This window comes from Emys orbicularis, chromosome 3 (genome assembly GCF_028017835.1).
Source record: "Emys orbicularis isolate rEmyOrb1 chromosome 3, rEmyOrb1.hap1, whole genome shotgun sequence".
Taxonomy (NCBI): Eukaryota; Metazoa; Chordata; order Testudines; family Emydidae; genus Emys; species Emys orbicularis.
This window is the reverse complement of record NC_088685.1, coordinates 216,077,685-216,219,914: the sequence shown is the minus strand read 5'-3', so window position 1 is coordinate 216,219,914 and position 142,230 is coordinate 216,077,685. Positions and strand designations below refer to the sequence as shown.

The following is a 142,230-nucleotide window of genomic DNA, read 5'->3' as shown; positions in this document are numbered from 1 at the left end:
AATGAACGGCAGGTTTGTGCCACTAACAAAAGGAGCCAAACTGAGGACTGCCGAAAACCTCTGAGGCAAGCAAATCCGCCAGAAAGCGCAGAACCCACCAAGGCAGAGGAAGAACTTTGTCACAACACCAAAATAGTACTAATTACTCTCAATCAGTTTGTAAGCGCCTAGAGGATATAGGGTTATAAGGAATAGCCAGCATGGATTTGTCAAGAACAGATCCTACCAAACAATCTAATTTCCGGGTTTGACAGGTTTATTGGGCTGGCTGAGCAGGTGGGGAGTTGAGGGGGAAAGGGAGGGAAGCAGTAGACACGATATATCTTGATTGTAGCAAGGCTTTTGACACAGGCCTACATGACAGTGTTCTGAGCAAACTTGGGAAATGTGGTCTAGATGAAATTACTAGGTGGATGCACGACTGGTTGACAGACCAAAATCAGAGTAGTTAATCAATGGTTCACTTTCAGACTGACAGGGTGTATCTAATGGAGTCTCTTAAGGGTCAGTCTTAGGGCTGGTCTAGTCAATATTTTCATTGATGACTTGGATAATGTAGTGGAGAGTGTGCCTATAAACGTTTCAGATATCAACAAGCTTGGAGGGGTTGCAAACGCATTGGAGGACAGGATTAGAATTCAAAACTGGAAAATAGTCTAAATTCAATAAGATGAAATTCAGACGAGTGCACATTACTTCACGAAGAAGGAACAATCAAATGCACAACTGCCAAATGGGGAATAACTAGCTAGGCAGTGGAACTGCAGAAAAGGATCCGGGGGTTATAGTGGATAACATTGAATGAGTCAATGTAATGCAGCTGTGAGAGGCTGATACGTAAGAGACTGGAGGTAATTGTCCTGCTCTACTTGTCACAACTGAGGACTCAGCTGAAGTACTGTCCAATTCTGGGCACCACACACTAGGAAAGATTTGGAGAGTCCTGAGGAGAGGAGAGAACTGTCCATATGCAAACTGATTCTGCATCTCCTTCTTGAGTCTGCAAGTAGCGATGGTGCCACCACTGTTCTATAGCTTTGCAAAACACACTGTTCTGTTTCACTTGGCTATTCAGAATTGCATGGGCAGCTTGACACTGGCAAGAACATCCATTTGCTGTTTGGAAAAGTTATGAGCAGGCATTGGAGTTACTCACTGAGGCAAAAGACACTTCCCCTCCCCACACCACTTTAAAAAAAAAAAAAAAAAAGGGCTGGTTGAAGAGTTACACTAGTTGAGATGACTTCTCTTCTATCTGTCCTGGCCCTCCTTATGACAGCCATGTGGCTTGTGGGGGTAGAAGAGACAAAATTCCTCCTCCTGTTGTGCATCTGTGGTGTGTAAGAGTGTGGCGCTTCAGATTAGAGCCCTGCGCAGGACTTTTTAAAATCCCATTCCCACCTATTCCTGTTGTTATGGCAGCAGGTCCTACGGGATCCCAGTCCCGCTGCAGAGCTCTACTTCCGATTGTTGTAAGATATTACAAGCCAGAGGCTGAGAAGATAGAGGTCTAAGCATAGTCCAGAGAAAACACTGGAGTTTGGTTTTTCGTCAGTTTGGTGCTCCTTCACGTTGCTGATGAATGGACTCTTACCCTTGTCTTTTATGTCTCCATCTGGCTAGTAGATGTTTGGTAAGTTTTTCAAGACCTGCTGGTAGCCAAGGCCTTTCAGCAGCCAAATGCCGCTGGATAATCTCCCCCTCGCTTATACCAAGCCAAAAAACAATTTTTTGGGGTGGGGGGAGGAACACCCCCTTCACACTTCCCCCGAGTGCATTTTTGTTCCAGATCTCATCCATGTTGCGAACTCAAGCTGGCAACTTTAGTATCTTGCTCAGCTTTAGTCCTGACTTAGCTAGAATTAACTTTCATAAACGCAAACTCTTAAGTAATGATGCTTGATGGACCCATTCCCAGAGTTCAGTTTTGAGGTAGGAAACTAAATCTTTTTTTGTGTATGCCTCCAATTTAAATTCATGGAGCGATGCCTAATAGTACTAGTACTCAGTTGTGTGGAAAATACTAGCTGCGGAAACTAGGCCAGACCTGACTACTGAACTTGGAAAACTGAATACAATGTCCAAATAGGCAAGTACGTCTCAACAGTGCTGTGGGGGATAGGTGTAAAGGGTTGGCTCTAGAGTGCTATGCGACAAACTCTGTTTATAGATCCCTGGTGGAATAGGCGCTAACACTAACTTAAACAGGTGTTCTCTGCAATACTCATCTTTGGTATAGGACAAGAACTATTTAGCTTTGACTCTATCAAGACCCAGAAAATATGCACAGTTATAGGAGTTAAGGAAACCTGAGACTTGAATCCTAGGATCTGCCAGACTTCTAAAGTTTGCACATCTTCTTCTGTTGATGGAATGAAGACAATATCATGTTTCCTGTGAAATTCAGTTAATCTTGGGACTGTAAGTAGAAAGGTTTTAAAGATCATTCTGTTGCTATGAAAGCTAAGAGGAGAAAGAGCCTTGTGGTAATTATCCATTAAGCTTATTTCTGTAAGAGCCGAGGGAGGGTACTGATGCAGGGTGCTCAAAATGAAGTGTAGAGCCTTCAAGGGAAAATGAGGTTCCAGGCAGGAACTTTGACAGTTCCCCACTGCTTTGAAAGACTTTTTTCAGCACTATAAACTGAGTACTACCCTTTTTTAAAGTGGGCCATGAGACATCATGTGTTCACATGCTTGGAAGCAGAAATTTCTTATTTTCATAGACTGGAGTGCATGTGTTCTTAGAACTGGATGACAATAGACAGCTCTTGCCAAGAATCAGACAAATGGTCACTATCATGCCACTGGAGTCTTTAGGCTTTGTGGTAAACTACTGAATGTCTTACTATGCCACAAAACCATTGGAATACATAGGAGCTCTACTCAGAGGTGTCCCTGTCTGAGAGCAGGATCCAGGATACTGTAGGCCTGCCAGAAATGACTTGTCAGAACCAGCAGATGTTGGCTAGGATTCTGCTATCAATGAGTCAAATGGTGGCAGCATCATTTGTTTATACCTAATGATTTGTCCCCACAAGTGACAGCCGTCACTGGATCCTGAGGTACCTGTGAAAGCAACTCATACAAGTACCTGCTGCATTGCATCCTGGTAATGGGAGACCTCTACCTTCTGGGCTTGATTGAGATTATCATTGGACTGTCAGTTGGATCTGGACTTCCACGTTCCTTCAGCTCAAATTGGAATGACCGCAATGCGCATTATTATGGTTTGACTAAACCCAGTCAAAAAAGCCTCACACCCAAGACGCTTGCTTTCTCTGTGAATTACAGCTACACACAAATCATCTGGAGATTAGGGAAAACCAGAACCTATAGGGACCTGGTATTCCACCAGGTGTCACTTAAAGTGGGAGGGAAATAGGATCATACCTGCGTTCAGAAGCCCTGTTGGTGTGGCAGAGCGAGCAGTCTCTCAACACACTTCTAGTGGGAAAGGAGAAGCAAATTGGTGTCAACCCTCAAATGATCCCTGGAACGATTCTTTTAAACAAATCCAAGTAGTACCTGCTGCCCATCCTGAGCATGTTAACTACAGGGACATGCAGCAAGACTTTTCTAGCTGTTCACAACCACCACACCAGGGGCATGTGGTGCTAAATGAGTCAGGTCCTAAATCACTTAGGGCTGTATCAAAGCAAACTGGGAACCAGTGGAACATGCAGTAAGTACTGATGTCTATGGTTATGTCAACACAGCACACTAAGGCTAGGTCTGTGTGACCCACACCTGCAGACTCAATGTTTCCAAGTCCATGCTTGAGCATCCACGCTGCATTGGAAAACCTGACCCTAACGACCATGCTGGCTCGTCCATACAGCAGTACGCAGACCTGAGTCAGAAATTCAGCGTCTGTGGCCATATATTATCATTTACGAGGATTCCTAGTGCCCTTGCCCGCTGAAGCTGCTCTGAGGCTTGTTTCATAGTGGGCTGTGGGAGAACTTGTCTGTCTGTTCCACCAGAATTGAATGACAGTGTTTTGGGTGGCTTTGGCCTGCCAGCACATTCGGACGAGCCAGTTTGTGTCCGCACACTCTCAGCAGCCAGAGCCAACATGGATCCTGCCCCAGTGGAAGAACTTCTCTACCTAATGCTCTCAGTCCTAACTTGGAGAACAGGTGGAGCACCTGCAAGATGCTGGTGGACATTTTGGCCTTTTCTGAGCTGCCAAAGACACCTCTCAAAGGGGCATACTAATGTGCCAGCTGCGACCCAGCTGATGCTGCTCATGCCTGTTGCTTTAGCTGCAGATTCCACCTGCGTAAACTGGCGCTTCTGGAGCAGGGCCACCAGCACAGACTACTGGGATCACACAGTCACGTTGGGATGACTATCAGTGGATCCAGTACTTCCGAAGGAAGAAGCAGATGTTTCTGGGGATTTGTGATCAGTTAGCCCCTACCCTCCGGTTCCCAGTCACCCACTTGAGGGAGGCCCTCCTGGTGCAGAAGTGGGTAGCTTTAGCAATCTGGAAGCTGGCTACCCCAGACTGCTACAGGTCTGCGGCTAACCAGTTTGAAGTTGGCAAATAAACGGTGGGGATTGTGACAGAGGTTTGTGAAGCGATCAGGACGATGTACCCAAAGGTGGTGGGCATGACAAGTGTTCCTGAAATATTTGCAGGCTTTGATTGAATGGGCTTTCCAACCTGCACCGGGGCCATCGATCGGATCCATGCATATAGATTGCCCTCCACAAGGAGCACGAGTACATAAACCACAGAGTGTATGACTCCGTCATTAGGCAGGTTCATGGACACTAACGTGGGATGCACTGGCAGGGGGCGTGATACCAGAGTGCTGGAGATGGGGACTTTACCTTCATGGACGAACTTGGACGTTGACATTATAAATGGAACACTGTCCCCGCTGTTGCTCTAGGGGACACTGCTTACCCATTGTTGCCATAGCTTATGAATCCATACCATGATTTCAGAGGACCTGGCAAAAGAAGGGTAAGCTGCAGACCCAGTGACTGTAGAATGGTGGTGGAATATGCATTTGAAATCCATTCATGCTGCCTTCAAAACCGTTTGGATGCCAGTGTAGTCAGTACAGTCTGCATTATTGTGGCTTGCTGTGTTTTGCACACTATCTGCATGGAGAAGGGGGGATCTTTTTTGCCAGGAGTGGACTCAAGACACTGCCAGATTTCTGCATAAGTGCACACAACCAGACAGTGCACCTGTGCTGACTGCTGCTGGATCCACATGCACAGTAGAAATCAGGGATGCCTTGTGTGCCCACGTAATGGATTTGCACATTGGAGTTTTGAATAAGCCCTTGCATATTGACATGAATATTTAAAGGAGATAATCTCCAACTTTTGCTAGATCTTCAATTGTAGTGCTCAAGGATAAATGTTAAGGTGAATTTTCAAGGATCAACAAAAGTTTGTGCCTTCTCCCCTTTTCTAGAGAAACTTAAAGATGTGTTTTCTGTTTGGGCTTTTTCTACAGTATTGGGAATACTTAGTCTTGACTTTCTTCACTTGCAGGGGAATCTGAATGAAAGTTTGAGGTTGACCTGGGTTGTAGCACTCTTAGCACCCTGTGATGGAGAAGGCCAATTTTGGTGCTTTCAAGGCTAAGTTGGGACTTGCTGCTATTAATGTCTGTGTATCTGTATAATGTGAAACTGTGACAAAGATGTGGTGGCCTTTATTCTCTGCTAGGCCAGGAAGAATTGTCCGCTCAAAAAAGAGAAGTTGTTTCTAAATCCTTGACCTTGAAAAGGCCATCTTATTAATGCTTCATTCAAGACACTTAATTTCAAGTGGGGCAAAATCACGCCTGCATTTTGCGTGCCGACCTAAATATATTTTAGGATAAGTGCATAAATTTATCTTGCCTACTACTTCATGTTCTCTTAAAATGGCTTCTAGTTCTGTATGTTCAATGTTACCTTATTATTAACAAGCAGTGTTGAAAGTGCAAACTTCCCAATGTACTTAGTAATTAAAATCAGTGTTGTGTTGGAATTGGACAGAAGGAGTTCATAAATTTCAGCACACAATCTTTTTCAGTATACCTCTGTGAAACACTAGGTAATATTAAGTTAGTACAATTTGGTAACCAAAACTGTCACTGTCAATCTTCTATGTCAATGGAAATGTAGTAGTGTTCTAAAAATAAGTTTTATGTCCTCCTTTAACATAGAAATTAACATAAAAATTGAATTTTTATTTAAGTGAGAAGAGGTAGCAAAGATCCTTGTTTGTGACATAAGCTAAATTTCCAAAGGTCTTAGAGAGGGTTTCAGAATATTAATGCTGAAAAGATAATTTTGGAATGCGAGACTCCTTTACAATTGAAAGAAAGTTGAGGTGCTAAGATACAGATGCTGCTCCGCAGTGTCTTACATATGGAGCTCATAAAAATAGACAGTTTTCTGTGTCAGAGAACTTGTGCCGTTGGGGACAAGATCCGTATAAAATGGAGAATATAATTAATTCTGACAACTGGCCCAAGACAACTTACAATACCTGCAAAGTCATCATTCATAGCAATATGATAATGCCTTGACCCATGCGTCATCAAATTAGCCATGGAAAAAGTATATGTGCAGTGTTGTAGCCATGTTGGTTCCAGGGTATTAGAGAGACAAGGTGAGTGGGGTAATATCCTTTATTGGACTAACTTCTTTTAGTGAGAAGACGCTTTCGAGCTACAGAGCTCTTCTTCAGATCTGGCAAAAGTATGTGACCTGTAATTGCATTATTGGAATTCAGAAAAGTGTTATATGTTTAGCTTGATTCACTAATTGTCTTTTCAAATGTTAATTTCTAGATAAGAGTTTGGAGGAGGATGCCCTGGTAGACTCTGATGCCCTGGTTAACTCAGAAGATGAAGCAGATTTGAAGACACCTTGCCCTATACAGATTGTTCTTGCACATGAAGATGACCATAACTTTGAACTTGATGAAGAGGCATTGGAGAACATTTTGCTTCAGGAACACATAAAAGATCTCAATATAGTAGTAGTATCTGTAGCAGGGGCTTTCCGCAAAGGGAAATCGTTTCTACTGGACTTCATGCTTAGATATATGTACAACAAGGTGAGTAGTTGAAGGCTCTTCCTGCAGGAATAAATAAGATACCACCTAATTTGCTAGCTCTTTGCTTTGGCGACCTTGTTTATATACCATACTCTTTCTCTTTATAAAAAACAAAACAAAACAACCCTGCCCTTCTGACTCCAGAAATATTGACATGGTGTCACGTTGGTGGAGGCCTTACACTCATCATGATAGCATTTCTCTATAATGTGATAACATTTGAATACGGCCTCCAGTCAATTTGAGTATTTCAGGGAATAGTCTGGGCATCAATAACCAGAACCCTGTTGATTTTATGGGAACCTAAAGAGGAAAAATGGAGTATGGCCATCAGATTAGCACAGCTACAAGCACAGCTGCAGCACCTCTGCAATTGTCTCAAAGACTTGGTTGATGATGCTTGTTAATTCCTTGCAGCATAACAATGCCTCTGTCTCATCTCTGCTGTGAACACCCTGAATCACTTCTCTCCCAGTCAGAAAGAATAATGGCAGCGGATGGGGGAGAGGGGAATAGGGTATCCTGATATGGGGGGAGGCACGGGAGGAATAGGGGTGCACACAGACCTCTGCCATGTGAGGGAGGAAGAAGGAAAAGGGACACACAGCATTTCAGGTCCTGAAATAGAAGGGGGGTGGTGGGGTGGCCCACAGGGAGCTTATGGGGAGGAATGGAGAATGCATGGAACCCCTGCTGGGTGTGGTGAGCACAGCTGACAGAAGCTATGACGTGTGTGATGCACTAGTAATACTGGTCTTCAGTTCTGAAGTGTGTTCAGATATTCTTTGTAAGTATCTTGGTTTCCTACAGTGGCTAGGTTAACTTCTTGTTGGTGTCACAGCAGAAATTGGCATGGAGGAAGGATTTGAGACAGGGTAGTGGCTTCCAGATGAGTTTGGGGAGAATACTGTATGTATAAGGTGCGGCATGGAAGAAGACAGATTTGTGGAGAAGGTGGACTAAGTGACTATAGCCTCGAATGCCTATCAAACCATGTCCAAAGAGCTGGCTGATAGCATTTTACTTCTATTGACTGGCAGCTCTCCTCCTTTTAAGATCGTATCTAGCACTTGCTCCCCCTCTCACTCACTTCCTTCATACAAAGGACTTGAAAAATCTTACCAGACACCTGTTAGTCAGAGGACTACGTGAAGATGAGGGACTACACCCAAGTGAGAAATCAAGTACTCTGCCAGTTGCTGCTTGGAGTGTTTTTCCTATCAGACTGCTGTCCTTGGACTCAAGCATTGCCAAATTTTTCTAAAACCACAAGCCCAAATGGATTGTAAAACAAGCCCAAACCATCCCCCTCCTTTGAGAACCAACTGTAAGCATTGAGGATATATTCTCCCTGCCTCCCCCAACATACCCCCTTCTCCCACACACACACTTTGCCAAACCAGATGATCTGAGGGTGCCACACTGCCCCCTGGAAGCCTGTTTGCCATAGCAACTCGCCAAGGGCCATGCCACCCTCCCATGTCGATGGCCTGGCCTGGCCACGGCCCCAGGCTCAGCTGGACAAATGCTGGTGCTGCCAGGCAAAAACAGCCTAAAACACCCATAGTCGCTGCGGGAGGACTCAAGGGGTAACTCCAAGTGCCAGCGAGGCACGCAGGGTGTCTGTGGTGGGTGGCTGGCTCAGGCCCTGAATCCTATCTGGGGGATGGAGGTGCAGGAGGGGTCCAGTCCAGTGTTCCTCTGAGTCCTCTCCGTCTGCTGTCTTCCAGTCCTGACTTTCCACAGAGGCTGGAGTTGCTGCATGGCGGGCGGCATGGTGGTGGCGGTGTGGTCCTTGGATCTGATTTTGGATTTTGCACCCTGCTCCATGCTCTTTAAAATAAATACCTAAAACCCACTGGCCAGTAGGTGTCTGATGAAGTGACATGACATCTTGGCTACTGTGAGGGTGGTGGGATGGGGACTCTGCAAATGTAAATCTTTTAGTGTCAGATGGGGTTTTCAACCTTCTCAGTGAATAGTCCCAGTACTGCCGCTGCTGCTCACAGCTCTTCTGAACAGCAGTATGAAACTCATGAGTCTTGACAATGCTGCTGACGCCCAAAGTTATCGAAATACAGCAGTAAAACTGACTGTCCTGTTAATTTCACTCACCTTTTTGCCTGGCCCAAGGGGAAGTCAAAATCCCCAGCCCTTGTGCGTGAAGTTGGGGAAATACCCCAGAGCAGAGGCTGCTAACCCCTTTTCACTTGGGAGGGGGAATGAAGATCCTCTCCCCACAGCTGCTGGAATCCCCTCACCGCCTTTACTCTGCTAGGGGTTGCAAGAGAGACATTGAGGATGTGGTAGTGTAGATGTGGGCCAGCATGCTATATGGCTTTTCTTTTGACTTTGCAAAGCAGTACTATTCCAAGAAAAAGTAAAATTTGCATTAGATGTTGAGTGATTGTTGCTCACATACTGTCTACATAGACACTGTTTTAGGGCATCCTTCCAAAATGATTACCAGCGTTGGCAATTTGAACGAGCAAATATCTGTCTGCTAGAAGCATGTTGCTATACTAATTCCTTCTGCTAAAATAGCAGGAAGTATGGCTTAGCAATAGCTTTGGGTCAAATGGACTGTCTAATCTCCCGGCCTCTTAATTCATGGCAAAACATTTTTCATAAGAGTGACCAGGGATCAGAACAATATTTCAGACTCCAAAAAAGCATGACTGCATAATACTTGTAATTTTTGACTGTTTGCTGTTTCAGCTTGTGGCCTTTAAAAAGAAGATAAATGGCTTCAATTAATTCAGACATTGAATTAAGTAAGGGGAAGAGTGGCAAAGTTTTAACTGCAGTTAAGAGCAATTAAATGTTTTCTAGATTTTTCAGTTACAGAAAACAAACTTGTAATCTACGTATCAGCACTTACATAAACTAACACCAGTGCACATGTGTTCAAGTATCTTTCATCTGCTCACTGAACAGTGACCTTCAACAGCCATCTCCCATGGATAGTAGACACAATATGTAATACAAAATTAACTGCCATGCTAGGGGGCCTCAAAGGCATTCTGCTGTGTGCTCATCAATCCTTGATAGTGAGAACCAGGGTAAATTGTTACCTTTTAAAAAAGTAATCTAAGGGTGAAATGCTGACCCTACGAAAGTTGATGAGGTGTTTTGACATTGATTTCAAGGGAACCAGATTTCATCCTAAATCTTGACACTCAATCCTAGGCCACTTCAAATTGCTGCTGTCAAAACTATTTGCTGCTTTAAAATAATGGCAGATGTGCTGATTAATCAGCATTTTGGGGAGGAGAGCAAGATATTGTCACAGTTTACTGCCTTACTAAGAGTTAGGTGAAATAACCCTCTTGTAAATTTAGAGTGTAAGCTTTTCCATATCCCTGACCTCATTATCTCGTATTAATCTGTATGGCCAATAGCGCCGTGTAAGTAAAACTATGTGGGTTTGGTTTGGGTCTTTTCCTCTGTGTTTAGATCTAATATGGAGCTTTCCACCCTGTTTGTCTTGTTTATTCTGTAGTGGTCAGACCAAAACTGTATCTGGATTTTAAAAAGGGTTGGCTAACTATGATCCCTCCTATACACCCTTGTACAACTAATTAAATGCACCATGGGGTGGGAGATGGTGTTTACATTCCTCTGAAGAACGGATGGTTGGATGTGCTATACTGGAGTAGCCAGATGGTTTGATCTGGCATGGCAAACCCTCAAGATGTATCCAATTCTAGACAATTGGTACACATTACATCTCTGAAATGGTCTGCACCTAATTTACCGTGTTAGTGCAAGAGTCAGGTCTCACAAGTAAGACTGGTCACTATTTGGATGAAGGCTCTGAAGGAATACACGTCTGCTGCAGAAAGAGGCATTGGTGACACTCTTGCCTCAGACAGTACTGACCTAAAGCCCTATTATAGAAGTCAAAAGGGCTGTATTCTCAGCCTTATTGATGAGACAAAGTGGCCCCAAACTACTAGCCATGGTTAAAGATGCCATGGCTCTTTTCACTTAGACATATTATTCATTTCCTGCATTGAGCAGCTGGCTGCTGCTGTTGAGACCTGTTAAACAGCTGCCACGTCAGAGACCCAACATGGCAGAGTGGTGGGATAGAGAAAAATCTACTCTTAGGGAATGTCTGCGCTGGAGGTGTGATTGCAGCACTTGTCGTCGTCATTTGAGCTAGCTTGCTAAAAATGAGTGATGCTGCAAGAGCACGGGCTAGTGGCCCACGTACAGGCCCAGCCAGGACCCTGGATACGTGGTCAAGCAGCCAGCCTGTGCCACTGCAGCTTCATCGCTATCTTTAGCCAGCTAGCTCTGGTACGGTTTCTGCAGGGATAGAGAGAGACCGTCCCCGCCGTAAATTTTTTTTCTAAGGTAGCTTCTGACTTCTACCTATACCACACTCTCTTGACAATTTACTTCCCTGAATCATGACCACTACTGGGAGACGCTAGCTCATAAATTCATTGTAAAGTGAGCTCTTAAGTATTACCGTGGCGGGTTGAAACCCATTAGGAATTGCCTAGACAGCAACTTCCAAACTGGCTTGTGGACCACTTGCTGGTCACTACCATTGTCCTTTTCTTCTTGGGTTCTTCTAGTAGTCTGTCTGCCTTTTGAGGGTCTTGTATTTCCTCTCTTGCTGTGGGACCTGGTGTGCTTTAGTGAGGGGTGTGTGTGTGTGGGGGGGAACCTATCTTCCTGAGGAGTGGATGTAGACTCCAAATGTTTTTAAGGTCGTGAGGTTGAATTTCCCTTATTCAGCCCTTCTAGAGTGAATTAGGTGTTTTAAATATTGCAGCAGTGGATGTACTCAAAATGGTACAGGTAATGAGTCTTTCTGTAGTTCTTTTGAGGTGTTCTGTGCATATCCATATGACCCACTCTCCATCCCCACTCTGAAGTTAAAGGTATAAAGTTAAAATTTAAGAGCAGGTTAGACAAAGACATGTCAGGGATGGTTTGATAATATTTGTCCTGCCATGAGTGCAGGGGACTGGACTAGATGGCTCCTTGAGGTCCCTTTCAGTCCTACGATTCTCTCATTCTAGGAAATAACTCTGGGTTGCAGCCCCTTATGGAGGTGGGGGGTATGTGCACAAGCCTAAAGGCCAAAGCTTTCTCGAGGGAAGCAGTCAAGACACTGTAGAGTCGGAGCACCACAGGAGCATACATCTCTGCAGGCAGTTACCTCAGACTCCCAGTACAGCTGAGCAACCTCTTTTTCTAATACTTTTTGTAACTTGAAAGCCTGTTCTAAGAAACCAGAGAAGTATATGGAAGTGTGCTAAAATACCATCCTACAAGTGATCCTCTTGCTGTTGAGTAAGTTTGTGCCTTTCTCTTAACAGAATTCCTCGTGTTGGATAGGTGGGAACAACGAGCCATTGACTGGATTTACATGGAGAGGTGGATGTGAAAGAGAAACAACTGGCATTCAGATTTGGAGTGAAGTGTTTGTAATTGACAAGTCTGATGGGACAAAGGTAAATATTTCTATGGCTAAATGGACTCCTTCTTCTTTATAACCTCTTAAGCTTTTGTTGCCTTCATGAATTTGGTTATAATGTTTGCTTTTTAAGTGGTCAAATACTCAGTCACCCTCTCTTTGTATTAATCCTAATAGTTTCTAAGAATAAAATTTCTATTTATTTATGAGACGGGGTGGGGTACAGGAGGGGAGGAGAGGGAGAAATTCTAGCCTTGCTCCAAAGCCTTTTGCCAAAATCAAATCCTCTTAAAATAAATAAATATATAATTTGCTACTGTGTTGCTGTTCAGATACTTTGTGGCTATTGTGGAAGGCTTTCTAGAAGTGACGGCTATTGACAGTGCTGTATAGCCAAATGCTCTGGAAAGTGGAAGTATTCTGCAGAAAAAGCTAGTGAATTCTGCAAAAATGAGACGCTGTCGTAGTCTGCAGTTAGGCTCCAGTGGAATGGCCACAGAATACCTGGATGCCAGGCTTTAAGTGTATGTGGAAGTTGTTGATCCCTCTCTGTACAGTTCTGGATGTGAGGTTCTTCTTGAGATCTAAGTTTTATGTATAACCTCTTCACAGCAAAGCAAAGGGTTCACAAGTTGCATTGTGTAGTGAAATATGCAGTGACTGCTGATAACAAGGATTAAATCTTCTTAAGCCTGCCTCCCCTGCCTCCCAGAGCTCTGGACTGATATTTTTCATAGGCATGGCACTGCTAGAGCCCAAAGGGAGAGTTGGCAGCGTCATTGGCTGGATAATGTTACAAGTTTTAAGTAGATGGTGGCCTTAGTGAATGTTAGAAAAAACCTTACATCCCGAGTTGTATAGAGTTGCCTCTGTAACTTCCATGATTTTTAAGTCAGGGCTAGCTGACTGATTCTGTGATTGCAGAATGGTCAAAGTGTGGGATCTTGTCTCTAGCAGCTTGTGTAATGTTACCCATTTGTTCTTTTTTTCCTATCTTTTATAACGGAAAGAAAAGGAAATCTGAATCTATTTCAAAGATCTAAGGGATCAGACAGTAGAAGTGTCTTGGAGTCGGGACTACTTCACTGTTTCATCACTTAATTAATTGTCAACTTACTTAGTAGGAAACAGCTAGTTTTCCTTCAGAAAATGTTTAATTGCTTCATATCTTCTTGACGTAAGCTTTATCACACATCTAGTGTTCATGAAAGGTGCTGGATTGCTAGCCCCAGAAACTGAAGTCCTCTGGTGTGTGTCAGTCAACTGTAAGGGTCGGCTTTGCTACAGTGCCCTGTAAGAGTGCCTCATTGGTCATGGTTGAGGAGACTTCAGGGGGAGAGGCTAACTCTGTATCTGTGTATTCTATCCTTGGCCTCTGCAGAATGCCAGTAAAGGGGTCACTCTTTGGTAGTGGTTTGAGTCGTGGACATCTGTCCACTGGGAGCTGAAGTAAGACTGTCAACTCGGTTTTAATGAGTCATCAGAGGGGCAACGACTTCCACTACCTGGGCTGGATCTGACCCAGCAGCCTAGAGGTGAAACCATAACATCTTGGTTAATTATTGCTGCTTTTTAAAAATCTTTAGGTGGCTGTACTACTTATGGATACCCAAGGTGCCTTTGATAGCCAATCCACTATCAAAGACTGTGCGACGGTATTTGCTCTGAGCACCATGACGAGTTCTGTCCAGGTGAGAATAGCTGTGCTGATAAATGGCAGCTTTTAAACCTCTTTGGCTTAGAAGACATCTTAAAAATAGATCTATAGTCACATTTTAAAAAAGAATAGGCAGACCTTTTAAATTTCCACAGCTCATTTAGAGTATTGCAGCTGAATCTCTTTGGATCTGAGATTACCCAAGCACTACCCCTGTTACGGGTCCCTAGTTCTGTTGCGCTGCAGATTCTACTAGGGGAATCCCAAATTGATTAAAAAAAATATAGTGACACCTCCACAAAGATGCATGGCAAAAATTGCTAAATAGCCCATCTTTTACAAAGGGGGGGCTGACCTAGCACAATAACCTCTTAAATGCACTATTGCTGCTCCAGTAAAATTTTTGACAAACTTCTTGCAGTATGTCTCTTGAATACTATTTTGAGGCTGTTTTAAATTTTCAAAAATGACCGGGTTTTTTTAAGGAGTATCAAATTGGACTCTCATTCATTTGTAACTCTTGAAAATGTAGGCCTCTGTTTATGTCTATGTTAAGAAATACAGGCATATAGAGAATCCCGCCTCTCAGGAGATGACAATACCCTTCAAAGGTATCTTCTAAATCTATCGATTAAATTTTAAGTCATGAGGGGAAAAAACACACTATCATTTTTATTACCCACTTTTAACATTTAAGAATAGAAAATATGAGTTCTTGTAGCTATGTTTAAAGAGACACTGTCAACTTGAAATCTAGTCCACTTTTAAAAAATGAGATACTATGTTTGCCCTGGAGTCGTGTCCGTCCCCCCCCGTCCCCCCCCCCCGTCACCTTGTATGCCTTTACAGTCTTGTCTGTTTTTAACTGGCTTTTCTCTTCATTGTTGCTGTCCAAAAGACCCATACAAACAGGAATCTGTGCATTTGATACTTTGTGTATAGTCGGTTTCACTAAGTAAACTTTTTTGGGGGTGGGAATGATACTTTTCCCTTTCTGTTGAAGTAATCTTGCTTGTTACAAATAACAATAGTATACCACAAACTTTCAGAAGATTGTTTTGTGGGTTTCATTTTTTTAGTTAAAGGTAAATTTCAGAGCATTCTAACAACCTTGAAATACTATGCTGACCTTCCACGATATCAGGCATTTAGTACATTCTTATCCTTTTCTCCTGACCCCTGGCTTGTATGACTTCAAATCTAGCCATAGATCACTAACTCTGCTTTGAGTTATGCCTCAGCATTCGGTATTGGCACTGTCTCATCAATCCAGGGGCCTCAGGAGAGGTAATGATTTATTGGCCATGTTGGCGAAGTTTTCTGTCAATTGGGATATTTAAAAGCAAAGGAACAGAACTTTGCAAATCAGGCAATATATAGCAGAGAACTATCCAACTCTATGTGGGCCACCACCAGCGGGGTTCTGTCTGATGCATCATTACCACAATAGCATGTGCTGGGGCATCCCCTATCCCTGCCCCAAGCAATCTGAGTTGGGGATAGAGAGGAAGGTGAGGTGAGGTGAGTTTCGAACTGCTAATGCTAAATGTGTGCCCCTCTTACTCAACTAAGGGGGAGTGTTCAGCAAATTTTAAAAAAATATTTTGCAGCTCATTCACTCTTGAAAGAACTCTTACTAGCTAGGATTAGGAAACTAATCACCCCAAACAGCAGTTACATCCAAAGGAGTTGGTATGCCCAGGTGGCACGTTTGAAAATGCAGTACGTGATACCACTTTGCCTAAATAGTGACCGTTGGCTGTTTAGACCTCAGCAGAGCTGGTGTGAATACTCAAGTTCGCCACTATAGACTAAATCTATGTTACGGAAAAATAAAGAATAAAAATTTCTCCCGCTAAAAGTCTTGGAACTGCAATATCTCTTACAGGTTTACAACTTGTCCCAGAACATTCAAGAAGATGATCTCCAACATTTGCAGGTAAATATAAACTGAGTTTACTTAATATGGCTTTTATTGAAGTGCTGTCCTCTTAGAATTTTTCTGTTCCCTATTTTGCTATTTAAAATTTTAGGAACCCTATTTAAGGGATTGTAAACAACTTTTGGATCAGATTAGATCTACTTTTTTCAACTGGTTGTAAGCACGATCTTTTTAAAAACAATTAAGGTACTGGTAAAGCAAAGGCGGTTAGTGTGATGGGGTGTGAAAGTCTTTGTCTCCCTGGGAGGGAGCTCCCTGGCTAAGAGGCACGTCTGCCCAGCAATGCTGCTAAGTAGAGGGTCTGCCAAACCAAACAATAGGGGACTGATTGATTTATTTTAGTTAAATTCCAGCAGGAGTCAGAATTGGCTCAGAGAGGCACTGCCAATTTGGGACACTGTTAAGCACAGCTGTGTCTGATTAAGGTTTGGAACTTTCGGGCTAGTTTGCACTTGAAATTTGTACTGGTGTAATTGTGTTTAGATAGTGGTTGCTTTGTTTTACTGAAATAGTTCTACCAGTACAAGCCCTAGTGTGGATAATAGTATATATTATCCACAAGCCCTAGTGTGGATAATAGTATATATTATAGTATATATAATAGTATAACTGCATTTACACCAATATAAGTGTATTCACATTATGGGGGTTGAATTGCTTTAATGACACCAATCTAGTTAAAGTGGCACACCTTTTTAGTGTGGGCAAGACTGTAGAAAGACAAGAAGCTGTCCAAGAGATGGAAGAATTGTCCTGTTTGTAACCTGCGTTTTCTTCTTTCTAAGTCACGTGAGGCGAGAGTGGCCAGAGGTTGCTGGGTTTTGGTTTTGTGCATGGAACATGAGCCTGGTCTCTTTCAAATAAATTTGAAGTCCCGGAGAGACTGGCTTTTGTGTTAGCCAAACCTCTGTCTCCCATCTCCAGCTGCTCAGACCATGGCCCCTGCCACAGCTTGAAACTGGTTAACACGTCACCTGGTACCAGGCTCCCCGACACATTCAGCTTCGCAAAAGGTGACAGCTGCCAACAGTAGGAGCCAGCTTATAATTAGACATTTTTCAAATGCATTTCACAGCTAATACATAAGTGCTTCTTACTGTTTGAACTTTCAGAGTGCAAGCTGAGCAAAGGAACTGGACAGTTTCTTAGAGGTTAAAGGGAAACTCTGATTTCCCAGGTGGCCTTGGTACTTTGATTGGATTCCAGTTGTCAACCTTGGGGTTGACTTGAGTGGGGTGGGAACTTTCTCTAATAGTTGAGGGTGAGATTCATGATTTGGGGGGGGGGGAGGGGGGAGGAAACTGCCTGGTGGATGAAGTTGGGAAAGGGGGATAGGAGACCCATGCAGTCACAGGTTGGAGGAAGTAGTTTGGGGTTGATGGGGTATGAGCAGTGTCTCCTCCCCCAGCTCTTCTGTCCTGTGGACTTGAGGTGGGGGTGGGAAGATGCTTATATTAGGGAAATGGAATCTGTGGCTTGTCCTAGGTCCTTGTTTGGGTACTTGGCAGCACCAGCTGTGTCCCTCTAATGTCCACTTTATGGGCCTATCCCCTTCCAGAGTGACGTGGTGGCTGGAGTAGGTCCCGGGTAGCCATGTTTATATTAGATACTGCTAGAGTTTACAGCCAAATCAATGCTACCTTATGATCAATGGAAGTAGACTGGGGGCCTCCCAAATGTGGTTTCATTCCTGTCTTTGAGAGGCTCCAGAGGCTAGTTTTGTATAAGTGCTCCTCTGTGCCAAAGGTGCTCTTGCGTTGGGTTCCACCGGGTGCCATCTCTATCCCTACTCCTCCCACGTGTACATGGGTCCACTAGAAGGGCTAGTAAGGAGACGTAAGACTACTGTGTATCTTCACTGTATTGATGACCTCCAGCTGTCTCTTACTCGCATTGAACCAAGAAGCTGGCTGAAAGCTCAAGCCATATAAGATGAGTGATGTTGGTAGGATGGTGAAAGCAGCCAGAAGAGAAGATGAAATTAAGGGTGTGTGCTATTTGTTACTAGAGTTTGAGGTCTAATACCTTGTTGCTGCTGGTGGATCACGTAGCAGCAGTGCGTAGGGTAGTTCTCTTCCATCTGCACCTGGCCAGGAGACTGCAATCATTCTCTTGAATGCACACTTTGCTACCGCAATCTAAGACTTTGTCGTCTCATTTAGACTACTGCACTACTCGGGGCTACGCCTTAAATCAGTTCTGTAACTGAAGCTTGTGCAAAAGGCAGTGGCTTGTTTATTGAGGAGTTTCTTGCTGTGATATAATACCAGTGTTCAAGGATCTGCTTTAGCTGCCTGTATGTTGGCTCTGGAGGTTGAGGTGTATCTGTCATTGGGGATTTTTAAGAGCAGGTTAGACAAACACCTGTCAGGGATGGTCTAGATAATACTTAGTCCTGCCTTGAGTGCAGAGGACTGGACTAGAAGACACCTCGAGGTCCATTCAAGTCCTGTGATTCTAAGTGAGAGTCCATATATCTGCCCAACTGTGATGGTGAAGTGTGCAAACTGGATCCTCTTCTTTTCCTCTTTCCCCAAGCTAAAATAGAAATGTGGTGATCTCCAGGGCTTGCTGCATCTGTTTCCCATGCTTTTGAGAAGGGTACCTGGTGGGTAGGGATCATTGGCTGGAGTGAGGGTTAGTCTGTCCTTTCTGATTTGGGGAAGCGGCTGCAATTCTAAATTGGCTTTTATTTGTAAGAGATGTCAGACACCTAAAGCCTCTGATGAGCAGTGTTTTGTAGAAACCCAAATCGAATGTGCAGCATTTTGGAGGGGGCACTCCTTGGGGGAGTTGGGAGCATGCTATGTCAGATGGTGACTGCCCCAAGGAGGCCTGGATGGAAAGGTTGGGCAGGGGTACTCCTTTAGCTTAGGAAACCACAGGGTGGGAAGGTAGCAGCTGTGCGAGACCAGGTGATCTGGATAATGAAGCTGGAAGCCTATTGGGGTGGGGTGGGGGGCTTTCAGAGACCATAGTGGGGACTAGGAGAACCATAGGAAGGTGGAGGGGAAATCTTCATGAAGAGGAGTGTATTGTGCTGGAATGACGTGCAGACTTCCTTGAGAGGCCAGGGAACGGATACTCCTCCCTCAGTGCAATTTCTTGAGCATTGGTATTCTCACCCCCCAGGTGCCGAGGGTTCACTTCAGGGCTATTCTTAATATTCAGTAAAAAATTGGAAGCCATTAATTTTCCCATTGATAAAAGAGGAAGCATTTGGCAACACAGATTATTTTTGTAATCTGTATATGGCATTATTCTTAACAGTTTCATTTAATAGTTGTTTACAGAGTATGGAAGACTTGCTATGGAAGAAATTTACCAAAAGCCATTTCAGGTAATACTTACTTTAAACTCCAACCTTTTTACATAATTACCTAGTACAGGGGTTCTCAAACTTCATTGCACTGCAACCCCCTTCTGACAACAAAAATTACTACATGACCCCAGGAGGGGGGACTGAATCCTGAGCCTGCCCGAGCCCTGCCGCTCTGGGTGTGGAGGCCAAAGCCCGAGCCACACCGCCCTGGGCAGGAAGGGTCAAAGCTGAAGCCCAAGGGCATCAGCCCCAGGCGAGGGGCCTGTAACCTGATCCCCACCGCCCAGGGCTTCAGCTTTGGCCCCAGACCCCAGCAAGTCTAAGCCGGCCCTGGCGACCCCATTAAAACAGGGTTGTGACCCATCTTGGGGTCCCGACCCACAGTTTGAGAACCTAGTCAACTTTTTGTATAGGTCTGGGTGAGATGTGTGTGAAAAATCAAACCATGGTAATCTGCCTGATGAAATGTCATGTAAGTGAACTTAGGCTAGATAGAATCTCTCTGGGAAGGCTGAAGGAAATCTGACAAGGAGTTTAAGATATGAAGTATTTTTAAGTCCCCCTCTCTGCCCCCCAGCTTTTGAGCCCTCCTAAGGTAGTGATGGGTTTTTATGTTTAACTCTATTTCCAAAACAGCTTGCACTAAGTCCTTCAAATGGTCTTACTCTCCTTGGAGTACTGGCAGTATAGATCCCCGCTCTTCAGGGTTGTGCACTAGTCGCCAATGTTGAAGTCCTCTGGAAAGCAGTTTAGGAGTCTCACGTGTTCGTGTACAGAACCAAATGTTCAATGTGGGACTGTATAAGGAGCTGTAGCTCCATTTGGCTGTGGAGGTGAGAGGACTTGGAACCTCTCAAGTTCCTTCTTCCTTCGTAGGTGCCCTTAGATAGTTCATGCTAAATTTTAAAAGTCTAAACAGACTGTGTTGTCAACAATATTATATTATCTGGCAATCCTGTGTTGTGCCTTATTCTGGAGCGGTGACCTTTGAGAGACACAGCCAGGGTTTAAGCACAGTTGCTCTTTTAATAGCAAATTGTAGGACGAATGGGTGTTCTGGCTCTGGTGCTTTGTGGGAACATGCACTTCATATCTGCTCACTCCAGGCAGCCTTACACCAAGGGACTGTGAACATCCTGATCTCAGGGTTCCCTTGTAGTTTCTCTCTGCCTGTTAATTTGGTGTCTCCAAATCCTTTCACATCCTCCTTCTTGTTCCCTGTGTGGTTCTTCTACCAGGTCCTGGCTTGTACTTAAATTAGCAAGATACTGTAGGTGTACATAGCTAGTGCCCTCTTGCTAGGGGAGTGATGTCATAAGATCTGTTTCATGTCTCCAGTTGATGGAAGGGAGGATCACACTCCTATATCTGGGCTGGCAAAAGACAGAAAAACTAGAGTAACAGGTGAGAGTGTCCTTTTCGCTATCAAAGGTCCTTCAGCTGTGCTTACTCACAACACGCAGAGAAATAACAAGTGTCTTGTATTCAGCGTAATCAGGTTTGGGGCTATAGTTTGTTGAATTACCAGCAGCAGATGTAGGATTCTTGATTTTCTGTCACTTTCTGCTGCTATAAGGAATATTAAATTAACTATTCGTTATTATTGTGCTCTTCTGTGTAGACACTAATGTTCTTAATTAGAGATTGGAGCTATCCTTATGAACACTCGTATGGCTTGGAAGGAGGAAAAAAATTTCTAGAAAAGCGATTGCAGGTAAGTTACGACTCACAGAACTCACACTAGCTCCTTAGTTCAGGTGCTGTTCTGTGTTTGAGATAGCTACACATGATTGGCTAAATATTTTCTGCTTGCTATTTTCTCGTAATAGAAATGATATTTAAATATGTGACATCAAGTGATTGCCTTTGTATGATCTACATTTTTATAGAAGTTCAGAAAAAGGCTAGACTGTGTTAAATCTATTCATAAACTTCCTGCCATTAAACTCAATTATAAATCTCGCAGTCAGCTCCACAGAGCCATTTAGAATTCTTATTTTGCTTTTTCAGGTAAAGCAAAACCAGCATGAAGAGCTACAGAACGTAAGGAAGCATATTCGCTCTTGTTTCAGCAACCTTGGCTGTTTCCTGTTGCCCCACCCTGGTCTTAAAGTTGCAACTAATCCAAATTTTGATGGGAGGTTGAATGGTAGGAAGCATTCCATTGTGTTAATTACTTTGGATATATATCACTGACATTGTTTTGTTGTAGCACAGAACTTGCCTTAAATCTAGGTTTTATTGAAGAGTTTGGGGTTAAAAGGTAAAACTTAAGTGTGCATTGGCATATTCTCTTTTTGGGTTGTTAAACATATGGAGGAATTAAGTGATTATTTTTTTCCTGGTTCTGTGTTGCTTTTTAAGTTCTCAGGTAGCTGTTGGCTGTAACCTTGCAGATTTAACATTATCCAAGATGGCCAGGTGTGGGATTCTGCAGTGTCTAAAATCAAAGGATTTACAAGCAGAATCCCAGGAATTCCACTCACATTTTGGTGGGTGAGGAGCTGCTAATGTGCCAAAGGATGGTGTAGGGAAAAAAAATTCTTGCGTCTTGTGGAGTTCCCACCAATTATGTGCTGGGAGCAGAGACCTGAGAGGTTATACTGTGAGTGGTCTTCAAATAATTTATTCTAGTTACTCCAGTACTATATAGATGAAGGGAAAAACCCTACTCTGGCAATTGGAAACTATTGTAAAATTTCTTTAAGCCCTAAATATTTCTTCAGGATAAGCAAATTATTCTGAGTCAGGAAGCATTTTTTTTTTTTTTTTTAAGGGATTTGTTGTCAGTGTATTTTTCTAGAGAAGAAACTCATTATTACTTGAAATTGAGATGTACCACCTTTTTCTCTGACTGATTCAATTTCCACCAGACATTGATGATGATTTCAAGAGAGAGCTGCGGGATCTGGTTCCATTACTACTTGCTCCTGAAAACTTGGTAGAGAAAGAGATCAGTGGATCCAAGGTGACTTGTAGAGATCTTGTAGAATATTTTAAGGTAGGCAAACGCTTGTACTAATTATTTTTTCATGCCTTACAAAAATTATCCTAATTTTAGAATGCGTTCCCAAAGAAGAGATGATAGTATCTAGGTTGCCACTCACTGATGAGCTTTAGGTAGTTGTGACTTTAATTTCAGCACTTCGACTGAAACTGGTATGCATGGTTTTCCACCAGACCAGCTCTAAGGGCGATTGAGCCACCGGGGGTCGATTTAGCTAATCTAATGAAGACCCGCTAAATCGCTCGCCGATCGCCAATCATTCGCCCGTCTACTCCGGTACTCCACCAGAACAAGAAGCATCAGGTAAGTCGACGGGAGAGTTTCTCCTGTTGACACAGCGCGGTGTAGACACCACAAAAGTTTGACCTAAGCTACGTCGACTCCAGCTATGTTATTCACATAGCTGGAGTTCTGTAACTTAGGTCGACTGAGCCCCATGGTGTAGACCTGCCCTAAGTGAGCTCTGCTGTTTTGGCTTTAGATAGGTGTAGGACCAAAAGGCAAATCTTAAATATTTTTCTTGAATAGAGATTATCACTTCTAGTATCCTTAAACTGAGTTTGAGTGAGACAACTTAGAGCAAAGTGCCAATCTTGGTCCTGATATAACTTTAAATATAGGTATTGTGTGTAGTTACACCTGTAATTAAAGTTGTCTAAGCACATCCATTTGAAGAGCTGTTTTCCTAAGCTCATAATTTAGTCAAATTTTGGGGCTGAAATTGTCCATGTTCTCTCTCAACCTGAGAGAACTCTTCTTTGAAACATTAGAATAAAGATGGCATAGCTGTTTTTAATGACTTGTGTAGGGAGCACACACTTGTTGCTGTTTAACCAAAACAAAACACTTCTGCCACCTTTGAAGGCCTGTGGTGTCTCAGGGGTTACAGCAGAAACTTGAGAATAAGCAGTGTGTAGTTCCTAAGTTTCCAGTAAAAAGTGACAGAGTCCTGTCCAGGACTCTTTGTCGCTTTTTACAAATCCAGACTAACATGGCTACCCCCTGATACTTAAGTTTCCAGTGTGCCTTTTGGTGGTCTGGTGAAAAATCTGTTGTGACCTGGGGAGAATTGCAAGGGTTTAAAAACTTGTATCATGCAGGCACACTGCTGTTGTCAGAGAAGAAAAGGGTGGTTTTTCCTAACCTCACAATGTTGTGTTGGCTCCACTTATGCATGTGTGGGTAAATTCTGAAGAACTTCATTTGTAATATGAGGGGGTGTGCAAAGTAGGATCTGTGAAGGCATATAGGGCATGAAGCAGGGCTCTGCAGCAACCTTTCCTTTCTGTTCTGCACATTCTGCACACCCAGCAATGTTGGATTGCTACCTAGCAAATAGTTCTTCATGGTCAAACTTCTTTTTAAAACAAAATCCCCTTGGAAATTCCAGATCCAAAGCTACATTAAAAGAATGTGACGGTTTCAAAGTGAAGCACTTGAGTCAGGAAATACTAAAGTTAAGGCAGCACTGACAACCAAAACTCTGGCCCTGGTGAGCCAATGTAGTAGAACAGTCTTTAATTACGTGATTGCATGCAGATTTTTTTCTCCATAGGACCTCTGCCTCACTTGGTTCAGGGATTGGATGTTTAGTGAATGTGAAAGGGACCACACCTGAAAAGTGAGGATAAAATACATAAATATTTAAGAACAGCTGCCTGATTGACGTTGCACTGTCCAACCTGTGCAATGAATGACATGGGGTGCTGTGAGAAGACTAATACGTGATCATGCAAATAAAGACTCACAACATATAGGCACTAGGGAGTAGAACTAAGGTTAGGAGGGCAGCCTTAAGTCAGGAAATAGTGAAGTTGAGAGCTTTTCTTTGCTGTTCTCCTGATTTAGTTCATGTCCGTTATTCAGAAGAGTTCCATGCAGATTGGCCACTTACTTGTCTCATAACATAGAACTCTGAGTGCTCGGGGGCCCTGTTCTTTGACTTCCGTTCTGAAAGTGGAAGTCCCACCCCCAGCATAGAGCATCAGGGACCAGGACTAACAGTGGGGAAGGAGAAATCCCCTCTCTCTCTCCCTCCCCCACTCCTAGAGATGGATAACTATGAGGGACAGGGGTACAGGAGGAACAACAGAAGAGTTCAGGGTGCTAGCTAGTGCAACTGGCCCAAAGCAGTGAACTCCCTGCTGCTGGCCAGAGCCCCCGTTTCCCATTAATCTCACCCAGAAGGCCTAAGTTCCTTCCCCAGCTCACTTTATACAGAGCATTGCTCCCCACCGACCTCTGAGGAGTGTGCAGATTGGACACAAGTACGTTGTCCTCTTCCTTTCCTCCTAGCCACAGACAAAGGACAACTGAAGCTCTTGGGTAGGGGTGGGGAGCTGAGGACCAGCTTGATTGTAATCAGCCCACTTAGCTTCCCAGCACACCCTGCCACCCCAACAGTCCCTCCCATGTCCCAGGGTGGGTAGTTTCTTCACCTTCCCCCAGATTATCTCTTATTCCTTCAGGGGTGGGGACATAAGTGTTCCTCCACCCCCAACTGGTTTACTGTCTGGGGATGGGATGTAACTCTGCTGCTCCAGATTCTGGGGAGGGCACATGTGTGTGTGCGGGGGGGCGTTGTCCTCCCCCCCCAACTTTGAGGAGAGGGGTTCTCCCCAGCCCCCCAAAGACTCCCCCTACATACATTTGGGGTGTGTGTGTGTGTGGGGGGGGCATAGGTGCTCACTCTTCCCTGATGGGCTCCAGGCTGCCACTCCTTGAAACAGTAGTAGCCTCTTCTCTTCAAAACCCTCTTCTGTGTGGTAGGCCTCAGCCCTGGTGATGTACAAACCCACCCGAACAGGGGATGGAGCTGTCGGGCTCTGAAAAGGGCTGGTATGGTGTCTCTAAACAGAGACCTATTTTTAATAAAATAAAACCCCAAGATTCATCCCTGACTCACTTTGTATGTGTGTGTAAATTGTAAACGTGTCAGTGAGAAGAACCTTCAAATGAAGCAAGTAGAAAGCGTTTTTAATACCATGATAGACATATAGCTCTAATCTTGGTAAACGCACATATTAATTGCCATGTGTCGCTACAGTAGTGCTTTGATTCACTCAATATGGAGATTAGCAGGGACAGCATTTATTCTAAGGGGTTTGGAATGTAAAGGGATTAAAGTGTTGGGATACATGTGTAAATGTCAGTTGTAGATTATTTTACTCCTACATGTAGAGATTTGCTTAATTGAATATTTAGGATTAACCTGAAGGACTGATTTGGACCCTGGCTTTCTTCCCATCATAAATGCTCAGGTCAAAAAAGAATCAATAAAACAAAATTTAATTAATTGTTTTGTTTTTCAGGCTTACATTAAAATCTATCAGGGAGAGGCACTACCTCATCCTAAATCAATGCTCCAGGTATTTCCTTATCCTTTAAACATAAGCAGAGTGAAGAAACAAAAATTAAATTCTTTGCAATCATTAAGGGATGTATTTCTTTAAGGGTATGTCTACACTGCCGCGCTAGTTCGGCGGCTGGGGATCGAAGTTCCGGGTTCGATTTATCGCGTCTGGTGTGGACGCGATAAATCGAACCAGGAAGTGCTCGCCGTCGACTGCGGTACTCCAGCTAGACGAGAGGAGTACCGCGGAGTCGACGGGGAGCCTGCCTGCCGCGTGTGGACCGCGTCTGAACCGCGGTAAGTTCGAAGTAAGGTATGTCGAATTCAGCTACGTTATTCACGTAGCTGAATTTGCGTACCTTACTTCGACTTGGGGGGTAAGTGTAGACCAAGCCCAAGAGACTGAAGATTGTGAATGAAGTGTTAGCACCCATGGGGCATGTTTCTTCAAGAAGGGCCGAGGCAGTTACCCACTTGGGGGCTTGTGTGGGTTCAGAATCACCTGAAGTGGTAGCCACTGGGGTTCTGATGTATATTAGCATATCCACTCCTTCAAAACCTTGCCATGTGGTCTACATTTTGACTCAGTTTCCAGTATTGTTTTTATTAGCTTAGTGTCTAGTGCTAATAGATAGGAGCACTGAGTCAGTTAGATGTCTGCACCATTACATGGTGACATGCCACTTTTCACTCTGTGAGTCTGTGTCAGATAAGGTAACTATACCAATATTCCCCTCCATGGCTGATCCAGGGAGGAAGATCAGATTTAGATTGAGCTTTGTGCAGTCCAGTCATGCCTTGCTCAAGTGTACAATGCTTACGTTGTTTGGGGTTTAGGACTTGCAACAAGGAGGTGCTCCGTTTGTGCTGGCTTTACCTCTTGGGTCTTGAGGGATAGATGGCTGAAAGCCTCTTTAAAGAAAGAAGCCGGAGGAGTTCTTTAGTTTAGAATCTGAAATTGTTCTGGGAACCTCCCCTTCAAGGAACCATCTCCTCCTTGGACTTGTCTAAGGGTTCAGAAAGCCACTTCCAATGCTCCCTCAGATCCAAAGACAAGGGATGGACTCCAGTGGATCGCCACTTCCCTTCCTCCTTCCCCCTGTGACTTTGAGGGGGAGGGTGGGACTACATTCTTTCCTGTAACATTAATTAGACTTGTTGGCTCTGACATGGAAACATGCATGACCCAAAAAGACACTGCTTACTAGAAATTCTGAGCCTGCAACCGCAGGCCTGTGACCTGGCAGAGATAATACACTCAGGGGAGAGGGGGAAACTGCTTTTTATATAGCGATGGAATTTTTTTCTGACCACTTTCTAATATGTTAATTTGGATATCCTTTTCCAGTTGGTAACCATCAAAATAGTCTCTTCCATACCTGTCTTATGATAGAAAAATCATGTACAGGCATATGGGTGTATAATTACGTAGCTTTTCTAGAGTGCCAGGGCTGAAATCTTTGCTTCTAGTGAGCTGTTTTAATCTATTTTACAGCAGATCCTTTATTTGTTCACATGGAAGGTTTTCTTTGGGTCTGAAGTTAACGGGTAAACATTCAAAATGAAATGGTACAAAACTGGTTAAAGGTGTTGGTGCTTCAGAATGTAGAACTGATATTACTGGCAAGTCCGATACAACCATGTACAGTGCTTGGTCAATATCTGTACGCTTTCATTTTCCCAAGGCAACAGCTGAAGCCAATAATCTTGCTGCAGTAGCAGGCGCAAAAGACACCTACAACAAAGGCATGGAGCAGGTATGTTGATTACAAAATTAAAGCAACAGTATGTGTAGTAAGGCCTCTGTTGTAGAGTTGTGCACAATGTGGTGTTAAACGGTTACATGGTTAACATACTAATGGACAAACTGGCTGAGCATCAGGACTCCATGTGTGAAGATCACACATGCAGCAAAAGTCACAAGATCACTCATGAGGGAGGGAGAAGGAAATTGATGGTGAGGTAGGGGGTGGGATTGAGATGTATTTTCTACATGTGGAACACCACATACTAAATGACTTGAGAATTCTATTAGCAGCAGCTGATTAAAAAGATATGAAGCAGCTAGTAGAATGAACAGTTGCATTTGGTGGTAGCATCACCGTGCAGGGTTCATACTAAAAAACATAACAAAATTAATTGTTTGGGTTTTGGCGATATTACACTACTGATTTCTGATAATTTTCTATAAGGCTATAGAGCAATAGCTACTGTTAGCTATAAAATGTGAAGATTAAAAGGTACTTAAATATTCAGTATTTGCAAAATCCAACAGAGGGTCCTGTGGCACCTTTAAGACTAACAGAAGTATTGGAGCATAAGCTTTCGTGGGTGAATGCCCACTTCGTCAGACGCATGTGTCTGATGAAGTGGGCATTCACCCACGAAAGCTTATGCTCCAATACCTCTGTTAGTCTTAAAGGTGCCACAGGACCCTCTGTTGCTTTTTACAGATTCAGACTAACACGGCTACCCCTCTGATACTTGCAAAATCCAAAACGTTTCTTCCAAATAGCTACGTGTAGCTAACAATTTCATTCACCATATGCTACTTCAAACTCCATTGAGAAGGTACTCTGTTATAGTGAACTCATTACCAAGGCCCATTGCCATCTTCAGACCATGAAGTTGGGCAACAGTTTAAAGCCACTTATCACAGAACCATTGACACCATATGGGAAATTCTGAAATACGATTGTACGTGTACGTTATAGATATCAGGAGGTCTTTCACTTACTGTGGAGCATGTTCCCATGAAAATAGCATCAATTTAAGAGTTCATCTGCTCCTGTAGCTACAGTAAATTAGTGCCGTGACCACCTCTTGACTACTGTGTGCAGTACTGGCCACCACACCACAAAAAGGATATTGCATAAGAACATAACAGCCACACTGGATCAGACCAAAGGTCCATCTAGCCCAGGATCCTGTCTTCCGACAGTGGCCAATGCCAGGTGCCCCAGAGGGAATGAAGAGAACAGGGCAGTTATCGAGTGATCCATCCCCTGTCACCTATTCCCAGCTTCTGGCAAACAGAGGCTAGGGACACCATCCCTGTCCATCTTGGCTAATAGCCATTTATGGACCTATCCCCCATGAATTTATCTAGCTCTTTTTGAACCCTGTTATAGTTTTGGCCTTCAAAACATCCTCTGGCAAGGAGTTCCACAGGTTGACTATGCATTGTGTGAAGAAATACTTCCTTTTGTTTGTTTTAAATCTGCTCCTATTAATTGCATTTGGTGACCCCTAGTTCTTGTGTTATGAGAAGGAGTACATAACACTTCCTTATTTACTTTGTCCACACCAGTCATGATCTTATAGACTTCTATCATATCCCCCCTTAGTCATCTCTTTTCCAAGCTGAAAAGTCCCAATCTTATTTCTCTCCCCTCATACGGAAGCTGTTTCATACCCCTAAGCATTTTTGTTGCCCTTTTCTGAACCTTTTCCAATTCCAATATATCTTTTTTGAGATGGGGCAACCACATCTGCACACAGTATTCAAGATGTGGGCGTACTGTGGATTTATATAGAGGCGATATGATAGTTTCTGTCTTATTCTCTATCCCTTTCTTAATGAGTCCCAACATTGCAGATCAGGAGAGCTTGGAGATGGGTGACAAGAGTGAGCAAGGGCCTGGAAAAACTTTCATATGAGGAGAGAAGAGACTGGGATTGTTTGCCTTCGAAAGGAGACTAGAGGGGAATGAGTCTATAAAATAATGAATGGTACCCAGAAGGAGATTAGGAATTTTTGTTCTCCCTGTCTCCCGACCCCAGAACAAGGGGATGCATCCAATCAAACTAAAAGGTGGCAAATTCAAAACAGATTAAAGGAAATCCTTTTTCACACAATTTGTAATTGGACTGTAGAGCTCACAGCCAGAGAAAGTCATCGAGGCTAAGAACTTAACATGATCCAAAAAGATTGGGTACGTGTGGTTATCAAGCATATCATTAACTATAACAATTCTAGATGATAAAACCTGTGGAAGGGATACTAAACCTCACGCTTCAGGATTTAAGCTGGTCTTTTCTCTATTAGAGATCAGGATGATGCCTAATGTGGGCAGATTACCCCTCATCTACCCACTGCAGGGTTCTTACACCTTCCTCTGAAGCATCTCATGCTGGACTCTGTCAGAGACAGGATTCTGGACTAGGTAGACTCCGGGTCTGCTCCAGCCTGGCAATCCCTATGTAATAAAACGGAGAAGGAGTATTCCCACTTTGTGAAGACCTTTGAGGTTTTCAGATGAATTGTTATAAAAGTGCTGAATTATTTCCCAGCTGAAGTCATGACTGGCCTGGGAGATGATTGCAATATTGGAGGATTTAGACTTCAGGTAAGGAATAAACAGGAACAGATGTTTTCTTACAGATCCTGTTTTCATAGGAACTTCCCAAGTGATATAGTTTATGTAATAAGTGTGGCTAAACAAAAGAAGTCCTTATAAAACATCTTCTGGATAACTTTGAACATTTTCTGTACCAAGTCTTGATGTGACAGATGGGTCTGAAACTTTTGACACTAACAGAGTATAAATAATTGTTTTGGTCTTTATCTTGATTAACACTAGTTTTAATCAAGTCTTTAGTGTCAGTATTACCAATATGCCTAGGAGCCCAAGTCATGGACTAGAACCCCATTATGCAGGGTGCTGTATAAATACTGCCGAAAGAGAGTCCCTGTCCCAAAGAGTTTACAATCTAAGTATGATGAGGAAGAACAGGCGGATACAGACAAGGAAACAATGAGGCCACATGGGTCACCTTGATGAGCAATGGTCTCACTACAGTTAAGCTGCTGGTGTGCGCATGGGGGCAGCATGGGAGGAAGCATGAAGGGACTTGTTTGAGAATTTAACTAGTGGTTGATGGATGCTGACCTCATGGGCCAATCGAAGGTGGGAGACTCAGCATGCCCAAGTACCTCCTCAGGTAGAGGGAGGCCTTTAGCATTCAAATCACCTGCTTGCCCTCAGGGAGTCTGATGCACAGATGAAAAGGTAATGTTGTGATGGGCAGCTGGAGTATTCTTGGGGTCTGTCTTCACACTCTGCTGAACTTACCAAGAGCCAAGGAATTATGACAGCGTTTGTTTTTGTGAACTCAGAATATGGCCCAGTGTGTTTGATTCTGTGTAGACCTGTTAAATCTGCTGTGTCTGAAATCATCCCAACTTTGAGAGAGCCATGCTTATGGGGGAGTGTTCCTGGGCTGGACACTGTTCAGAATACTCCAGAGCTGAAGTTCTGAGCAGACTAAAAATGCTTCCCCAGCCTCTGGTTCTTGTTTGTTGCATCATAACTGGCTCAGTCAACTCCTTTTGCTCGACTGACTGGCGAGAGGCGCTCCATGCTGTGGGTCCCATCCTCTGGTTTCACATCAATGATTTTATAGCATTTCCTCTGTTCCTTTAAAAGCTCTCTTGGAAAGGAACCATGGCAGCAATGGACATTTGCCCCCTTCAAGAGGGGGTTGGGGCTGCAACACAAGCAGAGAGATGGACACAGCTAGGGCTTTGACCAAGCTCATGAGACACTGGTTGTACAGTCCTAGTGGCTTATACTAGCTAAACCCAGTAGGTTCCTAGTCTGGCTGGAGATGGCACAGTGGCTGATCCATCAAGCTAGCTACCTTTCCACATATGATCACTTAGAACCAGAGCACCGATTTGCATCCTAGCTTAGGGTTTGTTCTTGTTAGCCGGGCCGCTGAGGGTGGAAATTGAGTAGTTTGAAGTCTTGCAAGTGGTGTCTTATGTGACCTTCTAACTGACCAGAAAATCATGTAACTTTTTAATTGGAGGTAGTTTGGTGAATCACTTTAAATTGCTCCCCCAAACAACTTGATTACTTTCTGTAGTCCAGAAATGAAGAGATGGCACCTTCAGAGATCCGATTGATATTTCAGACTCTGTGAGCCATTAGAGTCCTGTGAAATCAAGTTTCTGATATGGAATATTTAAATTTACAAGATACAGTCACAGCTTCCAGCAGGGTTTTAAAAAAATCCATTCTTCCATAGGGAGAAAGGGAAGCTTTCTCAGGCTGGGGCCATCATGTTTTGAAGAATCTCTGGTTTTACTGGGGGAGGGAATGTTTCTAACCCTTGTGGGCCGTTCGCTTTGCACCCGTAAGTGAACAGTGTCACTTGGCGCAGTGCTGTCTTCTCAAGTCGGCAGCACAGCTACAGCATGTGCCACTATTGATAGCTTTGCCCAGCTGCAGCACAGTGAAAACTGGGGATCGACAAGGCCTAGCTGGCATCAGTGGGTAGTTTCACCCTGCTAGGTCCAAAGCAGAGGCTGAGGTGAGGGCTAGAGTTCGCTACCCCTTTCCCACCTGTTTTAACAACAGCCAGGTGGTTCTGAGATTCTACTTCACCTAAAAGGAGAGAATTGCTCCTGTGTATTCTGTAAAGGTGAACGTTACAGCGGGTCCACAGTTTCCTCACTGCCACTGAGCCTCTTGCCCTCCCCCCCCACACACACACACAAAAAAAAGCAAGCTGGAGAATATAAAGTCATGTTAGTCTGAACATTACCAGATGGTTGAGGCCATTTCTGATTCTTAGGCTTCAGTCTGAAGCAGGAGTGTCTTAACCGCTTACCTGGAGCTTTGGCGTGCGTGTTCTGACCTTGGTCAGCTGCAGGGTGCGTGTGGTGCTCGAACTACTGCCCTCTAAGAATCGAACATCAAGCAAGTAATGGTTTGTTGTTGTTTTGAATGCAGAGTTGAACAGCACAAGCTCTTCTTGCTGTACCCTGACACCTCACCTCTGGTTATTCTTCTCACAGGTTTGCGGTGGAGATAAGCCTTACATTGCTCCATCAGACCTAGAGAGACAGCACCAGGATTTTAAAGAGTCAGCTGTCAAACAGTTCTGTTCTGTGAAAAAAATGGGAGGAGAGGAGTTCTGTCGGCGCTACCAGGACCAGCTTGAAGCGGAGCTCGATGAAATCTATGCAAACTTTGTGAAGCACAATGATGGCAAAAACATCTTTTATGCTGCTCGTACCCCTGCCACTCTATTTGCTGTTATGTTTGCCATGTATATCATCTCAGGACTGACTGGCTTCCTTGGTATGAACTCCATCGCTAGCCTGTGCAATCTCATCATGGGGCTAGCGCTGATATCCCTTTGTACTTGGGCATATGTTAAGTACTCTGGGGAATTCAGAGAAGTTGGAACAGCCATTGATCAAATCGCTGAAGCACTATGGGAACAGGTTGGTATCTATTTCACTATGAAAGTGTCCTTTCTTGGACCAGCGTGCCAATTACAATTCCTGTTTAATGCTGTTAATCAGAAAGGGTTCTAGAGCAGAATAAAGAATCCTAGTTCTTCTGGAAGGTAAAATGAACTCAGAAGTGTAGACATTGGGTAACTCTCAAGGAGGATACCTTGGAGAAATCAGACTATAAAGCCAGCCCAGGATATCATCCAGTGTCTAATTATCTGAGGTCTTTGCTGGCACTAAGTTCTGAGAGTAGCACAAAGGTGGAAGGATTTTTGTTAAAAATCCTTGTTGATTACTTCTCTCTGAAAAGTAAATTTAAAAAGCCGGTGAAGGCTTCTTAGAGAGGTAAGTTAAAGTTGTACATCTTCATTCCTGATATGGTGCATGTGAGACTCCATCGATTTATTGGTGCAAGTGCTCTGACACCACAACACTACCCAGAATCATCTCTGTATCGGTCACCCCCTTGCTGTTGGATAGCGTGCATGGCACTGACGAGAGGCTAAGTAAAGACTGCAGGGAAGAAAATTAGAGGTAATGAATACCTGCAAGGAGTCCAGCTTGCAGTAGCTTCCACAGGAGGAATGGCTGTGCTGTCTCATCTAGGGAAAACAGACGGGTTTAAACGTTACTAATAACGTTTTGAGTAGCATAGTGGCTGGTATAGTTGCCAATGTAAAAATGTTTGCCAGAACCAGTGGTTCTCAACCTGTGGCCCATGTGACATCCTCAGGGCCATACAAGTAATATATATGTTGTGTGGATGTGGTCCATATAACACATAGAAAGCTGCATATGTGGCCCACAATAGTAAATAGGTTGAGAACCACTGGCTGGAACAGTTGGCCTTTTAAAAGCCAACATAGGATATGATCTTACATTAAGGTAGCAAATATGGTAGATGAATTTTCATTCAACTCTTAATCTGGGAACATGTAATTTTGCCTTTATAGCCTCAAGCCAATCTTGTTGCTACTTTATCTGATTGGCCAACTGTATGGGTCCAACTTGGCGGTTCGCATATAGGATTTTTGACGGCTTTTCAGAGATTGAATAGGAAATGCCTTTAGGAAAGGTTAGCTCTAATACCTATAGTGTAGTGGAAGTGAAACTTTTTGGATGTGATGCAATGACTTGTGTTGAGATCTCAGATGAGAGATGTGATGCTAAAAAAGTGACAAGCAAATACTTGTATAAGGTAGAAAATCAATGCTTAAGGCCTCACAATGGAAACTGGCTGTTTAAATACTGAATCTCGTTTCAGGATTACTGTATGTAAAATGGTACGGGGCAATATGCAGGATAGGAGTAATACGGTGATAAATCTTTGTTCTCAACTATGTGAGTTACCTTTGACAGATTTTCTCTTAAGTTGCAGGAAGCAAAACTAGACGATAGGGTTGTAACTTGAGGAAATATGTTAAATTCTCGTAATTTACTTTCTATGTCCTAATTCCGGAAGCTTTGAAACAATCCATACCCTCCTGCAGTGCGATATAAATTCTGACTTCAGAATAGTTTTGTCCTAGCTTGAAGTGGCTTCCTCAAGTGTAGACTTCTTCAGCGTCACATGTAAAACTGGGGTTTCTAAGCATGCGGTTGGGTCCTCTCTCCAAGGAAGAGACCAGGTCATAGTAAATCAACACTTAAGTTTTGCCAGCAGAGCTATGTTGGTTCGGGATGTGTGGAGGAAAATCACACCCCTAACTGACCTAGCTATGCTGACCAAGACTCTGGTATAGATGCAGTTATACTGGCATAAAAGCCTTTTGCTGATGTCACTTACTTTGCTTGGGGACTCTCTTGCTGGTGAAAGCTCCATTCCAACTAAGAGGGTTTGCCAGTACAACTGTACCGACTAACCCTTTCTAGTGTAGACAATGTGACGGGTTCGGTCACAGAGACTCCCTTGGGACTGTCATCTGATGTGCTGAAATTACCTCTGAGCCAGTTTTTCCTGCCAGCTTGGGACTCCAGAACCCTGCCTTGTTGAGCCAGACACGCTAGCCTGCTGCAATACAGGCCCAGGTCTGGTCCATGCCCCCAAAGCTGCAGACTTTAACCAAAACTGCTCAGTAGGTCACCTATCTCCAGCACCCAGATCCCAATGGGATCCAAACCCTAAATAAATCTGTTTTACTCTGTATAAAGCATACACAGGGTAAACTCATAAAATTGTCTGCTCTCTATAACACTGATAGACAGATATGCACAGCTGTTTGCTCCCCCAGGTATTAATCACTTACTCTGGGTTCATTAATAAACAAAAGTGATTTTAATTAAGTATAAAAAGTAGGATTTAAGTGGTTTCAAGTAATGACAGACAGAACAAAGTAAGTCACCAAGCAAAATAAAACAAAACACGCAAGTCTAAGCCTAATACATTAAGAAATTGTTTACAGGTAAATCTCAGCCTCAGAGATGTCCCAGTAAGCTTTTTTCACAGACTAGACTCCTTCCTAGTCTGGGCCCAATCCTTTCCCCTGGTACAGACCTTGTTAGTTACAGCAGACATCTTAGGTGAAAAGCAGGGGCTTTCTCATGATTGGGACCCCTCTTTGTTCTCTCCCATCCCCTCTTATAGCTTTGGCACAAGGTGGGAATCTTTTGTCCCTCTGGATCCCCACCCCTTTCTGGGCTGGCTGAACACAGGAAGGCTTGCAAGTAAACAGAGCAATTTACAACCAATTGTTCTAGTCAATGGGAGCCATCAAGATTCTAAACCATCATCAATGTCCCACACTTTGCATAATTACAATAGTACCTCAGAGTTGTACTTTATATTTCTAGCTTCAGATACAAGAATGATACATACATACAAATAGGATGATCACACTCAGTAGATTATAAGCTTTGTAATGATACCTTACAAGGGACCTTTTGCATAAAGCATATTCCAGTTACATCATAGCCACACTCGGCATATTTCCATAAAACATACGGAGTGCAACATCACAGACAACACCTGTCATTGCCATTGGGACTGTGCGTTGTACTGTGAGATAAGAACCAGTTCCTCTCTGATTGCCAGCCTAAGGCCTGGCTTACACTTAAAAATGAGATTGACCTATTTGTGTTGCTCAGGGCTGTAGTTAGTTCAACCTAGCCCTCAGTGTAGCCGCAGCTACTCTGATGGAAGAATTCTTTCTCCGAGATGGATTAGCTACGTCGGTGATGGATGGGTTCTTCCCAACGTAGGAAACATCTACACTATGGATCTCTCAGGGCACAGCTGGAGCTGTGTTGCTGCAGCAGCGGTAGTGTAGATGTGCCCTTCATCATTCTGAAACTGAAGGTGGATTCCTCCTTTGCCCAGTGTCTCCTGCATGTTCTTGCTACTGACTTCTAAATCTCTCTGCTTTTCTCTTTTCTCTTTGCTTCAGAGGAATCCCAGGAAGGTGAGAAATTAGCAGCAATTAGTCTTATTAATTAGTTGCCTTTATTTTCCTACTGCTTGCTACGAGTCCTTTTCCTAACAGCTGAATTCATATTTTAGGTGTGTTCCAAACTCTTTGAAGTTGTTAGACGTCGAATGATTCGCCGTGTTCTTACATCAGTGCAACGACAGCGACTCTCGTCCAACAATAACAAGAAGAAAAATTAGACAGTATTTTTACATTTCTTTCTGTATCTGAAGTGTTCACACTTACACATATAGGACAATAAGCAGGACCGTCTGGGCCGGTCTGCATAAATGCTGTAAACCTACCAGATTGATGCTGCTTATAGGGTATGGAACTGCACATCCATCTTCTAGGAACTGTAAAGTGGTTTGAATTCAGTGAAATGATGCCGTGTAGGAGGAAATCGGTTTTGTTCATGATTCACCTCATTACAGTAGCACCACAGCTCTTTACCATTTCCTTTTTAGTGCATCACGTTTTCGTTTTTTATTTTTCAGATTCCAAGATCTTAATTTTTTTTCATTACTTGAATTCTTGTATTTTATATATTTTAAAGGGTTATTTGATTTACCTCATCTTTATTTTGCACATTTCTCATACCACAGGTATTGAAGCCCCTGAGTGATAATTTGATGGAGGATAACATGAGGCAGTCTGTAACAAACTCTATCAAAGCAGGCCTCACTGAACAGGTGTCTCATCATGCCAGGTTAAAGACAGACTGACAATTCATCTCCTCTTCAATTCTGCCCTCTCATCCTAGACATGCTGTACAATGAGAACTCAATACAAATAAACCAAAGTTTACAATCAACTATAGATGTAGTTTAGTGTGACTGGCTTCACTGATTGGTGCCATCAAGTGTGAAAAATAAGTGTCAATGTTAAGCATTCTCTTTAATCTGCTTCTAAGACAGACCAGTGCCATGGAGACTGGTAAATGCGGGGACTCTAAATGCAGTTGTTGTGTGTTGTGCACGTATCCCAGGGTGAGTGACTTTCCTCCTTTTCTGAGAAGGTGCAGTGTCTGGCGTGCAATGGAAATGTATCCTCTGTACAAGGATATTTCAGGGAAGTAATTGTCAAATATGTACAAGGAAATCTTGTAACCGTGTGTTTAGCCACCCAATATCCCATTGGAAATTTTAACTTCCGGAGTATTTATAATATCACTGTATCAAGAGTCAGATTGAAATGTCAGTGCTAGCTGGCATCAGTGAAGCCAATATTGAGCCACTGTATAAAGATCTTGCTTTACTGCTTTTTACACCACTGTTATCCGAATGCATGTTGGTTCCTCACAAAAAATGACATTAGAACTAACTATTGTAACCAAGGAAGTGATTCAAAGTGTACATTCATCTTGCCTTTTTTGATTCACAAACTTTGTCCTACAGGAGATGCATATCAGAAAACTGAGCTGTCTTTTTCTGCAGTTTAGCCTTCATGTATATAATACGCCATTAATTTTACTGGGGGGAAGTTCCATCCAAAAAAAGTTGCCTACAGCTATGAAGCAATGAGTTAGGACTGTCTGTACAGCGTGTTTAGTTTTTATTTTTAAGAAGTCAGATAGGGCGTGTATATGAAATATAAATATATAAATACAATTTTGTATCAAAGTTTTGTAGTTTATGGCAAAACCTGGTTCTGTGGTAGGCTAAGTACAGTCCCTGTGATGGAATGCTTGTGGCTCATGTAAACGTGTGAATGCATAAACGGTTTGACGTTTTTGATATATTTGTGATATTTACCTGCCTTGAGCACTGCGATCTCTCACCCCCTGGGAAATCAATGGGAATGTTGGTTGTGAAACTTCTTGTCCTCTGTTGCATTTTAAAGTTATTTCCTGTAATTTATTTTCAGTACATGATTAAAATAAGTTGTGTATATATGAAATGAAACTCTTCTTTCTTCTTTAAGAAATGTTGGTGTGTCTGTATTCCACTAGATAAATCATGTCAGCTATTGAATCTGAAACGATAAAACAAGAATTGCACAAATGTGCTCCAGCTTTTAATGAAGATGAACTTGAAAGTATATTGCTCCCCTTTCATGCTGGCATGTCTCTCTTTGAAAGAGAACACTGTCTAGCAAGTCTTGTAAATAAATAAATAAATTGTGGTGGTATAAGATCTCATCCTAATTAATACACCTCTACCCCGATATAACGTGACCCGATATAACACGAATTCGGATATAACGCAGTAAAGCAGCACTCCGGGGGGGGGGCGCGCGGGGCTGCGCACTCCGGTGGATCAAAGCAAGTTCGATATAACGCGGTAAGATTTTTTGGCTCCCGAGGACAGCGTTATATCGGGGTAGAGGTGTAGACCTCAAAGCATGCTACTTCACTTGTTGAGTTGCATGTCAGTTTCCAAACTTCATTGATTGTATTTTTCAGAAACTTTGTTTTGTTATGGATTGTGACCTTCAATTCCATATGTATGAAACGGATATGAACTAAAATGTTCTAAAATATATAAAATAAGCCTAAAGAAGGGTAACTAAATAGCATCTTAACTATTTCAGTTTCACCTGAAAATGATCAGTTGTGCAATGGATCGTTTTGCATTCATCATTACTTACCTTGTAGCAAAAGTGTGAAATTGATTGGTTAAAGCTCCTAGAACGTCCTTTTTCAGACAAGTCAAGGAATCAAGTTAAGTCTAAAAATATGATGCACTAGGCATAAGGGAATTCTGCCATGATTGTTTCATGCAATAGGCAATAAATTCAGATGGGAAACAATTGGAACATCAATGTAGCTTGTCTATTTTTTTCTGGAGTAGCAGATGTTTTGAGTCTGGAGAAAGTCTTTAACTCAGAGAGAAGGTGTGTGAGGTAATCTTTTATTGGACCAACTTTTGTTGGTGAAAGAGATGAGCCTTCAAGCTACAAAGAACTAACTAAAACAGGCATATATATTGAGTTATGTGGTTTCTTTAAAATTTAACAAGATTGGATGCAGTACAGCAAATAGAACATTTGAAGGGGTTTTTTTGGCTGGTGTTTGACAATCTAGTAAATTACAACAAAGATAAATGAGAATTCTACAATGCCTTCACAATGGTGCCAACTTACTCCATCATAGCACTCCCTTCTTCCTGAAGGATTGTCAAGCTCACTTCACAGCCCCTGTAGGTGCAGCCTTTATAACACTGCTAGCAGCGCTGGCCATCAGGTTGTGGTGGAAGGATGTATGTCACCTACAGCAAAACTGTCCCAAACCCATCTGCTCCTTGGATGTCTTGCTAAAAAAACCTATACACAAATGTTAGCCTGATGAGATCCTAAAATAGTCGAACGACTGCAGGCAACACTTCTTGCATTCCCAGTTCTGGGTCTAAAGTGGAAGATGTGATATGCCTTCTACAGTATAGGGTTTGACTTCTGCATGATCGACTTTGTTTCAGAAAACTTGCGTCTTAAACCCACAAAGTTAAACTTCAGTTTATTTCAGCATTCCTGAACTGCTTTTCATCTCTGTACTAATACTTGTCTTTCATCCAGGTTTCTTCAAGAGGAATTCTGTGCATGTCAACTGGCTTGTTATAAGCTACCATAAGCATTTCACCAGAAAGTGTTTTAACGCTGAAGCTTCCCCTCCCTTCAGCCGGAGGCCCTTTTGTAGGTGGCTGCTTGTATCCAAGACTGTGGAGCACGGTGCCAGCTGTAGGTACAGGCCTTCAACTTTCATCTCCCTTTTTGTGGCAACAAGAGGAGAAAGCTACTGCTGAAGCCAGTTTAGCTGACCTATAACACGAGTGTTGCTCTAACACTCAAGAAAAACCTTGTATGATGTTCTAACTCAAATTCCAAACTGTCCATCTCTCAACCCATGTCATGGAGCCAAGGATCCAGCAGGTGCTTGAAGTGGCCACTTTAGCACTGCCAATTTTTGATATTTATTTTTATTTTTTTAAAGCTCCAGCTGTCATAGGATTGCACCAAAATCTCAGCTGCTTAAATCTTGTAGTGCTCCTGGCTATGAAGTAAAGCTTGGGCCTGTGACCTCAAAGGCTCTAATACTTGTGTATTTTAGAAATGATTTTTAAGCTTGTCTCCTGTTTCTAAGTAGCTGAGCACCTAACCCTCTCTCCAGGGGTGCTGTGAGGACAATACAGCACTGTTGGGCAGTGTTACCCTGTTGCACAGAGATGAAGGGCTCTATTGAGGCCATATTGTCCAACAGGCCAGGGATTAGCACAATTACATGGGATCTGGAAGCCCTGTTTTCAGATCCTAGCTTTGCCTGATTTGGAGCAGGGACTTCAATCAGATTTTCCACATCCCAGGTGCACCTCCTAACCACTTTGCTGTGGGTAGGTGTCTCTACCCCCTGTCCTAAGACCTGTCTTTGCTACCTAACTTTAGCAGTGGTGGTGGTGACTATAGATCACAACCAAAGTTAAGTGCCTAAATACCCCTCCTTGTCATTTCCTAGGGGCTAGCTTATGCAGCTCCATGCTCAGCTTCAGTGAATCCCATTCTTGTGTGCCTGCCTCTCATGTGGTGTAAGCTATTCTAGGTCTGAAATCACCTGCTTCTAAAGCTTGTCAAATCTCAACAGATGTATAAATGTGTGCAGGTACAACTGAGAGAGTGGATTCTTGTTACAACCTCTTTATCCTTAATACAGTTGAGTCATCCTCAGTTCTAATTAATGAAAGTTGCAGAACAATTAATTCTAGATACTGTATTGAATGTGAACATTAGGCTGCAAACAGATTCTGAATGCCTGGTTGCCACTAAACATGTTCTGAAACCTGAACAGTGGTGGTGGAACTGACAGTAGCTGCCCTTTGCTCTGCTGGGTTGTGCATGCTTCCAGGCTCCTACTGAACTTATCAAAACACTTCTTGCCAGCAACACAGAGTAGCAAGAAACATCTTCAGCAGGCTAGACTGAAGTCTATTGCTATTCCTTTTGGATTGAGTGTTTGCACCTGTTTGTCACTGACACTTTAAATAGGAATCCAGACACCCCCATCCTGGCTGAGAATCACAAGTGCTGAACTGCACCTGTTTCTCTGATGTCTGCATCAAGTTATGCCTCTTCCTCTGTTCTATTAAGTTGGGAGCAAAGCAAGGGAATCCCTACCTGGGATTTTTCTGGTAGTTTTAGACTCTCTCAGAAGATGCTGATTTAGGTTTACCGAGCTGGCCAAGGAGTAAACCCTCCCATGCTTCTATAAACAGCCTGCTGTAAAGCTCCTAAACTGAAACGGATTCCTTTCTGAAAGGCTTAGAACAGCACCCTTGGTGACCTTCTCTCAAAGGCCAGGGCTGACTGCTGATGTGGAAGACTGCAGTGTAGAACCAGTAGTCAGAGACCCTCCTTCTGCCTCAGCTACACCAGCAAGGCTCATAGCAGTGATGGGACCCTTTAAGAACCTAAATGAGCTGAGGATAGTGTCCCCTCTTTATTTTCCAAAAAACTGTCCAGCTGTTTACTCACTAATCATCACAGCACCTCTGTGGAGTAGGGGGTAAGTATTACTCATTTTACAGATGGGGAAGAGACAGGTGAAGTGACTGTCCAATATCTGACACTACTTGCCTGATACAACTGAAGACCTCCCTGCTTGTCACCAACTACCTTATTTTGTACATTTGATGCCAGCTCTGAGAGTAGTTCACTCCAAACAGTTAACAGAAGCCTGACTCTTATTTCCAGTACATTTTGAGGACTAAAAGACTTGAAACTGAAATCCAAAACCTGACCCTGAAGCCAGATTTCAGTCTTTCACCCACTAGAACATAAGATCTGCTCACACTGCAGCGTACAGCTCATGGTAGTGATCACGTGCAGTGCACTGAATAGGAAGTGCCCGTCCCCTGTGGAAACGGTTTACAGCCCTTGGGAGCAGCTGGGGGTTAGGTTTGGCCAGTGCAGTGAGAGGACACGACTCCATTTTAACCTGCTCACCAGTTGCTCCCCTCACCAAGGGAAGGAGGCTTTTTTTTAAAATGTGTCCATCTTTAATGAGGGACTCCTGCCTCATTCAGTGAGCACAAGCCATCTTGTGACGGGTGGGGCTGCCAATTCTGCAACTCCTACCAAGACTGGGGATGAGTGGCCACGTTTCAGCCCCACCCATGTTAGAAGATTGGGGCTCCTGAAAGTTACCAGAGACACTTATTTTCAGCTGAATGAAAAGAGGAACGGTGCAGCAAAAGAACTAGAGCCCCCTCTAGCTACTGTAATCCAACAGTCTTGGCATTTATCTGTTGTTACTGATGGACCCAACCTTCACTCTACCCAGGTTGGGTTTCTGTGACTATATTCAAAGAATAAATCAGGCACTTACAGGTTTGCAGAGATGCCTGTAAATGTCCGACTAAGTGCTGATCAGCTCCCATTCTCATGCTCCACCCCTGCTGCTTTCAACAACCCCATGAATAAGGTTGGTCAGGCTAAACCCTGCAAGGGAAGCCAGTGGGCCACGACAGCAAGATATTCACCAACCCCCTATGCCATTAGAAATCTAACTCCCAAGCAGCCATGTTGCTCCTACATTTGCTGCTGTTCAACACTCCACAATCTACCAGCACTGAAATGCCACTTCAGATACCCCTAACCTCACCGAGACAGGGGAGTCCCCACATTGGGTCTGATACAAAAGTAAACAGCTTGTGCACTCAGCCACCATGAACTTATCTTAGTAACTAGTACTACTCGCTTTCCAAGAGCGGAAGAGTTCAGACTCATGCTGACTTCCTTTCCTTGCACAAGCCAGCAAGGAACTTATAGGAATGTTGCAACTGGAATAAACATGACTGGGAGGTTTGCGTGTTATGTTTTCGATGGGCTTAAGTATATTTGATGTCTATTGCCATTTCATAACACTGCATCCAACTGTAAAAACACCTCTTTGGACCCAGTTTAGTGCCAGTTCCCATCTTAGACTTCAAGTGATCCGAGGAAGAGTTTATGGTAAAATTTTAATTGAAAAAAGTAGGTAGAATGGAAGTGAACACATTATTTACACACATCCTAATTTGCAGATTATATCAAGAAAATGACAATGTTCCTCTAAGGGACTTCACCAATTTCACGGTTAAATAAAAATACCACATAAGACTCGGACTCCTTGTAAAGTCAAGTCTAAAATGGAGCTCTCCCCTTCTACTGGTCTTCAGCATGTCTTGCTTCTTTAAATAAGATCAGCAACTGAATTAAGAGAGAGAACATAAGTTAAGCCTTTGCTGAACATGCTAAAAATTGCAGCACAGAGTAACAGCAGTACTACAGCTAATGCACACAACTGCTTCAGCCTCTTCACGGAAATACAAACACCTCTCAATCCACCAGGATTTGAGTTTACAAATGGCCAAAAACTTCAGTACAATAAAACTGAGTATTTTAAATTTCCCTATTTGATTCTGTTGAAATAATATTTTCCATGGTGATACATGGCTAGGTTAGGAGGCAGCTGCCATTCTGCCCAGCTGAGCTAGGAGTCATATTTGGATGCACCCTACACTCACCATTCATGGGCATCTCATCAATCTGGGTAGAGTAGTACTGTTCAATATCACGCAGGATACGGATGTCATCATTCTTTACAAAGTTGATGGCAACACCTTTTCGGCCATACCGACCTGATCTACCAATTCTGTTGAAGGAAAGGATCCAGGATTAGTTGACTGGGTAGTCATAGTTGAATCAGACTTAATAAAAGTAGCCATTCCTGTACCTGTGTATATACAGTTCTCTGTTGTTGGGCAAGTCGTAGTTAATGATCAGGGACACCTGAGGAACATCCAAGCCCCTGGCCCAAACATCTGTAGAAATAAGCACACGGCTGCCAAGAGAGAAGAGCAGAATTATTGCACTCCAATCCCACTGGAAGGATGTTGTGAAATGAGCTAGGGAGACATTAACAACCATCTTCCTGCAGTGCACTGACAGGCCAAGTGTCACTTATTAACTAGTTTCCTAACGCTGCTAAGAAAATTTTCAAACAGCTACAGTCAAACTCCAATTTTATGAACACGAATCTTATGACTAACCAGTTATACAAATAATTTTCCTGACAAAATAAACATTGCATAACCAACGTGATGTTGACGAAGAATAAGTTGACATCCCTTTATACTAAATGCCTTCAATGCACCGCCAATGGATTTCTTGTCCTTCAAAGCACTGCAAAGCCATACAGTGCACCTGCCGCAACTTCCACACTGGAGATACAACAACGGAGGTATTCAATGTTATAAACTCCTCGATCCCCTATTACTTCACCAAATGGGTTCTAATGTAATCACATTGTTCACGCCATCCCCTTGGGGACGAGACAGCTGGTGAGAAGCTCATTTTGATATTTAGCCGATGGAATGAGTCACTTCACCTTCTGCTGCTTCAGCAGGAGGCGTCTTCAACAGGGGGACCCAGCTATCTGCTTCCTCCAGGGAGAATGCCACAGAATACTCAAGAAACTAGAGCTTTTAGGGAGCTGAAAACCTCCAGTACAAAGTATCACATTCAACAGCAGCTGCCTGGTATGGCCCAGTCAGAGGCAACTCCTTCCACATGATGAGAAATGAAGCTCAATCTCTGCAGCTTTCTCCAGCTCCCAGATACTCTTACTAAATACCATGGGCTCATTCTACTTCTAACACCACGGTTCTCCAGCCAGCCTACGCAGAGGTCCCCCCACCCTGAGGTGCTATGGAAGGGCAGTCCAGTGATCTCAGTGAGTCTCAGAACTCTAATATTTTCATCTTATAGCTTATTCTAGAATCACCAGAAATGAGGATGAAAAGGTGAAGGGGGCTTTCAGGGCAGAGATACAGAGGGATAGATATTGAAGGCATAGTTCAGCCACCCTCCCATAGGACATTGGGGAATCCTGGTCTCATGCTGTAACACCACGCACAGAAGAGTATTAAGACACTTGCCTTGCCCCCGATCTGAACTCTTTCATGATGGATTCTCTCTCCTTCTGTGGCATATCACCATGCATTGATGACACCGTGAAGTTGGCTTCTCTCATCTTCTCTGTTAGCCAGTCTACCTGCGCACACACACACACACACACACACACACAGAGGTAGCCAGGGTTAGTACTATCATGCTGTTTGTTCCTGAAACAACAGTTTGCTAGTCATGCTTGACGAAGCACCCTCTTCTGTGCTTATTCATGAAAGCTCCATATGTTAGAGGGAGCCACAAGACATCTCCACGGCTGCTTCTGAAGATTAGACTTTCAGGAGGAAAAAGCAGTCAGCATCCTGCCTACAGAACATCAAGCATTTCCATTATTTATGGAGCATGGACCCAATGCAAGGTTCAGTGGATTCTGTCCTAGCAACAGTGGATCACTGCATTTGAATTAACACCTGCAAGACTCACTACTAGCTAATAAGCAACAGCCAGGACTAACTCCATATGGGGACAGCTGGGCCCCTTCAATATACTTGCCTGGGCAGTAAAACCATCCAGGGAGAGAGAGCTGTTCCAAGAGCAAGCTCCACTATTCCTAAACATCCGTGAGTGACAACTCCAGCTGTCCCTAGACGTCAGGGAGGGGCATCCAGACCTAGCAGTGGCCTTGCCTGTTTGATGGGAAAAGCTGTATTCTTCTCTCGCCCACCCCTGGTAGGGAGTCAGTGAATTTCCTCCTGGGGTGCAGTTTTGTTTCTATAGTCCCAAGGGGACTTTGGACCTCTACTTGCTAGTCAATTTTATTGTTCTAAAAGGGCAACTCCACCTTTGATTGCACTTCTCTTAGTGGACAAGATGGTGATAGGACAGCACATAACTGGTTACTGACTAGCTCAATTTCAACCTAACCAACAAGAAACCCTGTGCCAGATTAGCATGTCTCAAACAGGCACCCAGTACCGTTTGGTTCTAGTTCTATAAGCTACTAGCTAAACAGTCTCAAATCAGGGCACAAAATCTCTCTTCCAATTGGCTCCACTGCCCATTACATGCTGCTTTAGTCCATATCAAGTCAGGGTTCATGTTGGTTAGTTAAAAGACTGGCTAGGCAGTTCAACAGCAACATGATTTACAATTCCCTGGGCTGCTGCAGGTAAATTTGACAACACTTCCCAGGCCAGGTTGGAGGGGAGGGGTGGTGGGGAGGACAATGCTCCTCCTCTCTTTTCAGCAGCTTCACTGGCCAGGGCTCATCCCACCCAACACGCCTGAGCCAGGAGGCTCGATCAGTGTCACCAAGGCCAGCAGGTGTGGGAGGTGAGAGATTGTAAGTCCAGAAGAGACCACTGTGATCATCTAGTCTGACCTGCATCGCACAGGCCACACACCATCCCCACAATAATTCCTGTTTGGACTAGAGCCAATCTTAAAAAACATCCAGTCTTGATTTAAAAAATGGCTAGTGGTGGAAAATCCTCCAGATCCCTCAGCAGATTCTCCCTAGTTCTACTAGGAACAACCTGAAAGAAGTTGTTAGAAGAGGGATCCTAACATCTGAGTGGAATTTTCTTTGGCATATCCACTCAAGGCTTTTGTTATTAAAAGCCAATCGCCATGAGCAGGAGGCTGCAATTTAAAGCAAGAGAAACTACTGAGATTAGCAGTTCCCAGGGCTAACAGTTGGCCTCTAGTCTTCAGTCTCACATTATTAGATACTAATAGGCAGGGGGAACAACACAGCTACCATTATAGACATAAACATGAACACTTATTTGTTGCTGCTATACCTTCCTCTTGGTGTTACAGAAGATGACAGCCTGCGTGATAGTGAGTGTGTCGTACAGATCGCACAGCGTATCAAACTTCCATTCTTCCCTTTCCACGGCCACAAAAAACTGTTTGATTCCTTCCAGAGTCAATTCATCACTGCACACAGAAAAGAGCCATCGAGTCTTTTAATAGACAGACACTTCAGGGCAGTCGGTAAGCCAATACATTTCAGCCCGCCAGCCACACTGAACAGAGTTCATACTATTGTCACATACACTGTGAACTGCTATTTTATTTATACAAGGTCCTACATGCACATGGTGCTTTACAAAGCAGACAGAGAGGGAGACCCTGCCTGGAAGCTCCATTAAGGCTCTGAATGCAAGCTGTTCCATGTGAAAGGGGTGTGTGCATGTACTGAACCTCAGTGGAGGGCTGCATGAGTCTGCATGTGCTGACCAATTTGTGGGATTGGGGCCTAAATCAACAGGAAGCAGTGATGCAGGGGAGATTTATGTGGAGTGATGCGCACAACCTCAGGGTTATGCGGATTTGGGGAATGGTTCATGTACCGTTAGTGATTCAGAAGTGTCCTCGGGGAAGCGTGCATTGAGGATGGACGTAAAGGTGACCCGCATGACAAAACTGAGCTTGTGTCCTGCGTGCACTACACACAGAGGACCCAAAAGGTGAGGGTTTCAATGCTGCTGCTTTTGAAATTAGGAGCTCTGTCAGAAAGACTGGAAATCTAATGCGATCGTGACATCACAGGAGAGATGGCTAAGCACGGGGAAGACCCATTACTTAGCCTGCTTAGAACTCTGGTTTTGTTGCCACCTATAGAACTCCAATGTAGAATGAGTATTTGGGACAAGAGAGGGTCTGTTAAAGATCCAAACACCCTATCCCCTTTGGTTATGATGTGAAAGCTGAGACATATCAGACCCCCCCCACTCCCTCAAAAGTCTTCCAGCAAAACCCAGGAAGCCCAGATTGAGCTTTCCAGGTATTTCCAAGGTGCAACACTTTTTTAGACCTACCTCACACATTGTAAAATGTGAGAAGAGGCATCAAAATATCTTGTGGGTCACCTTTATAGGAGCAAGAGGTGGCAGGGCAGGGGTGAAGAAGGGATCTCTAGGAGGAGGGCACTGCATGGGAGAAGGCCATGAAGAATCAGAAGGGGTTTGGGGAGCAGAGGAGGAGCTGCCAGCCAGGCCGGAGGGAAGCTGCAGAGTGCTATGAAGGGGAGATGTTTGCTGCAGAGGGCAGCTGTTGGAAAATGAACAAAACTATCCCAAGTTTTAGGACAGAAGGTTTGCAAGCTGCTTGGCAAACAGCAACTAACTAGAAGAAACATCTGAATGGGCGTTGCACTTTAAACCAAGTTTACAGCCTTAACCAATCCCTTTCTAGTCCAACAACGAAGGATTTTGAAGCAATCACATTCAAAAGCCATCACTTACAGAGGAAGACTAATTCCAGAGACTGATGAGAGCCCAACTTCTGGTGGAACTCGAGAGCTGCTTTTCTCGTGGGAACATCACTCACCGTTTAACCAAGATGCGGATTGGGTCAGTCATGAATTTATTGGTCATCTCCAGGATTTCGTGAGGCAAGGTAGCACTGATCAGAACCACCTGAGTAGCTGGGGGCAGGTATCTGTACACATCATAAATCTGTTCTTTAAAACCTGCCAAAGCAAACCAAATAGCACAGCAGTGTTAATGTTTGCATTTTCTTTTAACACTTTTCTTACACTGACTCTGGAATTCAAAATTAAGGTTACACTTAAAGACAAACATTAGGAAGTAGTGAATTCACAGCTAAAGTCACCCAAACAACTTCAACTCTATCTTATCCCTCACACTCCAAAACCAGTGTACCCCACAGAAAATGGAGAGAGTTTGAGGCTTTGCTGAGGACTAGTTCCAGGGGTGTGCGTTCTTCCTAAGGGCTGGTCTACAGTGGGGGGGGAGGGGGAAATCAATCTAAGATACGCAACTTCAACTACGTGAATAGCGTAGCTGAAGTTGAAGTATCTTAGATCAAATTACCACAGGTCCTCATGGCGTGGGATCGACGGCCGCGGCTCCCCCGTCGACTGCGCTACCGCTTCTCGCTCTGGTGGAGTTCCGGAGTCGACAGGGAGCACGTTCGGGGATCGATTTATCACATCTAGACGAGACGCGATAAATCGATCCCCGATACAGCGATTACTACCCGCCGATCTGGCGGGTAGTGAAGACGTACCCTAAGGGATCTCTCCCTGTATCAGATTAGGTGTAGCAAATACAGCCCTAGGTTCTAACCAGCTACATTACATGCCCTTTGGCAACAGCATTCCCAGTGCTGTGCACGCTAGAGCATGAGGCGGAGGGAGGAGGAAGGAGTGCAAAGGGTATTTCGTACCTTTATTGAGCATCTCATCAGCTTCATCCAAAACCAACATTTTGATGGCACGAGTCCTTAAACTTCGACGACGAATCATATCTGCAAGGTTCCAGTTCAGTATCATGAAAGTTTCCAGCGACACAGATACTTGCAACACTCCCTAACTGCCACTATCAGACAGTTCTACTTATCTATGCATTCCGCTGGGGCATTGATTCTCTCCATATCATGACCCCATATTCATTTAGCAACCTGGGAAGGCCAGGGTGCTTGCAGCCCTGACACCACTTTGTGAGCCCCAGAAATCACATACGGTATACTTTCATTTATCCAAATAGCATGAGGGACACAGATTTTATTTGTATCAGAGGGGTAGCCGTGTTAGTCTGAATCTGTAAAAAGCAACAGAGGGTCCTGTGGCACCTTTAAGACTAACAGAAGTATTGGGAGCATAAGCTTTCGTGGGTAAGAACCTCACTTCTTCAGATGCATCTGAAGAAGTGAGGTTCTTACCCACGAAAGCTTATGCTCCCAATACTTCTGTTAGTCTTAAAGGTGCCACAGGACCCTCTGTAGATTTTATTTGGAGAGTTGGGAGTTCAGATAATCGAAAGGACAGCCTCTCACCCCAGACCTCCCAGTGCTCTCCCTTGCAGACTAAACAGATGGACAGGGTACAGACTTCACTGCTGTCGCTACACATGCGCGGTAACAGCAGGGCAGCAGACTCCCTAGCAGCTGGGCTCCTCCGGTGGTTGCTTGGTTTGGTGTGCACCCCAGCGCTGGCTCCTGCACGCTGCCCAAGGAGCAGTGTGGAGGCTGTGCCAATGAGGGAGCGGGGCACTTCGGTGAGGCATCTGCCAGGGCCAGAGCTATGGCATCGACCAGGTGGGAAAAGCAACTCTGCAGAAGAGCTGCAAGATGGTGGGGGTGGGGATGTGCGTATAGGCAGTTGGGCCTGGGGTTTCACTGGAGGGCTGCATGCCAGCAGGAGGCAGAGTGGCTAACTGGGGGGGTCGTATGCAGGCAGGTGTGTTGGGTACAAGGACAAGGAAGGGATTTGGATAATGTGGAAATCTGGATAACAGGGTTTTGAATAAACAGGAGTATATTGTACTCGGGGGGTTGGCTCCTCACATGCCAGTTAAGGGACCAAAGACTGGGTGAAAAATTCAGAATTCCAAGCCCCAGGACACAACTTGCTCTCTGAGGCAAGCAAGACAGGACAGGTGAGTTGCAGCCCATTTGCACAGCACCAGGGTGACAGCAGGCTACGGGAGACTTCCGCTGGAAAGAGAGCTGTGCGCATCCTTTGGAAACTGCTGCACAAGAAACCAACCACATGGATCCAGCTTTCGTTTCTAGATTGCCTATTTCTGGTCCGGAGGAGTGGATGGCTCAGAATAGTCCCTGGTCCTGTGATGTGGAAGCCTTTCACCATTACCATGTGGGTCAATCCAGCCCAGTGAGTAGTTACCAACTAATTCCCATTTTGTGGTTTATGAAGACTGGCTCCATGTTAGAATCATAGGGTTAGAAGGGACCACCAGGGTCATCTAGTCTAACCCCCTGCCAAGATGCACGATTTGTTGTGTCTAAACCATCCAGGACAGATGGCTACCCAGCCTCCTTTTGAAAACCTCCAGTGAAGGAGCTTCCACAACCTCCCTAGGCATCTGTTCCAGTCCTACTCTTCTTACAGTTCGGAAGTGTTTCCTGAGATTTAATCTAAATCTGCAGTGCTGAAGTTTGAACCCATTGCTGTTTGTCCTGCCCTCTGTGGCAAGAGAGAACAGCTTTTCTTCATCTTTTTTATGGCAGCCTTTCAAGTACACTACCACGTCCCCCTTAATCTCCTCTTTTCCAAACTAAACATACCGATACGGTATAAATACAACCAGAACCGACACTTGTTGCCAGGCTCAAAGTCTCCAAGGACTGAACAGGAGGGATATTCAGCCCAGGAGGTGTAAGTCAGCACTGAGGTACATTGGCAGGGCAGTGTGAGAAGCCAGCACCGCTGCTCGCCATGCCATGCCATGCCTGCACTGTTAGAGGAACTGAGTCTCCAATTTTGTCATCCAGGCACCTTTCAGGAGCCATAAAAATTGAAGTTATTTTAGAGAAACCAGAAAACAAAGCTGCATTGGCACGCTGGGCTAGCCAAGAAAGGAGTATTAGTAGCTAGTTTCGAGTGGAAATATATTGCTGAGAACTTTTTACAAACCACAAAAAAGATTCAGATTGTTTTTTAATTGACTAGATTAAAAACAAACAGTTGAGTAGCTTCAACTCCTACACCTCCCCTGAGTCTCATACCAATTTCTGGGCATGTGCAATAACATTTTCCTAGTAAATTATTCTCTTCCTTGTTGCTGTGCAAATACCACACAAACAAGGGAAACCGATTAGTCAGGGGAAGTGAAATTGACTATACATGATAAACTGAAAAAACAACAAAATGATTTCTCTCTCCAAGTCTTTCAGCTGGATTGATCTTAGAAGTGACTGTTAATAGTTGGTAAAAAAGTTAGTGTGTTTAGGTTTACGGTGTCCCTTTAAATGGAGTCTTCATACCACTTCACATTCGCAGGAGCAGAACAATCCCTTAAGCATGAAGTACACACCATTTATCCTGAACTATTATGTGTATCTTGGGTATTAAGCCAGATATGGCATAGCTAGCCAGTGACCTCCTTACCAAACACACGGCCTGGTGTGCCAGCAACAACGTGCTGTCCGTAATCCAATTTCCGGATATCTTCACCAACATTTGTGCCTCCAATACAGGCATGACACTGCACATTCATGTAGTCACCAAGAGCAAGAAGGCCCTGTGTCAAGTCAGCACAGAAGAAACATTTAGATAGTTTACAATAGCGCCACGTAAACTATTTGCAATGAGATTCCTAGACAGGTCCCTCCCTGTTTGCAGCACCCCACTATTTACAGGCAGATTTTTCCAACCACACCCCTTTCTGCCCCCTGCTCCAGACTGTGGTGCTAGTCCTGCGCTCCCTCTGTAAAACAGGAGTTTGAAAGGGAGGACTGCTGTCATGGCTTTAGGCATCTTTGGAGACACTTTGTACGCAGAAATAGCAGCACAGACAAACCTCCCGCACTGATAAGGGAGTTTCAGGACCATGGGCAGGAACGAGTTGGTAGGTCAAATCACAAGTGTCAGAAAATTTGCAGCTAAATTTAAACAGAGGAATTACAATCTGTATAAACAAGGCAACACTTTCTGATTATGGCATTTGTAGCTATGTACGAGTTTCTCAGTCACAGGATTCAAACTGTGGGATTTTTTGAAGTTCCAAGATAGAGAAAATGCTATGGTGCCACATTCCAAAAATGCAGGATAAAAAGCTACAGAATCAAGGCAAAGGTTTCAACACACTCCACTGGACATCTTCTAAGCCCGCAATCTCCCACCCAGACTGGACAGAAAAGATGAATAAATTCAGCTTCACAACACTTCCAAGAGATCTGCACACATCACAGCTGTGTTTATAGAAGGCTCACTGCAATGCCAAAAAGTTAATTGTTGCAACACGTGAGCATGATAAGAGGAACAACAACACTGAACCGTCAGAGATTCTAACATTACGAGCGCCAACTGTACCTCAGCAACCAACAAAATATGTGCTTTTGGGCTAACCAGGAGTTATTCCTGTGGAGTATCAGTAAGCCAGTAGTATTATCAATTTGTTACTATACCTAATCCAGTATTGGATACAGTAACAAGTATATGTACCACCACTTAATTTTCTATGGAGGAAAATAATCACTGCAAATCCACAAAATGCTAAAAATTCACCAACTGTTCTAGTAATACTGGGCACTTACCAACATCCGTAAAACATTGGTAAGAGTTTACAGGCACAAAGAATGTGCTCAAAAGTTTGGCCGCTTCAAATGCTCTTACCTTTTGAATCTGTACTGCCAACTCCCTAGTTGGTGCTAAGATCAATGCCTGGGTTTCACGGACCTGAATGAAACAGACAAATTGAACAAGTCCAATATCACCCAAACATAACAGGGGCAGTGGGTCCCGAAGGACTTGGAAATGACAAGACACCAAGAAGGATTCAGCATAAATTTTAGCACAAAATGCATAAGGGTCAATCAACTCATCTGGGAAGTTGCTCCTGCTCAAACCCACGCACATGAGAATACCTCCCTCTGTAAGTCACATTCAACAATATCATCCAGCAGTACGTTTCACTCCACTGGCTTGTTTTTCACTATGCTAGCTACAACCAGACACTAAGTCCTACTTTCTGAAAACTAATTATAAATGTATTTGTTCTTTGCTTGCACATGAATATGATGGTGTGTCCTCCCCACACCTGCCCTGAAAGGCAGGCCAGAGGGGCCAATTAACCTATTGGGGTTGCAAGCTGGGGGGAATTAAGAGAGAAGCCTTAATAAGAAGCAGCTCACCTGTGCAGGAACCAGCAGGGCCTATATAAGCCAGAAAGCTGACAGAGAGGACTGCTGGGAAAGGCTGCAGTCACTCCCTAGGAAGAGGAAGGAGTGTTTGCAAGCTCTGGCGATGGGTAGTTCACAGTTGCTCCCTGCAGGGAGGGAGTTGGGAGGCTGGCAAACCCAGAGAGGGAAAGCCAGGAAGGTAGGAAAAGGCTCAAGGGGGGGAAGCGGCAAGTGGGGGAGGTCTAGGTTGGATATTAGGAAACACTATTTCTCTAGGAGGGTGGTGAAGCACTGGAATGCGTTATCTAGGGAGGTGGTGGAATCTCCTTCCTTGGAGGTTTTTAAGGCCCGGCTTGACAAAGCCCTGGCTGGGATGATTTAGTTGGGGATTGGTCCTGCTTTGAGCAGGGGGTTGGACTAGATACCTCCTGAGGTCTCTTCCAACCCTGATATTCTATGATTCTATGAATAGACTTGGTTGCTGATGAGAGGGCCAGCCTGGGTTCCCTTACCAGCTGCTGAGGAAGTGGCACTGGCTGGCCAGTGAGTGGGAAGACTGCCTGAGCCCATTTGTCAAGAGAGACTTTGCTACCCCAGAAGGGGGAAACAAAGATAGTGACCTGGCCGAAGGGCTGAGTTGCAGAGAGGAGGCTGTGGTTCCTGGTGCAAGAGGACAATGGGAGAGGCGCAGCACCTGGCAGAGCTAATCCCCAAGATAACCTGGAGGAGGCACCACTAGCGGTGAGTGGGCTTCCCATGAAAGATGGAAACAATTTCTCAGATAATTTCTCAGGTATAATTGTACTAGTCAAAAATCAGAGATGACGATTTACATCTCTTCCACTGGGAACACTGAACATTTTAAGGAAACATCCCTGAGAATTAAGTTTCGCATTTGGAAAATGTGAATTTATTTTAAAGTGACTAGACCGCAGGGAGCTGCAAGAGGAAGAATCGGACTCAAGTGAAGCCCGACTGTAAATGGACTATTGGTCTCTTTACAACTGCTTGAGAGTTTACTTCAGGATTTACAGAACGTAGATGTGAGCATTTGGGGAGCACGGGGCTGATAAAAATCAGCTTTATCATGATGAAATTTCTGCATTTTTCCCTTAGAGAACTGTGGCCTATGGAGGTTCTTTAAGTCCCATGAGTGGACCCAATGAACTCATGGGTTAATTGCATGGGAAAGGTGAAAAGAAAATGGCCATGTCTGTCTTCCAGTGACACCTATTACAATATAGGAATACAGCCAAGTAGAGCTCAAGAGTTAAAAATTCCTGCAGAAGTGGATTTTAGGCAAAATCTGACGAAATTAAATTATTTGACAAATTCCATTGCCTATGGTTAGAAGATTTCAGTTTAAAGCTTCACTCACCCAGTTGTAGTCTTAACAATAAATGCATACAAATTATTAAATCTTTCTATTTCAAAAGTTTCATTTTAAAATTGTAAAATGTAGTATATTTAAGTGCTGAAAGTTACCTGAATATCCAAACACTGTAGAACAGAGATGCAAAATGTTGCTGTTTTGCCTGTTCCAGATTGTGACCTGGAAAGAGAAAGCATTTAAGAACCTATTTCTGAAGAACACACACAACTAATTTTAACATTCCCCAAAACAAAAGCTAATTTTTCTGCTAATCCTTTAATATTCAACATTACAATTAACAGACAATGTTAATTTTCAACAATGCATCTTACACAATTTTAGCTAACATGGTTGTCATTTGCATAATTAAAAACCATCATTTGACACTAGTAAATCCCCAGCTCTGGAACCCCCAGTCTCTAAACTAAGGGACTATTATTAGCCTGATGATGACGACTGGGGAATGATTTTGCTTCTTTGCAAAACAGGTCATAAAGGGGCAGGGAGAGGGGTTGGTAAAGGTGTTTTCTGCTTGTATTTTACCATAGATCTCTCCAAGAATATCAAATCTGCCTCTCTGGCTTTGCGAGAAGACTTTCCTGAGAGTCTTAGAGCATGTTTATGGGAGCTCACATTTCAACTGAGGGCATATCTACATGCACCGCTCTGCAGCGGTGCAGCTGTACCGCTGCAGCGTGTTTGGTGAAGACTCTACGTCGACGGGAGAGACCTCTCGAATTGCCTAATAAATCCACCTCCATGAACAGCAGAAGCTATATTGGTGGGAAAAGCTCTCTCACCGATGTCGCGCTGGGCACACGACTGCTTATGCCGGTTTAACTGTCGCTCAGGGGGTGGCTTATTCACCCCCCTGAGCGACGTAAGTTATGCCGACATAGACTGTAGCATAGACATAGCCTAAAGGTATAGTGCTAGATCTTTATCTAACCCCTGTATTCAAAATGTTAGTCATTGAAGTTAAACAGGTGTTAACCCAGGACTAAAAATCTCTCTACACTGCTCCACTTCCACCCTCTACACTTGCAATATCGCCATTTCCCTAGTTTTAGCTATCCCAGGCACTAGTTATGAGACATCAGAGAAATTTCCCACCATTGGTTAATGGTTCAGGTCCATTGGCATTAGCAATGCTGAGAACCTGCCACTGTGTTAACACATTGATTCAGCCTGCTCTGAACAGGGTTATGACAGTGGTTATTAAATACTGGCAGCCAATCCCAGGGCTCCTAGTGTTGCTTGCTTGCCTTCAGTGGTTCTTCCATGGAGTAACAGTGGAAGATTTTCAGATACTTTCCTAGTGTAGACAGGGCTAAGTCTTTTAGGGCAGAAAAATCCCAAGTTTCTAAATGAAAAAACAAGCAGATTTTGTAAAACCCTTTAATACTCTCTACTTACAAAGCAGCAAACATCAGGCACAAGCCCAATTTTTTCTCCTTTTGTAGTGTCAACTTTAAGCCGCTAGATAGACATGGCTGACAATAGGGGTCTACCAGAAGGCCCAGCTAGACTATCACTCAAGTACAGCTGAACACAGCTTGGGAGCTTGTCTACATGAGGTCAAACCACACAACACTTATTAAAGAATTGTAGCATGCTTTTTGTAATAGGTGTAGCAAATAGCATAACCTTCTCTGCATGAGCTCCTAAGCTGTTGTCAACCCTGGTTAGGGACAGCCTAGATAGGCTCTCTGGCTGACCCTCATTGTCAATTGTGGATCACTTCCATAGCTTTGACAGGACCCTACTGTAGGGAAGAACCTGAGTCTCGAGATTGGTTATGAGATAGCATCGTGACAGTCAATATGGGCTAGCACTGGCAAATTAGGTGAAACCAAGGTTTCATCTACCAAAAACACTGCATCAGATTTTAAAAACAGTAAACTTGTTTGAAGTTTTAGCAAAGTTCCTCAGTGTAGACAAGTGTACACAATTTCCCATGGTAGACAGGGCTAGATATGTTACCTACACCCAATCCTGCAAACTTTTGCATACACACTTAAATGAATGCATAAACATTTACCAGATCTGTGGATTAATATATTCTCCATTAGACTACTCAAGTTTCAGCAGTGTGAATAAAAATTTAAAAATCTATTTAAAAAATTTTTAATTGTTTTTTAAATTAAGATTTAAAAAACCTTTACAATAAAATCTGAATTTAATATAAAATGTTAAGGCCTAAGCTTCCTATAATCTTTTAAAATATTTAAATAAAAAAAATGCTGAATCCAGGAGCCTCTCGCAAAGACTGAGCTAAAGACCGCTCTTCTATATAAAGAGAGACTAGGAGGAGAGGGAAATAACACCTGAGGTCAAGCTTTATAAATATGGCACAATATATCCTGTACTAAGGGCTTATTTTATTAATAAAAATAGATGTTCTATGCTGTTGATATTAAATTCAAGTTACCATCCTAATGCAGCCTGACATAAACCATGAGCAAAATGTTAATTATGTAGATTACACACTGAAAATGTATAATCTTAAATTATTCTATCTAAAGACAGTGTAAAAAAAAAAGTACAGGTAGTTTATTATGCACTCACATTAATATCTGAAAAAAAAAGTTGTCTTCAGAAAACCACACAGTCAAAAAGTAAGGGCTAGATCCTGAAAATGGATTAGTGCAGATACAAGTACACCAGGGCAGATCCACTGGCAGAATCTAACCCTCATTTTCCCCAACACGTGTTTTTTCAACAAACGTCAGCAGTCAATGTATGGACAAGTACACAAGGCTATAGCACATGCATCTCCTACACTGCTTTCCTTTTAACAGAATGGTAATAAAATTAGAAGCAGTGAACTATTATGGGGGGGAGGGGGAACATTTCATCTGTGATCACATCTAGACTAATGTTATTTCTGAACTCTGCTTGTGTATAGGTTTGGTTTTTTTTAAGGTTGTAGATGGTGAATTTTCTTTCATGCAATCACAGCCAACAAGAAGTTGTTGGTGATATCTCACTCTTGAAACCGTGACTGTTTAAGGTTTGTTTAATACTATTTTAAAAAACTAAGAGGACCATGGAAAGATGAGCTAAGTTGCTAACAATTTTTTTAAAAATAAAGTGTCTCCATTCTCTTCCTTCAGTTTAGAATTTCACTTACTGTGCAATCACATCTCTTCCTTTAATAATCTGCTTGATCGCTCTCTGTTGAATAGCTGATGGTTTCTCAAAGCCTAGAATGTTGTTTTAAACAGAAAGACCTTTTAAAATTTCTTCCCATGTACATATCGAAGTAGTGTTGTCAATATTTCATAAATCAAAGCACTGAGCGAAGTGTCAGGAGGAGATTTTCAAAGGCACAAAGGAGAGTGGGCGATGCACAAAGTGGCTGTTTAAAGGGGCGATGTTAAACCGATGTAACTCTGTAGACACCTATCAGGCTAGTTTGCCCCTGTGACCGCAGCAGGCTGACCCCCTGCCGTGCTGGCACGGCCATAAACCCCTTCCCCCCCCCCCCCCCCCCAGTGTGCCCGGGCTTAGCTCCAGCCGCTTTTACGGGTTTAAGTTACACGGGGGCAACTTCCGCGTCGAGCTCCGAGAGGCGCCTGCGAGCCTCGCACCCGCTCCGCGCTAGGCCCCATTTTGTGCGATGGCTCCGCGCAGAGCGGGAGCGCGGCCAGAGCCGGGAAACGGCTCCACAGAGCCCCCCCCCAGCAGAGACCAGCGAGGGCGGGCCAGGCCGCGGGGCCTCGTGGGAGCGCCTCGCCCGGCCCGGCCCGGCCCGTCCCTCAGCCCCCCGGCCCGGCCCGGCCCCGCACCGTAGGCGTAGATGCCGCGCAGCAGGTCCTCGCGCAGCCCCATGGTGTCGAAGGTGGGGGTCACGTCCACCTCCTCGCTGGTCTCGAACTCCACCTTAGTCATGTCCTCCTCCTTCAGCAGCCGCTTGCGGGCCGAGCCCGCCGCGCCTGCCGCGCCCGACATGGCCGCTCCGGCTCCGGGACTCGGGCCACGCCGCCACACGATCGCCGCGCTCCGCACTGCGCCTGCGCTGCGTGCCGCCGCGTGAGGTCAGCGCGCGGGACGTGCTCCCCTGTCACGTGGGGGAGGGGGAGCATGAGCCTCGCTGCGGAACTGGCTCTTCTCCCACCCCCGCCCCTGGGGCTAGCTCCTCCCCTCCGGGGCTGCCCTGCCCTTACGCCACGGGCTGGCTCCTCCCCCACTCTGCTGCTAGGGCTGCCCCTCCTCTCCCCTATGGGGCTAGCGCCTCCCCGACTCTGCTGCTAAGGCTGCCCCCTGGGGCTGGCTCCTCCCCTCCGGGGCTGCTAGGGCTACCCCTCACCTTCCCCATGGGGCTGGCTCCTCCCCCCCAGGCTGCCCTCGCTCCCATAGGGCTGCCCTGGCTCCTTCCCCCACTCTGCTGCTAGGGCTGCCCCCCCCCCCCGTCTACCCCATGGGGCTGGCTCTTTCCCCTGCTCTGAGGCTAAGGCTTCCCTGTTGCAGATGTGCAGTGCAGGCCCCTGTGCATTCCTGTGCAACTCCCCGCTCACAGCATGCAGGCCCATAACTAGGCTCTCGGAGCTCCTACGGTTGCCTCAGGCATGTGGCCTGGGTGCAAGGAACCCCTGACCTCCCTCTCTCACTGCTGCACCTGTGGGGGGCTCTGGAGCTGGCACAGCAGCAGGCACTGCTGTACAGTGCCTGCTGTGGGGTGCAGCCTGCTATTTCTAACTGTACTGCTTGTCATGGAGCTGCTCTAAGCCAATGGGCTCTCCCATCAGCTTAATAACTCCTGTCTCTGCGAGAGGTGGTAGTGAGGAGAAGCTCTCCCGCTGACGTAGTGCTGTCTACACCAGTGCCTACACCCCTGAGTGACAAGTTATACTGAGGTAACCTGTAGTGCAGACAAGGTCTTTCTCTTTTTCCCGATAGGTGACACATCTACTGCATGCCATCTGCACAATAGATACAGTTATACAGTCAGAGCTGATTTGCTCCGAATTTATGGGACATCCAGTCATGGATAAAGAGAGGCTCAGATAATTGGAAGAATTACTAGGGCCTTGATCTTGCAAATACTAATCAGTATTTGAACTCAGTAGGAATAACTTATGCATGGACTGATTTACCAGCCTAAATATTTGCAGGCTCGGAGTTTTAGTGATTCACAGAAAAAACACAACCATACCTAGCATCTCTGTAGTCAAAGGACTGCTCAGATCCTATCTGGGTGGGTGGATAGGAATGATCATCACCCCATTGTACTGATATGAACATAAGAACGGCCATACTGGGTCAGACCAGTGGTCCATCTAGCCCAGTATCCTGGCTTCCCGTGGTTGCCAACTCTTCAGGATTGTCCGGGAGTCCCAGGAATTAAAGATGAATCCTCAATTAAAGATTATGTCATGTAATGAAACCTCCAGGAATACATCCAACCAAAATTGGCAATCCTAGGCCAATGCTAGATACTTCAGAGGGAATGAACAGAACAGGGCAATTATCAAGTGATCCATCCTCTGTCATCCAGTCCCAGCATCTGGCAGTCAGAGGCTTACACTCAGAGCATGGAGTTCCATCCCTGACTATCTTGGCTAATAGCCATCAGTACAACTATCCTCCAGGAACTTATCTAACTTATTTTTTTGAATCCAGTTATAGTTCTGGCCTTCACAACATGCCCTGGCAATGAGTTTCGCACATTGTGCATTGTGCAAAGAAATATTTCCTTATGTTTGTTTTAACGGGAACCTGGAACAGAAAAGTGAAGGCCACGTAGTAATTCAGTGGCAAGCTCCAAGATAAAGGCCTGCTCTACACTACAATAAGGGCTTGTCTACACTTTAAATGCTACAGCAGCACAGCTGCAGCCCCCCAGTGTAGACACTCAGCTCTGATCTACACTAAGGGTACGTCTACACTACCCGCTGGATCGGCGGGTAGCAATCGATCTATCGGGGATCGATTAATCACATGTAGTGTAGACACGATAAATCGATCCTCGATCGCTCTCCCGTCGACTGCTGAATTCCAGCTCGGCGAGAGGCAGAAGCAAAGTCGACGGGGGAGCCGCGGCGCGCCGTGAGGACGCGAAGTAAGTAATTTTAATTCGATCTAAGATACATCGACTTCAGCTACGCTATTCTTCAGATACGCATATCTTAGATCGATTCCTCTCCTCCCCACCCCCCAGTGTAGACCAGGACTTAGTTGACAGAAGACTCTCCTGTTGGCATAGGTAATCCACTGCCCCAAGAGGCAGTAGCTAGGTTGATGGATTTTTTGTGCTGATAGTTTTCTTGATGTGCTGAGATATTGCATCCATTTCTTATTCATCATAGCAAAATATCACACTGAATATCACTGCTACTACTATATAACTCATCTTAAATTGGTATCCTCCCAGAGGATACTCAGGTGTGTGGATTTGTCTACACTACAAAATTAAGTCGACCTAACTTACATTGGTATACAGCCGCCACTGTAATTACATCGCTTGTGCGCATCTACACTTTGCTCTTTGTGTCAGCAGTGTGTGTCCTCCCCAGGAACTCTTGTATCGATTGTACTGTCATTGTGGGACAGCTCCTGAAAGCCATTAACAGTCATTGACATGAGCAATGCAGTGTCTGGACTGACACTGCATTGACCAAATCCATCGACCTTGACCGCTTGTGTAGGTGGAGTTGTTAAGTTGGGGTAGTGGGGCAGTTACGTCAGGGGGAGCAAAATTTAAGGTCAGGTTTACACTTCCACTTACTTCGGTATAACTTACGTCGCTCAGGGGTGTGAATAAGCTGCCCCGAGTGAGGTAAGTTACACGACCTAAGTGCTGGTATGGATAGTGCTATGTCGGTGGGAGAGCTTCTCCTGCCGACACAGCTACTGCCTGTCCGGGATGTGGATTTATTATGTCGACGGGCACGCTCGCTCTCCTGGCAGCATAGAGCGTCTTCACCAGAGGCACAGATGCAGCACTTCTCGTGTAGACTAGCCCTAGGTGTAAACACTTCTGGAGCCGGCAGGAGGCATAAGCAGACTAAGCAACTGCTCAGGGCCCCCTGCAGCTCACCCCCCCTTAAGTATGGGGGGGTATTCCTACATAGGGCCCCCAAGGGGCTGGCACCCCCATTAATTATTAGTGTAGCCAGGGGGGGATATTACTGCTCAGGGCCCCCAGCAGCTCATGTCCCCCCATTAATTATTAGTGTAGCTGGGGGGGGGGGATATTACTGCTCAGGGCCCCCAGCAGCTCACACCCCCCCACCACTAATTATTAGTGTAGCTGGGGGGGGGGATATTACTGCTCAAGGCCCCCAGCAGCTCACGCCCTCCCATTATTAATGTAGCTGGGGGGAGGGATATTCCTGCTCAGGGCCCCCAGCAGTTCATGCCCCCCCATTAATTATTAGTGTAGCTGGGGGGGGGGATATTCCTGCTCAGGGCCCCCAGCAGCTCATGACCCCCATTAATTATTAGTGTAGCTGGGGGGGATATTACTGCTCAGGGCCCCCAGCAGCTCACACCCCCCCACCATTAATTATTAGTGTAGCTGGGGGGGGGATATTACTGCTCAGGGCCCCCAGCAGCTCATGACCCCCATTAATTATTAGTGTAGCTGGGGGGGGGATATTACTGCTCAGGGCCCCCAGCAGCTCACGCCCCCTCCATTAATTATTAGTGTAGCTGGGGGGGGGGATATTCCTTTCAGGGCCCCCCAGGGGCCGGCACCGCCACGTCCCGGCTGTGGACAGGCGCTGCCTTGCGAGGCCCTCGCCCCGCAGCGCGGCTCCGGCAGGGCCCAGCTCCCGCCCGGCTGTGCTGGCAGCGGGGCCCGGCCGCGGCGCCGGGCAGAACAAAGGCCGGGCCGGCTGCGCCGCTCTCCCGCCCTCAGGCAGCGCGGGGCCCACGCAGGCCTCCCGGGCGCCCCTTTCCTGCCGCCGCCGGGAGCGGGACCCGCGGGCTCGGGCCGGGGCCGGAGGCGGAGCCGGGAGCGGAGGAGGCGAGTCCCGGGGACGGGGAGGCGGGAGGCCGGGCAGAGCAGAAGCTCCTCAGCCCGGCGTCCCGCCCCGGCCCCAGCGGGCACCTGCCGGCACGGAGCCGGGTCCCGAGGCGGCCGTGAGGGGCCGCCCCGCACCCCGGGGCGCTCCGGGGTCACTGCCGGGGGGCCTGAGGGGGCCCCTGGGAAACGCTCCTCCCCGGTAAGGCTTGTGCCCGGGAATCACCCCCTGCCCCTTCCTCCGCCCGCCCCCCGCGGCCGGCCTCCCTCCCTCCGCCGGGGAGAGACGCCAGGAACTCTGCCAGGGGCGGACTTGGCCGCTGCCCGGGGAGTGCCCGGAGACCCCGGTGATGGGCGGCAGCCCCAGACGCTGAGAGAGATGGATGGGTGCGAGGTTACCTGCAGCTAAGGTGGGTTCCAGAGTGATCTGGGCGGCTCCAGTGACTGGGAAAGAAGGTTTGCTTGTGCAATACATGTGCGTGTTCACACCCTGTATTCCTGTCTGGGATGCACCGCCACTCCCTAGTGATCATCAAACGAGTTCAGGCCCTGCTCTTACAGTCCCCCTTCCCCACTGGGGTCCTGTGCTGACCCCAGGATGTACCTGGGGATCCATTGCGGGATCAGGGCTTTGGAAATAGCCTTTGTTAGCTTGCTTCAGCAGAGGCAAGGGAGAAGGCAGAGTAGTTTGGTTTTGTGAGTGGCGTCAGGGCTGTTCTGTGCAGTTTGGTGATAGGGCAGTTCAAGCCTCCAACTTTCCTCCCCTTGTGTCTTTGGAATGTGGTGGATTCTCTCACTGTGATAATAACAGCCCTAATGTGGGTTGTGCCCGCAGTCCTTGAGTCCTGTCTCTGTGGAAACATTGTACATCTGTAAGGATGTGTAAGCCTGGCCATTGTTCAGGACAGTTGCTCTGACTTGTTTTCATGTTAACTCTTTGATCCGTGCTTCACGCTCCCTTCAGAAGCTGGAATGTTGCTGCTCCGTTCTGGTTTTTCCCCATGCCTTGCCTGAATGGAAGGGTCCTTAGAAAGCAAGGACATGCCTTGCAGTGCGAAGCTGTAATGTGTATGGTGAAAGGAAATAATCGATTGCTGAGATTGCTTGTCCGTTCGATTCCTTTGTGAACTGTGTCTCAACAGGGTCAAAAATGGTTAGTGTGTGTGTGGGGGGAGATAGTCCAGTTCCAGCACCATTACACAAGGTACGCTGGGCCTCTGTACGCTAGGAAGCTGACCCGCTGCTGATAAATGAAATCAGCAGCAGGTCCCTGAGAATCAGAAACAAAAATGGCTTAACTGTCAGCAACACTTGTTAACAGTTGGTCACTTCACTAATGTAGAAGGACCCTACATTGCCTTGGTTTTGTCAGCTTAAATTTTCCCTTTTCTTCCTTCTATTTGACTATTTTGCACTGAATTTCTTTGTAGCCTCATCTCTGAGTCACTCCCATTGACACAATATTGGCTCCTTTGTTCCCACTTCTAGCTCCATAGTTGCTATTGCCTCTGTATAAAAACTTCAGTGGGAGGAGAGGGAGTGTGTCTGTTTGGAAAACAGTCCATGTGAAGGACGAGATCCCAGGAGAATTCCAGAGATTTCAAGGTTGGTAGGGCCAAAACAGTCAGTGCTCATTTGGTTTCTTTTAATCCCATGGCAGGCTCAGACCTGAGGGTTTGTGCTGGTTTATGTGGTGGGTGTTTGTTTGCCCTTTTTTGCAGATAAATGTACACAGCTGATGAGTATCCTGGTCAGTCTGGCTACCCTCTTCTCACTAGCATGTGAAAGGGGGACACCTCTACTTGTCTGTAGGAACAGGAGCTGAATGAGACTGAAGCTGCAGAACTATGGAAGTTTCCCTTATTTCCATGACAAATCTGTTTTTCCTTAGTGTGAGTTTAGAGCTCATTAAGGTATGGATTGTGCCACCCTTACACACATTGAGTAATAGTTTTATCTGTGAATAATCTGATTCTATGGGGATACTTGCAGAATAAAGTACTAAATGTGAGCAGATACTGCAGAATCACCAGAAATGGAAACCAAAGGCCTTGATTTATACGTGGAACAGGGACAGCCTGGACAACACCAATGTGTCATGCAACCCTTGTGTTGTTGTAATTGTCTCACTGTGCCCTGGTGCTCCCTGTTTGTATTAGCCTGTTGTCTGTCATTTCATACTTAGACTGTCATTGTTTTGGCACAGCGACAGGCTCTGTTGTGATTGTGTAGTGCCTAGCATGATGTGGCTGGGTCATCTAGGGCAGTGGTTTTCAAAAAAATTTTCTGGTGACCCAGTTGAAGACAATTGTTGAGGTTCATGACCCAACAGAGCTGGGGATGAGGGCTTTGAGGTGTGGGAGGGGCTCAGGGCTGGGGCAGAGAGTTGCGTTGCAGAGGTGGGGGTCAACTGTTTTATAACTTTATAAGGAGAGGGATAGCTCAGTGGTTTGAGCATTGGCCTGCTAAACCCAGGGTCCTGTGGCACCTTTAAGTCTAACAGAAGTATTGGAGCATAAGCTTTCGTGGGTGAATGCCCACTTCATCAGACGCAAGTCTTGCGTCTGATGAAGTGGGCATTCACCCACGAAAGCTTATGCTCCAATACTTCTGTTAGACTTAAAGGTGCCACAGGACCCTCTGTTGCTTTTTACAGATTCAGACTAACACGGCTACCCCTCTGTTACTAAACCCAGGGTTGTGAGTTCAATCCTTGAGGGGGCCACTTAGGTCCTGCTAGTGAAGGCAGAGGGCTGGGCTTGATGACCTTTCAGGGTCCCTTCCAGTTCTATGAGATAGATAGACTTGAGCTAAAGATTAGGTATTGATCTTAAACCAAGATTTAAAAAAAGGGTGCTTAAAGTTAAGCTCATAAATCCATATATAGGCACCTAACCTAATAGCTGTTTTTCAAAAGTGCTAAGCACCCAGAAGCTACACACTAAGCTTGCATTGGGGTCCTATTTATGGAGAAAGCTACTGAGCAGGAATATGGGGAGATGGTTGATAGGAGGCTCCAAAATATTTGAAATTAACACCATTATGTTTTTAAAAAATAATACAAAGTAATACTGCCTGGTTACCACCCTAAGCCACCACTTTAAAAACGAGTGGCCATCTCTGTGGAATAAACACGTACTGCTGTGGTTCACGGCGAGATGAGGGAGTACACAGACTGTCTCTCAGCTCTGTTTATTTTCACTTTTACAGATTTTTGTATATGACTATATTTTACCAAAAAATGTGTTTTAGGAAACTTCCTGCAAACACATCCCACCACTAGTGGGTTTGTGGGTTAGATCTCCTTAGCCAGGGCTGAAATTGCAGTTGCAATAGCAGTTTCTGAACTTGAAATGTCTTGCTGCAATTGCAAACTTTTATCTGAAAGAAAACGGACGGCTCCAATAGAAAAGGCTTAATTTTCATAAGTGAAACGTGATTTTTGGGTGCCTAACTTGAGACCCCTTAAAAGGCACCTGATAATTGAGGCATCCAAAATCACAAGTCTCCATTTAATCAGATCAGATGGTGCTTTGCAGCATTTGGTTTAGCTTATACCGGCTTCTTGAACAATAGCTGAGTTTACATTGAAAGTTCATAGGCCTGACTTTGTACTGGAATTACCATGTCAGGGGTGTTTTATACTGATGCAGTTATACGGGTATAAAGGTGCCTTATATTGGAGCTTGTTCCCTTTCCCAGGTGGGAATAGCTGTAATGGTATAAAGGACCTTTATAGCTGCATCCAGACTGGGGGATTATTCTGGGATAAGGATACTGATGTAGTTAAAGTTTGTGTGTAGACAAGGTCTTAGTTGAACATATAATGGATACGTTGGTAACGATTCCATGGTTGGTATATTGAGCATTCCATTTTAAAGCATGGTTTGAATCTCTTTGTCGGGCACGGGAACCCTCCTTGATCACACCAACGTTCCGTCACATATTCTTGGGCCTTGTCTACATTCGGAAACTCTTGCTGAGAATTCCTGCTGCTCGGAGCAATGACAGGAGCTATAATGCAGGCTCAACACTGAAGCTGGGTTATTTAGACCTACTCTGAGCACCAGTAGGTGGCCTCCTGCTTAAAATGCTGATGGCTGCCGGGAGTCTGCCTACCCTGCTTCCCCAGCTGCTGTTATCCCATGCTCTTGGGGATTTGTGGCTAGTGTTGGGACTTTGGTGGTTATGTGGCTGGCTTCTCTAGTATGTTATTAGGGAGGGAGGGAGGGCCCCTGATTGTGGATTTAGGCTATTCCATTGTTTGTTCTGGCATCGGAAGAAGTGAGGATGGTGTCCATTGTCCTACAAAGCAAAAAGATGCCGACTGTATCTAGAATGGCTAACAAGCCTCAACTGGAAAATACGTTGCCAGACAAGTCTGTGGTGGTCTCGTCCCTGTTTCATCATCACTTAGGGAGTGATCCTGCAAGGCACTCTGCTCTCTGGCCCTGATCCAGCAAAGCACGTAGGCGCCTGCTGGACTCCAAGGCCATGAGTAGCCACGCTGGCTAGTGCAGCATGTGCTGAAGTGCTTTGCTGGATCGGGGCCACACAATAGGACTTTCAGGAGCTCTCAGTGATTTAATCCCTTTGGAAAGTCCCCCCCAGAGTGCTCAGTACCTTGTGGGATCAGTCCCTTTGATGGGTGAGGATCCAGACCCCCTGCCACAGAGGACTCACAGCCATCGCAAATCGGGCTGCTGTCATCCCCAGATGCTGCTCTCTGACACATTGTGTTGCCGGGGCTCCTTACTGCCTCTCCCGTTGTTGTCCTTACCCCACATTTCAGTTTCCTACAGAGTGCGCTGTTATTTTCACTCTGCGTTGGGCCTGCCTCTTGCCTCTGACCCTGTTAACCTGCAGCAGCAGCAATGGTAGTGCATAGTAGCAGGTGGCTGCCTGCTCGAGTGCCCTAGAACACTGGAGCGGCTGTTGTGCAGGGGGCCACGGGTGACAATTTCTCTTGTGCTGAATACTGGGCCAGGGCTGCCTTACGAAAATTAATAGCTGCCTGTGCCCCCCAAGCTAGGCTTTGGCTGTGCCTGCTTTAATTCAGGGGAAATCTTTAGAGGCTGCCCTGGGGCTACAATAACACTGGACATCTACCAGCAACCCAGATAAAGCCCTAGGTCAGATCGGAGCTTTGGGCAAACCTCCCCATTGAGTTCCTGTGCTCGCATCCCTGCCCTTCCTGCTACACGGGCATGATGTATTTCCCCTAGTCAAAATACCATCTGCTGTAGCATCTCACCGACAGGGCTGCAGGCTCTGCTGAGCCAGGGAGGTACCAATTCTTTTTAACATCCTGTCAACGTATGGAACAACGTTGTTGGCTTCCGAGCTGCCAGAGGGAACACGAGCGTAGTACAGAGACGCCTATTTACTGCCACGTTCCCTTGATTCCCAAGAGGTGAATAGGGTCCATGAAGAATATACAGAACCTAATCGTCTGAGGCGGCCTGTTGGCCCTGCCTCCCTCCCAGAGGCAGGACTAGAATCACGGAGGGGTCCTAGTTGCCAGTCGCCCTGTACTCTCCCCACAAGACCATACTCCCCTCCTGGAGTTGGAGTGCAGGAGCTCTGCTTCCCAGTGCCTTTAGGAATAACAGCAAGAGGGGCAGTGGCTAAAGCCCCTGACAGCGTGTCAGCAGATTTGGATTCTTACGTTAGGTTCCGCCAGTGACTTTGTGCCCTTGGGCAAGTCACGTGGCCAGACTGTGCCGCAGTTTCCTCACCTGTAAATGGGGGATGATGCTCGTTCATCTCAGTAAACGGCTGTAAGAGATATCAACACCCCCATGCGGGCTGCCTCCGCCTGGGACCTACACATGCAGAAGTAAGTGGGTATTCTGAGCCTGTTACCTCCTCCGCTCCAGAGCAGGTGTGGGGGGAGGAGAGGGGAGAAGTCTTGGCTGCAGTGTGCCAGCTACTGCACTGAGCCTATAGGTGGGGGGGTGTCATAGTCTGGGAGTATGTCTCCTGGCGCTGGGAATCGCATCCCTAGCTCGGAGTGCAGGCCTGCCCTTAATCATAACATCCCCCCCTTCACCCAGGGCTAGGCCAAGTCTGGGATAAGGTTAGGTAAGTTAAGGTGTGCGTAGCGGGAAGGTTTTTAGAAAAAGAAGTGCTTGGTATTCAGAGTCGCTGCATGGCTCCTAAGGCATGTTCTCTACGGTCAGGAAGACAGAAAAGAAACCTGTTTCCTTGCAGTGTAGAAAGAAGTTTTGTCTTTCCAGTTCTCGAACTGCTCCAAGCAGCTTGTTGTCCGGCAGACCCACGTGCAAGAGAGCCTGTATTTCTAGTTGTTAAATAGGGGGCTCTGGGTTTCTGCAAGTTACCCGCCTCTCGCTCTGTTATGTGACATGTTCTAGCCGGTCAGGCTGGCTCCCTGCACCTAAAACAACACAAATCAGGAAGGTCAGCACATATTCCTCCCATGGTCAGGGCTTGCCACTGTGGGTGAGCCCTTCTCTTCAGAGGGCAGGTCAGACAGGGAGGGGCTTGTGTTGTTATGCCGTGTGTGTGAGTGTGTAGGGGGAGTCTGTTTGTTTGGTTTATTCCCGGTCTTAGTAAATCTATTTGAACCCACCCTACAAGCTTAAAACCACCCTACAATTTCCATCCCCAAGTCTCCACACGCCAGTGATGTTTCTCTCCAGATGACCCTTAAGGAATGTGGAGGTGGGGAACGTTTTCTGTGGTACCTCTGGGGCACGTTAGAATGTGTGTGTCCTTTAGGCACTAGATTACATGGCTTTTATATTAACTGAGATGTGGGTTGATATGATCATTTCTAAACCTTGTCTTTTTTTTAAAATGGGCACATGGGGAAGGAGGGAGGGAGGGGAAGCTATGCTAACAACCCTCTGTTTAAATCATGCAGTATTGTTGTTGATGATTTGTTATATGGTAGCACCTAGAAGCGCACTGCGCTAGGTGCTGTACGTAGACCTAGCAAGAGACAGTCTCTGCCCCAAAGAGATTACAGTCTAAATAGACAAGACAGGCATGGGGTGGGGCGAGAGGGAGCATTCTCTCCCCTTTTGCAGATGGGGGATGCAGGAATAGAGATGTGAAGTGACTTTCCCAAAGTGATGCAGGGAGTTGGTGGCAGGGGTGGGAATTGAAACCACATCTGCTGAGTCCCAGTCCAGTGCTTAATCCACTAGAGAGAAAGGAAGAGAAGACAAATGGAGACTCCTCTTTGAGGTTTGAACTTTGGAGACCCTACCCTATGGCTCTGGTTCATTTGGTAGATAACCAGAGAGCTCTGTAGTTTCCTTCCTTCCTTCAGAAGTCTGCATTTCTGAAATGAAATAACCGAAGAAAAATGTGTTTGGCATCATTTGAACCGCAGTAAGGTTTTGCTTCTATTTGCTCTTTACAATGCTGAGCCGATACAAGCTGATCTGCGCTTAAGTTTTCCTGGCAGAAGTATTTCAGTTAGGGGTCTGACTCTTTCTCTTCTTTACCAGGATAGTTATGCCGGTAAATGCCATAGCGTGGGTGAAGTTTTACTGGTGTGAAGGTGCCTTATACGCGTATAGCTTGTCCTCGCACAGGAAGGAGAATGGCCGTATGCAGTTGTATGTATCTTTGTACCAGAATCACTTGGTCTGTGGTAGGGGGTTGTATAGCTGCAACTCCACTGGCTTGGTTTAAGCGGCACAATTTCTAGTGCGGACAAGGCCTAGGTAAGGGAAGAGAGCAAGCTGTGTCTCGAAGCTATGCATAGAGAGCGCTGTGACCGCTCCAGTGGTGCGGAATGAGGTGCCTTCCGGCTGCAGGGTGTTTCACCAAGGGAGCATTTAAACAGAGACTCTCTATCAGGGCACAATCCAAGGTGTCCGTTGTGGCCCATAGAGCCCTTCGTGGTTTTGGTTCCTGCCGTGGTGTTGTGCTTGACCCTTTGGCTGGCATCAAAGCGCAGCTTTCCCTTGCTGTCCTGCCTGGCCTCAACCTAACGGCCAGTCTCAGTGGGGATCCTAGAACCTCTCTGGTCCCTGTCCTGTTGTGTGGCTGCCATTTCATCCGATTTCCCTCCTGAATCAGCTGTGGCCACCGTCACACCATCGCAGTGCCTCTCCTCTGACTAGAAGATGGGCTGTGTGGCGCTACCCCTCCTCTCACCGGGTGGCCACCAGGAATGCTCTGCAAGTTGGCCAGTGGTGACTGCTGCCCTAGGGGGCACTGGGACCTTGCGGGTCTGGGCAACACGTGTTACACGTTTTCACTGTCTTGGGTCTCCTGCATGGCAGCACGAGGGGGTGGGGACTCATAGAATGCTGTCTTACTTCTCTGTGCCCGTGGCTCTCCTGGCTGCAAAGTCCAGCGTGCTGCTGAGTACATGGGGCCTTGATTATTCTGGGGCTTTGCTGTCTGTGAACAGCGGGACAATGGGACCAGACTTTTCCCTTCCCCGTCTCACCATCAGAGGTCACTATAGTCTGTGGATGAAATGTCTGGGACAGGAGATCTGAGGGCACCAGCGCTGCGATCTCCTGTCCCAGGCATTTCATCCCGGTGCTGTGAGGGTGGTGCAGGGGAAGGGAAAGTTTCGATCCCATTGTTGTGGTGTTCCGAGTGTTTCAAGTCCTGTGCATGGCTGTTGCGGAGGTAAAGTGGTTTCTTCTCCTCCGTGTTAGCATCTGCGAGGTTTCCGGTGGAGAATCTGGGTTGCTGTCATCTGGAAACAGTCGAGTGTTTCTTGCTGTGATAAATCTCCAAGGTTTTCTAGGGCAGAATGTTGCTTTGGGGTGGCTGGTTCTGTGGGGCCAGATGGGTAGCAGGAGGGGATAAAAGCCTTTTGTTTTAATGCCTTACATTTGCAAGGCTTGCTCATTCTGCTCCCCTTGCTGACTCCCATCAGGTTGGCTGCAGTATGCTGTGGGATGGGCGAGGAAGCGGAGAACAAGTACGTGTCCCAGCTCAAGGATGTTTATAACAGCTGCGATACCACGGGCACTGGGTATCTGGACAAAGAGGAGCTGACGGAGCTGTGCCGCAAGCTCCATCTGGAGAGGCAACTGCCGGTACTTCTGCAAACTCTCCTGGGACGCAACCACTTTGCCAGAGTGAGTAGCTGTATGCGACCTGAATGCGGTTACACGCTCCGCTGTGCAAAGGTTACGTTCTTTCAAAGAGAATGTGAAAATAAATAAATGAAACTCAGAAAGTTCTTAAATACCACAGATTAGTACCGGTCTGTCTGTACCTAAATGCCGGAATCCCAGGTAGCGTGAATCCGTGCGGGTTCCGTTGACTTTAGCCGAACTACACACTGACAGACACGAGTTCGGGCTCTGGCCCTGGGACCGTATAACTGCTGGTGGGGGTCCGTAAGGGAAGTGCAGCAAAGTGACTTAAAAGAGGCGGAATGAAAAGCTTGTTGCCTATGAATAGCAGAGCTGTGCGGGTGGGTTGACTGTGTAGATCACATGCTGTTGGAAAGCACTTGGGCTGGGTTGGGCCCTGTATTATTTAATGGCTTTGTCCCAACTCTTCTGGTTTTAGAAACGTTAATGTCTGTTTTTGTGGGACCCGGGCAAAAGTGCGGACGCCTTTAACCCGACAACGGATTGTCTTAATGAGAGAAGTTCCTTACCTGACTGCTCACCTGTGCCATGGTGCTTGGCTGCATGGGGGGGACGGGGGCGTTGGCAGCTCCAGGGACTCCTGCTGTGCCTACCTGTGCCTACTGTGGGGTTCTTACCCCTTCCTCTGTAGCACCCAGCACTGGGCACCGTGAGAGACGAGATGGGGGGAAGATGACTTGTGTCTCCTGCCCTGCTGCACATAGCATCCATGACCAGCTGCTCCTGCACGTAACACCCCTGCTGTTCCAGCTCACACCAGTTCAGTTCCACTGCTGCTCTTCTAGCTGGCCCTGTTGGGGCGGTGCTAGTGGGAGGAGTACTGGGGCTTGTCTACACATGGAGTTATACTGGTTTAACTAAGGGCTTGTCTACTCTACAGCCCCTAGGCTACATAACTCTGCTGGCAGAGCCCCCTCCAGGGGAAATGCAGCATAAGCCCACCGGAGGAGTTCTCCCCACATAGCTACCCATCTCCCCGAAGGATGTTACCTATGCGACAGACATGCTCGTCTGTTGCTCTAGTTGTGGTTACACTGGGGGTTTTGCTGTCATGGCTCTGTTGGCTGGGGCAGGGGGTGGTCCCCATGTTCCTACCCGACATACTTCTGCTGGTAAAACTTTGCAGTGCAGGTGAGGCCTTAAAATGGAATCTTACCATCAATGTATCTAACCCAGTACAAAAGGCTGCGTGGAAGGACTCCTAAATCAGGACAAACCTGGTTGAGTCAATTAAGACTTGATCATGAGCCGGTTAAGCTCAAACAAAATTAGCCCCTCAAACTGAAATGAGTGTCCACCCGGGACTGCAGCAATTTAACTAAACCAGTGCAATCAGTGTGAACGAGGCCTCTGCTCCCTGCCCCCACCCATGTTCTCCTTCAGGACTGTCTGGCTCGGGAAGAGGAGAGGATCGCAGAATACTGTAACTCTAATCTCTTTAGAATTGAAGCCACTGGTTCCCAGTGGATCTGGGACAGTCCCTCTGGGCCTGATCCAAAGCCCGTTGATGTCGATGGACGTTCTTTATTGCCTCTGGTGGGCTTTGGATCAGGCCCTCTCTAGAGCATCATGTTAGCTCGGCTAAAGAATTGCAATTGTTGGAACTCTTGTGAGGAGAGGGAGGGAGAAGAAAAAAGAGCAGATTGCTTTATATTGGGGTAGGTGGAACGTGCTCCCCCTCTTGCCCCCTCCTCCCCCCAAATCCACTTCTCCCAGTGTTTTCTTGTGATTAAAATGCTATGCTGTATTTTTCATGCTGACAAAAGCATCATTAGACTAAACAGTCCAGTCAATTTATGAATGGCAGCAGATCCCCATCCAGCAGTCAGTCACACTCCCGGCAATCGTGTGCAGAGACACTGGGGTTTCACTGAGGGGAAAACAGGAGTCAGAAGTCTGGCTTCCACAGCAAGCTGGCAGGGAAAAGCTCGGTGCGTTCCAGGCCTCTGGCTTTCCTCCCGGCAGTTATACATTCCTTCCACCTACGCCTGTGCTCAGGGTGTAGCGAGATGCGGGAGCGGAGGCGCCAGGGTGATATATGTATGCTGGAGGCTTTGAACCTCTGGGGCATAGCCAGGTGGGCCATCCCTGAGAGACACTAGAAAAGGGGGTGCAGTTTAGGAACTACTTAATGCAAGAAATGAGGCCGTCCTGTGTGCGTCACTTTGCCCTGTTTTCTGCCTCCACGTGAGGTGATTCAGGCTCTCAGAGCCAGCTCCTGCCTGTTGCTGGGACAGACCCTCCTTCCTCGGGACTGACTGGCACACGGGTCTGGCAGAGTTGACCTTTGCCCGTATGTTTTGTCTGTCTGTCTGTCTCTCTTGCTGTTTGTGTCTTCTCTCCTCCCTTCCACCTCCCCCAAATCTGTCTGTCCTCTTCTCCCTCCTTGCTGTCCCCACTTCACATGGCTTTGAAGCGATGTCCTGATTTCCTCCTGTGTCGGTGGTGTGGTGGGGGCCCTATGCTGGGTGCATTTAAGTCCCTGTTAAAGCCCTGCTTCTGCCATGCTGCCTACAGCAAATCTAGCAGATTTATGTAAAAGAAATCCCTGTTGCCCTTCCCCCAATCTGTCCATCCTTGGCGTGAGTGCCTCGGGCCCATGGGCTGTCTGTCCTCGAATGGCGGGAAACACCTAGTGTCTGGTGGGTGCTGACATTAATGAACTACGCTTCCCTGATGCTAGGTTTGCTTCTGTAAAGCTGGTCTCCAGCCGGAGCTCTTCTTCCTGCTCTGCAGGCAGGATGGAGAGCAGCGCCCCGTGGGAGCTGTTCCCTTGGCCCGGAGGCAGAACCGTCAGCGTGGTGAGGGCTGTGATGGCGGGACGAGGAGCCGGGGTTACGCACTGTTCAGTGGCCTAACGTCTCATTTCCTTGCTTCTGTAGCCTTGTGTCAAGTATGGTGTGTGGGCTGGCGGGAGGGGGAGGGCCAGCTCGGCTGCTTCACAACAAAGTTTTTTCTGCCTAAATTTCCTTGGTTTTCAATTTTTTTAAGCAGAGGAGGAGGGCTGGTCCAAGGAAGTGGGGGGGGGGGGGGGCGCTGTTTGTGAGAGGGGCATGGGTCTGAGCTGCTGACAGAGAAGACTTTATCCCGAGGCAAAGATTTTATGTGTCTGCTCTGCTGACATACTCCTTTTCAGGCCTGATGAATGAAATGAAGGGATGTTACCTAGTGTTTATTTAACAAAAGTGAAGATCTCCTCCAAACGAATCCCTCATCCAGTTTTTGTTAGAAGCCCTGCTTTTCAAAAGAGACAAGCGGACAAAAAATGATGAAGCTGCCACAGACCAAGCTCAACAAGAAACCGATTTGAAACCCTTCCTATAAAAAATGGGTGAAAACCAAAACTGCACAGACAGGCAATTCTGCCTAGGGCAAATAAGCTGTGACGCTATGTAGTTTCACAGTGAAAGGCCACCTCCCCAGAAAGAAAACTAGTAATTTCTATCCCTATTCTCAGGACGTTTCAGATGCAGTTTTAACTGTGGCATCAGCACCCCCAATTTGTACGGGATGGATGGACAGACAGACAGACACCACATGGTTTTCTGAGCGCTGGTGGTGCTAGGCTAGAGTAGCTTCTCCGTTACAGGTTAAAAGGGGAGTCAGATGGTGTAGGGCCCAGCTACAGCTGCGCAGAACTCGGGGCAATAGCCTGACCTGTTTGAAGGCCATGCTACAGCTTCCATCAATTTCAGTGGGGTCACGATTTTGCCCCAGGGTTTTCTTCTTGCAGGAGATTGCACAAACTGGCTTTCAGGGTTGGTTTACGTGAGTTTGCGTCCCCTGAGTTTCACTCTTGAGTTCAGACAAACGTAAAGCTCAGATGAACTGCAACTTTCATGGTTTCAGCGCAGAACCATAAATCAGTCTGGTGCTATTTTAAATAGGCCCCAGGCTTGTGAACCTTTTGATAGGTTTGGGGTAAGTTTTTGGAGTCTGTAACAAAATCTGCGCTTCTGAACTTTCCTGCAGTTGGGTGATTGTTGGTGTTTCCCCTTTTTATAGATATCCCCAAATCATTGTAAACAAAATTGTTAACTTCTGATTGGCTAATTATCTCAGCTTCTGAAAAGTAACATTCCAAAGCCACTGACTTGATTTGCCTGCCGCGAGGACTGTGAGAGAAAAGATAGCTAAACAATGATATCACATATGGTTTTGGGTTTTTTTTTTTTTTTAAACCATTGCAAAACTTTTGGTTACATTCATTTGCTCCCTGTTCGGTTCAAGGAAACAAATGCAATTTCTGCTTTTATCAGCAGAAAAGACATAGCTATAGACTGATTATTATTTAATTAGAATGGAAGTGATCATAAAATGATATATTTCATGATTCTGAGGAAAGGAAGGCGTGAGAGCAGCAGAGTAAGGACAATGGACTTCAAAAAAGCCGACTTCACAAAATCAGAGAAGTGGTAGGTAAGGTCCCCTGGGAAGAAAACCTAAGGGATAAAGGAGTTCAGGAGAGGTGGCAGTTTCTCAAAGAGACAATATTAAAGGCACAATCGCAGGAAGGAGGTGGATAAATTGGAGAGAGTCCAGAGGAGAGAAACAAAAATGATCAAAGGTTTAAAAAACTTGAGCTATGAGGAAAGGTTAAAAAAACTGGGCACGTTTAGTTTTGAGAAAAGCGGACTGAGGGGGGACCTGATACCAGTCTTCAAAGATGTTAAGGGCCGTTATACAGCAGACCGTGATCAGTTGTTCTCCCTGTCTGCTAAAGGTAGGACAAGAAGTAATGGGCTTAATCTGCAGCATCCCAGGACAGGAAACTGGGAAGGTTTAGATTAGCTACCAGGAAAAACTCTCTAACTACTCGGGGCAGTTACGCTCTGGAACAGGCTTCCAAGGGAGGTTGTGGAATCCCTGTCGCTGGAGGTTTTTAAGAACCAGTTGGACAAACCTCTGCCAGGGAGGGTCTAGGTTTACTTGGCCCTGCCTCCGTGCAGGGGGCTGGACTTGATGGTTTCTTGAGGTCCCTTCCAGCCCCACATTTCTATGATTCTATGAATTTAGTTGCCCTCTCTCACACTTTCTCTCTCTCTCTCTCCAAGTATGTCAATGACTGTCTTCTGTTTTACTTGAATTGCATGCATGTTTGAACATGATTGGTTTGCTAGCGTGAGATCTCTGAGAACATAGGGATGCTCTGATGCAAACAAAATGCATTTTAAAAAACTGCAAGGATGGAGGGGACCTGACATGTTTGTGGGGATTGGACTGAGGGGAAAGAGCTGAATAGCTAGTTCTGTGTCCCAGCAACTAGATGTGCCCGTAATTGTTACTGCATCTAACAGCGATGAAAGTACGCTACCTACATGCTTCTGCTAAAATGACCAGACTTGAAATAGTGTGTTCTATTTACCTTTTAAATAATCAGCGTAGAACATCCGCGTTAACGTTCCCTTTAGATAGACGGGTCAGGGAATGCTTCTCAGAACTACTGTTTCAAGCTGTTTGCTTCTGAGATGGTCTAGCAGTAATTCACGTTGGGAATGTTTCGTTCTCAGCCTCAAGGAATGAAAGCTATGAATCTGGAGTACAACAGGCAGTAGAGGGTGAATTGTCAGCAGGTTCCATAGAAAACACCAGGCTCTGCTTATGTACTCTTTAGCTTCAGTCAATATTTAGTTGTATGTATTATATACTGCTACGTATATTGTGGTAATGCCTCCGAGGCTCAGTCAGGAGCAGACCCCTGTTGTCTATATATGTAGCATTGTAGTTTTCCTTTGGTGTTGGCTTCATTAGGGAAAAGGTGTGCTAGCCAGCGTGTTAATACCCCAGTGTAGACACATCAGGTGCTAGTTCTAGCAAGATGCCTGTCCAGGATAAACCCTTGACTCCCCCAGGGCTTACTGTGAGCAGCTAACACACGTTAAAACTGTCCTCTGCCTTGTCTGCATTAGGTGTTAACTCCTGTTCACTAGCATGTGTTTTAAAACACCCCATTTTTCCTTAGTGTAGACGTGGCCCCTGAGAAGAAGAGCTAGTTATCATGCATCACACGGAGTCCCAGTAGCCTGGTAGCTGATGCCCAAGGCAGAGGCAGCCAGTGGGAGCCAGGCTGCAGGTCCCAGACAGTGCAGGTCCCCACCCAACGTCTCCTATCAGACGCTGCAATAGCTGAGGCGAACCCCCCAGGTTATCTCTGAGCAACGGAGGAGGACAGCGCGTTGCTTCTGCACATTGCAGGCTCCCAGCAGAAGCATGAAACGAGGCTTGTGAGGCTGAACTGAATAGTAGCGACCGCCCCAGGTGTCTGACGGGAGGCCCGATGTGCGTATTCAGCCTCTTTTCCTGTCTCCACTAGGTTAACTTTGAAGAGTTTAAAGAAGGGTTCGTGGCAGTGCTGTCCTCCAACATTGACCTGAGCATTTCCGACGAGGAGAGCAGCTACTTGGAACCAGGTGCTGGGAGACTTTGCAGCTGGTCATTTGTTTTTTTCCTCTGCTTCTGCTGCCAGTTGAAGGCCTTAACTGCTGGTGCATCTACGAATTGCCAAGACAGAGAGGAAGGATGGTGCAGTGGTTAGGGCTCTGGCCTGGAACGAAAGAATCGTGGGTTTGATTCCCTGCTCTGGCACGGACTTCCCGTGTGAGCTTGGGCAGGTCATGCAGTCTCTCTGTGCCTCAGTTTCCTGTCTGTAAGACGGGGATCACAGCACTGCTCTACCTCCCCGGGGTGCTGAGGATAAATCATTAAACACTGCGAGGTGCTCAGATACCACAATAGGTCCTTCCTAGATCTTAAGGGACCACTGTGATCATCTAGTCTGACCTCCCGTACCTTATTTCTAGTCTGGATTTGTCTAGCTTCAGTTTCTAGCTGGTGGAGCTTGTTAGACCTTTGTCTTCTAGCCTGAATATCCCTTTTATTATCCAATTTCTGTTCCCCAGGTAGGCACTGAATGATCATGTCACCCCTTCCTTCTGTCTTTGATAAGCCAAGTAGATTGAGCTGCTTGAGTCCTTCACTAAAAGATTGGAAAACATGCCTTATAATGGTTGTCGTGGCTCTCCTCTGAACCCTCTCCAATTTATCAGCATCCTCCTTGAATTATGGATGCCACACCTGGACACAGCAGCCTCGTAGGGGTTGCACCAGTGCCCAAGACTGAGGCAATGGGGCCAGATCAGTACCTACGATGGACAGTTTTCTAATCATTACGCTTTCTGGCAGGGTGGGGTGTGAATTTTGCACGGAGTGACCTGGCAACTTCAGCAAAGTGAGGGCTAGCAACAGAAGGGTTAATTCAGGATTGTTAAATCCCACTCATCACTTCAGTATTGGGCTTTTCCAGACAAATAGCCTCTGTCGGTACCCGGCCACCTGCCCGGGTGTTTCCTTTCTGGGATGGCGAGGGATGCAGCAGGGTCACGGAACATGCACAGCTTTAGGCTGTACATGTCACAGCATGCCCAGCTGTTCCTCATTTTTTCTTGTTGCGGCAGGACTGGACGCACACGTTGCCATACACTAGTAAAACGGGCAACGGGACCATGGTGTGTGAGACTGGTGGAGCACAGCAGGACGTGAGCTTTGGCACTCTCCCCAGCAGCGCATTAGAGCTAGGATGGTTTAGAATGGGGGGAAAGGTTATGTCTAGAAGCGGTGGGCTGGAAGCAGGAATCGCTGGGGACAGTTGTCTGGCCTGTGTTAGTCAGACAGGAGGTCAGACTAGATGGTCACATTGGTCCCTTCGGGCCTGGGAATCTCTGGATCACTTGATCCTTCAAACACTGGAATACTCTTGTAATAGGGCTGGGAGAATGGCCTTGGGGGTAGAGCACAGAACTGGGGAGACAGGCTTCAGTTCCCAGCTCTGCCCCAAACTTCCTGCATCACCTTGGGCCAGTCGCTTAATCCACCCTGTGCCTCGCTTCCCCCTCTGACAGGTGGGGACTGTCCTTCCCTACCTCACCGGGTGCTGTCCGAATAAAAACCATTGTGAAGCTTTTTAGGCGCTGCGGTGGTAAGGGCTATGTGAGGACCCAGAAAGCTAGAATACTGGAGCACACAAGCACAGCTGAGTCCAGCAAATATCAGCTGCTACAATTTATCTTGCGTACCCTACACTTTATCTGCCTCTGGTTACACTACGTACAGAGGTTTGTGTCTGCTACCTGCTTACGTGCTAATATGTGGGCCTTTGGCTCAGGCAATAGACGCCTGCTTTAAGGTCCTGAGGTCCCAGGTTTGGTCCCTGCCCATGATGGTGTGATCAGGGACACCATTACTCAAAGCCCATTGCTGCTTAAATAACAGCTGAAAAGGGAAACGATTTCTCTTTACTTGGTACGCGTATGACTCCTAATGGGGGAAAGGGCAGAATGAGTCACTCTTCAGACTGGCCGTTCTCTCTGTGTCGGTGATTTGTGTGTCCGAATAGAAAGCTATTTGGCCTCTAGAGAAAGCAAGGGAGAAATGCTGTAGTTCCGCAGTGGAAGTCACTGTGGCAAGTGCTGTCTGTATTCTCAGTCTGAGCTGCAAGGTCTTTTTCTGTTTTATATAAGCAGCAGAGTTTGAAAGGGAATTTGTCTAGACGTCTGTGTGTCCCAGACCGAGACTGATTTTTTTCCCTCCTAGCTGTCCCAGATGATGTCAAGCCCAAGTATGTGAATGGGGCTAAGTGGTATGGCCGCTGGACGAAGCCAGAGTTGCAAGAAACCGAGGTGGAAACCACCAAGTATTTACAAGATCAGCAAGTTAAAGCCAGTGTGAAAAGTCAGCTGAGACGCTCGGCATCTCTGGAGAGTGTGGAGGTAGGAATGACTCATTCCCCCGCTCCTTGGAGCAGGCTGGCCAGATTTAACTCAGCCTTCTTGCTTGATTGCAAATAATGTTTAAACCAAAGGCCGCATTCACGGTGGTCTCACCTGTTCTGATGGGTTGCCTGTGGCAATCCTTGAGGAGTGTCGATCTGCATTGGGTTAGCACGGGTTACAAAGCCTCTGCTAGAGCGGGTCGTAGGAAGAATGCTGCACAGGGACCAGGCAGAGTTGATACAGGTGCCATGGGGACATTGGCATGGCACTCTGGGGGGCCTATTTTGCATGGCAGAGTCTGCGTAGAGTCCCTGCCATCCAGAGCCAGCAGCCAGACGGCAATACCTTACCGCTCCAGTTACCCCCGTGGGAAGAGATTCCCCCTTCATACGGTGAATTAAACGGAAGAAAATAAAATTTATTGGAAAAACATTTACCCGATCCATGAAATGTCCCCAGCTGGAAATGGAATGGACAAAGGTCAGGGACGTTCCAACTTGGCTGCCTCGCTGCGCCTGACCCCACGTCCAGAGAAGTCACTGGGCACCGTAGTGCGGCTCGGGAGGCCCGAGTGCTACTCCTGGCACTGGGGGAACAGGTCACTTCCACTCTCGGGGGCCTCCCTTTTCCCTCCCGCCCCGGTCCTGTCCCTGTAGGATGTCAGCTGTTTGGGCAGAGGCTGTCTCTTGCTACCTACCTACTGCAGTGGTGCCCTGAAGGTGCTTCTGTGATACAAATAACGATTAAAGTCAGAGCAGGTCGCCCTGTAAGAGCTATTAACAGGGGTTCTAAGTAAGTTAAACTCTTGCACCTAGGACCCGATATCGACGTCATGCTTCAAAACCCATTTAATGCGCAGGAGCTTTGCCCCTCTTTGTGGGACAGGTTGTCATTGCTTGTGCTGTCTCCAGGGAGAGCTCTGGTTAATGAAAAACAGCTGATGAGTCAACTGGATGCATTATTGTTAAAATATTAACAGAATCTAAGAAAAGAAATGTAGATTGCTTATATCATGCTGCTTAGAACATGCTGCTTCTGCATGCTGCTTTATGAGACAGCTCTCTCTCAAAATAAAAATACAGGGCAAGGAGAACAGGAACAAACTCATCCTTAGACAGAAAACTATTTTGAGAGAAAACAAATGTTACCCTCCCCCATGGCCGAGCTCCCCTGGTGGTTCAAAAATGCAGCTCCATGGCTTGGCCCCAGTCCTGCAGGCTGGCCTGCATGGGTGGATCCCTGCACACAGCGCCCGCCCCCCCTCTCTTCCCCCCCCCCCCCCCCCGAGCCCTGCTGGGGGCAGACTCAGGGCCCTTCGCTTCGTTGTTTTGCTCTGGTGTCTGATTTCCTTTTAGAAGAACGGTTTTGTTCTTTGCTGTTGCATTCTTCACGTCCCACTGTTACATCTGCCGTTTTTGTAAGTTGCCTTAACTGTCTTTTTTTTTTAACATAAAAAAATTGATCAGCAGAGACTGGCTGGTGTGTAGGGAAAAAATGATTGAAGGCTTTACAAAGAGCATTCCTCGAACGCTACTTTCTTTTAAAGTGCCCCTGTGTGTTCCCCTCGGTCTTACCCCACGGGAAGCAAGTGACCAGTCATTTCTGAACCCCTCTCAAGGCGTTAACATAACAGACGAAGTGTTGCCCAGTGGTTAGGTGCTGCCGGGACTTGGGAGACCCAGGTTAAATTCCCAGCTCTGTTGCAGACTCCTGGTGTGACCTTGGGCCAGTCACTTAGCCTCTCTGTGCCTCAGTTCCCATCTGTACAAGGGGGATTGTCGCCCTGCCCGGGGTGATGCGGATAAACACATTAAAGGCTGGATGCTGTAGTGACGGGGGCCATATAAGCACCTAGGGAAGACAGATAAAATAGGGCTGGCTCTTCAGAGAGCTGCCGCTCAGCCCTTCTGAAAATCATACGTGTCTTTAATGTCTCTTGAAATGGGCACCCAATAATTGAGGGTCCCATAATTACTAGTTGCTCTTGATAATCTTGTCCAGAGGTTGTAGAACTGGTCAGTGTAACATCCCTTAATACAAGATAAGTAATGCAAAACAGTGAGTTAATAACCTGGTCTTTCATTGGTGAATGCGTAGGGTTGTGGAGTTATGATGTTACAGATAAATTCTAATCAAGGCTTTGCATATTAAATGTACAGCTAAAAATAATAGATGAACGATCACTTTGTATTTGATAACAGGGCTTTTAAAAGGTTAACAGTCTCTGATGACTCGTGTCAGCCCTTTTCACTTACCTTAAATCACAAACCATTTTTCCACCCACCAGAATTTCTCTATGATACTTAATCCTGTTCACACATTGTTTCTGCAGAGCCTTAAATCAGATGAAGAAGCGGAAAGTGCTAAAGAATCACAGAATGAAATGTTAGCGGCACAAGGTAGAGAATCAGTGCTCCTCTGTGTAAAATGCTTTTGGGGTTAACAGGCTTTCTGAATGTTTATGGCTCAGATCCTTTGTGACTGGAAACCCAGTTACGCCAGCTGAAGAGCTGACCCTGCGTTTGATTCCCGTCCCTCAGGAGGATCTGTTGGGGTGGGGGGGCTCCTTTTTGCAGCATTGGTTTAGAAAAGACCAACATCATACTTTGCTTGTAGACACAACTCTGTTCGGGGTGTTGCTGTGGTGATCTGAAGTGTAGTGAGCTTTGACAGGCTTCAATTCTTCCTACAGCTGCCGTATTAATCTTCTAAAAATATCCAAGATGAACTCCTGCTATTTAATTAGGGAGCCCGGAACCGATGAAAAATGAAGCTCTCTCTCTAATTAAGGTTACGACTACCTTTCTAGTCTAATCCAAAATTTAATCCCAGTCACCTTTTAGCTTCGATATCTTTGATGCTCCCAACGATGCATGTGATCTGTGGCCAGAGAATTTTCTCTGGCAAAGTTTGGAGTTGAATCAGAAGCATCTGATTTAAGATTCCTGATAAGAAATTCTTAGGTTTTAAAAATAAATGCTATAAACACCCCTGATCTTTAGAATACAGGGTCCTACGGATGCAGCTTTTCTTTGCCAAAAATGGAGGCTTTAAAATAGTGCCATGGGACAGTACTTAGAGGGCCCCATCCAGCTCCCATTGGTGGCAGGGGAGAGACTCTCGTTGAGTTGAGTCAGACCTATAGTGAGCTCTTTCTGGGGGCCCCACGTGCTCATTAGGAACAGTAGCTTCTCTCTGTTAGTATAACTGATGCAGGGTTAATAATTTTAGGCCAAATGAGCACCTGGAATCCTGACCTATTTGACAGCCCCCGGCGGACAGCCAGCCCTTGCTTTGACATGACGGAGGGTCAGATTCGGGGCATCTGGGAAGAACTGGATGTAGGGAACACCGGCTACCTCAGCAAGCGCGAACTGGCGACGGTCTGTGCGAATATTGGGCTCAAAGAGCTGGAGCAGGAGGTGAGTTGGGGGCGGCGTGGAAATGAGCCCATTGGGAAGGCAACCTGGTTAGTAAAAGCACATTGTCAGGATAAATGGCTTTCAGAAATAAATCATGAAGTGTCCAGACACTTGCAGATATGCTTCAAGAATATAGCCAGATCCTTAGCTGGTGTGCAGCTCCATTCACCTCAGCGGAGCTGTCTTCACTAGCTGAGGATCTGGTCTGTAATATTTATGAAGCAATTAACACTATCCTCTTTCAACACAAAACCTAAATTCAGTACTGATTTCTAGCCAGCCATGTGACTCAGGCCTGGTCTACACTAGGCGTTTATGTCGAATTTAGCGCCGTTACATCGAATTAACCCTGCACCCGTCCACACCACGAAGCTATTTAGTTCGACATAGAGGTCTCTTAAATTCGACTTCTGTACTCCTCCCCAACGAGGGGAGTAGCGCTAAATTCGACATGGCCATGTCGAATTAGGCTAGGTGTGGATGGAAATCGACGCTAATAGCTCCGGGAGCTATCCCACAGTGCACCACTCTGTTGACGCTCTGGACAGCAGTCCGAGCTCGGATGCTCTGACCAGCCACACAGGAAAAGCCCCGGGAAAATTTGAATTCCTTTTCCTGTCTGGCCAGTTTGAATCTCATTTCCTGTTTGGACATCGTGGCGAGCTCAGCAGCACTGGCAACGATGCAGAGCTCTCCAGCAGAGATGGCCGTGCAATCTAATAGAAAGAGGGCCCCAGCATGGACTGATCGGGAAGTCTTGGATCTGATCGCTGTGTGGGGCGATGAGTCCGTGCTTTCCGAGCTGCGCTCCAAAAGACGGAATGCAAAGATCTACGAGAAGATCTCTAAAGCCATGGCAGAGAGAGGATACAGCCGGGATGCAACGCAGTGCCGCGTGAAAATCAAGGAGCTGAGACAAGGCTACCAGAAGACCAAAGAGGCAAACGGACGCTTCGGATCCCAGCCCCAGACATCCCGTTTCTACGAGGCACTGCATTCCATCCTAGGTGCGGCCGCCACCACTACCCCACCACTGACCGTGGACTCTGAGGATGGGATATTGTCGACGTCCGCTTCCTCGGACATGTTAGCGGACGGGGAAGATGAGGAAGAAGATGAGGAGGACGAGGCAGTCGACAGCGCTTACAACGCTGATTTCCCCGACAGCCAGGATCTCTTCATCACCCTTACAGAGATCCCCTACCAACCGTCCCCAGCAGTTAACCTGGACACAGAATCAGGGGAAGGATCAACCAGTAAGTGTTTTAAACATCTAAACATTTATTTTTAACAGAACAGGAATATTAACAATAACAACAATGGGTTTCTCATGATTAGTTTGCCCTAGGCGCTTAACGTTTCAGTCCTGGGCAGTGCAACTATTAAAAAAAAATCTAACAATGTCCGGTTTTGCATGATTGTTCTGCCCAAGCCGCTCTACTGTTTAGTCCCTGCCAGTGCAGCTACAGTAAAATGCGGTCTACATGACCGGGGATAGAGCAGAAATCCTCCTGGGACATCTCCACGAAGCTCTCCTGTAGGTAATTGGAAAGCCTTTGCATTAGGTTCCTGGGGAGAGCGGCCTTATTGGGTCCTCCGTGGTATGAAACGTTTCCGCGCCGGGAGACAAGCAAGTACTCCGGGATCATTGCCCTGCAGAGCATGGCGGCATACGGCCCTGGTCTTTGCATGCTTTCCCGAAGCATCCTTTCTTTCTCCGTCTCTGATATCCTCATCAGAGTGATGTCGCTCATGGTGACCTGCTTTGAATTAGGTAGGGGAATGTTAGTATTGGGACTGCTTGCCTGTTCCTTTACAGAACTGTAACCGGCGGTTTACAGCCACGCGGTGGAGGCGGGAGAGGGGCGGCATACAGGGATCTTTCCCTGGGACAGCCGCGAGGGGGTGGGACGGGGGCAGAGTTCATGCTTGCCGGATTGCTGGCAGCAGGGACTGTCATTGCTTTCAATGTGAAAGGAGGCCAGTGCTACTATTAAAGTTTTAAGCAGCCACAAGTCTACGGCTTACCATGTCTGCCTGCTACACAAATTCCGGTGTCCTGCCCCGCTTCTCAGATCTGCAGTGCAAGACCCCAGGCACTGAATGCGAGGGCCGAAAATTCGACCTTGTCCTGAGTGCGCATGTGATAGGTGCTGTGCATGGTCTTGTTCACAGAGAAAGACTATGTTCTTTGTTCACAACTAAATTTATCTTTCTGAGGAATTCACTCCCTTTTTCCCATTCCCACAGCAACTGTTTCCCAACCCAGCCTGGCATCACACTCCCAGAGGCTAGCGCAGATTAGGCGGAGGAAGAAGAGGACACGGGAAGACCTGTTCTCGGAACTTATGGGCTGCTCCCGAGCCCAGGCAGCCCAGCAGACCCAGTGGAGGGAGAACTTGTCCCAAATCCACCGATCACACATGGAACGGGAGGAGAGGTGGCGGCAGGAAGACCAGCAGGCGACTCAAACGCTGCTTGGACTAATGAGGGAGCAAACGGACACGCTCCGGCGCCTTGTGGATGTTCTGCAGGACCGGAGGCAGGAGGACAGAGCCCCGCTGCAGTCTATCTGTAACCGCCATCCCCCGCCACCAAGTCCCATACCCCCCTCACCCAAAGTCCCAAGAAGGAGGGGCGGCAGAGTCCGTGAAAACTCTCACTCCACCCCTGCAGACTGCTCAAGTACCAGAAGGCTGTCATTCCCCAAAATTTGACAAGTCCTTTCCTTCCCGCCTCACCCAAGCCCCCGTCCCAGTTTCACCCCCCAGTTTCATGTGTAGTTGCTAATAAAAAATACGTTTCTGTTAATTACTGTTTCCATCATGTTCTTTTGGAGGAGAGTCTGTCTGAAGGGGGGGAAGGGGGTTGGTAATTGGACAGGACAGTCACCTTTAGCAGGGTACAGAGGCGGGGGCAGGTCCAGCAGCAGGGCACATACACAGTGCAGTGACTAGTTACCCTGGTCAGTATGGGAGGTGGTTTTCATGTTCTGTGGGGTGGGGGGGTTGCTCTGTGACTTTGTGGCGGGGGAGGGCAGTTAGAGATCTTATGCAGCGGTCCTTATCCTGGATCAAAGAGCCACGCAGCAGGGGATCTGTAACCGTCCTCCCCCTGCCACAAAGTCACATAGCCCCCACATACACACAGTCCCGATCAGGAGGGGTGGCAGGCTCCGTTGCAACAACCAGTCCACCACTGCAGAGCCTGTCATTCCTGGAGTTTAGAAGCGTCATTTGCATCACTACACTACACCCGCTCCCCACCACAGTCTGCGTCCCAGGTTTAAAACATTCCCACGAAAACAGTAATAAAGACAACGGTGTTCATTAACAAAATAGAAGTGATTTTATTTTTTTGGAAGGGGGTGAAGGGGGTCTGTAACTGGAGAGGATAGTCAACATTAACTGGGTAAAGAAACGGGGGCAGGTTCAGCTTCTCTGTACACAAACTGAAAAGTCACTGGTTACCCTGCTCACTCAGGAACCTAGCTTTCAAAGCCTCCCGGATGCACAGCACGTCCCGCTGGGCTCTTCTAATCGCCCGGCTGTCTGGCTGGGTGTAATCAGAAGCCAGGCTATTTGCCTCAACCTCCCACCCCGCCATAAAGGTCTCCCCCTTGCTCTCACAGAGATTGTGGAGCACACAGCAAGCTGCTATAACAATGGGGATATTGGTCTCGCTGAGATCACAGCGAGTCAGTAAGCTTCTCCATCTCCCCTTGAGATGGCCAAAAGCACACTCCACCACCATTCTGCACTTGCTCAGCCGGTAGTTGAACAGTTCTTTTTCACTGTCCAGGGCGCCAGTATAGGGCTTCATGAGCCAGGGCATTAGCGGGTAGGCTGGGTCCCCGAGGATCACTGTAGGCATCTCCACATCCCCAAGAGTTATTTTGTGGTCCGGGAAGTAAATACCTTCCTGCAGCCGTCTAAACAGACCAGAGTTCCTGAAAACGCGAGCGTCATGAACCTTGCCCGGCCATACGACGTTGATGTTGGTAAAATGTCCCCTATGGTCCACCAGTGCTTGCAGCACCATTGAAAAGTAGCGCTTTCGGTTGATGTACTGGCTGGCCTGGTGGTCCGGTCCCAGGATAGGGATGTGAGTTCCATCTATAGCCCCACCGCAGTTTGGGAATCCCATCGCGGCGAAGCCATCTATGATGGCCTGTGCGTTTCCCAGGGTCACTACCTTTGAGAGCAGTACCTCAACGATTGCGTTGGCTACTTGCATCACAACAACCCCCACGGTAGATTTGCCCACGCCAAAGTGGTTTGCGACTGACCGGTAACTGTCCGGCATTGCAAGCTTCCAGAGGGCTATGGCCACTCGCTTCTGGACAGTCAGGGCTGCTCGCATCCGGGTGTCATTGCGCTTCAGGGCAGGGGACAGCAACTCACAAAGTTCAAGGAAAGTCCCCTTCCGCATGCGAAAGTTTCGCAGCCACTGGGATTCATCCCAGACCTGCAGCACTATGCGGTCCCACCAGTCCGTGCTTGTTTCCCGGGCCCAGAATCGCCGTTCCACAACATCCACATGACCCATTGCCACCGTGATGTCCTCGGTGCTGGGTCCCGTGCTTTCTGACAGGCCTGTGCTACTCTCAGACTTCAGGCCCTCACTGCGGCGCCGTAGCCTCCTCGCCTGATTTATCTGCATCTGCCTCTGGTAAAGGTGGATGATAACCTGCGAGGCGTTGACAACGGCCACAACTGCAGCGATGGTCGCAGCGGGATCCATGCTCGCAGTGCTGTGGCGTCCGCGCTGTCACTGACCAGAAAAGTGCGCGAACTGATTTCCCGCCGGCGCTTTCAGGGAAGGAGGGAGGGCGGGAGTGACGGACGGATGACGACAGTTACCCAAAAGCACCCTCGACACATTTTTTTACCCAGAAGGCAATGGCGGCTCGACCCAGAATTCCAATGGGCAGCGGGGACTGCGGGAACTGTGGGATAGCTGCCCACAGTGCACCGCTTCCAGTGTCGACGCTTTCCCCGTTAGTGTGGACTCACAAAGTCGAATTACTGTCCTTAGTGTGGACACACACGTTCGACTTTGCAATATCGATTCCACATATTCGATTTAAGTGAAATCGAACTACTCTCAAAGCCCTCAAAGGGCTTGTCTACTCACACAGTTTTGCAGTGACGCAGCTGCACCAGGGTAGCACTTTAGCGAAGACAATACTAACTGCCGGGAGAACGTCTCTCATTGGCGTTGGTAATCCACCTCCGCGAGAGGCGGTAGCTCTGTCGACAGGATTTTTCACACCCCTGAGCGATGTGGTTACGCTAATGTAAGTTTGTGGTGTGTACTTGGCCTGACATTTCTGCATAATCCGATCCATTTACATCTGTGGGAAAAGACTATTTCATTAGCCAATTAACAGTGCACTCTCTGCTCAATTTGGCCCCAATCCTGCAGTGAGCTCCACACAGGCAGACCCCTGCATGCACACGGACACCTGATGAAGTCAATACCACATTGTCACACATTCCTCTCTCTCCAGGGGATATAAACTAATGTATGAGATGGAGGCAGCCTACAGTGGTCCCAGCCCAATGGCTACATGGGGATGTAGGGATGGTGGTGTAGCTAAAGCTCTGGGAGTCGGGAAATCTAGGTTCTAGTCTGAGTTCCGTGAAGTAGCTGGTTTGCAGAGCTCCATTCGCATTCCCCAAGTGCATTTGTAAATACAATGCCACGACCTGTGTCTGGTGTGTATTGCTTTTATCCCTATTCCTCCCTAATTGGAGTAACTGATGTGGATTGCATGTATCTACATGGAGTTACTGCAGTTTCTATTTTGGTGTGGAGAGGTAGAAGGGTTAATTCTGGTTTATTGTAGATTCTGTTCCTTATGTAAAAACAATAGGGAACTTTATTTTTTTGTTTTTTGAAAAAGATGTTGATTTCCAGTGAATGCGTCTGGGATCTTGCATGTGGCTGATGTGTCTGCTGACTTTTTCCCAACGGTTTTCTGCAGGAACTGGAAGATTTATTTCGTAGACTGGACAGAGATGGAGATGGCAGAGTGAGCTTTCAGGAGTTCGAGCTTGGCTTGTCCAGCCACAGGCCTGTTTCTTTTCCTGTTTTTTCCACACCTGTCAAACAGCCCAGGCAGCTGCCGGATCACCAGGTGAGTCCGGGGCAGGACTCCCAAGAGTCCTGGATAACTCCCAATGTAGGGCCTGGCTAAAGAGCCTGGGAGCCAGTGGAAAGACTCCCATTGACTTCCATGGGGTCTGGATCAGGCACGTTCCAGTGCTCTGCGTCAGATGCTTTCCGAGCAGAGTTCCCAGGGAAGCTCAGCTACCAGCGTAGAAGGATTTGTCCCTCTCCCCTGCAAAGAGGGGCTGCTTTGACTGATGTTTTACTGCTTACAGCCCCTCCTGGTCCCTGGGAAGCAGAGCTAGCCAGAGCAGTGTGCTCTCCAGCCACATCCCTTCCCATTCTGGCTGTGTCCCCTGCTGACACATCCCTGTGTTGCGGGCTGGGAGTGGGGCTGGCACAGAGCCCTTGTGCCAGTTCTGCACAGCTGGGACAGCCCTCGGCGAGGGTGCATTCTGGGGGTGGGGGCTTTAAGGCCTCTTACGCTGCCAGACTGACATCACGGGGCCTGAGTGTAACAGCCTCAGGCCTCCTGAGCATCAGGACAGGTTGTGTCCAGCCTGGTGACGATGGTAAGGGTGGCGTCTGGCACCCTCTCCACTCCCCACCTTTGTGCACCAACCCGGGCAGAGCACAGTTCCCGCTGTGCAGCCCCACATGTCTGACTAGATCACTGTCCCGAAGGGCGTGCCCTGAAACGCACACGCTGCACGGCATGGCAGGGCTAGCGCTGGTGTTGGAACGTCGCTCCTGAGTGTCTGGACTCCATGTGAGTTTTAACTGTGCAGTCTGCGTATTTCAGTAGCGCAGTTCTCCTACCTGTCACGTGAGCAGTCTGTGAGCTGAGGGATGTCGTTTATGGCCTAGTTAGGTCAGTGGGTGGCTGTGCGTGTTTGAGAGACTGTACCAATCTCTCGCTTCCCCTCGCACACCAGTGGTTTCACTGCTGTGAAAAGAGTCTGGATTGTCAGGTAGTTTGTGCTGTCAAGCTTTGTTCCCAGCTGCTAAAGAGGCTGGTCCTGCGTCCTGGGCCTGTTAATGCAGCTTTTGTTCAGCATGGAAGAGGCTCTTTGCAGTTGGTGGGTTTTGCTGATTGTTTGGCCCTTCAAAGCTTTCTAAGGGCTAGTCTACACTGGCCATGGCAGCGCTTTAACGTGGCTTGTGTAGTTGTGGCAGAGCGCTGGGAGAGAGCTCTCCCTGCGCTCTAAAAAACCCACCTCCACGAGGGGCGCAGCTCCCAGCGCTGGGGCACTTTCTACGCTGGCGCTTTACAGCGCTGAAACTTGCTGTGCTCAGGGGGGTGTTTTTTCATCCCCCTGAGCGAGAAAGTTGCAGTGCTATAAAGTGCCAGTGTAGACAAGCCCTAATTCTGCCTCCTGCCGTGGAGGGCAGGGTGGGACGAGGGCGGGACTCACTCAGCAGGAGTTAGGTGATCAAAGAGAAGTGTCCGGGGGAAGAGAATCACTCGTCTGTCTCCCATCAGAAGCGCGTGGAAACCTCTCCAATCTCCCTGGTGTATCTGACGCGGTCCAAACTTTGCCCCTTACAGAGGAGCGAGTGCTGAGCGTGAAGGAAACAGGCTGTTTCAGTTTACATTCTGCTCCACTTGCCAAAGCCCTGCCTCCCCGTCTGCGCTGCTGTTTTGAGCCATGTAGTGTCCTGTTGCCTCCCTGCTGCTGGAGCCCTTTCCCCGCTGCCAGGAAGGAATTTGGGCCGCTTTCCCCACTGCCTCTGCTCTGCCAGAGCCTTTCCCTGACTCCTGTAGCTCCCCACCACAGCATGGATGCAGCCTGCATTTCACCGTGGCAGGTAGCTACCCAGACACTACACGGCAGTGCCAGTGGCGCGTAGTGTAGACGCAGCCTACTAGCCCGCCGGAGACCCCGGATATGTACTCGAGTTGCTAGGCCATGCTGAAGTCTCTCTGCCGGTGCATCTTTGTGCTGTTGTTACTCACCCTATGCCTGCCTGTGCCGCAGTCACATCGTCACTTCCAATGTAGGTACGTGCTGAGAGGCTCATCGAGCTGCCCCCTGTCTGACCGGAGAGAGAAGGGAAACCCTACACCACTGGAATGAAGAAATATTACTCCAGTTATGTCAGCTTCAGGACTATGGGCCACCCTGCCCTTGTATTGACTCTGGATACGTCTACAGCGCAATCCCCGGTGTGATTGCAGCATCTGTGGACACACCCGCACTAGCCTTGATCTAGCTAATTCAAATAACAATAGCAGTGAAGCCGCAGCAGGGTGGACTAGCTGTTTGAGTGCGTACCCAGGGTGCCCAGCGTGGTGTCAGGGCCCATACTGCAACTTCACTGCTGTTCGAACTAGATCAGGTATGTCTCCGTGTGCTACAGGCGTAAACTCCTGGGGAGATCATCTCGCTAGTGCATGGAAATAGGCTTAATCAATGTTTTCTTACTATAACAGCAATAAATATTTGACACTTGGTGCTTTTCATTCCCAAGGATCTTCAAGTGCTCACAAAATAACCATAGCACTAAAATGCAGCTACTTCTAGGGTGAAGACAATCAACTGGCCCACTACATAACAGCGGGGGAAGGGTCAAGGAGACCAGAGGAAACCATTACTCTTTCCAAATGGGCCATGAGATCTTTTGGCTGAGGATTTCACTGGGGATTTCAGGGGACTGTTTGAGGAGTGAGGCACTACTCAACATGAGTAAGGGTATCAGAATCCGGCCCTAGGTGTGCCCTTTTAGCCACGCTCTTTTTAGCTTACCCCAAGATGTTCTTGGCTCTGCAGGGACGTCCTGGCTATCGGAATCTGGTCCCTGGAGTAAATTGCACTGAGCTTAATTTGTCTGCCTCACATGTGCAGGGGCCTGGGTTGACCCATCAGGATCTGAACCTAGGTTTGGGGTTGTTCCATCACCCCCACACCAAATGAGTTCCACTTTCTCTAGCGACTGACACTTCCAAAGTGCTCTGCCGAACACACCCAACCAATTCTCCCTGAGACTGTGTGGCGCAGGCCGGTATCGTGATGCTCTGCTCCCTCTGGGGAACTGACACACAAGCAAAGGGCCAGAGTTTCAGAAGTGGCCTCTAATTTTGCAGGGTTGTGTGCCCAGCTTTAGACCCCTCCAGGTGACTTCCAAGAGATGCGGAGCAGCCCCAGCTCTCCCTGAGTTCATTGGGACCTGCCGAGCATCCACAGCTCCAAAAGTCAGGCTCTTGGTGTCCGAAGCTGAGCATTCAGAAATCAGAGAACCCAGAATTGGAGGGCGTTCTTGAGACTTTGAGCCTAGGTGGTTTGCCCAAGATTCCGTATCAATGTCACAGCGGCCATGGGATTGGAACTCGGGGCTTCCTGGCTCTGAGCACCTAGATCCTGCTGCTTCTCAGCTCAGTGTTTTCATCTTCTCCAGTATTTATTACATGCCAGCAATCTGTTTGCAGGACTGAAGCATGTGTTCTCGATGCCTCAAAATGCCTTGCTCGGCTGACTTATCTCAGTTGATTTCCAGGCTTCCGAGGAGAATGGGCTTAGAATTGCTACTCCATTGTTCCTGTCCAGCTATGTGTGTCTACATCCCTTCTCCTGCATCGACGACGGCAGCGGCTTTGCGAGTCCTGCGCAGATCCTCTCCATCTGGGCCCAGGAAGGAGTTGAAAACTGCAAGGAGATTCTCAAGGTTTTACACATTACTTTGATTGATTTTAGAATTGCTTTTCTGGTGTTACTGCGAGCCCTCTAGCTTTCTGCTTACGGGGAATGGAAGGGGGTGGCAGATGCCAGATTTGCATTGGGGATTTCTATCATCTGTAGCCAAAGATGGCTCAATAGTTAGTGTGCTAACCCGGGACTTGAGAGAGCCGATTTCCTTCTATCCTGCAGACTCTTTGTGTGACCCTGGGCAAGTCACTTAGCGTCTCTGCTCCCCATCGGTGAACGCAGGGGTGTTGTGAGCAGGGAAGTGCTGTTTCAGGTTGCGAGGTGCTCGGATGCTCTGGTAATGTGGGGGGCAGGGGGCAGTTGCGTACCTGAGAGATTGAGAACTTCAGGGGGCTGTTCTTGGGTTTTTGCAGAGTCTGGATTTCAGCCTGGAGGAGAAAGTGAGCCTGGCGGAGCTGGCCATGGCCTTTGACAACGAGCTGATGGTTTCCAAGAGCGGAGTCCAGCATGCGGCCTTTGCTTCCTACAAACACGAGCTGCACCACCTAGAGTAAGGCGGCCGCTCTCCCCGTCCTGCTTGGCGGGAGGTTTCTGTACTAGAGCCGACAAACGCTCTTCTTTGTTTTGGTCTCGGGCGAGGTGAGACGTGTGCCGGACGTAACTGCGTGTGGGCACTCGTGGGCTCCCCTGTGGGGGTGCTTCTCTCCATACGTCGGGAAGCCCGTTGTCATGCTGTCAGCATCATCTGCCTGTCCTTGCAGGGCCCAGGTGGAGCAGGTCTCCAGGGAGCGAGACAAGGCGAGGCTGGACTTGGAGAAGGCGGAGAAACGAAACCTGCAGCTCGTTAAGGAAGTGGATGATCATCACGCGGCCATGGAGCACCACCACGAGAGCAAACTCAAGTATGAGAGAGCAGCCTGGGTACCTGTGTACAATGTCTCCTGTGGATTGCTACGCAGCCAGCCAGACTCTCTGCTGGTGTGAGCCGGGTGCAGCTCCACTGATCCACTCACTTCAGCGGAGCTTTGCCCGTTTACACCCGTGTGGGTCTAGTGCTCACTGATCTCAGCATTAGCAAGTAACGTGCATGTCTTACGGGACGCGTGGTGTGCAGCCCCATTGTGAAGTCTTGCGCTGCCATTAGGCTACCAAGAATTGAATAAGTTCCTAGCAATGTGGCTGATATTGACCAAAAACTCACAAGAGTTTGAGTACTTCTACTTCATAGACTTCAAGGCCAGAAGGGACAATCAGGATCATCTAGTTTGACTTCCTGCACATTGCAGGCCCCAGAACCTCGCCCATCCACTCCTGTAATAGACCCATAACCTCTGGCTGCGTTACTGACGCCCTCAAATCATGGTTTAAAGACTTCAAGTTACAGAGAATCCACCATTTACTCTAGTTTAAACCTGCAAGTGCCCCATGCCCCATGGTGCAGAGGAAGGTGAAAAAACTCCAGGCTCTCTGCCAGTGTGACCTGGGGGAAATTCCTTCCTGACCCCAAATACGGTGATCAATGACCCTGAGCAGGTGGGCGAGACCCAGCAGCCAGACACCTTTGGTATTTGAAGGGAAACGTATATTCACTCCTGTACCAGAGTGAGTTCCCTGTCTGAGGAGGAGCAGAAGTGATGTTCTAATAACGCTTTAATTGGTTTGGGGTTTTTTTTAAACTTGAAAATAAAATTTGACTCATTTTCTCATTGTCCATGTAGCTAGCCATTTTCTTCCTGTCCTGTTTTTGTGTGTGTGTGTGTGTGTGTGTGTGTGTGTGTACACACACGCACACACACCCTGCCCAGAACACTCTCTCACGTGTTTTGGAGCCAGTTATTCGTGGATGAGAGCAGGGGGAAGTGGCCATTTGAGATACAAGATGCAGGTTTGGATAAGGGGCTGGCCTAGGACCCAGGGGCTCAGGGATCAGTTCCCAGCTCTGCCTCACACTCCGTGTGCCCTGGGATGCATCTCTTTCTCAGAAGAGATGCTTTAGTGCAACCCACATCATTGGGCTCAGTGCCGGGTGACTGAGTGAGGGTCTCTGGCCTGTGCACTACGGGACGTCAGACTAGATGACCTAATTGTCCCTTCTGGCCTTAAAATCTATGACAGTGCTGAGGGTGGGACTTGCCACAGCACCTACGTGACTTGGGAGCACAGGTGCATTGAAAGCCCAAGAGAATTATGCTCCCGCGTCACAAAAGAGCCTTTGAAAAATCTCAGTCTTAACAGTCACTTGGCCATGGTGGCTTTCTGCTGGACACTGAGCAGTGACGCTTGTCTGTTGCAGAGATCTGGAGCAAGACTATCAAGGGAAGCTGAGCATTATTAAATCTGACGTGGAGACAGACCGAGCGCTGCTCTTGCAACAAGTGACCGATCAGCACACCAAACTGGAAGCGGATATAAAACTCCTCCAAGGCGAGAAGACCAGCCTGAGGGAGAAGCTGACATTAGCAGTACAGGTGAAGCAATCGCCCCGGGGAGCCTGCCGCTGCAAGGGGATGCCAGATGGGCAGCCTGGGGTGGTCCTGCCGGATCAGCCGGAGAGGCCAGGAGCCAGGCTAACATGGGAAACCTCCTGTCTGATCTCAGTCTTTTTTCTGGCGCTGGGGGAACTGTAACCTTGTTAAATAGGACAGGGGAGGTAGAAACGCTCATATCCCCTAGAAACAAACCCTTCCCCCCGAAACAGAACACTACACACACACCTTCCTCCTGGGGAGAGAAGGAGAGAGGCGAGCCGCACGTGACAGACGTTCTCCATGTATAAGAACCCATAGAGAACAGACTAGTGTTTAAAAGCAGAAAATCATGTGGGTTTTCTTCTTCACATCTCCTGAGCAGGGTCTTACACTAGCCCTGCCCTCCCCTGAAAACATTATTGGAAGGTTATAGAACAGAAAAACCCTATGGATTCTCCCATACAGTTAGCAGGTCTTTCCAAAGGACAAGCGACCACCACACCACGTGACTGTGCTCGGCCATGCTGACGGAGCCGTGTTTTGTAGGCAGGAACATGCTCCAGAAGAATTGCCCAAACTGGCAGGCTGCATTATGGATTGATATAGCTGACATTTGATGGGGAGTGCATCCGGAAAGAAATCCCCCATCCGGCCCCACAGAAATGCCAGAATTTCCCATGGAACAGAAATTCCAGCTCCCAAACAGCTCTCATGGCAAGTGAACTTTCAGGGGGCTAGGTCCTTTGCGGGAAGCTGTGTCAGAAGGGAGGAGGGAAAACTGGGCTTTATAATGAAGGCCACGTTTTAGTCACGGGTATTTTTAGTAAAAGTCATGGACAGGTCACGGGCTGTAAACAAAAATTCACGGGCCCGTGACCTGTCCATGACTTTTACTAAAAATACCTGCCCTGACTAAAACGTGGGCGGGGGGGGCGGGTGCTCTAGGGAGGACGGGGGCAGTCTGGGGGTGCCGCGGGTGCCGAGGGAGGTGGCCAGGGACCCCCGCTGGTGCTGGCGGGGGGCACAGCGCGCAGCCCTGGACCCCCGCTGGTGCTGGAGGCAAGGGGGGCCAGGCCGTGGTATGCAGGCAGCATGCAGTGTGGAGACCCCCCACCCCTCTGCTGCCCAGGAGCTGCAGGGAGGCCATGCCAGTGGGAGCTGGGGAGCCCCCACCCCAAAGTAAGTGCCCCCCCATACTCCCCAAACCCCTACCCCTAGCTCTAAGTCCCCTCCCACACACCCAAACTGCTGCTGCTGACCCAGGGGCTGCCTGGCTCGGGCAGCCCCTGAGCCAGCACCAACCACCGCAGAAATCACAGAGGTCACGGAATCTGTGACCTCCGTGACAGACTCGCAGCCTTATTTATAATAGGATGCTGGCTTCAGCCTTAATTCTGCACTGGGTGTCCCCGTTCTGCAATACAGATCACGACTGTTGCTGATCAGGAGGTTCTGACTCTGACATACGATGTTCAACATTCTCATCACCCCCCTGCTTGTCGTGCATTCAGTGACGAGACCCAGCTTTATTCAGCAGTCGTCAGGGGCATCGTGGGTGGCCTTCGCCTTTCTGCGCCAGTGTCGCTCTGGTTTGCTATAGAGACTTGTGCTGCTCTTTTGTAGACCCCGATCCTGCAAGCTGCTATGCACATGCATGGACTGTGCTCCACTGAAGTCACTGGGGCAGGTCTCCGGCGCAGGGGTCTACCTGCGTGGGACAGCTTGCAAAATCTGGGCCCAACTTCTTTGTACCCCTTTAACAACATCCTTTTAGCAGCAGAGCCAGTTAAAGGGGTCCAGTGCCCTCGCTTGGGCGCAGTCATACTGAGATAAGCCCCTTCAGCAGCATCCACATTAGGGGGCTGCACTGCTTTAACTATTTCTGTCTAAACAGAGAATAACTAAAGTGGCACAAAGTTTGTGTGTTGACCAGGCCTCTGCCCTGCGTGCGGAATCAGTAACTACGGGTTACGAACTCTTTCAGAGACCGCCCTCATCGCTGTCATATTCTAGCATCCTCCAGTCACGCAGTAAGCGACTGTCAAGGGTGGTTCGTTCTCTCCTCCTCTCCCCAGGGGAGAATTGTGTGGGGCCTGCTGGGGCTGGTCCCTGCTGTGGGGAGGAGGGAGAGAATCAGCATGTCCTGTCTGAGGCGACACTGTGAGCTAGGGCTGTGTCTCCCCCTCCCTGAGCTGGTGCAAGCGTCAGTAGCTGCATAGCTGCGATAGCATTGGTAAGAGACGCAGTGGAGCCACCCCACGTGCAAACTCACCTGAAACCCTCCCTGTGCCACGGCTATTTCTATGTACAGGAGCTCGATGGAGCTAGCACACGAGCAGGGTATGCCTGGCTCATAGGGCAGAAACCGCCTTCTCCCGAAATGTGAGCTGCGCTGGAGTAAGCTGTGCCGTCAGTTAAAGGCGTCCCACGAGGAAGGCGCATGGCGCAGGCATCCTCTATATACCAGTATACTGGGCATTAAACAAAGCTCCCTTTCCTCCCTATTTAAAGGAAAACAGAGGGTTACAGAGCGAGGTTACGGAAGGAGTTGAAAAGCTGTCGGAGTCTGAGAAACGGGTGTCAAAGCTGCAGAAGGAGCTGGACTTCATGTTGAAAGACAAGGTAACGTTCACTTCTTCAAACGTAGCTTTTTCTAGAGCTGGTCAAAAAATGCCTATTCAGAAAATGTTTCCTTTTTCCAGAACCCCCCTCTCCCACCTCACCAAACTGTTCACTTTTTTTGTAATGAAAAACAAATTTTTGGCTTTAAAAAATGTTCTTGTTTTTTTGTTTTTAAATGGAGTTTTCAGAAATGCAAAACTTGTACAGAAATCCTTTTTTTTTTTTTTTTTTTTTTTTTTTTTTGTCCAAAAACCAGAAAATTTCTACCAAACTGAAATCTTTCGGTGGAAAATAATTTGAGCTCTAACCTTTCCCTCTGTCATTGAGATTGATACAGTAAGGTGGCAGGGCTTGAAAAATGAACCTGACGCCTATTAGACAGTGTGAAAATATCTGTCAAGCCACACCCCCTCCCCAGTGGCCACATCCCCTGCAACTTAATGCTCTACCCTGAGTCATGACCTGTTTGTGTTCTATATTTTCTTTCCTATCTCAGATCATGGTGGACCTTTCCCTTTCATGTTTTCCACCTGTCTCCTCTTTCCTTGCTCTCCCTTCCTCTCTCTCCCCCTGGGTTGTGTGCTCCCCCCCCACCCAAAATGGCTCACTCTTCTTCCCCCCTCCCCCAGTCTCTCCCTGGCACCCAGAGCTCAGAAACCCTACCCAGGCGCCTGGGAGACAGACGACTAAACCTAGTAGCCAAAGGCTGATACAGAATATGGACTCCCCAGCGTCCTGTGGAAATGGCCCGGTGACCAGCCAACCACCCTCTCTGGGCTTCCGCCGTTGGTGGGAGCTGCTGGCTGGTCAGTTTTCTCAAAAATCAGGTCACTCTGGGCCTGGTCACTGAAGTTCCTGGGAATCTTTCCGTCGACTCTGCAGCAGGCTCTCATGTAGCTGCCTAAATATTGACTTTTAGGAGTTTACCTTTAGGCCGCGTAGCACGGTCAGAGGGGTGTTAATTCCTTCTTTGCCCATGTGTAATGCATTTCTGGGGCACTCTCTCTCCGTGTTGTAGCTGGGCGTGGTGGATCCGCACAGCACAGAGCTGCTCCATCAGGAAGAACGCTTTGCAGAGATCATAAAAGAATACGAGCTGCAGAGTCGGGTATGTACGGGCAGCTTTGTTCAAGAAGGCTGTTGTGATGACCGCGTGCTCCTTCCCCGGTCTGGTGAAACGCCCCATGCACTCCACGTCCCTGGTAGGGCCGAGGGGGTTGTGACGGAGCAGTCCTGGTCGGAGGTGGTGGAATTGACATGCAGGCTCTGCCCCATCTGGGGAATATTTTGCAGGGCTCCCACACTAGCCCAGCTGGGTGACTCGCACTTCGTGGCAGTTCAACACAAGGGTCTTTCAGCCCTCTCTGTTCTGGGTGCATCTTGGGGTGCTTGGGAGCATCACCCCCACCCCAAATTTTAAATCCTCTTCTTTCCCAGGTTCCCCTGCTCAAGCTGTGGCTTCTGTACCCTAGTTCAGTACTGCAGCTACATGGGGGGGTAACGTTTTCAAAAGCGCCTAAGCTCCATTTCCAGCATAGACGGTGGCCCGCAGGAGCCTATGTCTCAGTGGAAGTCAGTGGCACTCGGGCGCTGACCTCACTGAAGTGTATTTGCAAACTTCCCCTGTGATCTCAGCCATGTCCTGGTCACTAGAGAGTGCAAATGAGTATTGGAGCACCCCCCCTTCGCCCGTGCAAAGGGAGAGGCCCTGCTTAGCCCTGAGAGATGAGCACTGAGGCTTAGAATAGCATTTGGCCTCCTGTGTGGCAGCACGTTCTGTGGTCTGCAGAACCCTGGACCAATCCCTACGTTTTACTTGATCCCATTGTAGGATAAAGCTGATAAAACCCGAATGGAGCAAAAACTTGAGGGTAGGTTTTTATAAAACGCCCTCAGTGTCACTAATGATTTCCCGAGAAGGGCTGGCGTGCCCTAAAGATCCCTCAGGCGAGCTGCAAGCTCATCAGATACCATGGTGATGGGCATGGAAGACGAACCTAGGTGCATGGTTAGATTGATCCCTGGGAGCACAGGTGTTCCGAGGGGTGTCTTTTACGTTTCAAGAAACATAACTTTGTTCAAAGCCTTTTTTTTTTTTTTTTAAAGAAAAAAGAATCTATTGAGAAGTATCTGCTGTGTATGCCAGAATTTCATTCCTTTTTTTGTTCACTGGGTGTCTTAAGGGGCTTGCTGTAGCAAGGCAGTGTGTTCTGGTGCATAGAGCACGGGGCTGGTACTCAGACCGGAGTTCTGTTCCCAGCTCTGCCATTGGCCTGCTGGGTGATGTTGGGCAAGTCACTTTGTCTCCCTGTGCCTTGGTTTCCCCAAATGCTCCTGACCTCCTTTGTGAAGAATGTGCTATGAAAGTTACTGGTGAAAAGCAGTAGATAGGAGCTAGGTACTATTATTGTATTAGATCGAGAGTTTATTTCTCCCCCTCCTTAGGTCTAGAGCGAGCCCTTGCGTGGGGCAGTCCCCGGCCTAGAGGACCCATAGAGAGGCACCCCTTCGCTCCCCAGGGAGTGACTTCCTGCAGCCCTCTCCTCCAAGCCGTTTAATTCCCCTGCCTTGTGGGGAATGCCTACTGGGACAGCAGAGTGCTGCGCCCCCCCCTTAGTCTGGGCTGGGTCCTGGGGCCACCATCTAGCCCTGTTTGTAAACTGAGCAGTAGTTGTAGAAAGCAAGGGCCTGTTCTTATAGACCATCAAATGATGTCACCTCCCAACTGCCGGTGCAACTGTTACTGTTCCGTGTAGTTGTTGTTGGACGGGATGTTATCAACTCAAATCTTCCTGTTTTTCTTTCCCCAAATCTCACATAACCCCAACTCCCCGCAATTCGGTGCTAGAGGGTGAAGGTGAGCACTCCTATCTTGCACATGCATGATTCAGACATTCGTGTTGTGACTTTCACCTCCTGCATGGTCTCTTGGCATGGCCTGAAATCTTGGGTGTTTACAAGCATCGTTCTCTCAAATGCTTGAGCTTATGTTGTTAACTGACTCATGTATTTTGTATAGCGTGACTCACTTAGTCTTTGTAATTCGTTTTCTCTGTGTGCGCTTTGAACATGCCGGACGTCTGCACTTCATGTAGACGTGTCACCAGTTTTCCTGTTCCAAAATGCTAACTGTGTCGATTGCAGTGTTGATATAGCCATGTTGGTCCCAGGATATTAGAGAGACAAGGTGGGGGAAGTAATACCTTGTATTGGACCAACTTCTGTTGGTCAGAGAGACAAGCTTTTGAGCTTGCACAGAGCTGTTCTTCAGTAGACTGTTGTCTAAACAACCTTGGTGATACCACCTAGTACAAGGCACAAGTCAGCAAAAGCTTAGCACTTAGCACAGGCTTAGTTTTAAGCAGGCGCTTACGCCCATCCCTGTTGAGTAAAGCATTTACACATGGGCTTAAGTCCCATTGACGTTACAATAGAAGGTAAACGTGTACTTAATTTGTTCTCAGTGTGACTTCCATGCACTGCAACAGGAGAGAGGCTCCGTTTTCACTGCAGAGTTAGCTCGAGCTAGCTACGCTCAAGTTACTCCTCTAGAGTTGTCCTAGTTCTGGCAAGAGTCGGCCACCATGTGAAATAACACCCACTGGTTCTGCACTTGCTTGTGTGAACTTGGAACGGGGTGCAAGAATCCTGCATCTGGATTGGCTATCACCTGCCTGATTGACAGATGAAGGGGGTTTGCCCATTGGTCCATACTGGTGTCTCCATATTACAGAGATCAATTAATGATATGACGTACGTGTGTGCGCACCCACCTCCTGTCCCAGGCTGGCTGACCCAGGGCCCGACTGCGGGAGGGGAGGAGCACCCACCATTTCCACACTCCCCACCCCGATAGCTGTGGGCACTCGGCACTTCTGGAGCAGTGCTGTGGCTGGTCTGTGCCGGTGAGGTTTAAATGAGATCTGCTGTGTGCCTTGCAGGAATTACGGGATAAAAACGATGAGCTACAGATCGAGCTAGAAAAGCTGCGTTCCCAGCTGCAGGAGAGCCAGTACCGCAGGGCCTGGCGTAAAATGAAGGAGAATAAGCCGGGAGGAAGACTGCTACCTGCTGGTAACATTGCTGAATTGCGGGGGGGGGAGACACACTATAGTACGTAAACTGCTCAGACCGCAAAAGGTCCATGAAGATCAGAGTTACGCTGAGATTGCCCCTTAGTTCAGCATGTTACACTTGAACCTTGCAGCACACGTGGCATATAACATCACTCTGTTTCCTGGCCCTATGGCTGAGTATCAGATAAGCTACAGGGTTCCCACTAGAACAAGCTGAGGTCGGGGGGCGATTGAGATTTACAGAGCTGACCGGGAGACTCCATTGAAACCATCAGGAGTTGTGTGGCTAAATCCCTCTGTTGGCTTTGAAAACCTCAGCTGTCCGCCGTCTCTCTGACTGTCTGAGCACGAGCCAGACTCACGGGGCTACTTCCACAGAGCCCTGCAGGTTCAGATGATGCTGTGCTGGAGGATTGGGCACGTAGCTAGTGAACGTTTGCTTACAGGGGTATAATACTTCAGGGTATGTCTGTCCTGCAATCACAGGGCTGCAATCACAGGGTGTGACTGCGCACTCAAGTAGACATACCCGAGTGAACTAGACTAAAGCTAGTTCGGGTCCGGGAGCGGAAGTCGGCATGGACTAGTGGCCTGAATAATTACCCATGGATCCAGGCAGCTTGCTGCGGCGTCACTGCTCTGGTAGGACCACTAGCTGAACTGATGCTAGCTCAGGGATGTCTGTGCGAGCTGCAGTCACCCCCTGCCTCTGGCCGCGACGCAGTGGGAGAGGGACCGTTCCGGGTGGGATTGTACACTGGGGGTTTTTGCTGTGCAGCGAGTTTGGCAGATTGGCCTAAAATTCCTTCAGAAGTTTTTGTTTTTTAAAAGTAAGCCCTTTTCTAAATGAAATGATGCATTTCACTGAATGCCTCCTTTCCCGTCCCCTCCCCCACCACACCAAAGTTACTCAAACGCGTTAGACCCCGTGGTGAATGAGGGAATCCTGCCAGCTAGTGCTGGATGCATGGAGTGACTCCAGGGGGGCATTCAGCCCTAAATGTTTGGCTAGCCCGGCCTCGAGCACCTTCGCTGAGTTAGTTCATGGTCTGATGGACCTCGCTGCCAGAGCTCGCTGTCTCTTGTCCAGAGGGGCTGGAACTAGCAGTGCTGGGGGGGCCTGCCGCACCCCCTGGCTTGAAGTGGTTTCCATCATACGCAGGGTTTACAGTTTGGTTCAATGGCTCTCAGCTCCCCCACTATACAAATTGTTCCAGCCCCCTGCTCTCGTCTTTAATCCTCGTTAGTTTCAGGGTTGGGGGGCTTCAGATAAGCCCCGTATTTACTTGCATGAAAACAGATCAGATGCCGTTAATCTTAGTTTGTTTCTAAGGTTGAGAGCTGCCAAATCTGGGGTGGGTGGGGAACACGGAGTCTAATCTCCGTGGCAGTGCTCAGCACGGAGCAGACGCCGATAGCAGAGTGTTAGAAACCCCTAACAGCGGTCTCTGTTCTGAGGTCAGACCCGTTCCGTGGAGAAGGGCGAATTCCAAGTATGGTCCATGGGCTAGGCTATGAGGCTGGCCCATGGCAGGACTCCCGTGTCATCGGGAGCTCTGGACTGAGAGCCAGTGGCATGTGTGGCCCTTAGGGAGTACCTGGAGCTTTCTGTCGCGGATGACTTGGTTGGTACCTGATTGTCACGCCCAGCGCCACCCAGGGAAAGAGATCCTCACTTCAGGCTGGGGTTGTTTCTGCCCCTTGAGTCTCTTCTTCCCTTCTCCGTGTCTGTCCTTCTTGTCTGTGCGTGTCTCCATGTGTCTCCCTTGGCATTTCCTTCCCTGCATCGAGGCCCTGTATGCACTCCCACCCAATCCCCTTGTGACATTACCCAGAGTGCAATCTGAACAGCTATGTCCCCTCAAGTCTCCAGCCTGGGGTGCCTTTTTACACTGCTTCGCTGGGAGGGCAGCCCTCCTGGCCCGCTCGCACCCAGCCTCCAGCATGTACATTACTCCCAGCCAAATTCCATCAATGCTCCGGCCAGCCACTCATGAATTACATTCTAGGGCGACACCAGCAAACTCCCAGTCTCAGACTTTCCCCCAGAAATGGGTGTCTTGTACTGCCCAGCTCTCTACTGGACAACACAAGCTGATGGAAAGTCCGTCATTTTATTAATAAAAAATGATATGCACCAGCCCTGTTACCTCGAATGGAGTGTCCCAAACACTTCAATCCAAACACACGGGTCAGGGTAAAACAATAAAACAAGTTTATTAACTACAGAAGATAGATTTTAAATGATTACAAGTAATGAGGCATAAAAGTCAGAATTGGTTACAAAGAAATAAAAGGTAAAACACAAACTAACACCTAACTTAACCCGCTAAGTGATTTCAAAGCAAAAGTCTCTCTCGCCACATGTTATAGCAGTCTGAGTGGCTGAATTTCCTTTCTGCCGGGATCCCTCCCCAGTCCAATGCTGCCTCCTTTGTCCTTCAAGTGCTGTCGATGCTGTGAGTAGAGATGAAGGGAGAGGTGATTTGGGGTGTCTGTTCCCCGTTCTTTATACTTTTTCCTCTTCTTTGAGAATCATCTCCAGCTGGGTTTCGGGAGTCAGAAAGTCTGTGGGAACCTCCAGCTGTTTCCTTGCCAAGATGTAAATTTCTCACTCACACCCTTTTTCCTGCCAAAGCATGGCCGCTTAACCAGATGATGGTCCATTTGATTTCATTGACACCTGGCTAAGGCATCAGTTTGCCTTTTGTCTCTGAGGAACTGGTTTCTGGCTGCTTCCCCAGGTTTGGAATACATCTTAATAACATCAGAGAGTAGAATCTTATAACTTTGCATACAATGTTGCCACACATATTTGACCAGGACAACAATGATCAGCAAATCATGAGTTTTCAAATCATACCTTACAAGGCATGGTTTGAACAAAATTTATCATACCCTTGAAAAAGGGGTGATCGTAGGGTACAGCCTGTCACATCCAGCCACTAAAACAACGAGCAATTAAATAGTTAATAATGACATTTTAAATGTCACCACTGGCCTTTAGAACTGACACCTTGGTGAGATTTAATAGGGAGCCGAGGAAGTCACACCTCACGACCATGGTTTCAGGCTGTGTGCAGACTCAGGCAGACGGCGCTGCCTTGATTGTATCTGGAGCATTTTTTCGGCAACCAAGCAGGCTGGAGACTCTTGGTTAATGACAGCTAGGATTCTGCGTGATCTGGATGCACCAAGTGGGCCATGTAAATCCATCACGTAGGTTGGATGTTGGACTCCTCAGCTCTAGAGGCATGTACAGGCACCACTTGTATGTCTTCCTTTTGTTACACTGAGTCATCAGAAAAAATAACAAGGAATCCTCATGGCACCTTAGAGACTAACAAATGTATTTGGGTATAAGCTTTCGTGGGCTAATACCCACTTAATCAGATTCATGGAGTGGAAAATACAGTTAAGAAGAATATATATTATAGCACATGAAAAGATGGGAGTTGCCTTACCAAGTGGGGGGTCAGTGCTAACGAGCCAATTCAATTAAGGGGGAAGGGCCTATTCTCAACAGTTGACAAGAAGGGGTGAATACCAAGGGAGGGGAAGTGACTTTTGTAGTGCTAATGAGGCCAATGCAGTCAAGGCGGCCCATTTCCAGCAGTTGACAAGAAGGTGTGAGTATCAGCAGAGGGAAAATTACTTTTTGTAGTGAGTCATCAGAGACGCTTAATAACTCTGTCCTTTCTTCCCCTTGCTTTTAAGACGAGACCCAGAGAGGAGATCAGTCCCTTTTGGTGAGCCGGCGGCTATCTGCTGCAGGCAAAACCGGTAAGGAGAGCAGTCAGCAGCTGTATGTGCACATACGCACACGTGGGTTTCTCTAAAGAGGGCTGTGATCGTGCCTGGTGTTTACATGGAGAGTAAACTCATTGAACTGGTGCCACGTTTCTGCACCGACGTGCTTCAAATGGAACTCTGTCTCCTTAAATAATGTCTGCAGCGTTCCCAAGGAAACGGGCGCGCTCTGAGCTTGGGAGTGGCTTGCATTGTTGGGTGGTTGTTTTTTCTGGAGCCAATTGCCCTGGTTCAGTCTCGCTTCTCCTTGGAAAAGAGACGGGGGGGGGGAATTTGGGAGGATGTATAAGCTGCCATTCATGGTGCTAACTCCCCATATGTCTGGGTACTGACTAGTGGTTTGACAGCATCCCCTGCAACCTCCGTGGCCTTTGGTTGCTGCTTTTGTGGCATAGCTGGGCAGTTCGTCTTCGGAGACTGCTCCTGCTGGAGGTTCCCCTGATCTAGAGCTATGGGGCTACTCCACATGCAGGTAGGTGGATCCTGCTGGGTCACATTGTACTGCAGCAGCAGGACTGTCCCTGGCACCTCCATTATTTCTTCATCCACCACTGATGCTGCATTAGGTGGATCCATTCTCTTGTAGCAGGGGAGCTGTGGCAGCCCCCTGGGGGGACAAGAAGTAGAGAGTTTATACTTGGGCTGTGGAGCGGGTCTCTCCAAAGCTGCCTCCATCACCAGCTCCTCATTCGCACCCAGGACAAGCTGTGTACTAGTTCTGTGTTCTTCGGGGGAGCTGTGGGCTGTCAGGTGTTGTGAGCACAGCATGTGACTGAGGATTCTGCTTTGTTGAGCACCCACTAACCCACCACTTTGAAGTTAACATTCGATTGCCTATGCATATGCAGGTAATCTAGTTACACTGATTTTCATAAGGGAACTGCCGGTCATTCATTATAACAGGGATAGATAAACTGAAGACAATAATGATATTATTAGTTTCCTGCAGTGTCTGACATCTTTGATCTTAAGGTTAACTGAACAGAGTCACATATGTAATGTAAGGCAATTAAGACATGAAGAGGATTTAGCATCTAGAAGCTAATTTGGCTACGTTGGTAAACTTCTAACAGGACTCGGTACACAGACAAACACATTTAGCATCTACCCTTGATTTCTGTTACTAAAAAGGAATGGGTTAGTGATGCTCGTCAGTACATCTTTTTGATATTCACACACAAGTGAATTGTCCTGCTTACAATTGCAGTGCTCCTTGTTAAGCTGTTACGGGTCCGATGCCGGTTGGCTGGTTTGCCAGTGTAATCGTGGGGTGCAGAGCGATCTTCAGTTCTGCACTCGTGGGACCGTTTCAAAAAGCTGTTTTCTTTTCAGGCGTCCTTTTTGTAGAAGCAGGTGCCTGTGCAGTGAGTATAGAAACCGAGCTCATGATAGAGCAGCTGAAAGAGCAACTTCAGGACCTGAAAATACAACTGGAAACCAAGGTGATGGGGGGAGAGGGGCCCTGGGGATCTTACAAACGCTGTGGCAGAGCAGTGTGGCTATTTCCTGTCTGCATTCGGGTGACTCAGTGCTCTTCAACTTTGCACCACAGCTCTCCTAGAGGGCATGGAGCTCCTGATTCATGTGTGGTTAAGGTGGGGGAACTGGGGAGTACAGCCTCAGCCTCGTTGCTCCCTGGGGTCCCTGTGTTATAGGAAGGTGGGGCCAGAGAGATGGGGCTTCATATGCCCAGACTCTGTGCCCCCTGTGCTGCTCCTACATCTGTGCTTGTCCTCTCCGATCTGGGCCATGGATGGTTCTCTAGGGGGTGCTGGCTCTGTTTGTGATGGTACCAGGGAGTAGTCCGTGTGCCTTCCCGCACACATCCCGGGGTACACAGGAAGGGCGGCACACTACATGGACGTCTTGTCTGGCAGCAGGAGTCGAAGCCACAGCTGGCTGTGTGGCTTAGGAAAGGCTTGTAAAGGGTTTTGTTCATTTGCAAGGGCATGTCCTGTTGCACCAGCCAGCCCAGAGGAAACACCTGCAGATTGGACACGCTTTATTCAAGAGACTGTAACAAACACAGCTCCTTGTCGTTTCTCTCCTCTGGGATTTAAGAGGGATTCCAGGCGTGGTTCTTGCGCTCTGCGAGGGTTCTAGATTCTCTGCCCTGTGTCATGCCCCTAGTCCTACTCGCAGTGAAAGAGGGGTTGGTTCCCATGCGGTTGGAAGGAGAAGTAGCAAAAGAATTCTGTGAACCCCTCCGTGCTTGCCAGAGTCACGGCTCCAGTTCACAGCTATTCAGACTCCATTGGACTCATTTTCACTGTTTCCAACGGGATCGTTGCCTTGTGGGCTCCTGATGGGCCTGTGGAGCTGCTGAAGAAGGCACACACACGCTATAGTGCTGTCCTAACCTCGGGGAGTCCTGGTGGTAAATAGGAACAAGATTTTTCAAAGCAATTTAGGGAGACTTGGATGCCCGAATTCTATTGGTGCTCATGGGAGCTGTGAGTCCAAATCCCTTGGGCAGCTTTGTAAATCAGCCCTGGTGTCTTGTCTCAGATCAGGTGTATTTCACTGACCTCGGAGGGCTTTGGGGTCAGGCCCATAGTGAGCAATAAGGAAGGTCGTGCTTGGCTCCTGTGGGGATGCTCATGGGGTGGAAGGTGCTCGGTTCCTCCTTACCCGTGTGACTCCACGGAGGGGCAGGCACATGCTTCCCTGGTTGTGAAGATGTCAGAATTATTCTAAAAGCAAAAATACAGCTCTGCTTCCATTGTAACCCCCGAAAATGTTTAAATGAAATAATAAATCCTATTGCCTTACGTTGTCCACTAGCTTTAATAGAAACACTGCAGGATTCCTCCAGGAGAGATTTTAAACTCAGAAGGGACCATTGTGGATCATTTAATCTGAGCTCCTGGATATCGCAGGCAATTGCATTAGAATGTTTTAACCTAGGCTAAAGGAGGCCAGAGATCTTTGCAAACACTTCCTGTTCAAGCTGTGATGCTATCAATGTACAGCTCCTAGCGGAGTGCAGGAAAGTGTGCTCAGGACTGCCTCGCTAACACAGAACTATTTTTCCTCTTGCAGGTAAATTACTATGAGAGGGAAATTGAGTTAATGAAAAGAAACTTTGAGAAGGAAAGGAAGGACATTGAGCAAGGCTTTAAGATGGAGGTCAGCGAGTTAGAAGAGCAGAAAGGTGACCTGGAAGAGCTCAAAGTGAAATACCAAGAGGTAATTGATGGCTTGAAAGACCAGCTCCAGAAATCCACTCCCAGTCAGGAGCTTGAGAAGAGGTTTGAGAAGGAGAGGTCAGAAATGGAACAATACTATGCCAAAGAGATTTGCAACCTGGGACAGCGGCTGGCTCAGGAAAGAGACAAGCTGGAAGAAGAAATGAAGATGCAGCACAAGAACGAGCTCCAGTTAATGAGGTCTGACACCCTTTTCTTTCCAGAGCGCAAGTGCATAATCATACAAGAGATTGGGAATGGATCCTAGCTCAGTTCTGCTCTCCTCCGTTCAAGCTCTTGTAGTAGAGCAGGCTTATGGGATTGCAAGAGGTGGGGCATTACGCATTTGGCTCGGAGAGGTTTCCTAATTTTGCAAGCAAGTCAGGACAGTGTAGCAGTCTGTGGATCTAGTTTAAAGCGAGAAATCTGTGCTCCCTTATGTGAGCACTTCAATGTCTAGGCTCTCGGAAGGTTCCCTGACACTGATGGTTCTCCCTGATGAATGCAGAGTGTCTAGTATGTCCAGACGCGGCGGGACAGGAACGAGTTCAGCTCTCACCAGCATCTTCATTCTTGCTGCTTCAGCAAACCTGCCTGCCCTTAGACTGATCTACAGGCAGCGAAAGTGGGTTTCATTTCTCTTAATTGGCCAACCAAGGAATTGAGGAAAGAGGAAAGTAAGGGCTTTGTTCCACATTTCGGTCTCCTACCTGCCCCCAACCAGGCTGCTCTTCGTTAGCTGTCAATTTGTTTTGCATGACAGCTTATTCTTTGCACGTACATGTAACAAAGTGTGTGTGTGGGGAGACTCTCATGCTTCTTAAATGGAATCAGTTGTGAAAAATCCAGTAGCCATTGTCTGCCCCTCTGCTGGTTCATCTGTCCTCTCCCATCACTCCCCACCTCTGCCCCAGGCTTTGCTCAAACCTCTTGCTCTGTTGGTCCCTTTGTCTTCTCACATTCTGCACGGCTCCGTGTCTGGAATAGACTCCAGGCTCAGGAGTGGGGTGTGTGCAGGATTTGGTATAAAAGAACAGACCAGCAAAGCCCGAGTTGGGCAACTGACGGTTAAGGATGGTCTGGGATTAAAGAGTGTGAGTGGCACTACTCTCATGCCTGGCTTGGGTGAGCGTAGGTAGGTCGCTTCGAACTCCCTGTGTTGTGATCTCCCCAAATGGCGACTGTTTAATATTTGCATTATAATAAAGTAGGTGTGGCAAGCCGGTCAATTGACCAGTCAAATAATATCAATTGACCACCTACTATTTGAGCCCAGTCAAGTATTCCAGCAAAAATGCCCGGAGGTAGGCGGCGGCCTGGCTTTCTGATGGCCCATGGTGCCGTTCTTTCATTTATTAGAGCTACATTTCATTGTTTTTTGCATTTTTCTGAGTTACAATAACTCAGGTAGGTCCCCTTTGATTGTACAGTAATTAGGCATAAGTATCGATCCGAGGCTAAGCTTATTGGAGGCTTTTTGTTACTGTCCTAAAAAATTACTGCTCTAAAATATTTGACCATTATTTGGCCAGTCAAACGGCCAATTATTTTTGGACTGGTCAAACACCCAACCCTACTGTCGATGCCTGGTGCCTCGGTGGGCTAGGCACCGGACAGACACACAGGCTGCTACAGGTCCCCGAATAACAATTTCTTTGTGTGCAGAATGGAGCTGCACAGGGTCTCGGAAGATAACGCTTTGCTGAGAAATAAACTCGGGAGATTTCAGGAGGATGTGGAAGAAGCAAGTAATAAACAAAGGTAAGAAAAGAGCCCACTAACATTCAGCAGTTTGCCAAAGATGTTCGTCTGAGTTCCTTAAAAGCGAAAGCCTCTGTCAGAAATGGAACATACCTGAGCCCGTTGTCTGAACCGGAATCCACCAGAAACCGATAATTCAGTGCAAAAAAACCTAACTGGATGCAAGACAGCAATGCAGATCTGGCTTCGAGAGGCTGCTTTGAGCTCAGAGTTTCAGTTGCTGTCTTGTTGTGAAGTCAGCTCGGTCATTGAGTTCTGGCTGGTTCCACACTTCAGAGTGCCATGGGGCAGGGTTTGGGGTAGGAGAGAATTGGTGATACTGCTTCTGGCCCAACCCGACCTTCTGGGAAAGATCTGACCAGCTTCCAACACAGGCAGTTGGCTGCAGGCTCTCTGAGCAAAGAACGCAAAGCCAAGTGTAAGCCATGACTTTTGGGTGCCCAACTTGATTCCCTGACTTTCAGAGGGCAACTGCTTGGCACCCTCTGAAAATCAGGTCCCTTTAAGATGTGTCCAGCTGGGCACCTAAAATCACTAGTCAGGTTTGAAAGTCATGGCCTAAATTGCTAGCACAATGTTACGTTGTTAGCCCTGGGCTAATGCTGGCATGATTACTCAGATTAGAATAACCATTCTCTTTCTTTTCATCCAAACCAGTGTTGTCATGGTGTTCATTCTGCGCCTGGGAAGGTACTTCTACAAAAAGAGGTCCATGCTTTGTAATGATATGTGTTTCCCCTTCCAACAGGAAACAAATTGATGAATTGCAAAGAGAGAAGGAGGTGGCGCTATCTGAGACAGAAGAGTTAAATCAATTGGTAAGAACCTACTAATGCTAAATGGCACTTAATTAGCCCTTCTGCTTAAGGATTTAGCGAGGCAAAGAGGGGCAGAGAAGGCGCATCCTGTGTGTAACATGCAAGGGTTTTTGAGCAAACACTTGGATCTGTGCATTAATGAACTTGTCACGGGACTCGCCCTGCTGACAGTTTCAAAGCAGGCTGGGGGGTTTAGGACACCCAGGTCCCACTTATTTTAATGGGAATCAAGCACCCAAGTCCTTTAGGCGACTTTGAGCATTTCAGGAGAGCTGGATGGGAAATGTTTTTCATGTCTCAAATCTTTTAGAGTGTGTGAAATTTCTTCCCATCTCAAATAGGGATGAAAAGTCAATCTCCAGTACCAGTGAGCCAATAAATACATTCTGTTTGAAATATTTCATTTAGATTTCAACCTTGTGCTCTTTTGTAACCTTGTTCAGCCTAAGTAGCTTACATTTGGCATTGAAAAGTCATTTCCAATGGAAAACTGGACTATTTTTCATTTAACAAATGTCAAAAGGAAACATTTTGGCAACTGTGACTTTTGTCAGTGTTCTCGGAGTCGAATGACATTGGCTGGAGGAGCATGATGAACGTACACGAGTCAGGAGCCAGGGCAGGGTTACGGCTCAGCAGAGCCGGGCTCGAAGGGGAGTTTTAAACCATTTGAAAGGGGCAATTCCCAACTTTCCAATGCGACGCTCAGGATCCAGCTTTAGTGCTGCTATGTGCTGGGCTGGAGGCCTGTTAAAATCACGGTGCTGGGAGCTAGCACAATTATGGCCAAGATTTTCAAAAGCAAGTAAGAATGGTGGGTTCACTAGCTGAGGCCCCATAAAGGGAGCTGGATATTCAGAAAGCGCTAAGCCACCTGCTTTCGAAAAGTCACGTCTCTGCTAAAGTGCCTCAAAATGAGGCCCCCAAGATCACTAATCACTTAAAATTTTGGCTTGTTTTTTTTCCCTGTCTCCCTCTGAGACTTGTGGATTCACGGCTAAGACCTTTGGATATGTAGAGAGAATGATGCATAATTAGCTGCTGACCAACACTGGGCCATGCTCATAGACCAGCGCTGGGGGTAAAATACAGTGTGTGTTTGTTGGGGCTTGTTGAGGTGATTGGACTAGCCTGCTAGGCACTGTCAGGTGTGCCCTCTAGCTTCTTCGCATCCAAGCATCTGTAATGGCGCCATAGCCCAAATGAGGATGGGGTTTTCAGTTAAGTACGGGGGTTAGATGCCATTGCTGGAGATGAAAACAAATGTGCGTTATCCCCAGAATGACCGCCCTTGTTCTAAGGAATTCACTTCCTGCAGAGCTACTGGGTATGGCTTCTCTTGGGGGAGGGTCGGCCTGCACTCTCTTGACACACACCCCCACCACACTTCGCCGGGGCAGCTAGCGTGGGAACGAGTTGTCGCCATTGCGAAAGGGGGTTGTCTTGGGACACTTTAATTCCGACGGTGTAAAGACACCCAGGTGAATCCGTGTGAATCCATCACCAATGTCCACATCCTCTTCTGTGCATGGCCCCAACCTGCCCTTCAGAACAAGACCTACAAGCAGGAGATCTGCCAGCTCAATGCCAGGACCCTGCAGCTGAGTAGCCAGCTGTCGGATCTCCGCCTCCAGGGTGAGACCAGCCACAGACTGGCCCAGACGGCGAGCCAGAAAGAAGAGGAAGCTGCTGTTGCCAAGCAACTGCAAGAGACATCAAGTAAACTGGAGCTGGAGTATGGTCAGCATCAGTCAGCATGGCAGCGAGAGAGGGAGCTGCTCCACCAGCGGCTCAGGGAGTCCAGAGAGAAGGTGAGCTCTCAGCGGGGTGTTAAAGCGGCAGGCTGGGTGCTGTGCAGTACTGAAGCTCCTCCTCTCTGGGGTGTGTGTGTGTGTGTGGGGGGGGGGGGGTGTAAAGAAGCAAACTGCACTAGTCTGTGATGCCTGCCTGGGTCTCTTCGAAAGGGATTTGCCGTGCTACTAGCGAGGGGTGTCTGGCCCTGCCTGGCCACAGCTGCCTAGCGTGCTACAAGCCTATGGCTGCTCCGTGGGGTTACGTTCGCAGTTCCCTGCGTGGACACGACACCCCCACGGGCAGTTCGGCCTGTTGTCTCTGGGGCTGGCGAGCGGGATTGACACGAGCCCCCAGCCTTGGGCTAACTCTGCGCCCATTGCAGTCACCGGGGAGTTTAGTCCCTGCTAGGCCAAGGCTGAAGGCTTTAACAATCCCAGCTGGCGGGTCTGTGCATGACGTTGCAGCGCGCCAAGCTGATGGGTGTGCCGCGATGCAGGCACCTTGTGACCACGAGGAGGGAGCGGGGCTTCGTTCACGTCCATGGAACCGAGAGCAGGAACCCAAGAAATACCCTGGTCTGCGGGGTTCCACGCTAACGGGCGCCCCTCCCCTTTGCCTAACAGGTCAGCCAGGTTCAGGAGCTGGAGGTGGAACTGGAACGTGTGACGCAGGAGTGCCAGACGCTGCGGCTAATGGCAGCACAGTTCAGGGAGGAGCTGGAGGAAAGCCAGGATCAGGTACGGACTTGATGCAGCTGCAGGCTGGGCTGGATGGTGGCTGGTCCTTGGCTGCAGGTGGGGAGAGGCCTGGGTGCAAGGAGCCAGCTATAATCGCAGTACCTGTTCCATGCTAGCAACCCCTGTGGTACAAGCCCCCCCTAAAGGGGTGTGACCACTGAGGGCCCGCTGGCTCCTGTTGGCAGGGAACTGCGCCAACTGGGGAGAGGGGGGGATCAGCGACAACTGCCAGGTGTTGGGAGAAGCCCCCTCCCTCCTGGGGATGAGAATCGGAGGAGATAATGCACGATGTGCAGGCAGCCCCCAACTCCTGGGTGCTCTAGGACGTGTGGCTAAACCCCTGAGAGATAGGGGCCCAATAGTTATAACTTGGAGCAGGAAAACGACAAAACTGGCAAACACGGTCACCTGGCGCCCTCCTCCCACGTGATGGGTCGCTCTGGGGTGAACTCCCCAGGCACCCACAGCCTTCCGCTCCATGGGCATCCTTCAGCCATCTCTGAACCCAGCCCGTCTCGGCTCACAGACAGAGGAACCAGCATCAGTCTCAGAACAGACCAACAAGAGCCCACTTCTCCAGCCATGGCTCCCAGCGTGCACTGAGCCTCTCCTTAGCGTGACTGTAGGCCCTTCCCAGCGTGTCAGGGTCTCAGTTCCCTGGTCACAGGCCTTACACCTGTTACTAATGGTCTCTTGTAGGCAGGCCTGGTGCGTCAGTTCTGCTCTTGTGACAGACGACAGGGCTGGGAGAGAGCGACCTAGTCTCCCTCCCTGCAGCCTGAGTGGCGCGTTTCTGGAACTGCTCTCTCAGCCCAGGAGCGGGTAGTTCTGCCGATTAACAACATACAGCGGGACCAGCCACGTCTGACAGCGTGGCATTGATGTTCCGTCTTCTCGAGGAAGCCAATGGCTAATGTCCTTCTGGTTGTCTGTACGTGATCATTGAACTAGCCAGTGGAGTCCCCTGACCAGCCTTTCTGGGCTCGGTGGCCTCACCCTGCACCATAGCTCAGGCACTAATCTCCGTAGGTTACGCTGCTACCTTACAACAGGAGTCCGTCCAGTTCTTACTGCACCCGCGCCCGGAATGAGCACAGAGCCTCTTTCTGCACTCAGCACTGTGGGTTAGCTGGGAGCACCCCTAAATCCCCATCCCTTGTGATGCTGTTGCTGTCTTCCGCTGTGAAATGGTGCCTCAGTCTTCATTTTTCTCTTGTGCTGTAGTTATTAGAAGCCAACACAAGACTGAGCCTGACCCAGTCTCAGCACAGGCAGGAGCTGCAGCAGCTAAAGGACCAGCTGGAAAGCACAGTCTCCAGGGACTGTCTCGCCCAGCTGCAAAGTAGATGGGCAGAAGAACAGCGGAAAGTTCAGCAGCTACAAGAAAATCTCAGCTTCCAGGCCGAGCAGGCGAGCAGGCAACTGGCCACCTTTCAGGTAAGAAGTGGGTGCAGAGATTTCTCATCAACTTAGGCAATGGGACCCAATGGAGAGGCCGCTGGCCTGGGACTTGAGATCTGGGGTCTGTTCCTGGCTCTTGGGTGACCGTGGACAAGTCACTTCCCCGCTCTGTGCCTCAGTTTCCCCCATCTGATGAATGAGGATGATGAGACTTCGCTGCCTTTGTAAGGTGCTTTGAGATCTGTGGCGAAAAGGGCAATGTAAGAGCTCAGTCATGGGACGTACCATTAATCTTAAAAATCTAACACAAAGCGCAATCCATTGTGTTAATTCAAACTCCCTGAGTGCAGCCTTTTCATTGCGCTGTCCCCCAAACGCTGGGAAACAAACCTTTGCATTCAGACTGCCCGCACTGCTGAGCTTCATCCCGCGCCCAGGAACAGGAGTCACCGTGGTGAGAGGCCGTACATCTGTTTGTGTTCATGGGGGGAAAGCCAGAGGCTGTGGCGTGGGGAGCTAGTGCTGGGTGGGACACAGGAGTGACATGTGCCTGGTGACCCCTGCTACTAAGCCAGTGGGCAGTCGGGCTGGTCTCAGGGTGTGTCGCTTCAGGCCCAGTTTCAAAATGTTCTCATTAAATCAGACAGAGCAAAATAAACGTGAAAAGAATGAAAAGCCAGCCTGGCAGATAATGCCAGCAATGGAAATTGAACCCAGGAAAACGTCAAAACAGAGCTTCCCAGGTCATGGTCCCTGCCTTTGGGGAAGGAGTCTCCACTCAAAAGCAATTGCTTTTAAAGACTGCTGTAAAGTTCACCCTGCATCCTTTAAAGGTTTTGTGCTAATCCCTAAGAGCTTCCACATAAAACCCATTCAGTCCCGTCTGCCACGTCATTTAACGTTTGGGCTTGTCTATACTTACAAGGCTCCAGTGGAGACGCTCCCTACGCCAGTGGGAGGGCAGATCCCCTACCTCCCCAAGAGGTGGGAGCTGGATCGACGGGAGAATGGATGTCTGCACTGGGGGTTAGTTCAGGTTAACTGCACCCCTCGGGTGTGGATCGTTCGCACCCCTGAGCAACGTGGTTATACTGATCTAATTTCCTAGCCTAAACCAGGCCTTATTATCCCTCATTTCTAAGGACCCGTTGGGGATCGTGGCCCCATTGAACTAGGCATAGGCGCTGACTCCGTGGGTGCTCCGGGGCTGGAGCACCCACAGGGAAAAATTAGTGGGTGCTGTGCACCCACTGGCAGCCAAGCTCCCCTTCGGTCCCACCCCACCTCCTCCTCCCCCCCGAGCGTGCCGCGTCCCCACTCCTCCGCCTACCTCCCAGCGCTTCCTGCCTGGCCGCCACCGAACAGCTGTTTGGCAGCATTAGTATGCTGGGGTGGGGGAAGCGGGAATGTGGCGCTCTCAGGCGAGGAGGCGGGGAAGAGGTGGGGCTGGGGCGGGGAGGGGGTGTCGAGCACCCACGTGAAAGAGGGGAAGTCGGCGCCTACAGTACTAGGTGTTGTATGTGCAAATACAAACAGTCCCTGCCTCTGAGAACTCGCCCGCTGGGGTTTAGACTGTGTGTAGAGGGGAATGAGCTCGCTCCTGTGGGAGGAGGAAGGGAAGGACGAGGGAGCAGCAGACAAGAGTGTTTGCATTAGCGGTCACAAGGGGCCGCCAGTTGAGCCAGTGCCCGACAGGAGCGATGGCGAATGGAATCCGTGTCCGGCGCGCATGGTGCTGGGTGTGGCTCCCCGGTGAGTCTGGGGTGGTTTGGGGCTGAGGCCGGATGTGCCTTTGTCACCGTGCATTGCAGGAGGAACACGAGAGGCTGCTCAGCACGATGGAGGAGAGGACGGAGGAGCTGGAACGGGACGTGAGGAACATGCAGAGGATGCTACAGGAGAAGGTGACCCAGCTCCAGGAGCAGGTCAGTGATAGAGGGGCCTTAGCCATGTCGCGGAAAGAATCACCCACGCAGTGATTTTAGTTCACAGACTCAGAGCCTGAGGCCTTTATTGCAATACATACCAACGCGTTGGGGTGCAGTTTTCAGGAACTGGCACACCTAGCAACAGCTCACAGGCTACTTTTATTCCATTAAACCACAAGCAGGGTACAAACAATACGTCATGAATTAAATCATTGGGGGCAAATCACAAGCTGACCAGGGGTTGCACATGAGCTGATCACGAGCTAGGAAGCAGGGGTTGGGGTCAATCTTCTCACCCCCCTCCCTACCCTCTGACCTAATTTCCGAGGAGTGGGTGTTTGTTTGGGTAGAAGGGCGCTTGGTGGTTTCCGCAGGGGTGGTGCTCGGCCCTAGCTTGGGTACATTTCTCAAGACTCGGACTATGTCATTTTCCGGGGGATTTCAGCAAAGGCTTAGGGGGGGGCTAGTTTGCAGATAGCTGGAATCACGGAGTAGGTCACAGATCATGCAAAGGAGAAATTGCATGAGTCAGTTTGCATTTTAGCTAAAGTTACCTATTGCTTCACACAAGCGGTTATTATATTTCATTAGCCATGAACATATTTCACCAGTGCTGCTGGGGGGGGGTGTTATTCTCCCATTCCCTCCTCTGAACATGACCCTTGACCGAGTTTGGCAGGAAACTGTGCAGTTTAGTCTAGTTTAAGCTTTAGGCCTGCCCTACTCTGTGTAAAGGCCATCAGCATAACAGATCTCTGTTGGAGGGTTTATTTGGGGCCTTCAGATTCAAAGCTCTGGCTATCAAAAAGAAGGCCCCCCTCCTCTATTTCCCCACAATTTCCCTCCTCTGATGCCCTATAGGCATCACTACTATTATTAAACAAAGGGGCCATAGGACAGTATTTGGATTTAGAAATGACACTAAGGTGGTCGATTTTCGGATTTGAGGGACAATATAGTGTGGGGTGGGGAATATTTATGAAAATAAAAAGGGCTTCCGGTGGTAGTCGGGGCTGAACCGGGAGCCGGGGCAAACGGCACAATTTACATAGACAACAAGCAATAGCCAACATTAATTTGCAACAAATTGCTAAAACAATCCAAAATAGAATGTGAAGGGCAGAAGAGGTTAGCCAACTGGGTGTAACTTGGGCAATTTCCTTAGAGGCAAAGCACGCAATGTTGTGGGAGAAGCATAAGGTATGTACTTGATAAGCAGTTTGGAAGGCTTTGGCCTTTTTGTTGTTTTTCTATTTCTACTACATGCATTTGGGTCTTGCAGGTGAAATAAGTTGGAGAGCAGAGGGAATAGAAAAGTGAGGTTTAGGAAGCGGCTGGGGATAGGGGAAGCCCAATTAAATATAAAAGGAACACTTGGATGGAGGGTTACATAAACCTGAGGATTAGTAGGCCATACAATAAAGCGGTTTCCTTGTGCAGTGGTTAAGTTAAGGTGAAAGGGGACAGGGATGTGGGGGTCCGATGGTAAGGCACATCCCTGGCTCTTACTAAATAGTAATTTTTCCTTTGGATTTTTACCTATTGCTTCCCCTTCCCAACATGCCAAATTAAAACGTTAACCACTTTTCCAGTATGCAATTTGCGGAGGCAAAATAGCTGTGGGGGTTCCAAGGGCCATAATGACCACAAGGTTCCGATACCCACCCAGATATGTTGAGCAGCGAAATCATAGGGAGTGGTGATGAAATGGCTAGGTTCATGGGGTGGTTTAACTTCCCATACCTGCCGGTGGATAACCCAGTCCCATAGACAATTCACCCAGGGTTTTGGCACAAATAAGTGCACTGGAGCCCAGGTGCCATTTACCGGTTCCGAAGCTTGGAAGGTACATGCAACAGAGTCACAGCTTTATTTTGACAATGTTCACGTATTTCTTCACTTCCACAGCTTGGGTGGCACTTCCACAGTAGTGGTAAGGGTTTCAGGCCACCGCTGATTTAAAAGGGACTGTTAAAGAAATCCTGCATTTGACTACAAGCTGAATCCCAGACAGTGTCCTTTCCTGCTAAGGCAAGGGTGTTTATTAATTTTGATAGAAGGGCTTGGGTTGTGGTTCCCAGTCCTGACAAGGCATGGAGGGCTTTTATATTGGTATAGGTGTTAGTTAACCCTGCCTCAGTAAGGAGGCCTGATGCCCTTTCCAAATTTCCCAGACGTTCTTCGTGATCCCGGGTTTTATCTATTGTCCAAATAGCGGCAACCCCAGTTAGGCCATGCAAAGCTCCTTCCACCAAACCTCTCCTTCCTCGATAAAAACTTTCCCACTGCACAAGCTGGGCCAGTTGAATGGCCGCTCTCTGAAAACAATCAGGGTACTAGGTAGTTATTTGGAAAGCAGAGAGGGAAATGAGAAAGTGGTGGTTCTCATAGTAGCATTTAGCACAATTCACCACTGTAAACAACAATTCCATCAGTAGGATGTGCTATACCACATTTGTTGTTCCGAGACTTGAATTTCCCTGAGGCTACGGCCAGACAGATTTGTATGGGAATTGGAGAAGATACGAGGGGGAGTAGCTGGGGAGCGAGGACTACAACAATGGGCAATCATATAGAGCCGGAATACACTGCAATACGACACAGGCCAAACCGGAGGCTACTGATTGGCCAAGATTACTTTTTCCCTCCCCACCCCAAGTTCGTTAAGGAGGAGAGGCTGAGAAATATTAAAAGTTTCATTTTCAGGTAGTTTTGGCTAGCTTCCGCAAGCTGTTCTTCAAGATTTCGTAGTCTCAGTTCACTTAGCTGTCCGGCAGTGAGGCTGCAAGGGAGGGGTTACCAGCACAATCACCTTGCTTGGTTGGAGGCTTTATTATGGCCTCAGGTGGAGAAGTTGTTTTCTTAGCAAGGTCCGAAGGCTTAATGGATTTGTCAGCGGACAAAAGTCCCTTAGCATGGGGCGAGGGCAGTTCTTTGCTGATGGACCCTTATGCAGACCCAGTTTCTGGTCTCAGCGAGTGGCAGGACTGCTGTATATAAAAAGACCTAACACATTTCGTTAGTGCCTGACTATTGTGTCATTTATTAAATGACTGTTCATTTGAGCTAGGCCAGCAGGGCACCGTTGGTAGCTGCATTTGGTGCCCTGGTAAAAAATTTTATGAGGGCTGAATCTGGTTCTTTGATTGGGAGTGGCCTTTAAAGGGCATTTGGCCATACTGGATCTGTGAAGCTGCACACATACTGGATCTGTGAAGCTGCACACATACTGGGTCTGTGAAGCCGCACACATACTGGATCTGTGAAGCCGCACACATACTGGGTCTGTGAAGCCGCACACATACTGGATCTGTGAAGCTGCACGCAGCTCTTTTATAATCAGTTCAGATATGCCAGATTGTGATACAAAATTCCTAAGCAAAAGCCCCACAACAGCCCATGCATTACATATTTTACCAATGCAAAACTGTTGCAAAACCTTCATCCAAGATCCTGCACTTGCCCTTCTTGCAAACTTACAATTATATTATCCAAACATTTGATATTAAATTAATTCAAATATTTAGAAAGAGTTTTCAAAGAGGGAAAAGTGCTGCCTGCCCAATCATCACGTCGCTGGCAGTAGTGCTGGGCCACAGAGGAAAAGTTTTACTTAACTGCAGCAATCAACGGTGCACAGTCATTCGGTGATGCACGCGAGCAAATAGGGCCAGAGCACCTGAGGCGCAACCGTCCAGGGAGCGCCAAAGGTGTGCAGGGTACAAGGTGTACCCAGCAACACTTCAAGATTTCTGTTTGTGGCTTTTTAGTTGATATTAGCCTTTACTTGCTATTTGTTACCAAAACAGATTTAAAATTTTCCATTCTTTTGGCTTTGACTATTTTGCTGCAGCCACAACTTTGGTCTTTATTTTAAACACTTTAAATTTTGTAAAGCATTAAGTTACTTTAAGGATCAAATGCTAAATACCAAAATTAAACAACACTAGAAAACATCTTAAACTTATAAACAAAAAATTATACACACCAGGAGCGTTTCTTAACAAATTTAACTAACTTTTTTATATAGTCAAATGATTTTACCTTAATCATTTGATTAATATCCTTTTGCCTGGATTACCTTACAGACACTCCCAAAGGAATGGCTGCAAAGAAACCAAGAATTTCCTTTTTAACATTTATTCATAGTTTTACCGCTTATGCCATTTGTGACGGGTTGGATTACAGAAACCCCCCTTGGGAGCTGCCACCCAATGTACCAAGACTACTTCTGCTCCTGTTTTCCCTGCCAGCTCAGGACTCCAGCACCCTGTCTTGCTGAGCCAGACACTTCAGTCTGCTCTAACACAGACCCAGGGTCTGAATCACTTGTCCCAAAGCTGCAAGTTTACCTGAAAACAGCTCACAGTAGTGTGCTTGTCTCTAGCACTCAGATGCCCAAATCCCAATGGGGTCTAAACCCAAATAAATCCGTTTTACCCTGCATAAGCTTATGCAGGGCAAACTCATAAATTGTTTGCCCTCTATAACACTGATAGAGAGATACATTTTATATTTCCAGTTTTAGATACAAGAGTGGCACAAATCAGATGACTATACTCAGTAGATTATAAGCTCTGTAATGATACCTTACAAGAGACCTTTTGCATAAAGCATATCCCAGTCACGTTATATTTACTTATTACCATATTTTTTCTAAAACTATTCCAGTTACATTATATTGACTTATTATTAAGTTTTTATAAAATCATATAGACTGCACAACGTTACATCATTATTTAAGCAATTACTATTATGAAAGGAAAAAAGCAAGAAGCCAACCCTGCAATTACTTAATTTCCACCAGCAACTACAGAGTTAACCCCTCAACCCCCCCCTCTTAACTTCCTCAAACTGCAGTTGCCTGCCGGTTTGGGCCTAATCCTTTTTTCTTATGGGCACAGGCATTGTTTTACTATTAATTCAGCAGGGAGGGTGGGCTGTTTTTACCAACCCTCCTTGTAGAAGAGGATTAATTATTTAACAAAGCAATTACTATTATACTTAAAGAGTGGTTAAACAACACAACAACACTAAAACACTTGCTATTATGCTTGAAGAATAGTTAAACAACACTAAATACTGCAGTAAGCGCAGGCCTCCTCATTTAGGCGAGACCAATTTCCCAGGCCTCCACATTTAGGCGAGGCCGACTTCCCAGGCCCCCACATTATCGGGCGGGGCCGTCTTCCCCAACATTCACACACCAACGGGGATGATTTATAAGGGAGGTCCTCACATGCACCCTGTCCGGCAACGGGTTACCAATCCGCCTTTAAGAGGAACGGGGTAGGATGCCCGATTGCCCCAGGTTTTAGCAAACGATTTCCAGGGGCTCCTCTCCTACACAGCAAGGGGAGGGAGCTCACTCCATACGCGAGTCCATGCTCCCGAGGAAGATTTGGGGAAGGGTTTTGGTCGTAGGCCAATCACACAAAAATTAGGAAAGCTTTGGTCACCGTACACCTCTCCCCCAGTAGAGAGCACCGGCCCGCCTTCAAGAGAACGGGATGGGATACTCTGCTACCTAGGAGTACGCGGACGGATTCCTTGGGGCCTCCCCGCTCTCCGAGCAAGGAGGTGGTCCCCGTACACCTCTCCCCCAGCAGAGAGCACCGGCCCGCCTTCAAGAGAACGGGATGGGATACTCTTCTACCTAGGAGTACGCGGACGGTTTCCCGGGGCCTTCTCTCTCTCCGAGTGAGAAGGGACACACTGGTCACTTAACGGGTAGAAAAGGGTGGGGACCTACTAGAGCGGGGGTCTCCGATTCACGGTCCCTTACCCCGCCCACAGCCGGTCCCGGAGTCACCTTACGACCTACAATCACACCACACCTAAACCGGGATCTTTGCTATAACAGTCCTACCCAGCCACCAGCCTAATACTAGTGGGAGTCCTGCCAATCCCCGGGCCGCAGGTCTCACCAGTCCACACAGCCTATTGCTGGTGGGAGTCCTTTGGCCCCTTCGGCTGCTCCGGGATTCCCTGTTCTAGCCCTACATGCGCAATGGGGGTCTCTGGTTTTCCCAGTCCCTTGCCCCACCCACAGTAGGTTCCAGGGTGCCCTGTCCTAGGCCCACCCAGCCAGCGGGGGTCTCCGATTCTCGGTCCCTTACCCCGCCCGTAGTGGGTTCCAGGGAGTGGCTTTTGTCCCCTACTCACTATGGGGTCCACTTTCCCGGGGTGCTCCAGCAGCCTGATTTTCACCTCCCTCTGAGATCACCACTGCCCAGAGGGATATGGCCACAAAGCTAAGCAAGCAACAATATAGAAAGCTTAAAAAGGCAAAGCATAGGAGTTTGGCGTACTTTTTGTTCTTATTAAGATTAGAAACCCTCTCAGTTGTTTACCTTTAGTCCTCGGGCCACTCAGTTCTTGAGTCAGTGGTGGTTTCCTTTATGTCCCAGAGAGATCACCCAGCCTATTTAGCCTCTGTTTCTGCCTGAATAATCTCCTGTCATCCGAAACTTGTTTTTATTCTGGGCTGGCACTCTAAAAGTGTTTAACTGCCAGACGGATGTCCCAGTAATTTCACCGAGGCTGTTCCAAGGAAACCGTTGGGTCTAAGACCTCGTGTACACACCACAAAACAGACAGTTCCCTACGCGTCCCCCCTAGCTTATAGCCTAAGGAAACAATGATAGAGATAGCGCAGCATGATGCAAGACATTAAACAGACAAGTTACAGAACGGACACACACAAAACGAACAGGCGTCAGGCAAATGAGTCTAACCTTAAAAGGTTCGGATCACAGCGCGTTCCCACCTGAACCTAGAGCCTATGGGCGGCTCCTCACCGAATCCCAAATAGACACAAGGGTCTCTTACTTGGCGCCTGGGATCAGTGTGGGAGCGGTCCACGGTCCTCCGGTCCGGTGGGACGTCGAGTGATCCCGGACGAGCCCCCAAATTGTCGCGGAAAGAATCACCCACGCAGTGATTTTAGTTCACAGACTCAGAGCCTGAGGCCTTTATTGCAATACATACCAACGCGTTGGGGTGCAGTTTTCAGGAACTGGCACACCTAGCAACAGCTCACAGGCTGCTTTTATTCCATTAAACCACAAGCAGGGTACAAACAATACGTCATGAATTAAATCATTGGGGGCAAATCACAAGCTGACCAGGGGTTGCACATGAGCTGATCACGAGCTAGGAAGCAGGGGTTGGGGTCAATCTTCTCACCCCCCTCCCTACCCTCTGACCTAATTTCCGAGGAGTGGGTGTTTGTTTGGGTAGAAGGGCGCTTGGTGGTTTCCGCAGGGGTGGTGCTCGGCCCTAGCTTGGGTACATTTCTCAAGACTCGGACTATGTCATTTTCCGGGGGATTTCAGCAAAGGCTTAAGGGGGGGGCTAGTTTGCAGATAGCTGGAATCACGGAGTAGGTCACAGATCATGCAAAGGAGAAATTGCATGAGTCAGTTTGCATTTTAGCTAAAGTTACCTATTGCTTCACACAAGCGGTTATTATATTTCATTAGCCATGAACATATTTCACCAGTGCTGCTGGGGGGGGGGTGTTATTCTCCCATTCCCTCCTCTGAACATGACCCTTGACCGAGTTTGGCAGGAAACTGTGCAGTTTAGTCTAGTTTAAGCTTTAGGCCTGCCCTACTCTGTGTAAAGGCCATCAGCATAACAGATCTCTGTTGGAGGGTTTATTTGGGGCCTTCAGATTCAAAGCTCTGGCTATCAAAAAGAAGGCCCCCCTCCTCTATTTCCCCACAGCCATTGACTCTGCCTGGCTGTGAAGGGCCGAGGGAGGGGCTGAGCTGGCAGGAGCTGCCCTTTGGGCCTGTCAGAGGCACCTCTGGTTTCGTTCCTGCTGTCGGCCCAGATCAGACCCCCTCCCCCAAGTGGTGCCAGGCTGGGTGCTCACGGGATGAATCTCTGCGCCCCTCTGCAGCACTGGTCCCCTCCCCTCCGGCCCGCTGCCGCAGGTCTCTGCTAGGCTGGTGGGTGCAGGGGTCCGAGACAGCTATATCCCATATATCGCAGCTCTCCCCGTGTCCTCAGGAGCCAGCGCAGCCAGAGTAGGGGGGCTTGCCCGTGTGCCGCCAGACCACACAACTGGCCTCTGCAGGACGGGGGGCCAAGGTCAGTTTGGGGTTAGCTGAGAGTGGGCCATGGGTCCGTGTTCAGAGTCACAGAAGTGTTGGGCTGGAAGGAACCTCGAGAGCTCAGCTAGTGCAGCTCCCTGCGCTGAGGTAGGACCAAGTAAACCCAGACCCTCCCTGACAGGGGTTTGTCCAACCTCCAGTGACGGGGATGCCACAGCCTCCCTTGGAAGCCTGTTCCAGAGCTTCACTCCCTGAGAGTTAGAAAGTTTTTCCTAATCTCTAACCTAGATCTCCCTTGGTGCAGATTAAACCCATTACATCTTGTCCTAATTCAGTGGCCATGGAGAAGAACTGATCATTGTCCTCTTTAGAACAGCTCTTCACGGATTTGCAGGCTGTCAGGTCCCTCCCCCCCCCCCCCCCCGGTCTTCTTTTCTCACGATTAAACGGGCCCAGTTTTTTTAACCTTCCCTCATAGGTCAGATTTTCTAAACCTTTGACTATTTTTGTTGCTCTCCTCTGCACTCTCTCCAATTTATCCACCTCCTTCCTAAAGTGCGGCACCAGAACTGGACACGGTGCTCCAGATGAGGCCTCACCAGGGCCGAGTACAGCAGGACAGTTCCCTCCCGTGTCTTACATACAGCACCCTGGCTAATACACCCCCCGAATGATATTCGCCTTTTTCGCAGCTGGATCGCATTGTTGACTCTCATTCAAATTGTGATCCACTGTAAAAACTCCAGATTGTTTTCAGCAGCACTACCACCTAGCCAGTGATCCTCCATTCGTAGCTGTGCATTTGAGTTTTCCTTTCTAAGTGCAGTACTTTGCACTTGTCTTTATTGAATTTCATCTTGTTGGTATCTGACCAATTCTCGAATTTATCAAGGTCATCGTGAATTCCAGTCCTGTCCTCCAAAGTGCTGGCAGCCTCTCCCAGCTTGGTGTGATCCGCACATTGTATAAGTGTACTCTCTTTGATACCAATTAAGTCATAATTTAGCCTATAGACTAAGACGTCTCGTTCTTCCTGTTTATTCCCATACTCCTGGCATTTGTGTATAAACATCTAAGATGTTGAGCAGATTCCCCCACTGATTTTTCCCCTCTTGTTGCTCCAGTGACTCCAGTGTAATGTTCCATTTGCCCCCAACATGTAGTCCTCTGTTACAGGCACCTTTTGTTATACTTACCTGGGGCTTTTGTCACCTCGTTTAAAGCCCTCCTCGCTCGGCTGGCGAGTCCATGTGCGAAGATGCTCTTCCCCAATGCAGACTCTGAGGTCTCCAGTGCCCTGCCCAGCCAACCCAGAGGGGCTGTGTATTCTCCTGCCCTTAGGGTGGAGTAGCAGCCGCAGAGGGGAGGTGCTATAGGAGATAGCCCCACATCCTGGCTCTGGATTGGAGGGGTGGAGTTCATCTCCCTGCATTCCCCTTATCTAGCCCCAGGGCCTGGGCTTCGTGCTGGGGAGAGAGCCCTAGGACAGTGTCTGGAATGTCATTTGAGTCGGGGTTATGAGTTTCTCTATACTGCACCCTGTCTGTGCTCAGCAGAGGGTGGATAAGAAATCAGGCTCCAGTTAGATCAGCTGGGCACCAGAGGGCCGCTCTCCTGGCATCAAAGCCTGCCCCATTGTCCAGGTGAAGAGCTGTTAATTGTGGCTCCATCTGATTCTGTAACAATTATTTTTACAAGACGAGGCCTAGAGCCTGACCCCTAGGGGAGTTCATGCAGGGCTGCATGGAATGGCCATTGACCTAAAGCTGCTTCCTCCTGCTTTCCAGCGCGACAGAAACGTGAAGTGTGACCTGCTGCTGAAAGACCTGTACGTGGAGAACGCGCAGCTGGTGAAAGCTCTGCAGGCAACTGAGCAGAGGCAGAAAAATGCTGAGAAAAAGAACTTGGCCCTGGAGGAAAAACTCTCAGCCCTGACCGAAGTGATTAGAAGAATGGCGCAGGCATCTCTCGGCGTGTGAAGGGGCCCCAGCGCTGGGTTTGGCTGCAGCTGGAAGGACAATCAGTAGCAGACACTGTCGCTGCACTCCACTATCTCAGCCTGGGAGCCGCTGTGCTGCAGGGGGTCCCGGTCTGCACACTGGGTCATGGTGAACTCCCATCTGCCGTTGGGATAGGCAGTGTTAGTGCTGGGTGGAGACACCGTGTGCGCCTTCCCCCGCTGCGCCCAGCAGGGGAAAGGGCTTGCTGAGATCTCTCAGGGAGCGGGGGAAAGAGATAATGGCCATAAGAGAAGCGTGCCCTGTTTTTTCAATGGGAAAGCATTGGATGCTTTAATGCCATTCAGGCCATTCTAGACAATAGAAGGAAGGGTCTGTCTTGGGGCTATTTACGGTAATTGCAATGTGCCCTCTGAATTTGTCTGCACACTGGCAGTTTGTATTGTACATGCAGTTTTATACACAGAGAATATACTATTCACCCCTGAGTCCTGGCTGTCGTTCAGGGGCCTATGCTGCTGGAAGTGGAACAACCTGCTGTATTTTTAGGGTCTTCTGCTTTCGGGTCACTGGGAATGGGAAATGGTTTTAATATTAAAATTACATTTTTACCATTGGTTTCTGGGTTGATTTTATTTCCTCTGGGATTTGGCTCTGCCCAACTTCCCTTGGATTCTAGGACACACAGACCCTCACTTATATCAGGTCAAGAGTACAGGCCCTGGCCCAGAGCTGGGACAGTGGAGCGATATCTCCTTGTTCTCTGCCTTGGCTGTCAGAGGAGTCACTTTGCTCCCTGCTCCTCTCCTGTGAAATATGGTTTGGCTCATCTGTTCCTTGCTCCTCTTCAGTGCTGTAGCACCAGGGCCCCTTGGGCAGGGAGTGAGGGGATGCACAGAATTAACTAATTAGAGCATTGGGGTTTTAGTTGATGAGTATGGAGTCTCATGCAGGACTGAGAGGACATGAGGACTCCATACTTGTAAACTAAAATGGCTCTTTATTGAGAGAACTATTTACAAAGATGCTGCAACTGCAGACAGCACTCCAGCCCTGTGCACACAGACTGACTTCCAGTGCTGCCTCCAATCTCCTTCCTCCAAGTTCCATGCAGGCTGCTCCATCCTTCCTTTCAGAATTGTGTGTGTGTGTGGTGTCTTTTGTACAAGCATTTGCTCACTTACTGGGTTCAGGGGTTGCTAGTACATCACCTGCTCTAGGGATATGGCCTTTACTACAGCCCATTTTGGCCTGTTAGGCATTGGTTCTCCCAAGTGTGCTGGTTGTGAAAGCAGTCTCCCACTTCTTGTTTATGGTCTCGCTCTGGGTGGGGGACTTGCTTTCACCCTATTGCTGCCTTCAGTCTGAGGATGCAGGGGGTGCATTCTGTTCACCTTCTGTGTTGCTCATGTACCCCGTTTCTTCTGACTCCCCGTGCGTGGAGTCTCCATTCCCCACCACCAGGGTGAGCATCCCTCCCTGCCCAGCCGTGCAGTACGATGGGAGGAGGAAGGGCTGGCACCAGGGTCTTGTCAGCAATAGCAGCAACACACTAACAGAGCCTCTCTGGGTAGGGGCCATAGGAGCCAGGCCGCCATTGGTTCCCCAAGAACAGCAACGTATCCCTTCCTGCTGGGCGTTGGAGGAGCCTGGCAATGAAGTAAAACCAGGGGAGTCCAGCCTTTGGGGCTCTATGGTAGCAGGGGCTGTGTCCCTCCCTGGCATGGATGTTAAAGTGAGGGGGAACCAGGCCCCTTAGCCTCCCCTGCAGGCCTGGGTAGCTGCCTGCTAGTGCTGGTCTGTGGAGCCCAGCAGATGGGGCTGGGGGTGTGGCAGGGGACTTGCTGAGCAGCTGATGTCCCAGTGCAGGAGGTAAGGGGCTGCTGGTACAGCAGGGGAGGCACCATCAGGAATGTTGTTAGTGCAGGAAAAGGGAAAGGGCTGATTGGGGGGTTAGGAAATGACTCCAGCCCCAGAGGTGGTTCAGGGTCCCACAGGGAAGGAGCCATGAAGGGAGGTGGGGGCAGAGGGGCCACTTAAAGGAGCTGGTGTTAGGGCCTTCAGGGATCTTGGCTGGGGGGCAAGACCAGCCAGGGCTGGGAGGGTAGCATGGGCCAGGTCAAGGAGCAGCCTGTGGTGACTCTGGTCTCCTGGCTGCTCTCCCTGGCAGCAAGAGGCCCCACGAACCAGAGGTATTGCAGGAAGATTAGAGAAAAATCCTCTCTGGGCTTCCTGGTAGCTGCCTCTGTGCATCACTCACCCCTGCTTGGATCGAAGTAGGAGTGTGAAAGCACAGAGTTGCCAAAGGGACTCACGCAGGTGCTGCCCCAGAAACTACTTCAGACACTTTGAAACCGACTCCATTGCCAACTGGCATCACTTTATAAATGCTCCCAAAAGCTTCCCACTGTGTATTTTCAGGAAAAGGTATCAAACAATTGTCTCTTCCTTCCCCCCCCCCCCCCCCCCGTGCTTTGCAGACCATAGCACCACACGGACACATTACACTAGAAAAGTTGTATTTGCCACTGCTAAAATCACCGCTACAGTTGGTTTGATTTCCTTATTAGAGAGTTCGTCAAGGAAGGAGGTCGATGGAGGCTGGCCCACAGCTCCCGCCCTGTGTTCATGACAGAACATGCTCCAGCACTCCTTGTCTGATTAACTGTTCGCATTTCCAGCGTGGTAAAAAATGCTGAAAAACAAACAGACGTTTTCTGAATTCAAGGCAGACTTGTGTGAAGACAGCCAGTTCTGCATTTGTACTTGAGCAGAATCATCAGGCTGCACCATAGGAACAGCTGGAGAGGGCAGCAGAGCTAGATTTGCCCAGCTGCTGCGTCCTGTGTGGCACCAGTAAGGTCTCAGTGTGAAAAATGGCTCGTCTGCAACACTTATGACTGGGTGGACAATGGCCGTAGTCAGGGAAGCAAGCATTACGCCCACAGTAACTGTTTGAAGGATCAAACCATAAACCAGAATTGCTCCCCCCCCCCCCCACTACTGTGCATACACACAGGGGCAGATCCTCAGCGGCTGTCAACTGTTAGAGCTCTGCTGACTTCCAGGAAGCTATGGCATTTTCCTGCCGCTGTGCCACCCTGAGTACATCACAACGGGCTCTGGGATCCTTCAGAATCAAGAGCACTCACTGGCCTGTCAGTTATTCCCCCTCAAGCCTTTACGTGAAGGATTCCAAAGGAAGCGCTCCCCACGGGGGCAGAAGAGTATGATTTCCTCAACTCGTTCCTACACACTAAGGGTTCAGTCATCCTGTTTTAGTAACAGTCCTGCTCTCTTGGCATAGGTACCTGGCTATTCTTCTTCAACAGAATTGTTATACCGTCGTCAATCTCAAATTCTCCATGATCCTTTAAACACCGAACCTACAGTAAGGAGAAACGGGTCTCTTTCAACATCAGCAGATGCACAGGGACAGGAGTATCAATGTCACAGGCACAGAATGCAATGTGTGTGCACAAATCACTGTTTACTTTTGTTGCACGTCACCTGACCTGTGTTTAAGGCAGACACACAGCCCAACAACATCTAACATAAAACAGGGAACTGAAACGCAAAACTAAGCAACCTCAACCTTCATTTGTGTAAGTCTGGCCCACCTTGCTTAACACCAGCATCCCCATCCCATTATGTATCTCGCAGAGAAATGAACTAATGGGGATGATCAGGAGTCTCTATGGAGGTGAGGGAATAAAGGCAAGAGCACAGCGAGAAGGGGTCCTAGAACCAGAGGGCATATTGAGCACATTGGGACCAGAGTTTAAAGGAAAAGGAAGAGCAGAGCCTGGTGGCATTCAGCCACTACCTGCACATCTTCAAACTCTTTGCTGTCAAGTGTTGCCATGCAGTCTTATGTCTTCAAAAAGAGCTGACTGTGGCTCACAAGTCTTGTGTTGCCAGCCTGGGTGTGCACTTTTAATATATAGTTCCACACACAAAGCTCATTCAGAAGCCCCAGCCTAGCACTTACTTCGATGTATAAGCTTTTGGGAGGTTTCATGTCCTGTGTGAGGTCCAGCCCTTCCTCTCCTCCTAAGGATCTCATGTAGGTAGCAAGAGACTTTTTATACTGATTGAACCACTCCGTCTGTAGACATAAGAACACTAAACTAAACCAACAATCCTACAGGGACACAGGATCTCAATAACGAGTGCACACGCTTTAACAAACATGGCTTGTAGCCACTTTAAAATATTTTTCACTGCCTTCTTACGTCTACCAGTACAACTTCCATTCTACCCTGAATCTGTTAAACAAGTCAAGTTTATAACAAAGCTGGGCTTACTTCTTCAGCAGACATGTGAAATCGGAGGTCGTTTGGCAAGACACTGCCATACTCCCACCTGAGGGCTCGGATCCGAAGCAACCGGTCATACCTGGAAGAATTAACCAGGGATTAAAACCACTCTGTTCTCAATCAGAAACAGAGGTATTAATCCAAAAAGGAATCTGGACTCAATCCCCTATTTATACCAACTCTGATGCCTTCAGAATGAAGTGTAAAACCCTGTTGTTCTAGTCTTCCCTCCATAGGCCTGCCAAAATCATATACACCTCTACCCAGATATAACATTGTCCTCGGGAGCCAAAAAATCTTACAACGTTATAGGTGAAACTGTGTTATATCGAACTTGCTTTGATCCACCGGAGTGCACAGCCCCGCCCCTCCGGAGCACTGCTTTACCACATTATATCCGAATTCATGTTATATCGGGTCACGTTATATCTGGGTAGAGGTGTATTTAAATAAAAACAAGGCCCCTACAGAATAAGGGAAAACAATGATACAGAGACCTTCCTGTGTTCATTTTACAACATTTGTAAGGTGCTTGGATACTACTGATGAATGCAGTACTACAACCAAGATTAAGCAGATAAACAATGTTTCATATTGAACGTAATATAAAAACATTGGGAAAAGAATCAAGGCCAGAATTTTCAAGAGTGGCCTCTGATCTGTGTGCTTAGTTTTTAAACACACATTGCAGCTTGGTTCTCAGAGGTGCTGGGCACCCACAACTCCCACTGAAGTCCATGGGACCAGCAAGTGCTCAGCACCCTTTGAAAATTAGGACCACCGTGTCTCAATCTGGGCACACAAAATCAGAGGAAGCGCTTGAAAAGGCGGCTCTTTGTCCATGTAAGAGACCGTATTCCAGTCACAGACAATTGCTGTGAAAGCAAGCTACACCTCCATTAGAAACTTACAGGTATGCAACAACACATCGTCGATTTCGCAGCAGAGAACAATGACGAAATTTGATTGTTCGGATCAAGTCACTTCGTCCTGATTTAGCCTCATTTCTGGTAATAACACAAAGGGAAACAGTATTACATTACGCTGAGACCAAGAAACTGGCAAGCATATATTCTTCCTATTATTTTTCCCAAAGCTACACATTCACACAAAGCTCAGCTGTAGTTTAGTTTAGAATTTCTCTGGCACTTAGCACCCTCCTCACCACAAACTTGTTTTTCTCCCACTGGGAGCGACATACTAGCCTTCAGCTAAGTAAATAATCTCTTGACCACATTAGCTTGTTTGCTAGCTGTCTTGTGTGTTCTCAGAACGAATTTTTCTGGCACTGGGCAATTTTGTTCTTTGAAAATACAAAACAAAAAAAGAGAACAAAGGCATAAAAATAATTGATCCATGAGGCTTATCTCATACACATTCCTGCTCTATTTTAAGACATATTTTATTCTTAAATACAACTGAAACACTCACTTTTTTTTTCAATTTTGTAAAAAGTGACATTTAACAATGCATGTCCTTTCCTGCATTTGGGAATGCACCCTTAGATCAGTAAGTGGATTTGCACAGCTGAGTAAATCATCTATGGTCAAGCAGTTTCACATCACAGATACACAGGAAATGAAATCTGATTAATAGCAGAGCGATTTTTTATTCAGCCCAGTTCAAACTCTTTTTGGACGTTTTTGTGAACATGTTTAATTCAGCTTGATAAATAATTGGATTCTTAAAGATGCAGCATGCTGGTCCCTTCAATTAAAGCCTGAGATTCTAATCCACAATTCCAGGCCTTCCAATGAAGACCTTCAACAAAACAGGAAAGATGTCACTTCCCTTGTACTTTAGACTTTGCCTTTTTTATGATAATTAAGGAAGCTATGGAAAAAAAAATTTTTGGGAGGGGGGGTGTTAAAAAAAAAAAAGCACAAACTCTAATGGCCTCTTTAACACACATGAACAAAGAGAAACATTCCTGTATTTAGCAACAGAGGGTCCTGTGGCACCTTTAAGACTAACAGAAGTATTGGGAGCATAAGCTTTCGTGGGTAAGAACCTCACTTCTTCAGATGCAAGTAATGGACATTACTTGCATCTGAAGAAATTCCTGTATTTGTCATTTCTAAATAAGAGGCATGCTTTCCCTTTCTTCTCATGTGTAGACAGCTCATTAGTCTTTCCACCAAGACAACCACACTTACACATCAGCCTGGTTCTGTTCATATAAAGCTTTCATCTCCTCAAGAACTTGTCGGATTCCATCCTCCTGCAACATATAAATTCACTGATTTCAGCAGGTATTTTGAATCAATAAGTTTTACTTGTCTAAATTAAGCATGGCACTCCATCATTACAGGCAGAGGCAGGGAGAGATGCCTACATTATAAACTGAAATGAAATATATTCAAGTCAAAAAGAAATCTCTTCAAAAGAATTCAGTCTCATAACAGGTTTGCCCTGCTCCAACTTTGGATGGCATGGGAGTGGCCTGTTAGCCTGAACCAGTGTTCACAGAAAAGTGAAAAGCTAATTGCTGAGAAAGCAGTTGAGCAGGATACTTGGGGCAATGGGGCATGATCCCGCCTGCATTTACGGCCTCACTATGCCTCCTGGTAAATATTTGCAGGATACGGCCCTTCGTTCGGCTCTTCCGCCTCTTCCTTTACAGATGCCTCTGGTAAGAGGAACAATTTTTGAAGGCAAATTTGAGACCCTCATTGTTTTGTCCATTAACCTACAGACCGAAACGCCCAATCTCCAACCTCTCAGAGAGCCACAGGAAACCCCCCTAGCCCAGGGGCCGGCTGCCTTTCAGAAGGGCTGTGCCGGTCTTCACCGACTCACTCGGATTGAAGGTTTCGCCTGTCAGAAATAGTCTGATAGAGAGAGACCTTCTAAGCACGTCAGACCGTAACACAGAACTAAACTAGTCTGGTGTGTGAAGTGAATACGGGTTTTAAAATGTTTAAGGCGCTTCATTTAAAACTGAATTAAGATGCAGAGCCCCGGCCCGGCGGCCAGGCCCGGCGGTGGGAGGGCCGCGGAGAATCAGCCCGGGGCCGGGCCCGGCGGGGAAGGACGAGCCGGGCGGAGAAGCCCCGCACGCTGCCGAGCGCGCCGCGGGGAGCCGGGCCAGACCCCCAGCGCGGGGCGGGGCGGGCGCTCTGCCGGCCGGCGCCCGGCGGGAGGGGGAGGGGCCCGGCCCGCGGCTCACGTTGAAGGCGGGGAGGTGCCCGTCAGCGGCGCGGTGCAGCCCCCGCACCAGCTCCGCGCCCCGCTCGCCGAACATGGGGGGGACCGCGAGTAGCGCGGACCGAGGTGGGAACCGCTCCCTGGTCACAGAGCGCGCCGCCGGCCCGCTCCGCCAATGGGAGCGGCGGCAGCTCGTGGCCACGCCCCCTGCTTTACAGACGCCGGCGAGGGACAAACTTCCCCCTCCAGCACAGAAACGTCCCGCCCAGGAGTCCGGGCCCCGCCCTTCTGGGTGCCTCAGGGCGGGACGTTCCGTCGCTCCGCCCAGCCCCTGAGCCCGTGACGTGCCGTGGCGAGGCCCCGCCCCCGTTCAGTACAGCCCAGGCCGACGTGGCCTGTGGACAAGCCCCGAGGCACTTGCCAGCAGGCTGCAGCCTCCCCGCCGGGCCCCTTCCCCCGCCCAGCGAGCCGGGAACAAACCCCGCCAGTGCTGCTGGGGGCGGCTGGCCGCCGAGCTCTGCGTAGCCCCCAAGGCGGCCGGCAGGTCCCTGCAGCTCCTCGCCCGAGGCATAGCCGGGGGGCTCCACGTGCTGCCGCCACCAGCGCCGGCTCCGCAGCTCCCATTGGCCGGGAACGCAGCCAATGGGACCTGCGGGGGCGGTGCCTGCGGGTAGGGCAGCGCGCGGAGCCCCCTGGCCCCGCCACCTAGGAGCTTCAGGGACCTGCCGGCTGCTTCCAGGGAACCCCCCGAGGTAAGCGCTGCCCTGCACCCGAATCCCCTGCCCCAGCCGTGAGCCCCCTCCCACACTCAAACTGCTGCTTGCGGGGCGGGGTGCAGAGTTCAGAGACTGCCCCAGCAGCGGCCAGTGCGGCTGGCCCAAGGGCTGCCCGAGCAGCCAGCTGCACCGGCTGCTGCAGAGGTCACGGAGGTCATGGATTCCGTGACCTCTGTGACAGACACAGACCCATAATCATGCTGAAATGTGTGTAGCAACAGTATATGCAAAGTGATGAACATAAGCTAAAATTATGACCGAAATGTGTTTACCAGACAAGTCTGGGGAGGGAGTAAACCTGTTTCTCAAAGACAAAGGACAAGCTGACACCTTTAGCCCAGTGCAATCAAAGCTGATTGGCAATCACCAGTCAAGTGACCATTCTTTGGCAGTGAAGAAGGGCCAGGAACAGATCAATTTGCATTTTAACGAACAACAACAACATAGAACCTCTGTCCCCCGTTCCCCATGAGACTCCATGGCTCCATCCTTGCAGCTGGAAGGAACTTTATCTAGGGGGAACACTCAGGAAAATGCATTTCAAAGGGTGACTGGACTGTAAAAGTGAGGGGCAAAACACCCTGGGTAATATCTCTTTCTTTATCTCTCACTATGTCTTTTAACAAGACAAATGAACCTCTGTCACCTCTGTGACAGACACAGACCCATAATCATGCTGAAATGTGTGTAGCAACAGTTTATGCAAAGTGATGAACATAAGCTAAAATTATGACCGAAATGTGTTTACCAGACAAGTCTGGGGAGGGAGTAAACCTGTTTCTCAAAGACAAAGGACAAGCTTTGGACTTTGGGAGGAGGTTTTACCTGAGAATTTAGTCAGCCATGTTGCTAGGAGCATGTGGTAAGGTTTTTATCTTGAACCAGTTTATTAAGTCTTAACTACTAGGAAGGATTTTATCTTTATTTCTCTTATAACTATTTCTGACTTTACTATCTTGGACTTGTACTCACTTAAAATCAATCTCTTTATAGTTAAATAAGCTTGTTTTATTCTTTAATCAAAACTAATCCAGGGTTGTGTTTAAAATGAATTGTTTGGTAACTCAGATTAAAGGAGCAAACCATTGTACATTGACCCCCCCCTTACAGGGGCAATGGACCTCTAATATATGAACTGATCACAAAAGCCGTTTTTGAGGAAAATTTAGGACTGGGCGTGCATTGGGGTCATCCTGCAAATAGTAACCAAGGCACCTGGAAGCCAAAGCATGGCTGGTGTATAGTTGGCAGGCTACAGCTATACACAGACACTCAGGATGTGACCTGCTGTTTGAGAGTGGCCCAGGTTGGAAGTTACAACAGCAAAGCATTGTGAGGCACCCCAAGTTGCGTGGTGACACAACCCCTCATTGATCTGGATTGCACCGCGGAATGTGATAACACATCCTTGCAGAGGATGAATTCTGTGATTATTTAGCTCTAAGGTCCTACAAGATTATCAGCTTGGGTGCAAAGGTTCACCGATCTGGTTCTTGTTGAAGTCTTTAATCTGGAATACTAGTGTCACATAAACTTTTATTTTAGAAATTTTTGCCTAGATAATGGCAGTGGGCCCATAGAAAACTACTGAACCGGTAGTTTGACTACTATGAACACCTCCCTAAAGTCTCAAAGACTTTTGATTCTGGATATGGTGCGATACCAAATAAACAATTAGAATTGACAAGATATATTTGTTGAGAATCCTGAGATCCTTCTAAACTGTGTTCTTCGAGGCAATGCTGGGAGAAGTGTATTGAAGACAATCTCTTTAAAAGAATCTTCATATAATTTTAAATGGTCTTTTTTGTTTATTTGTATGATAGGAACAAGACAGGAGAGGAGGAAAGTAGTCTTTTTTTAGCTGTTTATCATCTGTAGTTAAAATATGCCCAAAGCAAGATTATATGCGTAACTTTTCCAAATCTATATTAAGATTGCTGTGTTAAAATTTAACTGTGCTGGGAAAAAAACAAGTGACAAATATGTCCACAAGTCTTTAATGCAAATGCAGTAACTTTTCAGATAGCTGCAGAGCTAATTGGGATATAAAGTCTCCAGTTGTGACAAGGAAACTTGTATTACCAGGCAAAGTGATTTGAAAAATATTAGAGAGGCAAAGTGGGTGAGGGAATACTGGTGAAAGAGACAAGCTTGTCTCTCTCACCAACAGAAGTTGGTCCAGTAAAAGATATTACCTCACCCACCTTGTCTCTCTAATATCCTGAGACCGACACGGCTACAATGTTGAAAGATAATGGTAGGAATACAAAGTGGAAGGTGACAGAGGATCCTGTGGCACCTTTAAGACTAACAGAAGTATTGGGAGCATAAGCTTTCGTGGGTAAGAACCTCACTTCTTCAGATGCAAGTAATGGAAATCTCCAGAGGCAGGTATAAATCAGTATGGAGATAACGAGGTTAGTTCAATCAGGGAGGGTGAGGTGCTCTGCTAGCAGTTGAGGTGTGAACACCAAGGGAGGAGAAACTGCTTCTGTAGTTGGATAGCCATTCACAGTCTTTGTTTAATCCTGATCTGATGGTGTCAAATTTGCAAATGAACTGGAGCTCAGCAGTTTCTCTTTGGAGTCTGGTCCTGAAGTTTTTTTGCTGTAAGATGGCTACCTTTACATCTGCTATTGTGTGGTCAGGGAGGTTGAAGTGTTCTCCTACAGGTTTTTGTATATTGCCATTCCTGATATCTGATTTGTGTCCATTTATCCTCTTGCGTAGTGACTGTCCAGTTTGGCCAATGTACATAGCAGAGGGGCATTGCTGGCATATGATGGCATATATAACATTGGTGGACATGCAGGTGAATGAGCCGGTGATGTTGTAGCTGATCTGGTTAGGTCCTGTGATGGTGTTGCTGGTGTAGATATGTGGGCAGAGTTGGCATCGAGGTTTGTTGCATGGGTTGGTTCCTGAGTTAGAGTTGTTATGGTGCGGTGCGTGGTTGCTGGTGAGAATATGCTTAAGGTTGGCAGGTTGTCTGTGGGCGAGGACTGGCCTGCCTCCCAAGGTCTGTGAAAGTGAGGGATCATTGTCCAGGATGGGTTGTAGATCACTGATGATGCGTTGGAGAGGTTTAAGCTGAGGACTGTAGGTGATGGCCAGTGGAGTTCTGTTGGTTGTGCAGGGAACAAGAAGAACCCTGCTCCATCTTGGCTAGTATCCTGTCTCTGACAGTGGCCCACACCAAATCTTGAGAGGGAGTGTACAGAACAGGGCATTTATGGAATGATTCACCCCCTCTTCCACTTCTGGCTTCTGGCAATCCAGTTTAGGGTCTCCCCATGCAAGGGGTGCATTCCTTAACATGTTTAACGTCCCGTGGCAATGAGTTCCATGGTTAGTTGTGTGTTGTATGAAAAAGTACTTCCTCTTGTTTGTATTAAACCTGCTGCCTATTCATTTCCTCAGCTGACCCCTGGTTTTTGTATTGCGTGAAAGGGTAAAGGTGATGGGATTTACAGACCCCACACTAAGGGTAAGGGAGTTGTGGAACAGTATTGGGCCAAGAAGGCCCTGCCCCTTAGCAGCTGCAAATCATGCTCCAAATGAAGGGCCTGCTTTAAAGGGGACTCAGTTTCTCCTTCACCCTCCCCCTGGTTGCCTCTATCTGCAGGAAGGCAGCAGCTTCTGGGATAGAGGGATCTACAGGGGAAGGGACTGGACTGGACTGTGGGTAAGACCCAATGGGGAGGCTAAGGGCTTGACCACTTTTCTCCTCCACCTTCTTTCTGACAAGGGGGAACAATGAATTGGGTACTAAAATGTGAGCAGTGAAGCCCCAACTGACTGTCTGAATGATTGAGACTGTGTGAGCAATCCTCTGCTGAGAGGGAAGCTGAGTGCTAGGACCGTGCCCCAAGCTGAAGAGAAAACAAAAGAAATAGGAAGTGGCCCAGGGGAGGCTGGCATGTTGTACCAGCTAGAGGAGACTGAGCCTCCCCTTCCCCTGTGGGCCCTGAACCAGGACCTGGTGGAGAGGGAGGGCCTGGGTCCCCCTACCCTTTTCCCCCTCCTCTAGCTGACCAGGGGACTGTGGGGAGCACCAAGGGAAAGGGGATTGTAACAGCTGCCAGGCCCTCAGATTGCCTGGCAAGATCATCCCAAAACTGGGAGACTGAGCCATTGCCTGCCCACTAGCTCTGCTGTCTCTGAGTGAAGCCCGCTACACTAAATATCGCTTTCTCCACACCATTCATGATTTGAAAGACCTCTATCATATTCATCTTCCTTAGTCGTCTCTCTTCAAAGGTGAACAGTCATAATCTTTTTAATCTTTCCTTGTATGGAATCTGTTCTGTGCCCTGAATCATCTTTGTTGTCCTTCTCTGAACTTTCTCCAGTTTCACTGTATCCTTTTTGAGATGAGCAACCAGAACTGGACACAGTATTTAAGGTGTGGGTGTACATGGATTTATATAGTGACATTATGATATTTTCAGTCTTATTTTTTATTCCTTTCCTAATAGTTCCTAACATATTGTTAGCCTTCTTAATCACTGCTGTGTACTGAGTGGAAGTTTTAATAGAATTATCCACGGTGACTCCAAGATCTCTTTCTTGAGTGGTAACAGCTAATTTAGAACCATCACTGTCTATGTATACTTGGGATTATTTTTTCCAATGTGCATTACTTTGCATTTATGAGTTTTGAATTTCATCTGCCATTTTGTTGCCCAGTCACTCAGTTTTGTGAGATTCTTTGTAACTCTTCAAAGTCAGCTTTGGAGTTAACTATCTCAAATAATGATATATTGTCTGCATCTTTGCCACTTCACTGTTCACATTTTCTAGATCGTTAATGAATATATTGAACAGCAGGTCCCTGTACAGATCCTTGGGAGACCCTGTAGTTCACTTCTCTCCATTGTGAAAACTCACCATTTATTCCTACTCTTTGTTTTCTATCTTTGAACCAGTTACTGGTCCTCTTATCACATGACTGCTTACTTTGCTTAAGAACCTCTGGTGAGGGACCTTGTCAAAGGCTTTCTGAAAGTCCAAATACACTATATCCACTGGGTCA

At 47.6% G+C, this 142,230-nt stretch overlaps 4 protein-coding genes across 4 annotated transcripts; 2 read left to right on the top strand and 2 right to left on the bottom strand.

Moving 5' to 3' along the window:
• Positions 1-7,000: 7,000 nt before the first annotated feature.
• ATL2 (atlastin GTPase 2) lies at positions 7,001-36,649 on the top strand. The gene is made up of 13 exons (XM_065400870.1): positions 7,001-7,079; positions 12,419-12,553; positions 14,103-14,207; positions 16,062-16,112; positions 19,399-19,455; positions 21,059-21,151; positions 21,448-21,586; positions 22,311-22,438; positions 25,756-25,812; positions 27,482-27,553; positions 32,602-33,033; positions 36,429-36,443; positions 36,542-36,649. The coding sequence occupies exons 1-13, from the start codon at positions 7,056-7,058 to the stop codon at positions 36,647-36,649; spliced, it is 1,416 nt and encodes a 471-aa protein (XP_065256942.1). The 5' UTR covers positions 7,001-7,055.
• A 6,721-nt stretch (positions 36,650-43,370) lies between these two features.
• On the bottom strand, positions 43,371-59,281 carry EIF4A3 (eukaryotic translation initiation factor 4A3). Its single transcript, XM_065400295.1, has 12 exons — positions 59,103-59,281; positions 58,445-58,517; positions 55,425-55,491; positions 53,434-53,496; positions 52,207-52,339; positions 49,524-49,604; positions 48,663-48,804; positions 47,129-47,267; positions 45,356-45,471; positions 44,152-44,259; positions 43,943-44,070; positions 43,371-43,625 (listed from the first exon to the last, which is right to left on the bottom strand). Exons 1-12 carry the CDS (start codon positions 59,263-59,265, stop codon positions 43,609-43,611), a joined length of 1,230 nt encoding a protein of 409 aa, XP_065256367.1. The 5' UTR covers positions 59,266-59,281; the 3' UTR covers positions 43,371-43,608.
• A 12,893-nt stretch (positions 59,282-72,174) lies between these two features.
• NINL (ninein like) lies at positions 72,175-128,971 on the top strand. The gene is made up of 23 exons (XM_065401782.1): positions 72,175-72,357; positions 78,692-78,788; positions 80,968-81,143; positions 83,479-83,545; positions 84,378-84,568; positions 90,558-90,710; positions 94,178-94,345; positions 94,740-94,876; positions 95,088-95,228; positions 96,620-96,794; positions 99,306-99,416; positions 100,435-100,524; positions 103,358-103,490; positions 107,210-107,275; positions 108,635-108,744; positions 110,345-110,691; positions 112,156-112,251; positions 113,000-113,069; positions 114,620-114,880; positions 115,487-115,600; positions 116,825-117,037; positions 118,813-118,926; positions 128,780-128,971. Exons 1-23 carry the CDS (start codon positions 72,175-72,177, stop codon positions 128,969-128,971), a joined length of 3,405 nt encoding a protein of 1,134 aa, XP_065257854.1.
• A 2,485-nt stretch (positions 128,972-131,456) lies between these two features.
• Positions 131,457-136,547, bottom strand: GINS1 (GINS complex subunit 1). The gene is made up of 7 exons (XM_065401283.1): positions 136,439-136,547; positions 135,426-135,490; positions 134,181-134,276; positions 133,258-133,348; positions 132,942-133,058; positions 132,262-132,336; positions 131,457-131,645 (listed from the first exon to the last, which is right to left on the bottom strand). Exons 1-7 carry the CDS (start codon positions 136,511-136,513, stop codon positions 131,577-131,579), a joined length of 588 nt encoding a protein of 195 aa, XP_065257355.1. The 5' UTR covers positions 136,514-136,547; the 3' UTR covers positions 131,457-131,576.
• Between the last annotated feature and the right edge of the window lie 5,683 nt (positions 136,548-142,230).

Excerpts from the sequence above, each read along its gene's own strand:
- ATL2 (XM_065400870.1), top strand. The coding sequence starts at position 7,056 with ATGCTTAGATATATGTACAACAAG. Across the intron at positions 14,208-16,061 it reads CCATGACGAGTTCTGTCCAG|GTTTACAACTTGTCCCAGAA; the intron begins GTGAGAATAGCT and ends TATCTCTTACAG. Across the intron at positions 16,113-19,398 it reads ATGATCTCCAACATTTGCAG|TTGTTTACAGAGTATGGAAG; the intron begins GTAAATATAAAC and ends TTCATTTAATAG.
- EIF4A3 (XM_065400295.1), bottom strand. The coding sequence starts at position 59,265 with ATGTCGGGCGCGGCAGGCGCGGCGGGCTCGGCCCGCAAGCGGCTGCTG. Across the intron at positions 55,492-58,444 it reads GGAAGAGATGTGATTGCACA|GTCACAATCTGGAACAGGCA; the intron begins GTAAGTGAAATT and ends TTCTCTTTCCAG. Across the intron at positions 52,340-53,433 it reads TGGCAGTACAGATTCAAAAG|GGCCTTCTTGCTCTTGGTGA; the intron begins GTAAGAGCATTT and ends GACTTGACACAG.
- NINL (XM_065401782.1), top strand. The coding sequence starts at position 72,175 with ATGGGCGAGGAAGCGGAGAACAAGTACGTGTCCCAGCTCAAGGATGTT. Across the intron at positions 81,144-83,478 it reads CATCTCTGGAGAGTGTGGAG|AGCCTTAAATCAGATGAAGA; the intron begins GTAGGAATGACT and ends TTGTTTCTGCAG. Across the intron at positions 108,745-110,344 it reads AAATACAACTGGAAACCAAG|GTAAATTACTATGAGAGGGA; the intron begins GTGATGGGGGGA and ends TTCCTCTTGCAG.
- GINS1 (XM_065401283.1), bottom strand. The coding sequence starts at position 136,513 with ATGTTCGGCGAGCGGGGCGCGGAGCTGGTGCGGGGGCTGCACCGCGCC. Across the intron at positions 133,059-133,257 it reads TTCACATGTCTGCTGAAGAA|ACGGAGTGGTTCAATCAGTA; the intron begins GTAAGCCCAGCT and ends TTATGTCTACAG. Across the intron at positions 131,646-132,261 it reads TGTTGAAGAAGAATAGCCAG|CATTTTTTACCACGCTGGAA; the intron begins GTACCTATGCCA and ends TTTGTTTTTCAG.